At 39.3% G+C, this 144,179-nt stretch overlaps 5 protein-coding genes, 1 long non-coding RNA gene and 1 pseudogene across 10 annotated transcripts; 4 read left to right on the forward strand and 3 right to left on the reverse strand.

Moving 5' to 3' along the window:
• Positions 1–17,621: 17,621 nt before the first annotated feature.
• LOC148879862 (BTB/POZ domain-containing protein) lies at positions 17,622–20,203 on the reverse strand. The gene is made up of 2 exons (XM_088961579.1): positions 18,814–20,203; positions 17,622–18,707 (listed from the first exon to the last, which is right to left on the reverse strand). Exons 1-2 carry the CDS (start codon positions 19,900–19,902, stop codon positions 17,766–17,768), a joined length of 2,031 nt encoding a protein of 676 aa, XP_088817705.1. The 5' UTR covers positions 19,903–20,203; the 3' UTR covers positions 17,622–17,765.
• Positions 20,204–28,707: 8,504 nt separating this feature from the next.
• LOC148879863 (uncharacterized) lies at positions 28,708–36,398 on the forward strand. Its single transcript, XR_016104364.1, has 3 exons — positions 28,708–28,944; positions 29,067–29,139; positions 36,102–36,398. It is a non-coding gene; the product is annotated as an uncharacterized LOC148879863 (long non-coding RNA).
• Positions 30,263–67,055, reverse strand: OVA6 (Class II aaRS and biotin synthetases superfamily protein). Of its 2 annotated transcripts, none has more exons than XM_088961581.1 (12): positions 66,868–67,055; positions 66,128–66,685; positions 65,978–66,034; positions 63,594–63,704; positions 63,385–63,471; positions 63,153–63,266; positions 62,865–63,071; positions 46,053–46,190; positions 32,788–32,949; positions 32,381–32,580; positions 30,845–30,928; positions 30,263–30,716 (listed from the first exon to the last, which is right to left on the reverse strand). In XM_088961581.1, the coding sequence occupies exons 2-12, from the start codon at positions 66,494–66,496 to the stop codon at positions 30,575–30,577; spliced, it is 1,671 nt and encodes a 556-aa protein (XP_088817707.1). In that variant the 5' UTR covers positions 66,497–66,685; positions 66,868–67,055; the 3' UTR covers positions 30,263–30,574. The 2 variants fall into 2 exon arrangements, with proteins under 2 accessions (XP_088817707.1, XP_088817706.1); XM_088961580.1 differs by having other exon boundaries at positions 30,263–30,758; positions 66,868–66,923.
• A 17,058-nt stretch (positions 67,056–84,113) lies between these two features.
• Positions 84,114–85,381, forward strand: LOC148879865 (putative pentatricopeptide repeat-containing protein At1g53330; annotated as a pseudogene).
• A 19,220-nt stretch (positions 85,382–104,601) lies between these two features.
• On the forward strand, positions 104,602–107,187 carry LOC148879866 (brassinosteroid-responsive RING protein 1-like). 4 transcript variants are annotated; one of them, XR_016104367.1, is made up of 4 exons: positions 104,602–105,261; positions 105,562–105,646; positions 105,732–105,798; positions 106,291–107,187. XR_016104367.1 is itself a non-coding variant. In XM_088961582.1 (1 exon), exon 1 carries the CDS (start codon positions 104,784–104,786, stop codon positions 105,288–105,290), a length of 507 nt encoding a protein of 168 aa, XP_088817708.1. In that variant the 5' UTR covers positions 104,602–104,783; the 3' UTR covers positions 105,291–105,530. The 4 variants fall into 4 exon arrangements, 1 of the variants encoding a protein (XP_088817708.1); XR_016104368.1 differs by lacking the exon at positions 105,562–105,646; XR_016104366.1 differs by lacking the exon at positions 106,291–107,187 and having other exon boundaries at positions 105,732–105,980.
• Positions 107,188–124,873: 17,686 nt separating this feature from the next.
• LOC148879867 (uncharacterized) lies at positions 124,874–128,845 on the forward strand. The gene is made up of 4 exons (XM_088966525.1): positions 124,874–125,243; positions 125,354–125,631; positions 126,790–126,848; positions 128,417–128,845. Exons 1-4 carry the CDS (start codon positions 125,041–125,043, stop codon positions 128,624–128,626), a joined length of 750 nt encoding a protein of 249 aa, XP_088822651.1. The 5' UTR covers positions 124,874–125,040; the 3' UTR covers positions 128,627–128,845.
• A 2,842-nt stretch (positions 128,846–131,687) lies between these two features.
• Positions 131,688–137,004, reverse strand: LOC148879868 (uncharacterized). Its single transcript, XM_088961587.1, has 7 exons — positions 136,523–137,004; positions 136,378–136,399; positions 132,908–132,964; positions 132,741–132,822; positions 132,553–132,648; positions 132,337–132,461; positions 131,688–132,250 (listed from the first exon to the last, which is right to left on the reverse strand). The coding sequence occupies exons 1-7, from the start codon at positions 136,620–136,622 to the stop codon at positions 131,956–131,958; spliced, it is 777 nt and encodes a 258-aa protein (XP_088817713.1). The 5' UTR covers positions 136,623–137,004; the 3' UTR covers positions 131,688–131,955.
• Between the last annotated feature and the right edge of the window lie 7,175 nt (positions 137,005–144,179).

Genomic DNA, 144,179 nt, shown 5'->3' on the forward strand with positions numbered 1-144,179 from the left:
AGAGAGAGATGAAAAAGAGTTGAGGGAGGTAAAGCATTTATCATAAAATTCAAAACTCGGGTAATAGAGGAGGCAAGTTTTCCCATAAAAGATCAAAATTAATAGAATACTAACGATAGGAACAGAGATTAGAATTTGAAAATACAAGGTGACTACCCCAAAGTACAATGTAGTTCCATGTATTTTTGTTAAACAAGCCAAAATGTCCATTATGTAGGAGTGTAACCTAAGTGGGCTCACGTTGTTAAAATTTGAATGAGCCCAAAAGCTTAGGCCCATGAAATGTAAAAATCACCGAATTGGGTACTCAACTTGCATCTCCACTATCCTCACCAGTATAGTGTACTTTTAATATAAGGTTTTATCAAATGTATGTTCTCTTCACTCAACAATATGCTGCTTTCTTGAGTTAAAATGAAAGTATTTTAAACACGCCATGATAATTACCTTCATTTTCTCCAATGGATCCAAGGATTTTTCCAACGATGACCACAAGGACATATTCTATATTTTATGGTTGCAACAAGTAAATCCCAATCTCTCTTCATATCAAGAGACATTTGTTGGTATTAAGTTCAAAGACTTAAAACCGCAAGGACATTCTCAAATCTCAATGTTTTTTTGCCAATCTCTAGGGTTATGTTTGGTTTGAAAGGAAAGGTAGGGAGATCTGGTACAAACCAAACACAACCTAAAAGTTATGACTAAATGTTTTGATATTGGATGTTTAAGGATTTTGATAAAAAAAATAGAAAGTTTGAGTATCTAATGGGATGTTTAAATATTTATTATTATTATTTTTAAAAGTTTATGTATTAAACAAAGGGTTCAATTATGATACCAGAAAGACATAATATCGTAACCAATCAAATAGTATTCACTGGGGGGTTGATTGGTCAAAGTTCTTTTCGGTATTATATCTTTCTGATATCATAGACGTGTCCTAAACAAAGATGTACACCCTAAAAGGGCATGAACAAAGGTGGAGTTAGAATTTGAAAAGAAGAAAGGTTGGAAAATGTCATAAATAATAGCATTAAACATGGCATTCATTTTAGAGGTAAAATTGAGCATTTTACGAAGATAGCCCATTAATGCACTAATGAAGGTGTTATTTAATTTTGTACTCTCCTAGAGGGAAAATATTAAAGAAAATAAATAACTATGCTTAGTACGGGTGCAAATTGGGTCGGGTTAGATCAGGTTGAGGAGGCCAACCTTAGTCCAACCCGACCTTTAATCCTACCTAATCAACCCTAACGATACCCCTACCTAGTCTTTCAACCGTAACCTTAACCCAATAGGGTCGGATTCAGGTTGGGTTGGATTGCCCAAGGTAACCCAATCAGAAAGTTAAGCTGGGTTCATACATTTCTACCCTAGCCCTGACCCCTATCATCAAGTTGACCCAAGTTGCAGCCCTAATATTTATATTATTAAATTGGATGAATAAAGTTGTCCCTACAAAACTTGGATGCAATTAATTTTCTCTTGCTGATTTATATATATATATAAAAGGTGCATTTGTTTTTTGGGAAGTTGGTCAATGGAAAAATGGTTCCCACTGACCAACAATCCCATGCTTTTTTTCGGAACTCATGTAGGACCCACATAAAATTCACTTTCCCTCCGTGTTACACGATACCCATTTTCAGGTGGATAAATCATTTTCCCACAAGGGGGAAGTTGATAAGACATATTTGAACCGTTTTTCCCATTTAAGAACAACTTTTTATGTATAAATGAGTCAATGTAAAATTTACTTGTGAATCAAAAGAAGGTAAGTTATAACTTTCTAGAAACGGGGGCCATAAGGCAGATAGGTTTTTATCATCAATATGTTGAACTAAATTGAATTAAAGTATGAAAAAGGTAGTGGAGATGAGAAGATGCAAGATAGTCAATATTGAATACAAAACGTACAAAAAAAATCTCCAAAAGAGATGAAAAATTATGTTAATATATATATTTTTTATATCTGTACCATTTATAAAGGGTTAGACTATGATATGGGAAAAGCAACTGACTAATAAACTGAAACTACAAATGTGATAGCAAATAAGGTGTTATTTATCAAAATTCATGGGTGGGTTTTGATTGGTCAAAGTATCATATGTTTTCTGCATGATAGATTTTCCCTTTATAAATGTAACAATTGTTTAGTCAAAAAGCCTGATTTTACTTTCCCTTTTTTACCCTTTATGATTTTAGTTTTTCTAGTATTTAACTATCATATAAAAAATTTTCCAACAATAAAAAATGAGAATGCAAACTATTAACATAGTTGTATCTTGATTTTACTTTCCATCTTTACCCTCAACAATTTTTGTTTTTCAGCGTTCTTTTTTTGATCGCTCAAATATTTGATTTATCATAAATGGCCACATACACACTCCGGTGGTGACCTTGTTGCTACCTATTATTTTCATTTAACTCATTGCAACCGTCTATAAATTCTCACCAATTACACAAATGACACATAAGAACTGCTAAATGGTGGTTGGAGATCCCATAACCAATAATTTATCATTATTTATGTATTTTCTGAAATCATATATCAATCAATTAAAATAATTTTATAACCGTCTATGTATATTAATTTTAAGTATTAAAATAATTATTTTATTTTTTATTTGCAAAAATTTTTAGAGGTTAAAATCATCTTTTGGTTTTAATGTAGGTTTGATAGATTATTTATTCCATAGGTTTATAAAATATCAAATTTGAATATTATTCTTTACAATTTTTAGCTAAAATTATTGAACATAAATATATTATTATTTGAATTACACATATTATTTAGATGCTATATATAATAAAAGTTATTTAGTTTTAAGTGTTTACACAAGTACGAAGTTACTTAAGTGGTTTACGTGTTGCTTTAAGCTTGTTTGCCATCTTGGGAACTCAGGGATCCAGATATTATCCTCACAAGAATGTCCTCATATTACAGCCGTCTATTGGAGACATATATACAAATACATTGATGTTGAGAATGGTGTGAGGGCCATTTTTGTAAGGATGAAATCCGATTTCAACCTTGATGAGCATAGTTCCCTTATTTCAGCATTGTTCATATTAAGATTGTGCATTTCATTCTGATTTGGCCCAATCCACAGTAAGGGTTGGGATGGTTGGAATTTTACAACCCCAGATGAAGAGACCAATTTCCTTCCATTCAACATATTCTTTTCTTAAACATTTATTAATTTTTTTTAAAAGAATAGTGGGTATCCAATTATAAATAAACGGAATTTGAATTATCCTTGAGATAATCAAATTCGAATTCTGACAAACAGGAACCATTTCTAGCCATATCCCTTTTCAATTATTTTTCATAAACCAAACGCAGCACTTATTCTCAGAATATCAGTTGGCAAAAGGAAATCTTATGCGGCTGTGGTTGTGTCCCACTTTTACAATGAGTTGGGATTTCCTGTCAATAAAGCACATCCAACAACCTACCAACATAATTTTACACCACATCTCACCTTGAACAGGTGATCCGACAATCTATAGTGCCTATTTATAGGCATTTATAGGGCCCATAAAAGTAATTTTATAAAAGTAAAGTATTTTTATAAAATTGTTTTCATAAAATTACATTCATAAAAGTGATTTCATGTTTGTAAAAGTATTTGTCATAAAATAAGCTTAACAAGAACAGAAATCTAGTATGGAAAAAAGGGGTAGCAGCTCATTTGATTCTGATGTATAGTACGAATACAGACCATGAAAATGTAGCTATGGATCGTTTAGACCTTCAGAATTTGAAGAAAGAAATGTTAGAAAAGTTACCACAAGGATAATTAGCTTGTGGCAACCAAACATTCATAGCGACATTGCTTTTTAATCCTTTGATGTCGTCTCTTTCTATCATTATGAAGTAGAATTCACTAATATTGTGTTTGGTTTGAAGGAAAAAGTAGGGAAAGGAAGGGAAACACATGGAAACTGATGTAGCGCGATCCAGTCACTCCTAGCTGGCACTCGCGTGGCTCCTGAGAGGTACCTAGAACGAGAGGGAAGAAGAAGAACTCCCGGGGGTTTGCCCGGTGGGAACACACCGATGATTAAGTCAGTATTTTGTGCAAGAAGCAAAGGGAAAATGAAGGCTAAGAGTGAAGATTACGCAGGTGATTCGAAGATACCTTGTTCTTTGAGAAGAAACCCCTTATAACTAAATTCTATCGCTTTAGGCCCTTTGGCTTCTAATAGGGCAGGTATAACTATCACTGTCAGTCTGTCACAGCCATTGCAGACAAGGCTAAGGTGGCACGCGTGGGGCCTTCGTTGCAGGGTACGTGCCTGTCAGGTGTGGGACACCTTTCTAAAGGTGGTAGGCATGACACTATCTGACGAGGGACATGTCTGTTGTCCACAGATTTGTCGGGTACGACGGTCGAGCAGGAAGCCCTCTCGTGGTATACCGAACTACCCTTCTGCGAATTACCCTGAGCCGGGCTGTCCTTTGAGTAACGAGCTGCCTGTAGCCAGTTATGCCGAGCTGGCTGACCCAAGGTGTCTAAGCCTCGGGGTGTCCAGAGATGGATCAGTGTGTTCCTGTCTGGGAGTGGCCCGAGGTCCATTGGGGGGGGAGCTCAGGCCTTAAGAGAGGTCAGGGTCCCCCAACTCGGGACCCCCCGAAATGCCTTAACCCCGAGGAGGAGGTGCGGGTAAGGCGGCTTCTAGCGAGTGGCTTACCCGTGCAGTTGCCGAGCTGAGCTCGGTGGGACTTTCCCCCCGAGTTGTGGTCATGTCCGTTGTGCTGTCGTGCTGAGTCACTATTTGAGCAAGGTCATGCCCACGTGTACCCGTGCTGTGAGGTCGGGCCAAATCACCCTCCATCAATTGCCCCCTACTCGCTGCGCTGGCGGCGATGACCCAGCGCGGGGAGGTCATGACACGCCGAGTGGATTTGGCGTTGGTATTCATGCCGCTTTGTCAAGTGCTTCGTCCAACTGGACCGGTCTAGCACCCAGTTTAATAAAAAAAGACTCGAGTCACGTCTGGATTACGCACAGATCTCACGCGACTTGGACTTCGTGGACATAAAAAATGTGCTAAACCATTTTTGCCACAAAGCTCTCGTCATTAGCGTTTGAGCTCACGCCGGAGGTCTCTTAGCTCAGGTCTTCCAGTTCATCCTGTTCTCCCAGTCCGGTTGCATTTCCTTTGGTGAGTCCTCCCGAGCTTCCTTCCCCTTTTCAATTTGTTTCTTCCCTTTAGTTCGCTATGTCGTCTAGTGTAGACAGCCTTATCAAGGAGCCCGAGGTGGGTACCTCGGCTCAGGGTGGCTCCTCTGCTATTCAGCCATCCAAAGTATGGGTGGCTTCGGGTCATCTGGCGTCTACCTCCCACCGAGGTCGGGAGACAGATCAGTTTGACCCTTCTATAATGACTTCGGAGAAGCTTCAAGACCTCATACAGAGGTTCCACCTCCCTAAGGAATACTCATATAGCCATCCCACCGGAAACTTCCCATGGGAGCACGGTCTTGACGAGATCGTGATTTTCAGGGAGCAACTGATGGCCGGACTCCGACTTCCTTTTCACCCTTTGATAGTTGAGGTGTTGGTATACTTTAACATCACCCTGGACCAACTCCACCCAAACTCCATACGAAATGTAGTGGAGTCCATCTCTTTTTGCTTTGACTGTTCCCTCTCCATAGATTTAGATGTTCTCAACACAATTTTGGCCATAAAGAAGAGCGCTTCGGGCGCTATCTCCGGGCACAGACGATCCTACTACCTGTCTCCTCGCCCGAGTTTCAAACTCATGCATAAGGTCCCGAGCAAAGTCTCAGCTTGGAAGGGGGACTACTTCGTAGTCTGGAGTAGTATGGGGTGGCCCTTCCCCACCGATTGGAGGATAGCCGTTCAAGACCCCGGTGTCATCCTAGACGGGAAGACCAAGAAGGTGCTCCAGTCACTGGCTCAGCTCGGGTTAAATTATAAAGACTTCACTTCTAAGGAGAAGCTCGTCCAGGCGAGCTTGAGCCCAGGTAGGTTTTCCTTCACTTTGGCTTTCTGTTCATATGTTTACTTCGGGTTGCTGATGTTGTGTTTTGTTGCTGGTCCCATGGAGGCGGAGAGAATAGATAACCAGAAGCTCTTCCGCCAGATGAAGAGAAAGAAACGCGTAGCCAAGAAGGCGCGTGTAGAGTCCCCACAAGCTTTAGCCGAGGCCCAACCTCCACAGACTTCAGCTCCGAGGCCCGAGGTGGCAGCGAAGCCTGTCATTGACTTGGAAAGAGAGGCAGTGCCTCAGGAGCCCGAGGTGGTAGTGGAGCTTGCTATTAGACCCACTGAACCTATTGACAAGCGCACTAAGCCTGCTGCTGAGAGCATTGCCGAGGCTTGTGTTGCAGGGGCGACTGCCGTGGCTCATCCTGTCGAAGCTGCCGCCGAGGCCTCTAAGAGTTCCACTCAAGACGTAGAGATGACGACATCTTGCTCGGAGGGCCAGGGAAGTCAAACCGTTCTAAACCCCCAATGCAGCCTAGAGAAGAGCAAGCTGGCTGCATACCTAGGGAAGGTTAGCGAGTGGGCTGAACTCACTCCTGGTTAGCTTGGCGCCCGAGCTGCCACTCACACTATGGTGGTGTGTCTCTCTTCTCTCTCTCTTTTTTTTTTTTTTTTGATTTCCCTTTTCCAGGTGAACACCGCCATTCACGCCTTGACTCTTCAATCAGATCAGCACCTGAGGCGGGCTCTGGAGGCTGAGAAGTCATCTCGCACAACCCATATTGAGTTGAGGGCAGCTTGCTGTCAGGTCCACCACCTGGAGAGTGAGACGCCTCGGCTCAGAAGAGCTTCATCAAGGTGTTAATGGCAGAGAAGGGGGAGCTGGCCCGAGACAAAGACAAGCTGAGGGCCGAGGTGAACAGCCTCAAGGTCGGTCAGGAGGCCTTAGGGCTCGATGTGAACAGCCTCAAGTTTGAGCGGGATGCCTTGAAGCTTGAAGTGCAAGGCCTCAAGGAGGTGAAGGTGAAGCTAGAACATGAAGTGGGGTACCTTCAGGAAGACATAAGAGAGAAGACTACAATCTTCAAGGGTGCTCTCGAGGAGGCCAAGACTCAGGCCATCATTGACTACGTCAACTCTTTAAGGTTTGACGACGTGATGACGGAAGCCTACCATAAGGGCTTCAAGCTTAGTCGGTGGCTGATCAGGCACCTCTACCCCGACCTGGATACGAGCGCCATCACCACTTCACAGATCACTAACGACATCATGTGTCAGTCAAAAGATGATCTAGATTTTGAAGACGAGGCACCGAAGATGAAGCAGAGGATGCTGGCCCAGTTACTGCCCCCGAGGAGGTCCCTAACAGAGGCAACGAGCTTCCGAAGTAGTTTGCTCCCTGTATTTGTAAACTTAATTTCCCCTGTAATCAAGACGTTCTTAATGAAATTTATGTGCCAAACTTCCTGTAATGAAGAGATTTTTTCTTTCTTTTTGCCAAGAGTTTATGCATTTTATCTTGTCGAAGTGGTCATTCACCCCAAGCTGTTAATTTACCGCATTAAACTTCCGAGGTGGGAGTTCCTTAACGGCCATCGCAGCCCCAAACTGTTTAGTAGGGGTAGCCATGTGTATGCCAGGGTGAAGGACATAGTAGGGCTCATGCCCGACTTGTCTGCACCCAAGGTAGTTTGCTGTCAGTTGTCCTTACGGGTTTAACTCTTTGCATGCCAGGGTGAGCTATTTGTGGTAAGGTTCGTGCTTGAGCCGCCTGCACCTCAGGCGCTGCAAGTACTTAGTTCGTGCTGAAGGGGCAACGCTTTGTATGTTTCCGAGGTTTCATCATTAGCTTGGCGTTTCAGCCCTTAGGCTGGAGGAGTGGCTCGTGGCCCACTCTCAGAGTCTGCCCATGCCATAGAGGTGACTAGGCCATATTGTGCTGAGGTCATATTAGCTCGGTATTTTGGCCCTTAGGCTTTGGGAGTGGCTCGTGGCCTACTCAATTCTTACAGATAGTATTGTCTTAGGTTGACAATATTCCATGCCCGAGGTACTTGTTTCCCTTCGAGGGTCTCAAGCTCATAAGTTCATTCCCCGAGCACTCGCTTCACTCGGTAGGGACCTTCCCATTTGGACCCAAGCTTTCCAGTGCTGGGCTCAGGTACCATTACTTTACTTCGTCGAGTAGATCGAGGTTGGTATGTAACTCATCTTCGTTTGTCTGATCACTGTATGCTTCTAATTGCAGCATAGGTACTTTGATCTCTGCGGGGATCACCGCTTCGGTGCCGTAGGTGAGATTGAAGGGTGTTTCTCCCATGACGGTCTTCTCTGTGGTCTAGTAGGCCCATAGAACACTGGGTAGTTCATCTGCCCATAATCCTTTAGCTCGGCCCAGTTGTGCTTTTAGTCCACAGAGGATGGCTCTGTTTGTGACTTTTGCCTGGCCATTTGCTTGAGGGTGTGCGAATAAAGTAAAATTCTGTCGGATTCCCATGTCCTGGCACCAGTCTTGGAATTTGATATCCTCGAACTGCTTGCCATTGTCAGAAATCAATACCCGAGGTAATCCGAAGCGGCACACGATGTTCTTCCAAAAGAAGTTTTGAACATTTCGGGCTGTGATCGTCACAAGGGGTTCGACTTCTACACACTTGGTAAAATAGTCCACTACTACTACTAAGAACATCCTTCCACCTATTGCTGGCGGGAATGGCCCGATTAGATCAATGCCCCACTGTGCAAAGGGCCACGGGCTGGTGAGATACTTGAGGTTGGCGGCGGGTTGGTGGTGAATGTTGGCATGTCTCTGGCATTTGTCACATTTTCTAACGAGTTCAATGGCATCTGCCTTCATTGTTGGCCAATAATACCCCTGTCGGAGTGCCTTTTGGGTGAGGGCCCTGCTCCCCAAGTGTCCACCGCATAGACCCTCATGAGTGTCGCGGAGTACGAGCTCAGCTTTGGTAGGTCGCAAGCAATGCAGGTAGGGGAGTGTGTAGGATCTCCAGTATAGCCATTCGTCTATCATGACATATTTGGCTGCTTGACGCTGCACCTTTCTAGCTGCATTGCGATCTATAGGGAGGGTCCCGTGTAGCAAGAAGCTCGCGAGTGGGTCAATCCAGCTCGGCTCTGCTTGAACGATGGGAGCAACCTCCTCTGCCCCCCTGAGAATTCTAGGCCGAGACAGGTCCTCTATGTACACGGTTCTCATGGTGATGTCACTAGTGCTGGCTAACCTGGACAGGGCGTCGGCCTCAGCGTTCTCCGACCTAGGGATTTGTCTGATGAAGTGTGACTAGAAGTTGCAGGGCCTCTCTAACTTTGGCTAAGTAGGCGACCATGATCGGCTCGCAAGCTTCATATTCGCCGGTGACCTGGTTGACCACGAACTGGGAGTCACTGCAGATAACGATGTGCTTGGCTTTTACTTCTCTGGCTAAGGCTAGTCCAGCTATCAATGCCTCATACTCTGCTTCATTTTTAGATGCCGCGAACTCGAAGCGTAGCACGTACTCCAGTTTCATACCGCTTGGGCCGTGCAGAACTATTCTAGCACCGCTGCCCTGTTGGTTCGAGGAGCCATCTACATGAAGGATCCAGGGCTTCTCATCCCAGCTCGTGCTTGGCCTAGTTAGGAGAGGTGCCACATTGGTTGCTACCTCACGGGGCTCAGACTGAATTGGGAACCTCGTGCTCAACTGGCCTAGGAACTTCAAAGCTGAACATGCACTCAACGATGAAATCTGCTAAGGCTTGAGCCTTAATGGCAGTTCGTGGCTTGTACTGGAAGTCGTACTCGCTGAGCTCAACGGCCCACTTCGTCAACCAACTAGAGACCTCGGGCTTAAGTGAGACTTGCCTTAGAGGTTTGTCAGTGAGGACGATAACAATATGAGCTTGGAAGTATGGGCGGAGCTTCCGAGTTGCAATAATCAGCTCGTATGCTAGCTTTTCCATCTTCGGGTATCTTGCCTCTGCCCCCTGCAATACTTTACTAACATAATAGATGGGTCGTTGGACCCGATCTACTTCCTTTATTAGTACCGAACTGACCACTTCGTCTTTTGCCGAGAGGTACAATTCTAAAACATCGCTCTCCTCGGGCTGGGTTAAGGTTGGCACACTAGCGAGGTATTTCTTGAGCACGTCGAACGTGAGCTGGCAGTCTTGGGTCCATTCGAACCCTTTGCTCTTAATTTCCTTAAAGAACGGCAGACAGCGGTCCGCCGATTTGGACATGAAGCGGCTTAAGGCGGCTATTCAGCCATTCAACCTCTGAACCTCCTTCAACTTCCGGGGTAGTCTCATATCTAAAATGACCTTAATCTTATCCAGGTTGGCCTCAATGTCGTGCTGGTTAACGATGTATCTTAGGAACTTGCCCGAGGTCACACCGAATACACACTTGTTTGGGTCTAGTCTCATGCTAAACTTACACAAAATTTCAAAATCAGAATGCAAATCTTGTATTAATTCATGTGAGAATTGAGTTTTGATGACCCGTCTACATAGCATTCTACTTTTCTGCCGATTAACGGCACAAACAATTTATTTACAAGCCTTTGAAAGGTTGCCCCTGCGTTTTTCAACCCGAAGGGCATAACCTTGTAACAGTACAGGCCAAATTCCGTGATGAAGGCAGCATTTTCTTCGTCCGCCGGGTCCATCTTGATTTGGTTATAGTTCGAATAGGCGTCTAAGAAACTTAACAACTCATGCCCTGAGGTCGTGTCCACCAAACGGTCAATTCTGGGGAGCAGGAAGCAGTCTTTTGGGCAAGCCCAGTTTAGGTTGATGTAGTCGACGCACATGCGCCACTTGCCGTTGGCCTTCTTTACCAGGATGGGGTTGGCTACCTAGCTCGGGTAGTGGACTTCTCTTATGAAGTCAGCTGCGAGGAGCTTATCGACCTCCTCGTCGATCGCTTTCCACCACTCCAGGGCTAGGTTGCGTTTCTTCTGTCTAACGGGCCTAACTACAGGATCAGTATTCAGCTAGTGAGTTATAAGGTCAGGGTCTATACCGGGCATCTCTGCCGCGGACCATGCAAAAATATCCAAATTTTGAAGTAAGAAACTTACCAGTTCAGATTGTAGAGGTTCCTGGACGGAAGCACCGATTTGAAGCGTCTGAGCTGGGTCTGCTGCTGAGGTCAGGACTACGACGGTTTCTTCTGTGGGCGTGGCTCGTTCTTCGCCTTGCTCCGTAGGTCACTCCAGTTCGAGGTCGTCGGCTGCTTTGGTCTTTCCCTTCAGGGCAGCGACATAGCACTTGCGGGACTCGAGCTAGTCGCCCCGCGCTACCCCCACACCGAAGTTTGTAGGGAACTTCATAGCCAGATGGTAGGTGGAGACCATCGCTCGCAGGACATGGGCGACCGGTCGACCTACTATGGCATTGTAGGGGGAGGGGGTCGCGACCACTAGGAAGCTGTGTTTGAATCTGACCATGCAAGGCCATGTGTCTACTTCCACAGGTACTGTTATTTTCCCATGGGGCTGGACTTCTTCTCCGGTGAAGCCCACCAAAGGAGTGTCTATAGGCTTCAGATCGCCTCTCTGCAACTGAAGCTGGTCAAACGCAGCTTTGAAGAAGATGTCGACTGAGCTGCCCGAGTCGACGAGCACACGCCTGACCTCGAAGTCGTTGATTCTTAGCTTTATTACGAGCGTGTCATCGTGGGGATAGTGGACCCCTTGCGCATCATCTTCTGTGAAGAAAATTGGCTCTTCTGTTCTCGGCCACTTTGGGGGGTTCTACTCCTCTTGGGTGGCCTCACGAACTGATGTCCGAGCTGCTGCTGAAGTGCAACCCACAACGATTGAACCTCCCACTATCATGTGGATGGTCCCCCGAATTGGCCTCAACTCCAAAGGCTGCCTCTGCGGTTGTTCGGCCGGTCTGCTGCTGGACTCGGGAGCAACCTTACTCCCCTTGTCGACCTGTTTTATTACTGTTATTATTTTTATTTTGTACAAAATTTCTCAAATATTCGCGATGGATGAGCTCCTCTATCTCGTCGTGGAGGTTTTTGCAACTCTCAGTATTGTGACCGTGATCTTTGTGAAAACTGCAATACAGACTCTTATTTCTTTCATTGGGATTCCCCCTCAAATGGGGTGGCCACTTCACATACGGGGTGTCCTTGATCATCATCAGGATTTTGGCTTGTTTTGCGTTCAGTGGGGTGTAATCAGCTCGGTCCACCACAGAAGCTCGGAACAATTGACCCAACTTTGCCCCCCAAATTGTATCCTTTTTCTTTTGGATGTCCCCTTGACTGGAAGGCTCTCCTTCCCTTTTTCTTTTTTTGGGTGTGCCCTCGCCCTTCTGGTTGATCTCCTCTTCGGTGGCTATGAACCTGTCCACGAGCTTCAAAAACTCGGTTATGGTCGCTGGCTGGTTGACGATCATGTGCCATTTGAACTCTTTGTGTGTCACACCTTTCTTGGCTGCTGCAAAGCATACGACGGGGTCCAAGCGCGATATCTACATACAAGTATCGTTGAACCGCTTGATATAGCCCCGAATGGACTCTCCCTCTCTTTGCACTATGCTGAGGAGGCTTTCTTCAGTTCGTGGGCACCGTTTGCTGGTGACAAAGTGGGACGTGAAGGCTTGTGCGAACTGTGCCCAACTTCTTATCGACCCAGGTGCTAAGTTCTGGTACCACGTGCAGGCTGGTCCCTTAAAAGTAGTGGAGAAGGCCACACACATGCACGACTCACTGGCTCTCGCCAGGTGCATCTGTGACTTAAAGGCATCTACGTGATCATTTGGGTCAAACGACCCGTCATACTTGTCAAGAGAGGGGAGCTTGAAGTCTTTGGGCATTGGGATCGTTAGGAGTTCAGAAGACAAGGGGGATGGAGCTGAGAGGAGCGGAGCTTTGACTTCGGCCAAGCTTACCTTTTCTTTGCCCCCGAGCTTGGGCAAATCGCGGGTGACAGATCGGCGAGCTCGGCAGCGGCGTCTCTACTTCTTGGTGGGCTCGATGTTTGTGCTGCTCACCGCTGTGTTGTCCGGAATGGTTTGTGCAGGAAGTAGCCCGGTCTGCTAGTGATGGCTGCGGACAGAGGGATCCTGCTTGGAGTCTGTTGCCAAGATCTCGAACTGGTTCTCAAGGAGCGGGGTTTCAAACTTTGACTATCGAGGTGATGTAGACCTGGCGAGTTGGGGTCCTCTCGACCTGTCCGCTCGCAGCGAGACCGGGGTAGCTGGTCTCTCTCGTCTGCTGCAAGGGGAGGCCTGGTTTTTTGGGAGGTTTTGGGGGGCCTCTCCTTAGCCAGAGGGGCGCTCGTCCTGGCAGCGAGACTTAGCTTGCTACGAGGCTGGGTGCCAAGGCGGGAACTGTGGCTGCTGGAGTTGAGGTTGAGGCAGCTAGGGGAACTGCTACTGATACTGATACTGGGAGACCTGGTGCAGTACGTGTTGTTGATAGAGCTGAAGTTGTCGGAACTGTTGCATTTGGGCTTGCATGGCCCGCATGCACTGCATCAAGTCCTCCAGTTGGTTTGGGCTGGCCGTTGGGGGCACGACCGAAGGTTCGATGAACGTCGCTTCGACAGTAGCAGGGAGTGGGGCGATGACAGGTGCCACTGTGAGAGGTACATTCAAGCTGGGGATTCCGTCCGCCGAGAGAGGGACGGTGAACTATTCGATACAAACAGTAGGAAGCTGGGGTTGTTCCCTGGAATTATCCATTTTCCGTGCTTTGTCCGAGGTTTCTAGAAGAAGCCATGAGTGTTGAATTTTTTCAAGGAAGAAACGGACTGTGAAAGTTTAGAGAGAAAGGCCTTTTGAAGCGTTTCCCACAGACGACGCCAAATGATGTAGCGTGATTCGGTCACTCCTAGCTGGCACTCACATGGCTCCTGAGAGGTACTTGGAACGAGAGGGAAGAAGAAGAACTCCCGGGGGTTTGCCCGACGGGAACACTCTGATGATTTAAGTCAGTATTTTGTGCAAGAAGCAAAGGGAAAATGAAGGCTGAGTGAAGACTGCGCAAGTGATTCGAAGATACCTTGTTCCCTGAGAAGAAGCCCCTTATAACTGAATTCCGTCGCTTTAGGCCCTCTGGCTTCTGACAGGGCAAGTACAACAGCCACTGTCAGTCTGCCACAACCGTTGTAGACAAGGCTGAGGTGGCATGTGTGGGGCCATCGTTGTAGGGTATGTGCCTGTCAAGTGCGGGACACCTTTCTAAAAGTGGCAGGCGTGACACTATCTGACGAGGGACATGTTTGCTGTCCACAGATTTGTTGGGTACAGCAGTCAAGCAGGAAGCCCTCTTGTGGTATACCGAACTACCCTTCCGCGAATTACCCTGAGCCGAGCTATCCTTTGAGTGACGAGATGCCTGTAGCCAGTTATGTCGAGTTGGCTGACCCAAGGTGTCTAAGCCTCGGGGTGTCCGAAGATGGATTGGTGCGTTCCTATCTGGGAGTGGCCCGAGGTCCATTGGGGGGGAGCTCGGGCCTTAAGAGAGGTCAGGGTGCCCCAAACTCGAGACCCCCCGAAGTGCCTTAACCTCGGGGAGGAGGTGCGGGTAAGGTGGCTTCCGACGAGTGGCTTACCTGCCCAATTGCTGAGCTAAGCTCGATGGGACTTTCACTTCGAGTTGTGGTCACATCTGTTGCGCTGTCATGTTGAGTCACTGTTTGAGCAAGGTCACGCCCACGTGTACCCATGCTGTGAGGTCGGGCCAAATCACCCTCCATCAGAAACTTTTACAAACCTTATATAGGTTTCCTTACATTTTCCTACCTTTTCCTTCAAACCAAACATAGCCTAAGTGTTAGATTGTTCGCCCACTAATAAGGAACGTGAGCTGGGTTTACACCATTGTGAAATAGGTTAGCTTTACCCCACTAATGGCAATGTTGTGATAGTAATTCAACATAGTATGAGAGGAAACATTGGTTCACACAATTGGCCATTGCACTTGGTTGAAAAGCTAGTGGTGCGAAGCTATCGTGTGCCAAATTATGATTAAACGCCTCTAAGTCAAAATCTTAGCTAAACATGTGACGTGTGTGCTCGTTGCTCGATTGCCAACCCATAATAGGGCTTTTAGGCCCCTAAAGGCACATGCCATTGGTGAAACCCTTATGAAGGACAAGCCATGCGGACTGCTTTGAAATGCAATTTCTATTGAGCAGCGGGTAGAATCTGTTATAGATGATTTAAATATGTGATGATGTATTGTAAGTGGTAAAGTGGCCTTATTGCCACGATCCACTAAGATTCAACCCTCTATTGCACCGTTTCATCCCTCCCCCCACACTTCACATCCCACAATGATTCAACCCTTCCCCGCCCCAAGTAATGAGTGTACAACAAAATCCTCTCCACCATGCATCCTCGTGTGCTAGGAACCAAGTCCCTCCCCCCTCCTTTCCAACCTAACACACTTGTTAAAATCCATCTCTTCACAACAACATTCCATACCCCAAGGCTCCACACCCACCATATATTCTTATAAAGGGTATCAATGCTACCCTCCCTTAGCCTCCATCCACTTGGTCGACTACACAAAGCACATAAGGGTGTTCACACCACAATGCACTTGGTGCCCATGTCACACACTCTTTAATGCACATAGTGCAATTGGGTGTGCAATGTCATTGTGCAAGTGGTTGTGCATGGATGACTGTACACAATGCCCCTGCATGGTGCAAATGGATTTATTATAAAATGATATGTTGGATGCCATGTAGGGGTGTAAATAGATCGAATTCGAATCAAATTAGGCAATATCCGAATTTGAATTCCATTAGAAAATTTAATATCTGAATTCAACAAATTAATTATTTTAGGTAATTAATAAATATATAAAATAACTATTTTATTTATATAAAGTATATAAATATATAAATTATTTATATAATTTAATTATTATATATATATAAATTATATAAAACATTTAAATATTTTATATATTATATATAAGAATTAAATAATCGATCGAATTCAGATATTAATTGAATCGGATTAGGTCATATCTGATTTTGAATCCAATTAACTATTCAGTATGAATAGGATATTCGAATTCAATTCGTTTATGTCAAATCTCAAGTTCAAAATCGATTTTAAGGTGATCCTAAAAAAAATTGCCAAAAATGGTGATAAAAAAAGGCCAATTTTAAGAATAAATTTTTAGCTCATTTTTTGAAAATCACCAAAATCGACTAGCCAAACAAAAATTTAAGTATCAATTCCTCTAGCATTGACATGACTTCAACATGACGGTGATTTTCAAGAAATAATCGTCGCTAAATATCCCCTAAATTAGGTAGAGTTCTAACAAGTGTGAATGTGACACCAAGCACCACATAGGCATTGGCATTTATTGTGCATAAAACCACTATTTGGTTTCAACATTTATTAAATAAACACAAAAAAAAAAGAAATGTTTTTGATTTATGTGCATGAGGCATTGGGGGGGGGGGGGGAACTTTAAATTCTTGTTCCCCCACGCTTAGGCATTTATTGAAATGAAATACATATGTCATTTAAGCTGAAGTGGAAAATAATTTTATGGAATATTACTTGAAATACCCAACCAAATAACCTATATGTTTGGTTCCGTTTATGTTTATTGAATAAACGGTGCAAATGCCTCATTAATTGCATTAGTATGTATCAATATTTACAAAAGCAAACTTCGGTTTCTATGCGCCTCTCCCGTTTAAGGATTCCTGAAACGGGTAAACGTTTATTGGCATTTTGCTAATGTAGTGCCTAATGGCACCTATATGTCATAAACGCCTTCATTAATTAATTTTCTTCATTTAGAAGTTACAAAAGTACAAAACACTTGTCAATAAACATAACCAGAACCAGACACCCCAAACAAAAACAATAAACATTTAAAACAGTGTTTTTTAAATAAACATTTATTTGATAAACACCCCATCAATAAACGCCCATCCAATCAAACACATATTTATCATCAAATTAATTAATCCAACAAGATGGTATGTATTTGCATCTATAAGTCTGTCTCTCTTGGACCAATATATCCAATTACCCCACTCCCCGCCTTTTTCTCTTTCAATTATTTTATGGTCCGTTCGACTGATTGTGCAACAAAGTAACCCATCTCCTTATCTTTCTTTCCCCAGTTTACTGTGAAAAAGCATGCGCATCTAAACAGAAACACCCCATCAAGTCATCAACCTACTCCGGATCCCAACACAACCATAAACAACAGGGCTACAGTACAAGCGGAACGTCTTCGATTCTTTGTTTAATGTTGACTTGTTGGGTGAATCTTCATACAGAATTCGCATATTTCGCACTTTTACACTTTCCAGGTAGAGCAGCAACACATTTCTTGGAAAATATACGAGTTTAGAATCCTTTGGCTTTGGCTGATACAGATTACTGATTAGTGATTATTGATATTCACTCCAAACACAGAAACTAAGCCAAACTAACCCAAGTCCAAATAACTTGTGCTTTGCCCCCTCAACAAGGAAAGAAAAGAAAAAAATCTGAACAGATGGAGATATTCTTCTGTTCTGCCATTCTCTTCTTCCTAGCTAAACCTAGCCTCCTCTTCCCAAGGCGTCTCCTATCAAATTCAGGGAAAAATCTTCCTTCCGAGAGCCAGGGCCCGGTTTAGAAAGGAAGAACTCGAAAGAAGGAAAATTAGGAGCACTAGTATTTGGATTATGGAATCAGAGACAATCAATCACAATTAGATGGGTAATAAAAAGAACACCCATTTTAAGGAATCAATACCCCACAAACCCGTGTTTGAAATTTGAATTAGTGTTATTTTGCTTACAAATTCTCGCAACCAGCAGTCGCTACTCTGAATTGGGGAGGACGTTCGGGCTCGCCATTTCGTCTCCAGAAAGCTCTCCTCCACCAGACTTCGAAGCCTCTTTGTATGTTGGGACAATCTTCACCACAGTTGAGGAATCGATTGAACCAAGCCAGCAATATCTCCTGCTGCCAAGCCAGAGGCAGAGTGAGAATGGTGTTGCTGAGACCATCTTCAATTAAGTGTCGGTCAAGGCCCTTGGATGCTCTTCTCATCCACCCAAAGTCGTCGTAGAATGGATCCAACCACGTCTGCAAAAGCAAGCATCTCACCTCCTTAGAGGCCAACAGCTGCCCTTTGCCGATCCCCACAAACAGCCGAGCGGTCACCCGGCTCACCTCAAACCTGTGAATCGGGGGTACTCTAGAGTGCGCCTTCGAGATCTCCGATTGGGCCGCCCATGTCTTCAAGAAATCCTCCGCTATCTGCCGATCAATCAAAATGTCCAGAATCCAATGCAAATTGTCAGCCTGCCGTGCAATCTGACCAACATCTTGTAGGTCTGACGAAGCTGCACGGAGGAAATGCAGGCGAAGCAGTTCCAGACATCCGTCACAGGCAGAGTACAGAGACTCCTTGCTGAGATCGTTGTGGGATGCATTCTCCCGAAGCATTTTCGACACCAATCCCTTCATCTCTCGCCTCGCTTTCTCGTCTTTGCCTTCCAGCACTACCTGTAATAGCTTGAGAAGCACTTCTTCGTTATTGCTCCCGTCTTCTGCTCCAGTGGCAACTTCCACTGATACCCTCTTTAGAACTTCCCCTGCACCAGCTCCCTCTAGATGAAGCTGCGACAAGAGCGAAGCCACCTTCTCCTCTTCGTCTTCGGCCCATGGAGCCGCTTCCAAGTACTCCAAACAAGATAAAACCCCAGCATCGAACGAGATCGCAGCTGAAACCTGGGGCGTAAAAGATTATTGTGGTGGGGATCAGAGAAAATTTGGAGTAGAATCGTGAAAAGGCCAAACCCTAAGTTGTTAACAATTCAAATCCAACAAATCTTACCTTCAAGATACCAAGTACTTTGGAGACATCTTCCTTCATTAGCTTCTTGCGAAGATCTTTACAATACATTAGCCTCAATGTCTCGATGTAAACTTCGACGTCATCGCAATCGGAGATTTCAATAATGTGGGGAATCGATCTCTGCTGCTTCGACCACCGATCAGAGAGCTTGGCAGCGAAAAATCGACTATGGGCAACAAGGATCTGACGATGAACATTCATGGAAACGCTAAATCCATCCTTGGAGCTCATGGTTAGCTTGACGTCGCTGGACGTCGGATCGTTAAACTGGTTCCCAGGACTGCAACTCCCCAGGATCTCCGCCACTCGTTGCTGAAACAGCAGTTGTTTGTCCTGGACAGAGGGCGGGGGCCTAATGGGAATCACCGGAAGGTTGTTGGGAAGTGGGATCTGGTTTCTGAGTTGACAATCTTGCTCGTTGGCCATCATCTCGAAGAGGGTTGGACTGGATCGGGTTTTATCGAGGGCTGGAGGGGGCGACATTGGGTTTAAGAGACCGGCATTAAGGGCAGAGTTGAATTTACTGTAACTAGAAGGAAAAGTACCATAAGCACCAACACCATTGACACCGATGCCAACACCAACACCAGAGTTAGCAGCAGAGGAATCCATGGTTGGGGAAACCCTGCAGGGAGAAGACTTAACGTTGAAGGGCGATGCTGAATGGGAGGGTGATAGAGATGGAGATGTAGACGAGGAGTAAACTGAATTAATAGCTGAAATCTGTTCTTTCTCTTGACTTGAAGTAGGGAATGTCGGGGGAATAGTTGGAATGGCGGTTGGGGTCGTAAGCTGTTGTTGTTGTGGTGGTGGTGGTGGTGGAGGAGGAGGAGGAGGAGGAGGAGGAGGGGGAGAAGCGGAGGGAAGAGATTTGGAAGCAGAACAGCACCAGGAGCTGTCAGGGGAGACAACGGTGGGAGGGTCACGTTTCTGGTGGTGGTGGGTGAAATTAGGGGCGTAGGAGTCGGAGTTGGTAGCGGCGGAGGAGGAGATGGTGGTCTCGCGGTGCTTGCGTCGTTTGGGTTTGGTAGGTTGGGTTTGAGTTTTGAGATGGGAGGCTGCTGCCATGAGAAGTGATGCTTGTCCTTTAGGGCATCAGAAATAGGGGTGAAAGAGAGAAGAGAGAGAGAGAGGGGGTGAGGGTGAATGGTGATGTTTTGTTTTTAACGAGAAGGAGAAAAAAACTAAAAAAATATGGCGACTATTACGAGAGAGAGAGGGAGAGAGAGAAGGGGGGGGGGGACTCTGACTCTGGGTGTGTGGGAGAAAAGGAGAGTGAAATGGAGATGGAGGAAAGAGAGGGAGGGAAAAATGGTGATGTTATGGAGGAGTGAGGCGGTGGCGTTCTGATTGGCTACTCTTCATTCTTAAAATCATAAATGCATTGATTGGATTAAAAAACAAACAGGAATACAGGATACAATCATACAATTTATATTCATAAAAGTCATTTTTATTTGTTTAAAAATTCGAGCCAATGAACATTCACTCACTGCTCAAAAACAAGAGAAAAGCCCTCAGGCCCCAGGCCTCAATCAACTGCTCGTTCTTCTTTTTTTTTCTTCCACCTTTTGACAGTCAAATGCAAAGTATGAATTAAGGCATTTCTTCTTTCTTTCACGCAAATGGGAGACTGAAGAGAGAGAGAGAGAGAGAGAAAGAGGGGTTTGAAGAGCTGGGAATCGATTGATTGATGTTCGTCATGTGTCCGTTAGTCCACAACCATCTACTATTACTACTCGTGTTAATTTTTTGTCAGTAGATGTAGTGAGTCACAGAGAGGGGAGAGGGAGAGAGAAAAAGGTTGCCCACTCAAAAACTAACAAATTATTTCTCACACTCCCCCCCTTTTCTTTGTTTTCAAATTCCTTGCTTTAGGCCATCCCCTTTCTTTGGTTTCAAATTCTTTGCTTTCAGCTTTAGACTTTGAGTATTGAAGCTTTGCTGGTGTGTATTGTGTTGTCTTTGACTCTTTGTATACGACTACGTGTAGATCCGATTTTCACCGGAGAGAGAGAGAGTAAGAATGAGTGATATAGTAAAGAGTAGTTCCATGTGGCACCAGATCATTACTTAGAAGCAGTCCCCGCCGGATCAATACCTGGATGGCGACCCTTATTTATGTCACCACTCACCAGCGACCTAACACATGCACCTGGTTCGACAAACTTTACTTCGCTAGCCAAACAACATCCCAACGCCAGGTCTCCATTCTTCCAACTAAAATAGAAAAGGAGAGAGAGAGAGAGAGAGCGAGCGAGCATTCTGACCCCTGATCATCATCATATACCCAGCCCTGGCTTGAAGTGGGCTAACATTAATCTTCGTAGTAGTGAGCGGGTACCGGGTATTATAAATCATAAGGAGTATAGGACTAACTCTCCGCCAACTTTCAATTCTCGGGAGTTGAACAAAGCTTCTTTGGATTGCCTTTCGACAATAATAGTAAAAGTTTTTTTTCTTTTATTTTTACATATTTACAGTTTTATACTTAATAGTGGGTGTGTTAAGTGTGTTATTCTTATTGGTCTACATTCAAATTACGTGGCGTGTTCATGCGTATTCGTGTATCATGCGTAGTTATATAAATTATTGGTTCGTATTGGTATATAGGTTGATACAATGCGATATGGTCTATCAGTCTGACATACACTAGGATATATTTTCAGTTGTAGCATATCCCATGTCTAATATTATTGATACCGATATGATAGTTTCATATGGGACGTGTTGATAACAATAACACACTTCACACACTCACTATTAAACCATGAAGCTATTTCAGAACTTATGTGAATATGTAAAATAAAATAATATATATTATTATTGTCTAAAGGCAATTCAAATATATATTAAATATTTATATTGAACAACTCCAATTAAGAATTAAAAAATAATAATATTCAAAATTAGAATTTTATGAAATGATGAAATAAATAATATATCAAATCCACATTTGTTTCAAAAGATAATTTTAATTTCAATAAATTTATACAAATATAATATTAATAATAGAATAAATGTTTTAATACTTAAAATTTATAAATTTGCACATGACTTAGTCTACTAATATACATCCGTATCAAAAAAATATTTTTAACTTTAGAAAAATTACATAAATAAAAATATTAATAGTAGAATAATTATTTTAGTACTTAAATTTTATAATTATGGATATAATACACATTTAAAAAATTTATATAATTTTTAAATTATTAATTAATATTTTAATTTACATTAAATTACAACATATTTATTATTTACAAAAGAACTTGTTTACAAAATATTCAAGAACATAATATTAAATTGAATCTATCAAATCTATTGATCTACATTTATATAAAAAAATTTAATTTTAAAAATTTATAGAATTAAAAATATTAATAATGAAATAATCATTTTAGTAGTTAAAATTTGTGAATTTGAATATGATATGTATCTTAAAAATTTTAATATATTTGATATAGTTTAGGTTGAGATTAAATATTTAATGAATTATTAATTGACATTTTAATTTACATTAGATAATTTAATATTCAATTGACTTCTTTGTTAATGTAAAAAATGTAAAAAGTAAAAATAGTAAAATAGAGAATAACTGATATAATAATTAAAATATAATAGGATCATATGTTTTGCATTTTGGATTCTTGATTGATACATTATCAATAAAATTTTTTGGTATCTATGCATCCTATTATATTAATTGTAATATATTCTTTCATATACATCATTAAAATATACATTATATATATTTATATATTATTTGTTATTATTTCACCTTAAATTTAATATTATTAATATATTTATGAATTTTTTATATGTTTTCCTATCTTCTCCAAGGTTTCCATATTTTCCGTTCGTATTCATGCATTTCCAAAGTGTATTCATATCCAAGTTGTCTGATACCGATACTTTAATCCTTGGTCTTGACCCATCACATCATTATGAAAATACCTATACTACCCTTATTTGAAATAAGTGTTTTTTCATCAAATGCTCTTGAGCACTTACTAGAATAAGCACTTATTTTCAATGTTTTCAAATTGTCGTTGGCCTAGATGGTTGGACCGTTTTGCGACATACTGACCTAGGCGGTCGAACTGTCAACCCGTTCGACTCGAATAATAGTTTTTGGTCATTTTCTGTTTTAATTACTTTTTTTTAATTGGAACAAGTTGTCCATTCAAATAGGATGATCAAACTGCTAACTTGGAAATCGGTGGCCAAGGCGGTTCTAGTTTGGGGTCAGTTTTTAAAACATTGTTTATTTTTAAGCACTTATTCAATAATCATTTATTTTTCAAATAAGCACTTCCAAACTTTGCCTTAATTTGGAAGGGGATCTCTTGAAGGGGCACGATGTGACCACTATAAGGTGGCATTTGATAAATCTGAAATCTAAAATCTAAAATTTGAAAAGTTAAAAAGATATTAAAAGTGTCTAAAATCTGAAAAGAGCTATGATGCTTTTCTACTTTTTAGAGACTATAAATAGATAAGGTTGTTTGTGTTGGATCAACCCTTCAGCATTTGAAGTTCCTTGATTTTACCATTTTACCCACAAAACAAACTATTTGATAATTTTGAGTTCAATTTGCACTATTTCATATCAAATAATTTATGTAATTCATAATAATATGAATAAAAATAAAAAATTAATAATAATAAATGACACAATTAAAATTATTAAAAATAATTGATGACTAATAAAAATACTAAAGTAATTAATACTTAATAAAAATTAAAATAATTAATAATTAAAAAATAACACAAAATGCCTTAATTTGATCTTGCAAGAAAATACAACACAAATTACAGAAACCCAAATGTTCTTATACTAAGATTATGACTGGTTAAAAGAAAAAATATTTTCTTTTCCTTAATTTTACAAGACTAACAATGTAATGGACTAAGTTGGTCCATAACCACACTACTGGATGGGGACATGGGAAAAGAAGAGGAGTTGAGACAATTTAATAAACAAATCAAATAAACAAAGCATGGATGTTTTTTCAATAGTTAAGAGATTCAATAAACAAATCAAATAATCTACAGTTTGAATATGATTACTAACAAACTTAAGAGATTCAATAGTTAAACATAAACGAACCAAACAAATCAAACAAATGTAACTAGGAAAGAAGAAGAAGAAGAAGGAAGATACCTTCACAAGGCATCTGGCGCGACTATAACCCCTGAAAATATGAAGATTTATGGTAAGAAACCCAATGTTTGACAAAGAAGAAGCAAACATGAGAGAAAAGAAGGTATTGCGACCATACCTGAAGCAATTTTCACAAGCGGAGATTTCTTTCGCATCTGAAACAAAAATGGGCTAGGCTTTTGGTTTGGGGGGTAATCGGGGGCATTAGTGCATCATTTCAAAAATGTTGGGGGGTAGTTTTGACTTTTTACTAGCTCTAAAAGGCGTCTAAGCACGTTAAGAGCCATGCCACACGCTTTGAGTTTCAGATCTAAAAACAAAATTCAGATCATTTTTCAGATACGTCATCAGATGGGTCTGGTGTCTGAAAAGCAAGTTTTTCAAACACCAGACATCAAAAAAATGTTATCAAACGCACCCTAACTGTTTGGAATTCAGAATCCTAGAGTGGCGTGATGGGTTTGCCCCCTTCTTGCATTATTTTTACTTGTTCTCACTCTCGCATGTGGCTCGTGCCTAGGAACTTTTTGTTCCTTTTGTCTTTTTCTTTATCCTTTCTTTCCCTTTCTCATGTTGCCTCTCTTCTTTCCTTTCATTTTTTGTTTTGCATATCTCTCTCCTCATATTGATTTCTTTCATTTATCTTATGTTTTGCCTATATTTTGTTTATCTCTCTGTCTTTCTTTTTCTTTTTGGGAAAACTCCTAAGCAATATCTTGAACTTTGGGGGTTGTGTCAAGTCAGTCCCCAAACTTTAAAACGTGTCTCTACAGTACCCTAAACTTTCAAATTGTGTCTAATAGGACTCTACCATTAGTTGACCATTAGTCAACACCGTTACATGACATCAGGTGCACATTAAATAATTTCAAAATGGCAAAATTACCCTTTATGATATTTTTCTGACCATTTTATCCATTTCATCTGAGCAGTACCTTGAACTTTGGGGGTTGTGTCAAGTTAGTGCCCGAACTTCAAAATGTGTCTCTGTAGTACCCTAAACATTCAAATTGTGTTTAATAGGTCCCTACCGTTAGTTAACCGTTAGTCAACATCGTCACGTGACATCAGGTGCACATTAAATAATTTCAAAATGGAAAAATTACCCTTTGTGATATTTTTCTAACCATTTTACCCATTTCATCTAAGCATTAGAAAAAGGAAAGGGGAAGAAGGGTTCTGAAACCAAACACCGATCAACTATTGAAGCTCTTTCTCCACTATCCAACCGAACAATCACCTGTCTGGTTTCATAACCTTTCTTCTCCTTTCCTTCTTTTAACACTTAGATGGAATGGGTAAAATGGTCAAACAATATCATAAAGGATAATTTTTCCATTTGAAATTATTTAATGCATACTTGATGTCACGTGATGATGTTGACTGATGGTCAACTAACAATAGGGACTTATTAGACACAATTTGATAGTTCAGAGTACTAGAAATACACGTTTTGAAGTTCAAGGACTGACTTGACACAATCCCCAAAGTTTAGGGTACTGTTCAAAATTTCCCTTTGTTGTTTTGCCATTATTGGGTCTTTTTGGTCATATTTGGCAACATTCTATGAAAACAGTTCTACTATTTCCGGCATTCTCACAAAATGGGAATATATTTGGGAAGAGAAAACCACTAGAAATGGCTCGTTCTAAAACGAGAAACAGGCTTCAAAATCACATTTTGAGAAATGACGATTTCATCATTTCCATCACTAGTTTAAAATAATAAACACACTAGAGAATGACCCTCGTACTAAGTACAGGGTAACTAAATGTGTGTATAATTTAGTTTAAAGTTTACTATTTATTTATCAAAAATTAAATTAAAAAAAACTAATATGGGTCTTGCATCTTTGTAATTGACAATCTATTCTGACCTATTTTATTTGAAATCCGCTATTAGTTTATATATATTTTAATTTGATTTAAGGTATTAAATGAGATCTTATTGGTAAACAATAACATACTTTATTTGGTATTTAATATTTATCTAATAAATTTATTTTTAAAAGTTAAATTAGGTTGCTTCCTAAAAGTTAAATCAACTTTGTAATTAATAAAGTATTTTCTTTTTGAAAAAGAAGTCATTTAAAAACAAACGTGGGTTTATGGTAATCTCTTAATGGGTCCCACCATTTGTATTTAATAGATTATAGATAAACGTGTGTTAAGCTAATAAATAATTGTATATTGTGGATGTTTAGGAGTGAAACTACTCACTTTTTGAATTAATAGGATATCACGTGTTTAAATGGTGATGGTGGGTTGTGGGCTTTAACAAAAATTTATCAAAAATTGCCACGTGTCTATCTTTCCAGAAAATGAGAAGGCCACTTGTCTGAATGGTGGTAGTGGGTTGTGGGCTTTAACAACTTCTCAGAAAATGCTATATATCTAGATTTCCAGAAAAATGAAAAAGTCACGTGTCTGAATGGTAGGGCTATAGCCTGAAGACCTTCCTTTAATATATATATATCAGATGTGTACTCTCTTTCACATGTTAAGAGGAATATTTGCATAATTTCCCTAATGTTAGAAATTAGGGGTTTCAAGCCCTAAACCAGACTCGATTAAAACATCGTCGTCGCCCTCTATTCTACTTCATTGTCACAAGTGAAAGTTGAAGCCATTATTACTGCCGTCAAATTACAGGGACCACCTTGTAATTTTTCCATAATTTAATGGTAAATAAGGCATTAAACAGAACTCATGTTTAGTTGGGAATTCTCTTTCAAATCGTCCAAACAAGGATTGACTGGTCCAACTAGTCAGTTGACCGCTCAATTTGCTAAGCTCATTACACTGGGCTGACCAATTCTTGCCATGTTATTTATCTATCTATGTAGCTTTGGAAGGAGGACTATGGCCCGTGGCCGTGGGGGATTGGGCATTGGAGTTGCAACTGGGCCAGGACAAATGAAATTAAAACAGAGGAAGGAGTAGAGTGGTCAAATATCCTCTCAGTCCCCAACAAAAGAATGATATAATGCTGTGAAAGAGATCGAAGGATCGAAATTAGTCAGTCCGATCAGCCTACATGAGCTTTAATCAAGATGATGGAGAAGGCATTTCAGATGTCCCTATTAAGTGGTCAACACTCTCGACTCTTTGGATAGAAAATTCTGATAAATGGGGTTAAAATTAAACAAGTTTGGAGTTTAAGGTACTCAAGGGATGCTAACTGTACATTCTGCGGTAGCACTCTCGAAACTCAAGCTCATCTTTTCTTTGAGTGTAATTTGGCAATAGCAGTTTGGCTTGATGCCCAAGTGGGTTTCAATCCAGATGACTTTATCGCTTCGGGGTCGGCAGACTTCTTTAAATTGGTGTTGAATAGAAATTCTGGATAAAAAGTCTTAAAGAGTTTTTTCATGGCTAGAATATTAGCCATTCTTCGAGGTATATGGGATCGCAGAAACGATGTGATCTTCAGAGGGAAAATTCCAAATCCGTTAGAAGTAAAACGGCAAGCGGATAGATATGTTTCCTGTACTGGGAATTCTCAGTGGTTTGATATCTCAAATGACAGCATTCATATTACTTTCCAAATGACAGGATTGTATTTATTGTCTTACACACAATGTTTGTATTGTAACAATAATGCCATGTCATTAGCGCTACAAAAACTGAAATCTGAGCAGTCATCCAAGGCCTAAGAAGATTTATGGTCAATTTGGCGTTTTTTTTATGAGAAGATCTTCTTGTAGCTCTGACAGTCAAAAGACGCATTGAGCTTTTGACATAAGATTTGGGTAGCCCGAAGATAGTTTGGTAGATGCATGTCTTTCCGTGCATTTGCCTGCGTCTTTCTATGCGAGATTAAAACGTGAAAGACGCGGAAAGTTTCATTTGAAGCTCTCCGAAATCAGTCTGAAATAGGCTTCTCACGTCTTTTTGGCATGCCGTTTTTTGGTAGCTAGATCTTCCACGAGCCAAATGGGAAGAGACCAAAAATCGGTGTTTTCCGGCTTATAAACAGTCGAAAGACCGCATGGAAAGATATGCTAAACGGGCCCTAAATTCTATTAGGAATTCAAAAAGCCACTCTCCTCTCAGATGCAAAGGATGTTTTGATGAAGATAAAAGAAAGCCACCCCAAACATTAGATGGAATGAACAAGCACTTTTGGAACATATCAAGCATCTTCTCACCTCTTTTGACAATATCAGTCGACTCTATGTAAATAGAAGTGATGTTGGATCGCCCATAATATAGCAAAAAGGGCAAATGTAAATATAACTCAGTTTTTTTGTTCTCGACCTCCCCCTCAAAGATCTCTTTCTCATTTATGTAACAGGGCTCCTTTTGTATACTTATGTTTCTCGCGGATCCTTTTATAAATTATAAAGATTCCCCTTATATTATGGGATTAGTGACAAAGTCCCCCCTGTATTTTTTTTTTAACAAAGACCCTCCTGAAATTTAGTTAGACAAAGACCTCATTGGCCGTTAAGTCAGAAAGCGTTAAATTATCAAAATATCTCACTAAACTTTTTCTATTTTCTTTTTTTTGCCCTTTTCCTATTAAAACCTATTTAACTTACGAAATGGATATCCGATCCTGCGATTCAAGCACATTAGGTGATGATGACGATGTTGAATCCGAGAGTCAAAGCAAGTTACTGGTCCCAGCAAGCAACGAATTACTGGTGTCACCCTCGGGAGCCCAGATTGTCTAGTTACAAGGGTGGGAATCTCACTCTTGCCGGAACAATCACCCCTCTCATCACCAACCTCTCTTTCCTCTGCCTAATCAACTTGAAGAACAATAGCTTCAGCAGTTACCTTCCAACAGACTTGGGCAAGCTCTTTCGGCTAGAGACGCTCGTTCTAGCTTCTATGTCATCCGTGGAACCATACCCTCCTCGCTTAGCCTCTGTTCTAAGCTTCGGCTTCTTGATTTGTCTGATAATCAGTTTCACGGGTCAATCCCACCAGAATTAGGTATGCTATCCAACCTTCAAGATTTGACTTTTGCAAAGAATAACCTTACGGGTTCAATCCCTTCTTCCTTTGGAAACCTTTCCTCTCTTAACAACCTCATCTTTCTCTCAAACAATCTACAGGAATTCATTCCAAATGAATTAGGATAGCTCCATTTCTTGTTACAATTAAGCTTAGCTGACAACAATCTCTCAGGTGAGATTCCCACCTCTCTATACAAGTTACAACCTTTCTTCTTTAATAATTATGAGTTTGGCCAAGAACAGGTTTTAGGTCATTTTCCATCCAATTTGTTCTCTACTTTACCCAATCTAGATACCTTGTTTGTGGGTGGTAACTTGCTACAAGGACCAAACCCCGCATCTCTCTCCAATGCTTCAAGCCTGAAACGACTTGATCTCTCATCCAACCAATTCACAGGACAGGTTCCCCTGCTCTAGAATCTTCCGAATCTTTTAATTCTGAATCTTGAGACCAATGGTTTGGTAAGCAACGGTGAGAACGGATTGGATTTCATCACCTCATTGCAAGATTCCACCCTTCTACAAGTTTTTTCTATTGCTACAAACCAACTCACTGGTCCTATTCCCTCCTCGATAGGTAATCTCTGAACTCAGCTTTCTCTGCTAGTAATGGATGAAAATCATCAAGGAAATATATCAAAAGAAATTGGGAATCTACAGTCTCATAATGTTGTCTATAGAATCGAATTCCTTAACCGGGAACATTCCTTGAATGTTTCAAAACCATTGGTTTTATTGTACAGGAGGGATTCAAGGGTGGGGGTTGCCAAAAAAAAAAAAAGTACAGGAGGGACTTTGTCACTGACCCCATGGTACAAGGGGTCTTTGTAAAACATTAGATTGTGGAAAGATGCGTGGCATACGGAAAATGAAAAGTTCATTTGTTACCAATTTAGCGTTTTTTAGATTGAGAACTCTTTTTGATTACTTGGATGGATGACTAAAGAATCCTGTATCTTGAAGAATAGAATTTGGATGTATATACACCAGCTGGCCTTCTTTTAGTAAGTCCCTTTTGAACAAGTCGGGTAAATGGGGGGAAGCTGATGCAATTCCAAGCTTTTGCCATAATGAAGGCATTTCCATCCCATGACTTTTTCTCAACCCGCATTAAGGTCAGTGGGACCTTACCTGTAGTCCTGTACCTCTCTGTTCTGTCGCCAGTCGCCACCCCTGGGTCCCCATTGTACTAATAGTCTAATGCCAAAGGAACAAAAGAAACAAAAAAAAAAAAAAAAAAGAAAGAAAGAAAGAAACTGTACGTTTAGAACATAAAGTCTAAACAAATTCTCCTGTTTCTCCAAATGACGGTCCTCCTTTCTGTGACATCTTCAATATAATGGATTATTTTCAATGTTATGTCACAAAATACAAAATACATAAAATTCAATAAATGATAACAATTTTAAAATACATGGCTTTTGAAACTTCAACCGTTTACCACAAATTGGCTACACTTTCAACGTGTGGAAAATCATGATTTCTTGGCAAGGCATGTTAATTTAGGAAAAAAAAATATCTGCATCTAAAAATGAAAAAGAATCTCTGCAGATGCTACCGGTACAAAAATGAATGAGATGGTGGTCAAAACTAAAGGAAAATTTGAGTTAGTATGACTTTGCAAATATTGCAACTTCTGCCGCTGGATTGCCAGTCATCAAACATGTTTTCGTTCCTTGGGGCTGGTCAAACGGGAAACATCTAATGGTTGCTCCAGTCTCTTCCTTCACCTTCAATTCCTCTGCATCACTGTACCGGCCAGCACAGGAAATGAGTGCACACTTGGAACATCTGTCGTGCGTATACGCATACAAACAGATTTACATGGAAGAGGGGAGAGGAAAGCAAATAAACACTGGTGGGTAGGAGTTAAATACCTCGCTGCCCAGGGACCCCTTGCCCATTTGCCCTGAGAAATTGCAGCCTTCAGCTCATCATACGAGTTCACATCAACAATGTTACTGCATGGACAACAGCTGAAGTGTCATTCAGGGAAAAAGAAAAGGAAAGAAAAACTTTAATTTCCTAGGAGCATTTCAAGTTCAGATTTTAACAGGTTGACAACATCTTAGCATGAAATTATTTGAGGACTCGCAATTTAACAAGAGACATAGCCCCTTCTTGATAGGTTGACTTGAGACAACCCCATCTAGTCGGTATAAGGCTTTGCTAAATTGACTTGAGACAACAGCTCCATCAAAAAGGAAGAACTTATTGTCACATCTAGACTTGTGCAAATGCACACAGCCCTTGCCTGATTTGGCATCAATATAGAATTTTGTAATACCAGTAGATTAATAACAGCAGGCAGCTGCTACATGTATGAATAGCCTTCAACCACAGATTATGTAGGCCTTCCAAGTTCAAAGACTGCAATACCAGACTGTGGTCCATCTTGATCATTTCCCTCTTCACCAAATGTATGAATCTAACTAACATTGTCTTTTTTTTTTTTTTTTTTTTTGAAAAAGGTAAAGTGATTTTCATTGACCACATGACTTAATTTGATCAGAAGTCTGAACTAACAATGTTACAATTTTGTAATAGCAAATTATAGACTTTTATTCTTGTCTCTTTGGAGATCCAATTAGTAGAAATAATGAACATCCAACCCTGAAAGCAGGTGAAAATAATAGAGAACATTGTGCTTTTTTTTTCAACATAATCAAGTACGGGAAGCTTAAAATGAACTTATGAATATAAAGGGTTGTTATTTGAACTTGTTAGGATGTCTGGGGAAATGATTGTTATGAGGAAGTAATCATCTCTGCCGACTGACGTTAAGGTTGTATAACTAATCACCTAAATGAATGAGTTAAGCATCCTAGACTTCTGAGCAGTAGAGATTAGAGACTATGTGACTAGGTGAAAACAGGTTACATAAAATATCATGTTCCTGTATTTCATAGTATTGTTTGACTATAAATTGTTTTTTGACCAAAATATGCTTCCACAACAATATTGCCAAGGTTCCTTAGAGTGTTGCTCAGATGGCCACTCAACAATATTGCCAATATTGCCAAGGTTCCTTAGAGTGTTGCACGGGATCAAACCCACATAGCCACAGGCTCTCTGTGGTAAGCTCAGTGGACCACACATGCACCCTACTCTGTCCCCACACCATGAGTGCCCCTGAAATGTGTGTACTGTTATGTAACACCAAAAAAATGTTTTTCAGGTGTTGTGGACCAGGTTTTCATCTTTGGACCTAATTAATGCAAAAGAATAAAATATATGGTAGATTTTTTTTTTGGTAAATAAAATATATGATAGGCTTGTAATGAGAAATATGCAAACCTCATTGATTGAGAAGAAATGAATTACTAATATAAAGAAGGGTTTCTGGGCACTGATGTTAGCCTGTAGAATGCATCACTTAATAAATGATGACATGTAAAAGCAAGATGATTTACCTATCTCGGAAAGATAATGCCCTTTCTAGAAGAGAAGATTGGATTTCATCCAACTTGTCCTTCACATAGGCTTCCAATACCGGAGGTTCCATAGATATTCCAAAAACTTTACCTTGCTTTCCTGGAATATCTCTCCTTGAGATGACTACAGTTCCACTTGAAACATCACGAGGTCCAATCTCAATCCTTAAAGGAACACCCTGATATAGAAAAGCATTGATAAGGCAGTGTGAAACAGAACCTGACATCAGAATATATTGCATTTAAACCGGACATCTAGCAATTCATTCCTAATAAAGCAGATATTAGAACAGGTAAATGAATGAAACTATGATGAAGGGGAAAAGTACATACTTTTCCATGATTACAACAATCAATATTTTAACTGTAAGGGGAAAAGTGCATACTTTCATCTCCCAGAAGTTAAACTTCCATCCTGGGGTTCTCTGTTCAGACTTGTCCAGTTCCACCCTGATTCCTGCTGCTTTCAATAAATTTTCTACGGATAATGCAGCATTAAGAACTTGTGTTTTTTCATCATCCTTCTTCCAGATAGGTACAATTACCACCTGATAACAAATAACACAAGTAGACTCAATAGATATTTGGTCATCATGTATGAACAAGAAAGTACAAAGTTATGTTCTTTTACCTAATGCATGTATGAGAACATGTACCGACTGTTGTATAGAACTAGTGATAAATGTAGCTATAATGGGGACATTACACGCACACAGATCAAAATAAATTATTGGATGCAAACAAAAAATATAAAACAGATCTTACAGGGTTTACTCGTACACGAGCTTGAAGTTTTGAGTTCCTAGGTTTCATATGGGGTCCATTTTGATTTTAAAGTTATAAGCCAATGCATTCCCAACTTTCTTTAAATCCATTGGCATTCTTGAAAAAGGCTGGATTCATTTGTCAGTGGGGCATCAGATGGCTATCAATTTTTTTTTTTTTTTTGTGTGTTTTATCTACAATAATTGAGCAACAAGAAATATCAGATTGTTGAAATTGAAAAAGAGATGTGGAGTTTGATCCTTGGTACAAACATGGTGGGTTGTGCCTTTGGAGGTTGCCACCCTCCGAAGTCAATATTCCCACATGGAGCAGGAATAAGAGATAAATTACCTTTGGAAGAAATATTACACTGCTTCAGAAGGAACAAGAGGGCATTTAAGGGAATATCAAGGAAATAGTTATCCTAATACCCTTCATCCTAAAGCTTGGCATTTAAGATTCGAAGGGAATTAATCTGATACATTTCAAGAGCAATATGGTGGTTCTCCAACACTTATTCCTTGTCCCTCCAAGGAGCTGCCCACTCTTAGACCCCAACAAATGGAGATGAAAATTAGATGGTGTTTGATAACACTTTTCAGATGCCTAACGTCTGAAAAGCATGATCTCATGCCTAACCAATTTCAGACTTTCATAGGTGATGAAATGACATAAATGCCCCCATTAACATCATTTAATTAATAATAATAAATAATGAATCAATGACAAAGTAGAATGGGATTGCCTAGTAAAAATCCTGAAGTTACGATGCTTTGGCAGTAGACAGGTGAGATAGATGCAAGCTTGTATAAGCTCTGCTTGGTTTTCAGTCCTGTTAAATGGTGAACCCAAGGGCTATTTTAACACTAGCCGGGGACTGAGGCAAGGCTGCCCTCTTTCCCCTCTTCTTTTCACCTTGGTAGTTGACATCCTAAGCTACTTTTTGGAGAGAGCTAAAAGTCTAAATCTGCTGAAAGGTTTTGAAGTTGGAAGGGGAGCTCTTCAAATCTCACATTATTATTTGCAGATGATATTATTCTATTTTTGGAGGCAGACTTGGAGATCATCAACAATCTAAAAAGGGTGATCACCTGCTTTGAGATGGTGTTGGGTTGCACGTTAATTTCTCTAAAAGCAGCATCGTGGGAATTGACATAAGTGGCAACCTTGTGAATAGCTCCAAGGAGGTGTTTGGTTGTAAAGTGGAGAATCTCCCCATTTCTTATTTGGGGATGTGTTTAGAAGGAAACCTGAGAAGCCAAAGTTTTTGCCACCGGTAGTGGAAAAAGTGTGAAAAACAGCTGGCCACATGGAAGAAAGGCTATCTCTCAAAAGGAGGAAGACTAACCTTGTTAAAGGCCTCTCTGGACAATTTACCAATCTACTTTCTATCACTTTTTCAAATTGCAGCCAAGGTGAAGAACAGGTTGGAAAAGTTTCAGCGTGATTTCTTGTGGGATGGGTGAGAGAGAGAGAGAGGAATCATTTGGTCAGTTGGGAGCAGGAAGTGGTTGTGGAGATATCCTCTGGAACCTGAAGCAACCTGGACTGCTGTCATCAACAGCAAATGTGGGAAAAATGTGAATGGTTGGGATAGCAAGGTACACTTGAATCAGGTAAAAGCTACCAATCCTTGGAAAGGTATTTCCTCCATCAATAACATCTTTATTTCTTTTATTCTCTGAAAAGTGGGAAATGGTTCTAAAGTCGTATTCTGGACAGACGTTTGGTAGGGGAAAATACTTTGGCTAATTCTTACCCTCAACATTTTTCACCTCTCCCAAAACCAAGAAGCACATTGCCTCTTGCCTTTCTTCTGTGCCTCTTGAAACCAATTGGAACTTAAGTTTAAAAAAACCTCTAAAGGATGTAGAGATTGGAGAAGCTGCAAACCTTCTCTACTCTATAAGAGGTTTACATTTCCCCTTCATCCCTTGACCAACGAATTTGGAAGTTTCATCCTGTCAACAAGTTCTCAAATAATTCCTTTTTCAGGGCCTTGGTGTTGGAAGAAAATGTCCCTAGTTTCCCTTTTAAGAAGGTTTGGTGTTCACATATCCCTCCTAGAGTTTCATTCTTTGTGTGGGAGGCCTGCTTGAAAAGAATAAACACTTGTACTTTATTACAAAAAAAGGTAGGTATGTGGGTGTGTGTGGGAATGGCATAAGGAGGACTTCCTTTGGCAATGGCAAGGTAGTGGTCTTGGTAGAAGATGGAAAATTTATTGGGATACAGTCGTTCAAGCAGTGATGTGGTGTGTGGGAAGAGAGAAATAACTGTATTTTTTAAGAAAAAGGTAGGTATGTGGGTGATTTGATCTCTCATATATCTTACTTGTGTAAGTTGTGGGTGCTGAATTCTATGGAATTTTTTGTAACATGTTATGTACTAGCTTAGGGGTATTTCTGGCATTTCCTCCTTTATTTGTTATAAGCTGTCACCCTAAGTACAAATACTAGCTTAGGTGCCGCCAGCCACATCCTGGTGACTCTCCCCAAGGAATACATCATTAACTCTCTCAAAGATCATTTGGAACTGTATGGTAGGACTCTTGGACAGATGGATAGGTCAACTCCTACCCCTTCTACTTCCTTTGCTTCCACATCAGGCAAAGGTGCTTTTGCATTTCATGTGTGTACTTCTGTTCTTGAGTCACCTTGGATCATTGACTCAGGGGCATCGAACCATATGAGATATGACTAGTAAGTTATGTTTATTTCAGACCTACATTCTCTCTGGGAGGGACAACGTGAGACTTGTTGATAGGTCTCTATCCACTATTGCTGGTCAAGGATCTGTATCCCTTCCTGATGGCCTTGTTTTACCCCACGCCCTTCATGTTCCCAAACTTCATATTAATTTGTTGTCTATAAGTAGTATTATTCAATCCTTAAACTGTTGTGGAACCTTTTTTCCTCGTTCTTGTGTTTTTCAGGATTTAGCTTCGAGGACAATTGGTAAAAGAGATATAGTTGATGGCCTCTACATTTTGGAGAATAAAGCTTGTCCTGCAGCATCAACTCCTGTGAGTCTTATGAGTCAGTCTACTAAGAGTCAAGTTTGGTTGTGGCATAATCGCCTTGGTCATTTGTCCTTTGAGTCTTTGAAAGTTATGTTTCCTGAACTTTTTAAATGTGTCTGTCACTATATTGCAATGTCAAACATGTCAATTGAGTAAGCATTGTAGAACAACTTTTCCATCAAATAATAAAATATTTGTTTTGCCTTTCCATGTTTTTTTCTGATGTTTGGGGCGCTGCGAACTTACTACTGAGAGTGGGTACAAGTATTTTATCAGCTTCATTGATGATTACTCTAGATATACTTAGATATATCCTATGAATTCCAAAGAAGAAGTACCCAGAATTGTGAAAGATTTCCACCGCATGGTTTTTACTTGATTTCATGTTGAAGTTCAAATTTTCCAATCGGATAATGCAAAGGAATACTTTCATCATGACTTGCTGATTTTTTTCCTCTCACGGATCTCTTCATAGAAGCTCGTGCGTTAAAACACCACAACAGAATGGTGTTGCCAAAAGGAAGAACTAACATCTTCTTGAAGTTGCCTGTAATATGATGCTACACATGAATGTTCCAAAACGGTTTTGGGTTGATGTTGTGATGGTTGTGACTTATGTTATCAATCGTATGCCATCACGTCTCTTGCAATACAAGCCCCCACATTAACTTCTCTTTCCTCAATCTCCTTTATTTTCTATTCCTCTACATGTGTTTGGTTGTAAGTGCTTTGTTCATGACCTATCTCCAAACGGGGTAAATTGGACCCCAAGTCTATTCCATGTGTTTTTTTGGGTTATCCATCCTCCCCAAAGGGCTACAAATGCTTTAATCCTATCACACATAATTACTTTGTATGATGGACATGTCCTTTTTTGAATCTGAACCCTTCTTCCAAGCCTCTCATCATGGGGAGAATAGTGTGGAGGAAAGGCAAATTCCATAGGTTTCTCTCCTTCTATTCTTGACTCCTCTCCATTTCGTGTTTCCATGAGGTGTCATAAGGGACAACTGAATAAGGATGTAGAGCAACTAGAGACTATACATCCAGCATCATTTGACTCATTGAAGGCAAATCCAGGCACCCTTGTTCCCCTTGACATTATTGAACCTATTGCTATTGATGATTCTACCAACGATCTTGATGCCCCAATTTCTCATAGGAAGGGTGTTAGATCATGTACTACTAAGCATCATATTACCCATTTCTTGTCTTATGAAAACATCTTACCCTCATTTTGTGCTTTTTTTACTTCCATTGACTGTGTTTCCATTCCTAAAAGTGTTGCAGAAACCTTATCTATACCTGAACGGACAGATGCAATGAAGGAAAAAATTTGTGTTCTATACAAAAACAACACTTGGGAGTTGGTGGATCTTCTTGAAGGCAAGGAGCCAATGGGGTGCAAGTGGGCATTCATTGTAAAGCACAAAGCAGATGGGTCAGTTGAGAGGTATAAGGCCAGGTTAGTTGCAAAAGGATATACACAGGTGTATGGGGTTGATTATGCAGAAACATTTGCCCCAGTTGCTAAAATGAACACAGTTCAGATTATGTTATCCTTGGTTGTTAACTTTGATTGGGACTTCACCAATTGAACATTAAAAATGCTTTCTTGAACGGGGATCCAAAAGAAGAAGTATACGTGATTCAACCTCCTGGGTTTATAGCACAAGGTATGAAGGAAAGTATGCAAACTAAAAAAGTCTTTATATGGTTTGAAACAATCCCCAAGGGCCTGGTTCAGTAGGTTTCACTTGGCTCTTCAACAAATTGGGTTCAAGCAATGCCAATCTAACCATATTTTATTTGTTAAAAGGAACCAAAAGAATGTTGTTGTCTTGATTGTGTATGTTGATGACATTGTCATTTTAAGGAATCGGGACTCTGAGATTCAGAGAGTTAAAGAATCCTTCGTTGTGTAGTTTGAGGTGAAAGATTTGAGACAGGTATATTATTTCCTTGGTATTGATGTTGCCCGCTCTCAAAAGGGCATCTTCATTTCTCAAAGGAAATATATCCTAGATCTTTTACAAGACACAGGAAAGTTGGGAGCAAAGCCTGCAGATTCCCCTATTGGTGAAAACCATTGCCTTGGTGATTGTATTGGAGAACCAGTGACAGATATCAAGAAGTTTCAAAGGTTTGTAGGTGTGAATAAACCCTAGTTGTTTCTAGGTCAAAGTAGAGAAGAAGAAAGAAGAAAGAAAAGAGAAAAAAGAAGGAGAGGAGAAGAGTGTTCGGCCAAACTAGAAGAGAGGATGTACGAAAGTACCTCTCCTAGCCGACTCACTTAACTTTTAATCATGAAAAACTTGAGTTACAAGAAAGACAATTTTGTCCCTCATAGAAGATGGGACACATAACTTAAACTCAGATACAATAGACATTTCACTTTCAATAAGATACACCAGAATGACCAAAATACCCTTGACTCGAGCATTCTAACACTCCCCCTCAAGCTGGAGAGTATATATCATTTAGTCCTAGCTTGTTACAAATGTAGTCTATTCTTCCCCGAGACAATCCTTTTGTGAAGATATTTGCCCACTGATTTCCTGAGCTCACATGAGATGTAGTTATTACCCCACTTATCACTTTCTCTCTCACAAAGTGACAATCCACCTCAATATGTTTAGTTCTTTCATGGAAGACAGGATTGGATGAGATGTGAACAACAGCTTGGTTATCACAGTATAGTTTCATGGGTTTGTCAATTGAGAAACCCATCTCTTGTAGCAGGTTCTTCAACCATACTAGTTCACATGTGGTATGGGCCATAGCCCTATACTCTACTTTCGCACTACTTCTTGCCACCACTGTTTGCTTCTTGCTCTTCCAAGTTACAAGATTGCCACCTAGGAAGGTACAATACCTTGTGGTTGACCTCCTGTCTGATATAGAGCCAGCCCAATCAGCATTTGTGTACCCTACTATCTCAAGATGTCCTCTTTTTTGGTAATAGCAAACCACGACCTGGAGCACCCTTTAGGTACCTAACAATTCTCAGAACAGCTTCCCAGTGAGGAACCCGGGGATGTTGCATAAACTGACTCACCACACTCCAGCAAATGATATATCTGGTCGGGTAATGGTTAGGTAGTTCAACTTTCCCACCAACCTTTTGTATCTTCCAGGATCATCAAACTATTCACCTGCATCCACACTTAACTTGGCATTGAGTTCCATAGGAGTCTCTGTTGGTTTAGCACCTAACAACCCTGTTTCTTCAAGTAGATCAAGAACATATTTCCTCTGACATAGGTTGATCCCCTGTTTTGACCTCGCAACTTCTATTCCTAAGAAATATTTTAGCTTCCCTAGATCTTTCGTATTGAAGTGGTCCTGTAAGAATTTTTTCAACCTATCAATTCCATTGTTGTCACTTCCAGTTATGACAATATCATTCACATACACAACAAGTAAGATGTTTCCATCTTCCGAGTTATAGCTAAACACGGAATGATCAACCTGACACTGTTTCATCCCAAAGGCCTTCACCACTTCACTGAACCTTCTGAACCATGCACAAGGAGATTGTTTCAGTCCATAGATTGCCTTTTTGAGCCTGCACACCTTACTAGCCTCCCCCCTGAGCAACAAACCCTGGTGGTTGCTCCATATACACCTCCTCAACAAGATCACCATGTAGGAAGGCATTTTTGATGTCAAGTTGTAGGAGAGGCCAATCATACATAGTAGCCAATGAGATCAACACCCAAACTGAACCAATTTTAGCCACAGGAGAGAATGTCTCCATATAGTCCACGCCATATAACTGAGAATAGCCCTTGGCCACTAACCGTGCCTTCAATCGGTCCACACTGCCATCGGGAAGATGCTTCATTGTATAGACCCATTTACACCCAACAGTGTGCTTACCAGGAGGAAGGGTGGTGAGTTCCCACGTATGATTATGTTGTAGAGCAGAGAGTTCTTCTTCCATGGCTTGCCGCCACCCTGGAGAGACAAGGGCTTCCTGTACAGTCTTGGGAATGGGAACCGATAAGAGTAATGATATAAACTTGCAATGGGAAGCAGAAATTTTGAGCAGTGGAAACATAGTTTGAAATGGGATGAGAAGTACACGTACGTTTACCTTTCCGCAAAGCAATAGGGAGATGAAGATCTGAGGGAGAAGGGGCAGTAGCAGGATCTGTCGACGGGTGCTGATGTGGAGGAGGAGCCAAAGCACTTCTGCGAGTATACACTTGAGTAATTGGCGGCTTGTCTGTAGTAACCGGCATATGATGTGCATCTACAGTAGGAGTGGGAATTATGGGAAGGGGGTCCACAACTGGAATAGGAAGAGGAACCATAGAGGGAGAAAAAGAGACCCCGACATTGGAGAAAAAGGGAACTAATTCAAAGAAGGTGACATCAGGGCACACAAACGATTTATGAAACTTAGGGTTATAACACTTGTACCCTTTCTGAGTCCTTGAGTAGCCAAGAATAATACACTTTGTAGCCCGAGCATCTAGCTTGTCTACTCCAGGCCCCAAGTGTTGAATAAAACAAACACAGCCAAAGACTCTTAGGGTGAGAGGAAAGGGAGACAAAGTAGGGAACAACACGGAGAAAGGGGATTGACTTCCAAGGATTGACATGGGCATTCGATTTATCAAAAAACAGGATGTAAGAACAGCATCACTCCAAAAATGCTTTGGGACATGCATATTGATCATCAAGGACCGAGCAGTTTCAAGAAGATGTCTATTTTTCCATTCAGCTACACCGTTTTGTTGTGGGGTGTAGGCACAAGAAGTTTGATGAATTATTCCATGATGTTCTAGGTATTGTTGAAATGATGAGGAGATGCATTCTTTGGCATTATCGGAATGAAGTATTTTCATATGAACACCAAACTGAGTGCGTATTTCAGCATGAAATTTCTGAAAAATAGAGAACAATTCACTACGGTCTTTCATAAGATAGATCCATGTCATTCTTGAAAAGTCATCAACAAAGATTACAAAATACTTAAACCCATTGTATGACACCACTTTAACTGGACCCTATACATCAGAATGAACTAAAACAAAAGGACTTGAGACACGACTATCAGTTCTCGGACTAAATGAGACTCGATGATGTTTTCCCAACTGACATGACTCACAATCTAATGATGAAAGATGACTCAAGGAAGGAACTAGCAGGTTCAAAGCCTTGAGAGAGGGATGACCAAGTCTGCAGTGCCATTGGAGAGGAGTAAGAGATGATTGAAAAGCCACTGGAGGGCCACCACCATCAGGGTAATGCAAACCACCGGCTTCATGCCCTCCACCAATCTTCGTCCCCGTCTTGAGATCCTCAAACACACAAGAAGAAGGATAGAAGGTTACAGAACAATTAAGGGACTTGGTTAATCTACTAATAGACATAAGGTTAAAAAGGAACTTAGGAACATATAAAACAGATGCTAAAGACAATGAGGAGAGATCAACATCACCAACACCACAAATAGATGTAAAACCATTAGCAAGTGTAACTGTCTGAGATGTGGAGGTGCAAGAAAGGGAAGAAAATACATCAGGAGTCCCAGACATATGGTCTGAGGCACCAGAATCAATGATCCAGGGTGAAGCTTTGGAAGCTAAACAAGTCATACCTGAATGGGCAAGTGTAGTTGTGTTCTGCTGAGTTGTTTGAAGGAACTGCTCATATATTGCCCGTGGTACACTCACCATTTCTCGCCCGGAAGCACAAGTGGGTGTGGAGGGGGTTGGTGCAGTTTGCTGGTTTTCAGTAATTGTGCTACTACTCTTAGATGTAACATGGTTAGCCCAAGTGTTGGGTGGACCACGCAAATCATAATAGCAGAAATTAACTGTGTGCCCCTCTAAGCCACAATGTGTACATTTTCTCTGAGCATTACCCCTTCCTTTACCATGGCCTCCCCCTGACTCACGGCCTCCAGTCCGGCCACTGGCCCAGTTAAACATGTGCCCACCACGGTTGCTTGGAGGCCACTGCTGCCACCACCACTTCTACTTCCACGACCACTCCCTTTAGTCACTACCAAACCAGATCTATCAGAGAAGGAAGAATGTTCCACTGGCTCAATGGATGTCCTCTTAAGACGGGCAAAAACTTCTTCAAGTGAGGGGAGAGCTGATCCCCCCAATATCTGTGCTCTTACAGGCTCATACTCAGCCTTCAAGCCCACAAGAAACCTAGTCACATCAAGTTGTTCACGTTGCTGTTGTTGGATCTGGACATCTGATGTGAGAGGGTGATACACATTTAGCTCATTATGGATGTTTCTCAAACATGGTTCCATGCTGTTCCAAAGCCATGCCATTATCTGTGCATCATCTTGTTCCCAATCACTGAACCCAGGAGAATCAGAGGAAGGTTTCTCCTCCCTCACATTATTTACTTTCCTCTTGGTCTTCAAGAACACCTCCACAGATTTTGCCCAAGGTACATAGTTCTCACCATTCAACTTAATGGATGTCATTTGAACACTTAGATAATCTGAGGAGAGCATGATGCCTGTTTTGTTGTCATTCCCAACTACAGTTGAAGCCACCTCAATTATGTCTCCTCTGAATATACACCACAATCTCACACTTGTCACAAAACTTATCTCACTTACAATACCACCAACCCACTTTCTTCAACTGCACATTACACACAACACCGGCCAGAGGCATTCTCACCTCCAGGCCCTCAAAACGACAACTCCTTTTCAGCCCTTTATCGAGTCTTCAATCAGATCAGTTGTAGGATGATGAAACCTACTGTGAAGCTGGCGGCGAACCCAGGAAGAAGACAACAGCAAGAAAACGAACACCAGACCTTAATGCTCTGATACAATGTGAATAAACCCTAGTTGTTTCTAGGCCAAAGTAGAGAAGAAGGAAGAAAGAAAAGAGAAAGAAGGAGAGGAGAAGAGTGTTCGGCCAGACTAGAAGAGAGGATGTACAAAAGTACCTCTCCTAGCCGACCCACTTAACTTTTATTCATGAAAAACTTGAGTTACAAGAAAGACAATTTTGTCCCTCATAGAAGATGGGACACATAACCTAAACTCAGATACAATAGACATTTCACTCTCAATAAGATACACCAAAATGACCAAAATACCCCTGACTCGAGCATTCTAACAGTAGGAAGACTTCTCTACCTATCAATGACTTGGCCAGATATAGCTTATGTTGTCGGTGTCCTTAGTCAATTTATGCATGCACCAACAACCTCCCATTTAGAAGTAGCTGGGAGAGTGCTCAGATATCTAAAGAAATATCCAAGAACTGGGTTATTATTAAAAAAATATGGTCATATGAAATGGTGGTCTACACAGATGCAGATTGGGCCAGAGCAATTGATGATAGAAAATCAACTAGTGGATATTGTACCTTTGTTGGTGGAAATTTGGTCACTTGGAGAAACAAAAAACAAAGTGTAGTGGCCAAATCTAGTGTTGAGGTCGAGTATAGGGCCATGGCGCATAGAGTTGTTAAACTACATTGGGTAAAGAATTTGATTGAAGAGTTGGGCTTCTCTATTGATGGTCCAATGTCTCTCTATTATGACAACAAGGCTGCCATTAATATTGCGGCCAACCCAATTCTTCATGATAAGACCAATCATATTGAAGTTGACAAGCATTTCATAAGGGAAAAACTTGGAAAGGGGGAAGTTTGTACCCCTTACATCAGTTCCACAGAAAAATTAGTTGATGTCCTTAAAAAGGGTCTTCACTATTTGCGGCATAATGAGTTGTGTGACAAGTTGGGCATGATTGACATATATGCTCCAACTTGAGGGGGAGTATTGTAACATGTTATGTACTAGCACGAGGGTATTTCTAGCATTTCCTCCTCTATTTGTTATAAACTGTCACCCTAAGTATAAATAATAACTTAGGTGCCACCAGCCACATCCTTTTTGAATAAGAAGTTAAGAACTTCTCTTCTCTCTTCCTTCTTTTCTTCTTCTATTTTATTTTTTCTTCTGCTGGACTACAGAATTCAAAGGGATTTCTTTGAATGGTCTACAGCTGAATGTGGTGGAGATCTTGTTTTCTTCCCCCCATCCCTCAAAGATTTCCCAAACTCCTAGATAGGGAAGAGGAGTTTTATTTTAAATTTTGAAGGTAGTACTTTGGGAAATCCCAGCACAGATGGAATTGGAGGTGTGTCAAGAAGAAGAGAATCAAGAGATGGAAGCATTTGGTGGGTTTTTAGTGGACCAAATGGGATTACTGATTCCACAAAGGCTGATGTTCTGGCTGCACTTACTGGGCTTTGTATAGCAAAGGAACAAGGATTGTTTACTCTAGCTATCAAAGGAGTTAAGCAAGAAGACATGGAGGTTATCTCCTCAAATTTTAGTCAGATTTTTGTTGGTGCAGTTTCAATTAAAGCCACATGGATACAGAGGGAACTGAATTCATTAGTGAATTAGTAGACAGATCATGGACTGGTTCCTGCAAAGAGAGTGCTTACACACACGCACACACACAAAACAGCATCATCCGACATCTTTTGAGGATCTGATATCTAGTTCATTTCAACAATTCTCTAGGACCATAAAAATCAGATGTTATCCCATTTGTTGAATAAAATCATCATTGGCATATTTCCAATCCAAGCTCAGGTGCACAACGACCACTTAGGCTGTGTTTGGTTTGAAGGAAAAAGTATGGAAAGGAAAGGTTAGGAAACCTTTACAAACCTTGTATAGGTTTCCCTACCTTTCCCTTCTTCCTTTTCCTTCAAACCAAACATAGCCTTAGGGAACTGAATTTCCTAATTGATGAGTAAACCAGGATTGAGTGATTGACATGGTAGGATCAGGAACCAGAGGATAGTTCCCAGCACAAAGGGTGCCTACAAAAAAAAAAAGAAAAACAACAACAACAACAACAGTATTACCTTTCATTAGACTTTTGGTTTACTTATCTAAAAGACTTTTCTCAACCATCCAATTATAAAATACTAACAGCAAAAAGATGTTAAAAGAGGCTGATATTGGTCCAATTAATCTCCATAAGGATTCACTCAATCACTTGCTGGTGATCCCAATCCTCTGAATATTGTATACATGGGAATTTGTAGGGCCCCAGAACATTTTACAGATCCTTGACCTGAGACTATCGTTTGCATATTTATGTATCTATTGAAACTTGAAATACAGGAAGAAACTTCAAGATGAAGTATATTAAAAAGAAAAGGATATTGAAATTTATTGGCAAGTTAACGGCTTAAGTATATTTTGAACAAAAAGAATGCACAAACTTCTTTGCTAACGTGTCACACACATATGCATTTGAACATTCTAGATCCAGTTGCAGGATCTTCTGTAGTGATATCTAGAAACTTGAACTGTGGACAGTATCCCTTACACCCCACAGGGGAAGAAGAAGCAGCTAGCATTGATCAAATCTGGCAAATTATTTAATTCCCACCTTCATAGTAATTTCTTTTCTTTTTTTTATTTCTTTTGAAGGGATACACAACGGGGGGTAGCCCATCGCCCAACCCAGGTGCAGGCGGGATTCGACCCCAAGTCTCCACTATGATCAGCAGGAGATCTTACCAACCAGCTGGTTGGCACCTTGCCACTTTCATAGTAATTTCATCCGTTGAACAGAACTTTCTTGGACTTTTATCCTAATGACATCCTTTTACAAAGCTTATTTAATAAGAAGCATAAATAGGCTTTTTTTTTTGCACAAAGCATATGTTCATCTGTCAATGAGACTAAACTTCATAAATATTTTATCTCCAATGTAACCAAGAAAAATAATATCCTAATTTCATATGAAATAACCCCTGCACTAACCTGAAGTTTATCCTCAAATAAATGCTAGCAATTCTTGTAAGATGCAACGAGGAAAGACCTCAGGCTTACCTGTACTGGTGCTATTTTGGGAGGAAGCATCAAACCAGCATCATCTCCATGAATCATGATGATACCACCAACAAAACGGGTACTGACAGCCCATGATGTCTGCCATACATGCTGCCTTTGTCCATTTTCATCTGTGAACTGTATGGGTCCACATACATTAATGTTAAATGGAATCCACACAAGTACAGGTGCATGCACTGCACCACTGAATAACTTAAAACATGACAACAAGAACATATATAACATAAAGTTAGCAAATCCACTTAGTAACAGACAATAAAATCCCATGTATCATTCCAAAATCCATAGCTATAGAACATGCATAAAGTAAATTTTATAACTTGAGGGAGATGCATGGAATGGTAACTAATTTGCATATTGGTTCAAGTTACATGGTTTGCATTTATGAAGCTGGTACCAAAATCACTAAACCAGCTGGCAATATGAGGGGATTATAGAGAATTACATAATAATGCTAAGGAGTTGACCTCTTATATTCATTACATGGTGTCATGGTTATTTATGATGATAACAGATGACAGGATAATATAATGAGCTATGTCATACAAGGTAGTTGATCACTTGATAATCTAGAATTGACAATAAATGAACTACCAAAAAGTTTAGGGCTTTTTGATAATATCTGAAGTAGATGGACTGAATGGCATATTACTTTCTCCTTAGTGGATGAAGCTCAAGTTAGGTTGATTACTATACTCTTGTATATTTTGTTAATTCTTTCATCCATTAAAAAAGACAATGCGAAAAATGTCATTTAGTTCAGCCACGTTAGTTTGAAAAAACAACTAACAAAAAAGGCTGTGAATAATCTTATTCAGTCCAGGTTTGAAGAAGAAGGGTTCGGCAGTAGAGGAAAAGTCACCCCTCTAGCCGACCCACTTTGTATTTATAATGAATAAGTTGAGGTACAAATAAGACAGCATTGTCCCTTATAACAAGATAAACCAAAAGACCAAAATACCCCTGTACTGTTGACTCTTAACAAAGGCTAATCCAACTGCTTCCATTTTTTATCAGTTTTTTATGCTTTTCTTTATTTGACAATAAATAAAAAACAAAATTTTATTAAGAGAGAAGAATACAAGAGGGGTGACAACTTATCACCCCACCCAACAGGACCAGCAGAAAAAGACTTCCCAAGAACCCCAACAAAGAAAAAACAGTACAACACCCCACTCAAAAGTCAAAACATACAATTAACCACAGGATTTAGCCCCCCCAAATCCATCTCAAAAATAAGACCCACAAACCCCTGTCCAAGACCACTAACCTACTAAAAGGACTACCCTAACTTTGTCCGCCTTTTCAGATTCTTGAACATCAACCTCTAAACTTATTAGCTTTCTTTGGTTTCTTAGCTTTCTTGTAAAGATTTTCGACCCCTGAACAGTTATGGTGATTTCTCTGGCTTCTGAAACATCTCACCGCATTAGGATTCTTATCAATAATCTTCAAAACCATAGGGTTACCTCTTTCTAATTCCAGGATTGTATTTTTTTTTTAAATATCTCATTTGAAACTGATTCATTGTTCTCTTGAAACCCAAACTCTGGTGATTCCGGACTGCTTTGATCACCACATCACAGCAATGCCACACTCCACCTTAGGATCCAGGCTTTTATTTTCCCCACATTTCCCAGGCGTGCCAAATCTTTCTTCCAATTTCTTAAAAGCTTCCCTTGCATATTCCTACCCGCCAATACAATACAAACCCAAAACTTTTTTTTTGGTAATAGAAATAAAGTTTATTAAAAAAGAAAAGGAGAGTACAAAAGGGGAGTGACACTCCAACTCTCAAGCAAGAAACCAAACCAGCCAAGCCTCAACAAAATTACCAAAACCCAAGAGCCCAAAAAGACCACTAAAAGACAAACCACAACAGCCAGAGACCAACCAACTGAAAAAAACAAAACAAAACAAAACATTAAAAAAAAAACTCAACCTCAAGACGGTACAAACAAAACACTTCAAAACCAACAAGAAACAACAAAAGCCTTTAAGATCAGAATCTTCTTTCTTGGTTTTCTTGGTCTTCAAAATCTTCTTGCTTGGTTTAATCCCAAAGAGGTCCCCTTTTAGTCTAGCAAAAGCCTTTGAGATCAGACCATCTCGATGTTTTCACTGTTTCTTAAATCTTCTATTTGTTAAAACACTTCCAAAAAGGGGTGGTATGCAAATTGGAGGAGTTCAAGGGAGGCAGATAATAGATCAAATACTTGAAGCAAATGAGAGTCTGGAGGAGTTCAAGAGATCCAAGAAAAAAGGGGTGGTATGCAAATTGGATTTGGAAAAGGCTTACGACATGGTGGATTGGTCTTCCTGATGGAGGTGATGGTCAACTTTGGGTTCGAAGACAGGTGGTGTAAGTGGGTGATGGGCTGATCAGAAAAAGCCATTACTCCATATTGGTAAATGGGATAGTGGTAGATTTCTTTCCAGCTTTGAGAGGGATAAGACAAGGAGACCAAAATCCCCTTTCCCCTTTTTCATTCACGATGGTTGCAAAAGTTTTGGGGAGACTAATTTCTAGAGCAGACTCCAGGGACTTAATAAGAGGTTGGAGAGTTGGAAGGAAGAATCTGCCACTCACACATTTGCAATTTGCAGATGACACAACACTCTTTTGTGAAGGAGGGGACCTTAATAGGATAAGAAACCTGAAGTTCACTATACAACTCTTTGAGAAAATGTCAAACCTTATGGTGAATTTTGAGAAGAGTTGTTTAGTTGGGGTCAATATGGGAGAGGGGGAGACATCGGAGTGTGCAAACATTTTGGAGTGCGCAGCTTCTAATTGGCCTTTAAACTACCTCGGTTTGTCATTGGGAGATAACCCTTAGAAAGATGAGTTTTGGGTTCCGGTTGTGGAGAGGTTTGAAAAGAGACTAGCAACTTGGAAGAAGAATTATTTGTCTCTTGGTGGGAGAATCACTTTAATCAGGTCTACATTAGCTAACCTTCTTGTCTACTTTTTTATCAGTCTTTAAGATTCCAGTTAGGGTGGCTAGCAAATTAGAAAAACAAATGAGAGATTTTCTCTGGGAGCCAGGGGAGGAGAAGGACCATAGGGTTAGGTGGGAGATGGTTTGTAAGAGCAAGAGGGAGGGAGGATTGGGTATTGGGAACATAAGGAATAGGAATTTGGCACTACTAGTGAAATGGTTGTGGAGGTTTTCTTTGGAGAAGGATAAACTGTGGGTGAGGATAGTGGGCAGTATTCATGGGGTAGTAGACAATGGATGGGATTTTGGGATTTTGACAAGGGCTACAAGAGCAACACCTTGGAAAGCTATTCAAGCTATTTTGCCATTGTTCTCTCCATAGATCAGGTATGACTTGCACTCAGGCAATCTCATCAATTTTTGGGAACATATCTGGATTGGGGATTTTCCCTTAAAAGACCAATTCTTGAGTCTTTTCACTCTTTTCACATTTAAAAATTTCCTCCTTCCTTCTAAATCAGCTTCTGGGTTCAGATGGAACTTGGGCTTTAGAAGGGAAATCAGGGACACAGAGTTTGATTGTATTTTATCCTTGTTATCCATTCTTGAAGGGGTCTTCCTAGAGCCAACAAAGGCAGATAGTAGAATTTGGACACTTACCCCCTCGGGTTTTTTCACATGTGCTTCTTTCTTTAAAGCCCTAACACAACCTTCTTCTTTGGGTTTGTCCTTCCCTGTTAAAGAAGTGGGTGTTTTCCAATACCTCCAAAGGTTGGGAGTTTCTGTTGGGAAGCCTTTCTGGAAAGTGTTAATACAAGTGATTTACTTCAAAGAAAAAGACCCAATAGTTGTTTGTGTCCTCACTAGTGTGCTCTCTGTAAAGCTAATGGTGAGTCTGAATACCATTTACTAATTTCATGTCGGTTTACTAAAGTCATTTGGGAATGGTGTACTTCTTTGTTTGGGTGCAGTTGGACACCCCCCCCCCCTTGAATGTGCAAAGTTTATTCAGTTCCATGCCGAGTTGGCCAACAAAAAGGGCCAAGATTATGTGGAGATGTATGAGGGCTGCAATTTGTTGGACTGTTTGGGAGGAGAGAAACCAATGTTTTAAAAGCGCCGCACAAGGGCCATTTTGCGCCAGAGGCACAAGGCGAGGCGTGCGCCTTTTTGAGGCAAGGCGCACAATTTAAAAAAAAAAAGCTAAAAATTTCAAAAAAAATTAAAAAAATCAAAAAATTATATAACATAATATTAATACAAATATTAACTTAAGTTTTAAAATAAATGTTTTAAAAAACCTATTATCTAAAATTAAAATACATAAATATAATATGTAAAGCATATTCAAATGAGAATTTAAAAATGAAATCAAACATATAAAACATCTACGAGCCACCTTTGTGCCACGCCCCTCGAGGCAAGCCCAAACAAGTCCATGTTAGGGTCTTAAATTCTTAGATTTCACACAAAAAATAATAATTTTATAGTTTTAAATGCTTTTAAGAAGATATTTTATTAAGATGAATGAATGGACAACATTACCAAATAAGGGATTCTTGAAGCTTCGGTGATCGAGCAAAGTGAGCGAATTTTCAAAAGGCGCACACCTAGGCTAAGGTGCAAGGGGCACCAGGCGTGCACCTTTTGAATGGGCTGCGCCTAGGACCTAGGTGAGGCACCTACCCTAAAATGTGCCTCGCCTGAGCACCTAGGCGCACCTGAGGCACGCCTTTTAAATCACCGAGAGAAACTCACGGATCTTCTCAAAAAAGGAGAGAAGCTTGGAAGTAATATTGGAGGTCATCCATATTAGGGTGATAAATTGGCTGAAAACTTTGGCATTGTTTGCAGAATTCTCAGTAGATGAGATGCTAAAAAACTACAAGGAGATTGCAGAATTAGCTTCAGCTAAGAAGCCATCAAACTCTTGTTGGATTCCTCCACCTCATGGTTTTGTTAAACTGAATTTTGATGGCAGTAGTATGGGTAATCCGGGGCCATCCGGAATAGGGGGAGCAATAAGAGATGAACATGGGAATCTGTTAGCTATGTTTCTGGACCAATAAGGGAGGGAGATTCCTTGAGGGCTGAGACACTTGCAGCTCTTGAAGGGGTACAAAGAGTCAAGGTTAGGCAATTTAGTAAGCTGATCATAGAAGGAGACTCTGAAGTTGTGGTGAACTGGTTAAAAGAGGATAACTTTAGGATATGGAATTCAGTACAAATGGGTAAAGAGAAGTGCAAACTCACTGGTAGCTGGTCTAGCTAGGCAAGGGGTGAACAGAAACTCTATATTTTGGGTCGTATTGTAATTGTATTTTGGTGTTCAATGATTGTTCTAGGGAACTAAGATTGTTTAGCCTTGTTAGCGTAGGGGTATTTCTGTCTTTATACCTTGATTGATGTTGCTGATCTGTAATGTTGTATTGAAATATGTGCTCTTAACTTAAGTAAGGGCACATAGGTCTTTTCAGTTATGTTTTAATAATAACATAAACACTTACTGGCCGAATGGGAGAAGTCAAGTTGACTCTTTTAGTTCGAACCAGAATTCTCTCTTCTCTCTTTCTCTCTTTCTCTATCACTCTTTCTTCTTCTACATAACTGAACTCAGCCAGGCCGAACTCTAAGGCAGACCTAAATTCTAACATGGTATCAGAGCAGGTTAAATCTGCCTAGATTTCTGCTTGCCTAGGGTTCATTCTCTGCGCACCCTATCTAGGGTTTTCCTCTTTTTTTTCTGTGTTCGATTGGAGATAAGGGAAAGGGCTGAAAAGGAGTGATCGCCCTCTTCCCTTGGGGGTCTCTATGCCTCCAATCAGGTCGTATGCGGTCGGTTGCTGTGATTTCTGAGATCGCCCTCTCCTAGTAGAGGAAGAATAGATGGCCGAACTGTGTGTGACTGTTGTGTGTGGACTGCTCTCCTGCTCGCATGGGTGTTACTTCAGCGATAAGGTAAGAGATTTCAGTTCTTGATATCAGTTATGGATTAAATAGGAGGTGTGTTTCAGATCATTTGCTAGTGTTTCGGCCAGTAAGAGCTAGGGTTTATGCTGGTTTCTTTGTGCATGTTGAAAGAAGAGATATGATCATATAGTGGTGAGATTTCAGGTAGTTGTAGGAGCAGGGTTTGTGGTGTAAAGAGCACACATTCCAGCAACAATTAGTGCTGCAATCAGTGTGACAGGTGTGACCTAGTGGTGTGTAGTGTGCAGATCTCAGTGATAATAGAATTCAGCAAGTGTGCAGAATTGGTGATAACATAATGGGAGATAGTAATGATTATAAACCTAGTGTGATGGTGCCTACAGACTACTTGAATGTTCAGATGACCTCCATTAAGTTAAATGGAGAGAATTATATGCCTTGGCCTAAATCCGTTGAAGTCTTTCTAAAGGCAAAGAAGAAGGTAAAACATATCAGAGAGGAGAAACCCTCCTCTGACTCTCACGAGTATGAAGATTGGGAGCAAGAGGACGCTCAGATCATCACATGGTTGTGGAACAGTATGGAACCCAGGATTAGTGTGAACTTCATGTTCCTTGATACTGCCAAAGACGTGTGGGACCATGCGAAAAAATTGTATTCGGGGCAGGACAATACAACCAGAGTTTATTAGCTTTATCAAGAGTACTTTAATCTACAACAGGGCAATCAGAGTCTTGAGGAGTACTATGCCAACATGAGGAACATACGTAATGAGTTGAATGTCTATCATCCTCTCACTTCTGATGTCAAGATTCAACAACAACAGAGAAAGCAGCTTGATGTGACTAGATTTTTTGTGGGACTAAAGTCTGAATATGACCAATACGGGCTCAGATATTAGGGGGATCAGCTCTTCCGTCCCTAGAAGAGGTATTTGCTCGACTTCGGAGGATTTCTATTGGACCTACTGAGAACTCTAATATCTCAGATAGATCGGCCTTTGCTACATCGAGAGGCCGTGGTGGTAGAGGTGGAGCTCGGGGAGCTCAGTCTGGTCGTGGTGTTGGTAGTGGTTTTGCATATGGCCGAAGTGGCAACGCTGGGTCTCCTTATAATCGTGGTGGTGGTCATACTGGGAGCAGAGATTCAGGGGGAGCCCGTGGTAGAGGACGTAGCTCAGGCCCGAGGAAGTGCACTCATTGTGGTATGGATGGACATACCATCAACTATTGTTATGATTTACATGGTCCTCCCTCAACCTGGGCCAATCATGCCGCGACCGGTGACTCAAGTTCCAGTTTTAAACAGGAGAATCATTCATCTGACCAGTTGCTTCCTACATCCACAGATGGTCCCATGAAGGAGATGGTGAGTGTTCCTCGTGATGAATATTAGAGGTTTATCCAATCACAGCAGAACACGACAACTTTTGCTCACTCGCGTATGGCTTGTCTGGCATCTACACTCAATCCCTGGATCATTGACTCTGGAGCCTCCGATCACATGACTGGAACTCCAGGTGTGTTTTCCTCCTTATCTCATTGCTCAACATCACAGTCTGTCACCCTTGCTAATGATTCCACATCCTCAATTTGTGGTGTTGGTAATGTTGACCTAGATCCTGTATCCCTCTCATCAGTTCTGTATGTTCCTAAATTGCCTTTTAGCCTTATGTCTGTTAGTAAGCTGACCAAATCACTTAACTGCTCCGTTACCTTTTATCCTTCTATGTGTGTCTTTCAGGATCTCAAGACGGGGATGAAGATTGGTGGAGGGCATGAAGCAGGTGGACTGTATTATCTTGACGGTGGTGGTGGTAGAACTTCAACAGCTCTCCAGTCATCTCTTTCTCCTCTCCAGTGGCACTGCCGATTTGGTCATCCGTCACTCAAAGTCTTGAAGTCCTTGGTTCCGTCCTTGAGTCAGCTTTCTGTTTTGGATTGTGAGTCGTGTCAGTTTGGGAAACACCATTGTGTTCCCTTTAGTTCTAGGGTTGATAACCGTGTGTCAAGTCCTTTTTCTTTAGTTCATTCAGATGTTTGGGGTCCTTATAAAGTAATGTCATATAATGGATACAGATATTTCGTCATTTTTGTGGATGATTTTTCAAGGATGACGTGGCTCTATTTAATGAAAGAAAGAAGTGAATTGTTTACCAGTTTCCAAAAATTTTATGCTGAAATTCGTAACCAATTTGGTACCCACATCAAAGTTTTTCGTTCTGATAATGGCCGTGAATATTTATCCTCATCATTTCAGGAATACTTGGACCAACACAGCATTATACATCAGACCTCGTGTACCTACACCCCACAACAAAACGGGGTGGCTGAGAGAAAGAATCGCCATCTCCTTGAAACAGCAAGATCCCTAATGCATCACATGCATGTTCCCAAACCTTTTTGGAGTGATGCAGTGCTTACCTCTTGTTTTCTGATTAATCGGATGCCCACGTTCATCCTTGATGGTCAGTCTCCGTTTCAGGTCTTGTTTCCCTCTTTGTCTCCGTTCCCTCTTACGCTGAGAGTTTTTGGGTGTGTCTGTTTTGTCCATCATCTGGGTCTTGGGAACGACAAGTTTGATGCCCGTTCTCTCAAGTGCATCTTCCTTGGCTATTCTCGGACCCAGAAAGGGTATAGGTGTTACCATCCTGGTTCTCGACGGTCCTTTGTGTGTGCTGATGTCAGTTTCTTTGAGTCTACTCCATTCTTTTTGGGGTCTGGTGATGTTTCTTCCTCCTCATCACCTCCTCCCCTTCCACTTCCCGTTGTCGATCCTCAGTTTGTTCTAGTTGTGACCAAATCATTGCCTCCGGTGCCACCACCTGTTGAACGCCCACCTATCCGTCATGTGTATACACATCACCCATGTGCACCGGCTACTACTCCTCTGGCTACATCTCCGTTGACGGATCCGGCACCAGAACCCCACTTGGCATCAGAGATTGATCTACCCATTGCTTTGCGGAAAGGTAAACGTACTTGCACCCTTCATCCCATTTCTAATTATGTTTCTCTTACTCACCTTTCCGCTTCCCATCACCAGTTTGTTACCTTGTTATCATTAGTTATTGTTCCTAAAGATGTCCAGGAAGCCCTTGCCTCTCCAGGGTGGTGCCATGCCATGGAAGAAGAACTCTCAACCCTTCATCATAATCATACTTGGGACCTCGCTGATCTTCCTCCTGGGAAGCAAGCTGTTGGTTGTAAGTGGGTTTATAAGGTTAAGTACCTGCCTGATGGTAGTGTTGAACGCCTGAAAGCGCGATTAGTTGCAAAAGGTTACTCCCAAACCTATGGCATTGACTACACAGAGACCTTCTCATCGATTGCTAAGATAGGGTCAGTTCGTGTTGTGATATCTCTTGCAGCCATGTATGAGTGGCCACTATATCAGCTTGATATCAAGAATGCCTTTTTGCATGGTGACTTACTCGAGGAGTCTATATGGAGCAACCTCCAGGGTTTGTTGCTTAGGGGGAGGATGGTAAGGCATGCAGACTAAGGAAGGCTATATATGGGCTTAAACAGTCTCCTCGAGCATGGTTTGGTAGGTTCAGTGAGGTGGTAAAGAAGTTTGGCATGAAACAGTGCAAGGTTGACCATTCTGTATTTAGTCATGACTCTCCGGGAGGAAAAATACTGTTGGTGGTGTATGTAGATGATATTGTTATTACTGGGAATGATAACATTGGTATTGATAGGCTGAAGACTTATCTACAGGATCACTTTCAGACAAAGGATCTGGGTAAACTAAAATACTTCTTGGGGATAGAGGTAGCGAGATCCAAGTATGGGATTAACTTGTGCTAGAGGAAGTATGTGCTTGATTTGCTGGAAGAAACAGGCTTGTTGGGTGCCAAACCAGCTGAAACACCCATGGACACAAATACCAAGCTAAGCAGTGATATGGGTGGAGTGTTTGAAGACCTTAGCAGATACCGACGACTTGTGGGCAAACTGAACTACCTAACCATTATTAGACCAGACATCTCATTTGTAGTTACTGTGGTAAGCCAGTTCGTACAAAAACCTCTGACTCCTCACTGGAATGCGGTTCTGAGAATTGTGAAGTATCTAAAAGGGGCCCCGGGTCGCGGTCTGATATACAAGAGTGGGAGAAAACTTGAAATAGAAGGGTATTCTGATGCTGATTGGGCCGGTTCTATGTCTGATAGGCGGTCTACTACAGGCTATTGCACGTTATTGGGAGGTAACCTGGTGACATGGAAAAGTAAGCAGACGGTTGTGGCAAGAAGCAGTGCAGAGGCAGAATATAGGGCTATGGCGCATACCGCTTGTGAATTAGTGTGGCTAAGGAACCTTCTACAGGAAGTAGGGTACAACATTAACACTCCAATGAAGCTCTATTGTGATAATCAGGCTGCAGTTCATATCTCCTCTAATCCAGTGTTTCATGAAAGAACCAAGCACATTGAGGTTGACTGTCACTTTGTGAGGGAGAAGGTGTTGAATGGAGAGCTAGACACTACACATGTTAATACAGGAAATCAGTGGGCTGACCTATTTACAAAAGGATTGAGTCGGGGAAGAGTGGACTACATATGTAATATACTCACCAACTTGAGGGGGAGTGTTAGCGTAGGGGTATTTCTGTCTTTATACCTTGATTGATGTTGCTGATCTGTAATGTTGTGTTGAAATATGTGCTCTTAACTTAAGTAAGGGCACATAGGTCTTTTCAGTTCTTTTTAATAATAATATAAATACTTACTGGCCAAATGGGAGAAGTCAAGTTGACTCTTTCAGTTCGAACCAGAATTCTCTCTTCTCTCTTTCTCTCTTTCTCTCTTTCTCTCTTTCTCTATCACTCTTTCTTCTTCTACAAAACTGAACCTAGTCAGGCTGAACTCTAAGGCAGACCTGAATTCTAACAAGCCCCCTTGCTTTGTAATTTTTCTTAATCTTAATTAATACATTTCATAGTTATTGATTAAAAAAAAAACACTTCCAAAATTCCAATGAGCAATAGGGGGTTCTCATTAATCCCTTCCAACTCCAGCATTGTGTTTTTCTCAAATAATTCGGCATCAACCAAAGCTTCAGTTTTTTCACTAACATCCTCTTCCAAACTAGCTGTGGTTTAGTTAGTGTGGTCTTCATCAATTGGCAGTGAATGCACTTGAAAATCTCCAGCACTCTCCCTTTCAGACACATGTAGCATCCCTCCAAATCTTGGAACATTTTCCTTGTAAATGACTCTCTTCCCAAAACAAACAAGCCTGAAGCTTTACTTACATCCACAGCCATGTCTACAACTTTAGTCACATCAACAGCTTTGTCAATCTGATGGTGTCCCATCTCATCTATACAAACTTCTTCCTCATCCTCCTCGCTCAGACTTCCCTCTTCATCGGAAGAAATAGCACCATCTTGAATCCTTTCAACTACAGTCTCTGCCAAAGGTCTTGTTCTGTAAGAATCTTTCATTCTCCCATCAGTTTTTTTTTTTTTTGAAGAGAAAATAAAATTCATTAAACAGAAAAAGATAGATACAGTCCAATAGGTGACAAGACGGCACCTAGCTTTACAGAACAAAACAACTCTGATCTAAAAACATAGACTGAAACAAATCTGAAACAGATTATAAAGACTGAATTTCAAGCACATTCCAGAAGCTCTCCCCCAAATCTGATCTACTGACTTGATCAAAATCTGGAAGCACCCAAACCCAATCTGCTACTAGTTTCCCCACCAGAGCCACCAGTGTTTCAGTATTTTTAGCTTTATTTTCACAAAGCCTTCTGTTTCTTTCACCACAGGACCCAGCACACAGCAAAGGAAATGGAAGCTCCAAAGTATCCTTGCTTCCTGCTTCCTCCAAATCTTGGCCAAGAAGAGAAAATTTCTGCTGTCGACCTTGGCTGAAATACTCTTTGCCCAAATAGAGAGGAAGAGAATTTCCAAATGATGCTTGCAGTCCTACAAGAAAAGAATAAGTAGAATACAGTCTCTTCATCCAAGCAGCACAAAACACAAATTTTCTAAACAGAATCCTCTACTTTTAAGTGGTCAACTGTTAGAATACTGTCCAAGCAAATGCTTCCACTCTAGGTGGAACAGGATTCCCCCCGACCCCCCCCCCCCACACACACATGATCTGAGACCAGCTGATCCTTCACCAACGCCAAGTAGAAGGATTTCACAGACCCCATTCCTGCACTTTCCACCACAGCCCATCCCTCGAGGAAGATGAAACCTTAACCTTCTATAACTTTCCAGCAGCTGAACACATTTTTCTATCTCCTGATCCAGCAGTGATCTTCTGAATTTGGGGCACCATACAATCTGATCTCCCCTCAGTTCAAAGCATTGATCAACTTTAATGTGATGCTCAGTCAACCTGCAAAGCTTCAGGCACACCTCACACAGCTTCCCTACTTCACACCACTCCTCCCAAAATCTTATCCTTGACCCATCACCCAACTTGAACGTAACTGAAGCTTTAAACTCTTGATTGAACAGCAGCATTATCCCTTTCCAGACACTCACCCCATAAGAGTTGGAGACCTCCCTTGACTCCCACCCAAATCTCACCAATCCATACTTCCCAACTACAACCCTCCTCCAAAGAGACCCCCTCTCTCTTTCTAGCTCAAACCTCCAAAGCCACTTTCCCAAAAGGGCCTTGTTGAAAATTTTGACCCTCCTAATACCCAAATCACCATTCCCTTTTGGCCTACATACCTTGTCCCACTTCACCAAATGAAACTTCTTAGCTCCCCCAGCCCCTTCCCACAAGAAATCCCTTTGAAGCTTCTCAAATTTTTCCACCATCTTTGCTAGAATCTTCAATAAAGATCGATAATAAGTCAGTAAACTAGTAAGAACACTCTTCACTAGTGTAGTTCTGCCCCCCATAGAAAGATATTTGCTTTCCAGCTCTCCAACCTATTCTCCGCTCTTTCAATTATTGGCCTCCATATTTCTACTGCACAAATATGGAGGCCACTCAGCAAGCCCCCCAACTTGATATTCAAACACCACAGCAAACTGATCCAGCTCCTCCCTCTTTATTTCCCCTTCCCCAATCAGCAAGCTCTTAGCTCCTCCCATCAGTTTGGCCTTTTCCTTTAGTCCTTCCCTCATCCTTTAACCCCTTCTCCTCTGGAATAGTAATTTAAGCCAAACAGGACTTTGGATCCTTCATCATTCTTCCCCCACCAACAACAGGATTCAGCACTAGGACCTAATCCATACCCTTAATTGATAAAGAATCAAGCCCCAATTCCTTTCATTGTTTACAGTTTACTCTCAAAGCTCTTCCCCATATTGAACTCAAAGAAACTGAAGGAATCAATGTAGCCTACCTCCAAGGAACACTTGTGTTCCACAACACTGCAACTGGAGGACATGCAGTCAACAAACTCTTTCTCCATCCCAAAGAGCAAAAAAGTGTCTTCCACACCTTTTCTTGCACAAGGTGAAGTGGAAACAACTCCGAAATCTTTGTGAACCTTTGCCTCTTCAGTATTCACTTGTCTTGTCCAGAACCATTTGATCTCTTAGGTTTTCTTCGAAAGCATTTCGCCTACTCACAAAGCAGTCACCATTAGCATAGGAGTATCTTGTAACAAAGCATTTGAATTCGCCCCTTCCAAACACGTTCATCATCTTCCCTTGAAGTCATCTCAGACCTTCTTCGGTGGCCTCTATGATTTTTAGGCCTTGGCTCCCCTTCGATAAGTCCCTGTTCAAGAAAAAGAATAGATTTGGACCGCAGTAGTGTCAAGCCAGCCTTTGAATCGACCCAACTCAGTTCATCAAATAAAAACCTCTTATCAATTGAGCCAGGTCCAAAATTTAAAATCCTCAAGCCTTTTCAGTCTGGGGAAACCCAAAATTTACAACACAAGCCCCTAACCTTTCAACTTTGAAAAACCTCTTTCTCTGCATCTCTCTCAGAGTAGGATGAAAAGCAGGAGGTTTCTTTAACCTGGCCATTTTTTATGCCTCTCTTGCTGCCTTTTGATCTTTCACACAAAACAAAGGGTCTTCACCAGCTATAACGATCCTAAGTTTGAAGACCTCATCAAGGTAAAACAGATCTGGCAAAGTTGGAATCAAATTTACACCCTCGGTCTCAATTAGTATTCTTGCAAGCTGTATGTTTTCCCACCTTTTATTCCTAAAATCAAATCTTCTAAAGCTTCCTATAACAATTTTAGTGGCTCTGAAGACCTTTGTATTCCAGGCATGTAATGGTATCGCATAGGCATTTATCCAAACAAATCTCATTTTCTCTACATCCTTTCTCAAAAAGGACAGCCATCTACTGAAAAAAAATAAATAAATAAAATAAAATTATGGGTTCTTTCTTCTCCATATCCCTTCCCTTGCTAAGTGACGGGTTTGTCGAATCCCTCAAAATTATTACTAGTCCCACAATAAAATATTTGCAGTAAAAGTGGTTCTAAGTCGAATCCCACAGGGAGCAAATCAGTAATTTCTTAGCCGAATGGATAAAGTAATTGTGTGGGAAAATTAAATAACTAAAATTAAAAGAATAACAAACTAAACAAACAAGAGAAAATCAGTCTTACCAAATTCTGGTTCAAGGGTTCGGGTTGAATCGATTGGCCATCGATCCTAGGTACAATTCAGCATTCTTGCAATTCAAGCATTTAACCTTAGATTTATTAGGATAGCCATAATAAACCTTGTGTTTTCCTAATTCAGTTGACCAAACCCAGCATTCAATCAACACTTATCACCACTCAACTGGGTACGATAGCGTTCCATGTTAAACAATGATAGCATTAAGATTTGTAAAAACAGTTAAACCAAAATAACAATAATTGAGATAGCTACAATTACTGAATTTTGTTCCATCGATTCTTTTAGGTTGAACCATGTTAAAACATTGGTTAAAGGCTGTCACGAACAATTGACCCAAAAAGATAACAACCTAATTGCTACTTGTACCATTATTCGTGACAATTACGGATCACCGAAGTCATGGATAGCAGTAGGAAAATCAACATTAATTCAGTTTGTCAGACTAATTAACATTAACATCCAATAAAAGTGTGCACAAGAACCAATGAATACTTGAATTAAAAAGAAAGAAAATAAAGTAACTACAGAACCTCACAATGACACAATTGAACCTCCCCCCTTGAACCAGAAAAAGAAGCTTAGCTACTCATGATCTGCGCAATCTCCATGCTCTTCTTCTCCATAGCCGAACTGCCTTCTTGCTTCTTGATCTTCTTGATGATCTCTTGGATCTTGGAATGAGTGATTGCTAGAGCTGGTTCGCCCCCCTCTTTATATAGCTAAAGGAGAGGGCTGTTTTCCAACTCCTTCTAGGAGATCATCTTATCCTTAGGGAGTTTTGATCTTATCTTGAACTAATCCTATCCTATCTCTTATCTAATGCTCTAATCTCAATCTTCTTATCTCTCTAGGATTACATTCAAGAATTTAGATCTGATAAAACTCTCTCCTTGGAGATTACATTCGAAATTCGGACTCTTAACTCTTGAATTCGAGTTGGGCTGCTTCAGCTACTTCTGCAAGTTGGGCTTAAGTTGTGAAATGGGCCTGGCTGCGAACTTGCTCCGACTTTGGGCTCGTTTTCGTACTCGATGCGTGCCGAATCTATCAAAACCCAAAACATAAAAGTTGTGGGCCTTCCTTTCATCTTTCTAATGCTTCTTGAATTGTCTAATTCGGTGTCCGGAATTAAGAGTTAGGCCCAAATTACTGACTGTCGCCGAAACTGTGCAAAATCACCCGATTTGTCCTGTTTTCTTCCAATTGCCTTCTTTATTGCCCTAAATCGAAATACAAGAGTAATGAGTTCATTTAAGTGATAAATAAATATAAAAGAGTGAATATTAGAGGATAAAAATAGGGTTCTTTTTGGTCTCATCACTAAGGCCTCCTCCATGTCTTCTCTTCACCTGAAGCTAAAGAGAAACAAAGGCACCCCCAACCTACGAACACAAGATAAACTCAGGTTTCTCCACTCAGCACTCACCCATCTCTCCATTTCTATTATAGCAAGGGTCCAAGTGCACAAATCTACCTACTAAGCATCTCTTTAGAAATTCCGATCTTTCTTCCACCTTACCTGCTTCCCTAACAGACACACCCTTTGTCAAAGTCGACATTGGGACTAGCTACATCACAGCTACCAACCCCAAGTCTCTATTCAAATCCTCTGTTCAATATCACTTTTCACTGTCATCGTTCACCACCGTTTATTGTCTTTGATCACCGTCTTTCATATCTGCTTCTGTTCAAACCCAAAACTTAGCTCACCTCCACCTCTATATTTATCACTGTTTCCAGATCTATTGTACCCTCAACTCTATCAATGATAACCCCATCCTTCAAAGCAACACTCAAGGTATCATCAATATCTTTAGTCTCAGAGTTTCTCTCTTCAACCTCAGTCATCTCCATCTTCTGCTAAAGGTTTTGTTCTAGACTTTTTTCTCTTATACATTTTTCCTTCAAACTTCTTTCCACCAAGACCAATGGACTCTACTTCACCCTCCTGATAATTGGACAACCTCCTTTCTAAAGGTTTTGCTTTTTTGAGGAGTCAAAATCTAAATGCTTACTTGTAGATAGCTAGGACAAGATGAATTCCAACATCCTTTCAACTAATGTTGAAAGTTGGAAATTAATTCATGGCACCCAATCACCAATTATAATGGCGAATGCCAATCCCACAAAAATAAAGGGAGAAGATGAAAATTCAGGATAGTGGATCCAGAAGTATGCTACTTGTAAACATACCATAAAAAACTAAAGTGCAGGGGAATGGTTATAGTACAAAGAGTGAAGAAGTTTAAATAAACACAAAGTCCCACATTCATATTAGGTTTCAAATGTTTTGGCTAATATCTCTGATCACTTGAAAAGTTACAACTAGCATTTTGGACCTGTGTTCCAAAGGCACGGGAGAAATTCTGCCCAAGGTTATGGCTAGTTCCAGCTTGTAGAGCCTTATGATCACCCATCATGGCTTCAATTGTATAAGTTCTTGATGCACCAGCAAATGTCTCAAGCTGTGACTTTCGACCTGCAATAACAGGTACTGCAGCTTGCTCATAAGCGAATTTCTCATAGACATCAATCATCTGCAGTGCCTGCAGTCCATTGATACCATTAATTAATTGGTCACAATCATGAATTATTGTGATAAATCATTATGTAAATATCATGCAAACCTCTTTTTCTGCCTCTTCTGCAGTTGCATGAGCTGTATGACCCTCTTGCCAGAGAAATTCAAGTGTCCTAATAAATGGTTTTGTCCGCAATTCCCACCTTGTAACATTCACCCACTAGAAGGGATGGAACATAAAAAGAGCTTAGTAACATTCCACTTTTTTTTCGATCAATGTAGTAAAATTCCACTTTTAAAGTATGATAATAATTAGACTACGCAACAAAAAAAAGCACCTGATTGATCATGAGAGGGAGATCACGGTAACTATGAATCCATTGAGTAAACATGTGATTGACAATGGTTTCACTAGTAGGTCGTACCTGCCAGTACCTCAAAAGTGCAAGTGAAAGGAACAAAATCAAAACTCAGGCTACGATTTCTCATGAACTTTTCTGAAAAGGAACCAACCATCAAAATGCTAGGATAGAAGAAAGAAAATTACCACAAGTTTTTCTTCTAGCTCCTTTCCTCCTCCAATGGTTACAAGTGCTAGTTCTGGACTGAAACCCTCCACATGGCTAGCTTCTTTTTCTATAAAAGAATATGGTATAAACTGCACATGTGATTTGAATGCAAATATCAGATAACTGAATAATTGAAAACTAAGGTGGTGTTTGGTGCGTCTTTCGGTCTGCAGGAAGCTCAAAAGACCAAAATATGGTCTTTTCCTGTTTGGTATCACGTAGACCAAAAGACTCGAAGATGAGCACGCAGAAAGACCAAAAAAGCCAAAAATAAGGAAGCTTCAAATGAAGCTTTTGGTCTTTCCGCACTGAAAATAGCCTTCAGCTGTTTTAACAGCCTGGTAGACCACAGCGTGAACCAAACAGTCTTGATCTTTAAAGACAAGACCTCAAAAGCTCAGTGTCTTCTCGTCTACTGGGCTTGGTCCATAAATGGCTTATTTCAGATTATAAGAGGAGTGAGATTATATCCTTACTAACAATATATATCATCTTCTAATGATTATAAAATATAACAATCCTTCTAAAGATCCAGGGTATTTTAAATTTTCTGAGGGAACTTCAAGCACTTTTACATAAAAGACATTAGCCACATTAACAATATGAAAAGGTGGTGCGCTGACAAATAGTAACCCCATTCAGACTTTTCATGCACCTCCATTTTCATGGTGCTGCATATTTATCAAAAATAGTCCTTGTTTAGTTTAAATAGGTGGCATTTATGAACAGATATTTTAAAACTCTCACTTTCTGGTGGTATTTGAAGAGTTTCCTAAAACCCACAAGAGAAAAATAAGAAATCCTATATATGAAAAATAACAGAAATGTAGCTAACGCTCAGTTTGGAAGGAGCACAGCTATAAACATGTACAGTGCAAAGACTTGTATTTTGTAATTCTAAACCTGTATTTGCAACACCCATATTTGTATTTGTACTCTTCCCAAAGGAGTACAAATACAAATATGTAGAGTGCAAAACCTTGTATCTTGTATTATTTTTATCTATTTCTTTGTACTGTACATATTTGTATTTGTACTCTTTCCAAACTAAGCCTAAGGAAAAGCATTGAAATTTTAAATGCTTTGGCTTCAAAGATGTGGGCATATATATTACATAATGCAAACATAAAAGCATAGTTGTCAAGGCAACAAGGTGCCCTTGGAGGCTGACCTCGCCCAGTCACCTACCAGTTTTGTATACTGTCTTATAAAATACTTTTATATTGTTACTTTTTTGAGATTATAATTATAAAAGACATTATTAAACAAAAATATTCATTTTTTGTATTTATAAACTAATTTCTTTTTATTATTTTCTTATTTGTTAGGGTCTAATCAACACGAACATTGCTAACTTCTGTATTGAACCCTCCAAGACTTCAGAATTTGAACCAATAAGTAAGGGAAAAACTTAAAGTTTTGTCTAATCAACACATTTCTTCTTCTTCTTCTTCCACCTTTTCTTTTCTTCTTTTCTTCTTTTCCTATAACAAAAATAGGGGTTCAGTCCCCATATTTATTGAATTTTCTTTTCTTTCTTATTTTTCTTCTCATAAATATGTTAATTTCCTAGACATAAACATGAAGTTTATAATTTTGTTATGAAAATTAGGGAGAGTTATTAAGGAAAGATGGTTATGGAACCTAGGGAACTACCTAGGAAATGTATCTTTCACTTAAAAAAATCCGTCGCCTAGGCGACTAGGCAACAAGGCACCCCCCTGTCGCCTAGCCTCGCCTTGGCGCCTTGAAAACTATGCATAAAAGGCACATTAATCCTGAAACATTTGCTGAATGCAAAGCTTTTTGCATACACATGGTATAAGGTATTAATTTGGTAAAGGTGAGGAGCAGACATGTAGAACAGAATTCCAAATTCTTTACACGAGAGAGAAACTTATAATAGATATACATTGTTTAAACAGACATTAGTCCAACAGATTGGACATGCAAATCTACAGAACAAATTAAGGAAAAGGTTTTGACTTTCCTGAAGTTGTTATTTGTTTCGAAATGAAGTCTCGTGGAAGGGGAAGTTTAGTGCCAAACAAAGTCCAAATTTTGCTTCTGATGGTTTGCCTATAAACTTTAGTACTCTTAGTCTGTCATTGTAACCAGAAAGGAGGAAAATATTGGATGTAAATGTACTTTGTCTGTCGACGTTTAAGACCTTAATCAAATCAAGCAAATACGTTCCTCAAGTATTAAATCTGACATACGTAATTATCAGTTCCATTTTCCCTCAACTTTGAAACTTGCCAATGAGTTAACCAGACACCCATTCAAACATAGATTTACACGATCACTGGAACCAAAAGCAGAAAAAGAAAAGAAGTTACATGAGAATAACTTAAGAACCCACCTGCGGAAAGTACACGTTTTTATGACCTGTTTCCTTGATCTTAGCATTCAAGTAATCCTGCACAAGAATTGAACAAATAAGAAATAAGAGTGAAGTTTTCTGCATCGAAGTTGAGTAAAAAAACAAAAGTAAAGTGAAGAAAAGGGGTACCTGGATAGCTTCCCAGATAGCGTAGCCATAAGGGCGTATAACCATCGTACCACGGACGGGACCATAATCGGCAAGCTCGGCGTTAGCGATGACATCGAGATACCAGGCATTGAAGTCCTGAGAACGAGGGGTGATGAATCCATCTTGGCCCGTCTTATGGTTACCCTCTTCACTCTCTGGTGTCTCCTTCCTTGCTTTGATTTGAGTAGAGAAATTGCGTGAGACAGAAGCCCAATATTTATTCCTGTAAGTGAACCCAAGATAAGAGAAGTGAATTTTCCGCCGCGAGAGCAACGACGACCGGGCAGAGGCAGCTTGACTGGTAGTCGAGACCAATAGATTAAGAGAAGAAAGTCGCAGAGACGCCATTGCAGCTCCGCCTCTTTTGAAGGATTATAGATAGAGTTGGAACTGGGAAAATATATAGTTGGACTTTGGAGCCCGCACAAAGCCAATTTCTTCATTTACGGTTCCATACTGAATTTGAATCCAAGTTTTTAAGCTTGGGTTGAGCTTGAGGCTTCCACTACGAACAGCCCAAATCAAGCCCAATCCAATCTGAGCCCATTCAAGGAAATCGCCATATCACAACCAAGCATGCATGTAGAATATGAATATTTAATACGGGTTTTTTGCAAAAAAAATTGAGCAAGTTAGGTTAATTGACAATTTCAATTATGTTTCATAAATAATATTGAATTCAGTCGGGAGAAAACATAGATATTTTATGATGAAATTACCCTTTTGTTAAAAACAGAATCCTGTTTCATTCATTCTTCTCCAAGTTCAAGTGATTTGGGGGCTTTCATTCTCCATGTGACGTAGATAACTGATTAAGCATATATTCAAAGCACGGCTGGTTGGGAAGCATCGAATCTATCGATTCAAATTATAATTGGCGGAGAAGCATCGACTCCATTGATTCAAACTACAGTTAATTAGGAAGCATCAACTCCATCTTCAAAGCAATATCAGAATATACAACTGGGAAGCATCGATTCCATTTTCAAAGCAATATCAGAAAATGTATATATATTCAATCGTTAGTTTCCATATGTTTTGTCTTTAATGCTAGAGTTGATGACAGAGGGTTTTGACAGTTGAAATTCCTTAGTACTTGGTTTGGTTCAAAACAGAGCTCTAAATCACTACTTCTAATTCTTTGAACGCCTTCACCATATAGATAGCTTGAAAAAAGTTTTGGTCTCCATAAATCCCATGCATGCTCTTGAAAATCAGCATAGAATTAATTTTTTGCATGTTTGATTTTGTTTTCATGCTTAGGTTGATGGCAATATCATATTTATTCTCTATCCCGAGTAGATTGTATGTTGAGAACTGAGCGAATTGATTATTCAGATTATGCAAAATAACTTTCTCTAATGTTAATTATAATAAATAATTATGGACAACTCTAATTGCTTGATATAAAAATAGTCATGTAAGGTGTCTGTTTCAATACTCATATAGACAACTTCATATTGCGTCTTACTTCATTGATGTATATGTAAATAATTTTGCCTTTTGTTTTTTGTTCATTCTGTTCATTCTTTTTTTTTTTTTTTGTTCTTCAAATTCATATGGGAGAATATATTTTGTTTGTTAATGAAAAAGACCATTGAAATTAGATCTAGGTATCTTTGACCCTTTAAAGATCAAAAGAAAAATAAATAGAAAAACCCACCTATCATACTGGGAGGAGTTGAAAGTATCTCCAACTTGACAGATTCCTGGGTATTGGCCCCATTCCATCGTCGTTGGAAGTCTTTGATTCCAGCCATATACTTAGTTATCATCAATAACACAACACATGCGTTAACACATAAACAACAATATTAATTACTAAATCAAAGTTATTCAAGGTTCATTTCTTCCCTTTCTATTGCTTTACTATTTACCTTAATCTAAGAGCCCAACAATGACATGTTGCCCATATCTGGCTTTGTGCATTAAACTTTCTCCCTTACTCCTACCAAGTCTATCTTTTACGCTCAAAACTTCCCAAGACCTTGTAGTCTAAAGAGACCACTTCTTTGCTTGGTTTGGAAATACATACACTACTTCATCCAGATATATCAGAAATAAACCAATTGGAAATAAACCCAATTGGAAGTTCTTCATACCAGAAAATTTGGTGAGTTCATCTGGGCTTAGCAAGGTAGCACAGCCATTGATGTTGTTCTTGTAACTATAAATTATTTTTTTGAGAAGGTAAAGTAAATTTATTAAAAAAGAGAACTAGAATACAACTCAGCCTAAGAAAAGCTGAAACAAATGCCATTATAGACTCCAGATTGACTAAGTTCTTAGGACATGAAATACACTCAAATGAGTAAAAGTCGAATTGACAGCAACCTAGGAAGTAAGCTTGCCCACTGCACAATGCACCATCTCTTCAGGACTCTTCTTTTTGTTACAAAACACTCTGTTTTTAGCTGTCAGGATTGTTTTCCACACCACTTTTCTTCTTTCCTTCATGCCTCTGATTTTCCAACAACTAAAGAATTCTTTGATAGTTCTTGGCATATGACCCAATTGAGTCCCACCGCCTTAAGAAAATGAGCCCATACCTCAGCTACTATAGGACAGTGCAAACATAGATGATTAGTGGATTCTGGATGTGTTTCACATAGCCCACAACAGATATCAGAAATCTGAACCCCTCTCCTCACTAGATTCATTTTGAACAAGCATATGTTAATAGCCATAGTCCAAACCAAAAAATTAACTCAAGAAGGACCGACAGAAGTCCAAATCTGCTTATTTGGGAAATTCTCAATACCTGAACTGCTTAACTTGCAAGCCAAAGAGTTAACTGAGAAACACCCATTCTTGCTCCATTTCCAACTCCACTCATCATCTGAGTTAAAATCTAAAACCTGATTTTGAAGATTTGCCAACAACCTTACAACCTCTTCCAATTCCCAGTCAGATAAGTTTCTCCTAAATTGAGGGACTTAGGTCTTTGCATTTTCTAAGGTCGAATAGTAATCAACAATCAAAGTGTCTTGATTTACAACAACTTGAAATAGGGGAGAGAAGGAATCAGCCAGAAGAGTCTCCAAACACCAAGGGTCCTTCCAAAAGCAAACCCTATCACCTTTTTCTCACTTTAAAATTTAAACCTTCCCTTAAAGAAGGGAAAAAAATTAAGATACCCTTCCAAATTGAACCGCCCCAACTAAAGAAGAGATCTTGATAACTCCAATTCCCCCTAATAACAAGTTCCTCATAAATTGAGGGACTCAGGTTTCTACATTTTCTGAGATGGAATAATAATCAGCAATCAAAGCATCTTAATTTACAACAACTTGAAATAGGAGAGGGAAGGAATTAGCCAGAAGAGTCTCCAAACACCAAGGATCCTTCCAAAAGCAAACTTTATCACCTTTTCCCACTTTAAAATTTAAACCTTCCCCTAAGGAAGGGAAAAACTTTAAGATACCCTTCTAAATTAAACAACCCCAACTAGAGAAGGGATCTTGAGAACTCCAATTCCCCCTAGTTACTCTGAATTTAGATGCAATAAGGTTCCTCCACCAAGCACCTCTTTCATGAGCAAGATCTCCATAGCCATTTACTAAAGAGTACTGAGTTGAAGACCTTGATTTTCCTCAAACCTAATCCACCCTCTTCCCAAGGGAGGAAAATCTAATCCCATCCAACCCGATGGATTTTCTTTTCATCCTTTCAACCCTTCAAAAGAAAATTCCTTTATAGAGTCTCCAACTTCTTGGCCACTTTGGAAGGGACTGGGAACAAAGACAAGAATGAAGTAGGAAGATTGGTAAGTGTACTTTTCGACAGAGTAACTCTGCCTCCAAAAGAAATAGGTGGTGGGTGTCTATAGTTTTCGTAACTATAGATAAGGAAAGCCTTGAGCATCCTCTTTTCTTTATAGAGGAGAAAAATAGGTGGTGGGTATCCTCAATTTCATGTAATGTTTTCTCCCCATTGTGTTCTCGAAAGTGTAATACATAAGGTTGCTGTTAAGACGAAGAATTTTGGTGAGAACATTAGCACAAATAGAGAGAACAATTTTTTTTACATTTCTTCGTCTATGGATAAATTTGGACATTACATTTTTATAGTAAAGTGTTTGACTCACAAACACTTATTGCCTATGTTGAAAAATTTTAAATAATTTTATGATTTTTACTTTTGTACAACAATATGGGAGAACGAGGACGACACGCTCAAGATAACACACCATATGTGCCTTTGATATGTTACTAAGATGAACAGTTAAAGGGATAGTGGCAATAATCCCGAATATATATCAGGACGTACCAAGGTCGACCAAGTTGTTAAGGGTATCAATTTTGTTGAATTTATTAAAACATTACATTCAATATGCGATTTACCAGTGGAGGAGTCAATGATAAAAATCAAGTGTCAACATCCATAGGTGTAGATGATGATTGAGCATTAGAATCTGTTATATATCTATAGCCTCGACATTGTAATGCAGTCGTAGTATACATTTTGAATCAATCATTTACAAGACCAACAACCACAACTCATAGGTATTTTAGTAATTCTTTTCATATTATTAAGCATTCTATTCATCACTTTATTGAATCATGTTTTACTTATTTGAATTAAATTAATATTTTATGCTTTATATTTTAATTAGAATTGAAGATAAAATTAAATTAGGAGTTGGGAGCATGAACAAGAATCCAATGTATCTTATGTTCCTTTATCACTTCCCAAGTATACTATTTAAAGAAACGATTATATATTTTATATTGATTTGATATAATTTATTTTACTTTGATATTTTATAGTTCACAAGAATTAATTATAAAAGAGCACTTCCATCATACATTGATAAGTCAGCCAAAAATAGAGTTCAAAGAGTAATTCAACCCAATTTTAAGCCAAAACAAACCAAATTTCAAAAGGATTTTAGTTCAAGCCCAAATAATCAAGAAACATGTGAAGATGATTTCAATTATGTAAAGGCAACAAATGGGCCACAAGCAATGAAATTTCGAAATGGACATCATGGAGATGAATTCAAGCAAGACTTTATTGATGATTATTATTTTGATCCCAACATACATTGTGTAGAGCCAATGGATTACAATGTAGGTGATGGAAATACAAGCAATAATGTTGGTGATTCATTGAATTCTTAATTGGAAAAATTTTTATAAGTTTGTCAACATTGAAAAGTTTTCTTCAAGATTATGCAATCAAGACAAAGCATGAATACAACCCAATTTATACAAGCCCAGAAATGATAATGGTGAAGTGTGCTATTGTGGAGTGTCTTGGTGTTTACATGCCAAAAAACATGCATAATTTGCCCACTTTTAAAGTGACAAGATATAGTAAAGTCCATACATATTCTGTACATATACGCAAAGGTGGTTGTGATCACCATTAAGTAACTTCATATTGGATAGCATCTAAAGCAAAAGTTAAAGAAACATGGGGACATTCAGCCAACTGAAATGATCACAAATATAGAAATAATGTTTGGCGTTATAATATCATATTCAAAGGTAGTAGTACAGGCTAAAGTGAAGGCGTTAGATTTGATAGATGGAACCTTTCAAAGCTCATATACAAAATTGCCAAGTTTGATGTGGGAGTTGCATCGACGGGATGAAGGATGTGTGACACATTGTACTAAATGATGATTCGGTATTTTCATGTTTCTTTTGGACATTTAGAGCATGTATTCACATTTTCACAAAAGTTTAGGGCCAATTCTATCAATTGATGGAACACATCTGAAGGGTTTTGTGCCTTGTGCTTTGTTAATAGCTTCTGGGGTTGATGGAAATAATGGTATTATTCCAATTGCATTTGGAATAGTCGAAATTGAGAACAATGACTATTGGGAGTGATTTTTATCTTTCATTCGACATTCTGTTCTACTACAAGAGGAGTTTTGGCCATACCTCATAATAATTACTAACCGACATAATGAACTTTTTAAAGAAGTTCCCAAGGTGTTTCTTGGTTCACATCATAGTTTCTATCTTCGTCATATTTTGAAGAACTTTTGGGGTACATTCAAAGATGAGTCATTAAGAAATTTGTTTTGGGTGGTAGCACGTGCATTTATGTGCATTTATTATGTAGGAATGTGATGAAATCTTGGAAAAAAATTAAAGGAATAAATGTAACTGCTTTTAAATGGATAATGAAGCTTGAAAAGAGACATTGGGCAAGAGCCTATTTTGATGGAAATGAGTACAATATAGACATGATAAACTTTTCTAAAAGTTTTAACTTCGTATTAAAAGAAGCAAAAGAGTTGTCAATTGCACGATCAAAATCATCTAGAACCCGATAAACAGGAAATAATCTATTCTCATGTGTATAAGTATAATCCAAAAGTAATTACATTTGTTTATAATTAAAACCAAAATGCAGTTAATTGATGACAAAAATTATTTAAGAGTCTGTTGTGTTTTCCTCTTAAGTCTACTTCTAAGCCCATATCCTCTTTTATATGTCTTGACTTGAGAATCTTCCATTAGTATCACTTCATCAACCAAATGTGAAGTAGTGAGATTAGCACCACGCTTGCAAACATTTTTCTCTTTTGTCTTGCATGTATCGGATTACTAGGTGGAGGCTCAACTTCATTTGAGGTTTCATTGTTAGTTGGGGATACACTTGACAATGAAGCTAATGAGGGGCATTTTGGTCACTCCATACAACTACTGACATGTGAATGTTGTTAGCGATACAACATCCAACTCAGCAAGACAGCTTGACAAACCAACACGTGGCAATCGACATCAGCTGCGGGGCCGAGCTGGGGAGAGTTCGGCCTGCCTACAACACCAGCTCATCCCGAAATTGTCCCGCACACCGCATCCGCACAAACACCATTACTGTGACTATAGGAACAATTTGCTAAATCGTATGCCACAAGACCCACAGGTGACCTGTAACCACCGCACGAATCTAGCAACTAATAGTCCAGCACATCCCAAACTGCGAAAACAGCTCCGCAGAAGACTCAGAGACATTGCTTTATGGCACCTAAACCTTAGATAGCTATAAAAAAAACCCATGATCACTCTGAAAGGTAAGCACACAAAAGCTCTTGAACCCTCTCATATATTCTTACTAAAATCTTCTTACTAACTTAAGCATCAGAGTGTCTTCCTGCGTAAAACCTACCCAGGCACTCTTACTCTTATTTCTTTACAGCCCTTCTCGGCTCGGACCTATAGTTTGTAGCTCAATAGTACAATTCGGCATTGCCAGACTAGAACTTTGTCTGGGCCCAGTCACTAATAAGAGGGAGTGAGCAGATAGCACATCATCAAAAGCAATAACATCTAATGCTTTGTGAACTTCTTACTTATGTTTATATTCTAAATTTGCAAGCGGGAGTAGTGTAGGGAAAAAATGCTTTAAGGTCTTTTACTGAAATAAAACATAATAAATGTCAATTCATCACTTAGAATATAAAGGTTCAAATTACATAAGAAACTACTAAGTAAAAATGACATAAAAGTTTAATTTATTACCACATTATATAATTGAGCTTACAATGACTCCACATTTGCCTCATCATAACCTTGATTTCATAAATCATACTTGATTGTCCACGGAGATGATGAATTTGTTTGTATGTTATCTGATTAAACCATTCTTTGTACTCACTTGAAGTTGAATGACCAATCACTTGAGTGGGTGCATCTACATCACATTGGTTAATGTTGCTTTCCGAGGTGTTCCACATATCTACTTGATCTTTCATCTTAGCAATCCAATCTTGTGTTTCATGTAGATAAACTCTTTCCCATTTAGGCACATTAATGGGTATGGGCTACTCTACTTCAAATTGCATTGTGCATCTATTGGGCAGGTGCCATCCTAGGGATTGAAAGCAATCACATAGGATGAGAGCCAAATGAAAGAAAAACTTCTTAGAAATGTGCTCATGAAAGGGATTGAAAAATGCTCATTCAATTTTCTAAAGGAATCAAGTTTCATATTCGTAACTGATGCATATTAAAATCTTGAAATGATTCGTGGTGTGATACCAAACCACCTAAAGGAAACACTCCAAGAAGTTATAGAAGGTGGGCACATGGCAAATCTATGTAAGAGTAGGAAGGTCTTACGGAAGTTGTCTCCCTCCTTAGCAAATGTTTGTATCATATGGGAAGATAAGATGCTAATTTTGACAAATAAAGAGATGATGCTGATTGCGCTGATCTCTTCATGGGTTGCTATTCATAAGGATAGCAACCCATGAATTATAATTGTATCTTTATTTCAAATGATTAGGAGCAGATTTATTTATTGTGGATGAATTATAATTGTTAGTTGGAAAATGAGTAGCATATGTCATGCATTTTGTTTAGGTTGGTTCCTAATGGGTTCGATCTAAAGATAGAAAGTATTTATTTTTATAGTATTATTATTTTTGGTTTATCCTCCCGAGTGAACAATGTTTGAATGCTAAGGAAGACTTTGTATTTGGTGGTTGAATTCTTTTCTTGATTTTTATTTGGAATTTTCTCAAACATGGTACTCCACTTATCCTATAGCCAATTTCCCCTTTTCCCTTTGTTTAATGGACTATTAAATTTGAATATATTTGCTTGTGAATTCTGAATATAACTGTATAATAAGGATAATTTATGCTCTGCTATAGTATGATTAGAATCTTTAAAAGTCACAAACCTCTAGTTAAGTGTCGGTAAACTTAGATGAAATCCATCAGCCAATTCATATATCACATCAAAAGTGTCATCTTGGGATTATTAGCTCCAGTTGGGGAGGGCACATCACGCAGGGTTAGACATCTTTTGTTTTGACAAGGACAAAAGATGGTCTATCCATTGGGTCTTTTAGGTTCCTATTTAGAGAAGTGAAAGTATGCATCTAGTTTGAACAAATCAATTAGGTGAATACCTGGATAGGACATGAGTATTAGTTTGTTTGCAAAAGAAGTGGTTGGGACGATTGAGTTACTGGTAGGGGCTCCAGGTCCAGGGATGTAACAAGGGGCTAATCTCTTTCTCCTCCCCCTATGTTTTACTTGTGATTTGGGCTTTGTTTGTGTTAGTTATATGCTGTCCATAGTTCCCTTCATTTGAACCTTTCCTAAATGGAGGAGTTGCTTCTTCATTGTTAATAAAATTTTTATTTTTATTGTTAATGATAGAAAAGAGGAGAAAAAAGAGTAGTGGGTCTCTTTTTGTGCATTTCTTAGTCCTAGGCTAAAATAAAAACCATTAGATGAAGCTTACACCTAACCTATTGCATTATTTTATACAATATTAAGAAGAAAAGGATATGAGAGAAAAGATTTTGGGCAACTCCCTTGGAGAATTAGGAATTTGATGGTGGCTATGTTTGTTTAGTGGGTTGGTTTCAAAACTTGAAGATCTTATAAGTGTGACCCATAAATGGTCCTGGACATATCCATAATATGTTTAGCAATGTCATTTGCATATGCAAATGTGGAGACTTGAAGTCATTATTTCTTCTTATAGTCTTTCATTTCTTTTATTTTTCCTTTTGCAATTTCTCATATTGTTAAATTAGTTAGTTTTTATATTTAATTGATTTCCTCTCTTTAGTTTGCAACAATGCTAACTTCCATTGAATAATGTTCCCTTGCAGTGCAAATGATATATGCAAAGAATCAAAGAGATGAACAATCAATGCTGATGATGTTTTCCAATCCCTTGAAGAAGTTGAATTTCTTGAGTTCTTTGGACCCCTACCTCTTTAGATGTTTTGCCAATTTCTTTATCACGACCAACCTTTTGGTTCATGCCATTAGTCCTTCTTCATTTTTATCATATTTAATCTGTATATTATATGGCTTGTATTTTCTAAACAAATGAATTCCTTTGTTTTCACTTTGAAGTGTAGTACACTAACTAAAACTATGTTTAATCAAATTTACTAACTGCTTGGTTGAAAAAACTTAAAAAGTGGTACAACACGCAAATTAGTTATGTATCAATTATTTCTTTTTAGTATATCACTTGTTTCTTAACTTCATTGCAAGCAATGTAAAAAGGTTTATAACTCCTTGAAGAAATATCTTTTTCAAGAATAGACCAAGAGATCCAGTTTTAAATACTGCAATTTAAGGTCACAATGCTGTCATATACAAGGCAACAAAATGTGAGAAGATGTACATTCCGCATCATCCCACCTCAATAAGCAACACGTACAATATCTAGAAACTAGCAAGCATATTTGTACCTCCAGCGAGGAGCCCTCTTATTCTTCCTAAGTTTCTTCTACTTGTCATACTACTAAGGCAACACCAATTTCTTTGTCCTTGTTTTATTTCTAGAACTTATGGTTGCTAGGTCTTCAGCTATTTAGGAGGATAAAGCTGCTTTTCCTTATGGGGGTTAAGTTATTTTATATTATTTTATGGGGGAGAAACCAATAAATGCAAGGAATTTATGCTATTCTATTATAAAATAAAAGGTTTTCTTAAAATCCCATGAAATAGGTGTATCAGCCTTAAAAAATCCCTTAACCCAAAGATGCATTTGAACACTTAGGCTCAGTTTGGATGGAGTACAAATACAAATATGTAGAGTGTAAATCCTTGTATTCTGTATTATTTTATATGCATTTGTACCATACATATTTGTATTTGTACTCCTTCCAAACTGAGCCCTATGGAATTGATCTTATAAATTAATTGCACACCCAATTTTGTATCCCCCTGAATACAAACATAATCCAATTCTATTTATTTTTATAAATGCATCCAATTCTATTCTCCAATTCAAATGGACCCTGCTCAGAAAAGCTTCTCAAGTAATCTACTTACACTTTACATTGAAGAAACATGCATTTATTTAAGAAATTCAGGAGAAATAGGAGCAGCTTTGTCAAAATTTTCAATAGCATTCTTCTTTTACGAGATACTTTTCTAGTATTTCCTTGTTTCTAATATAGAGGTTTGGGATCTTCTATATTCATTTCCAACTTTTCGTTGACTTATAAGTCTTATTTCTTTTACTTACATTTTGCATAATTTAACCAAGGAATTACATCAATTACTTAAACAATGAAATACAAGTATAAAGAAGCAACAAACAAAAAAATATATATGTATAATCTCCACCAGGCCTATTAAAAAGAGTTGGAGAAACAAGAAAAAATAAAGCCTATGTTCAATTTTCCTTCGAGACTCCACTCTTCAAACAGAGAAGCAAGAAAATAAATAAAGAAAACACGGGATACAAAATCAAACTAAGTGTTTGTTTGTAATAAGACTTGAATAACAAGATCAAAGTAAGAAATACAATACCTCTAAGAGATGACAATAAGCTCAGATTGATGTTTACACCCTATTGTTGCGAAGTGCAAACAGATATAGGATTGAACTTCGAAAGATGAAGCCTTCGAGGTTAGAAGAAGAAACCCCTCCTTGTTAGTTCTGAAGATTGCGAGAAGAAGAAACTCCTTCAGTTGAAACAGGGTACTTTTGAACTCAAACTCGAACTTAGAGAATTGGATGGAGAATGTGACCCCAAACAATTGAACCCGAACTTGGACTGAGAATGTGACCCCAAATCAATCGAACTCGAACTTGAACTGAGAATGGGACCTTAAATCACTTGAACTCGAACTTTGGAGAAGACAAATGAAATGTGAATGTTTTTTTTTTTTTTTTTTGAATTCGGTGGATTTGGATTGATGGAATTGATGCTTCTCAGCCAACTATAATTTGAATCGATTGAGTCAATGCTTCCCAGCCAACCGTAGTTTGAATAGATGCTTAATTAGTTATCTACGTGAGATGGAGAATGGGAGCCCCCAAATCACTCGAACTTGGAAAAGAGCAAATGAAATAGGATTCAATGGATTCTGTTTTTAACAAAAGGCTAATTTCGTCATAACATGTCTATGTTTTCTCCCACTCACTGAATGCAATATTGTTTATGAAACATAATCAAAATTGTGAATTGACCAAACTTGGTCCTGTTTTTTCTTTTGCAAAAAAACCCTATTTATATTATGTTTGCTTGCCATCTCTTGATTTTTATATCCGAACCCTAAATCCTAAAGTTTAATAAACCTTTAAATTTTTCTTAATTTAAATAACCCTAAATCCTTAAATCCTCCTCCAACCGAATAGGAGCCAATATTTTCTCATACCAAACACAAATTTAGCATATTCTTGCATACTAATATAGTTTTTGTATTAGTTCTAAATTGAATTGTAGAGCCCAAATTAATAGTGGGCCTTGAAGTAAGACAAGTGACAACATATTAGGTGGTAGGCCAATCCTCAAAGTCAAAGCCAATTTCACCGGCCCAACCAATTTACAGGAGTATAGCGTTAAGCAACAGAAATCAATTTCTGCTCTCGCGAGTAGAATTAGATATTTATTTTCATCATCGCTCTTACATGTCTAAATTTAATACTTTCTCATATTATATTTTGATGTTGAACAACTATATATGGATTCCATCCTTACAGGTTGCAGCGTAATGATAAATGTAAAATTACATTAAAACACGTTCAGATTCCCTCCTCACATCCACCTCACAGCACAGCAGGTTCAACCGTGTATTGTAAAAATTCCATTTAAGCGAATTCAAATTTCTCTTCACACCCATGACCCACCTCACTTCAAAGCACATTGCTGTGAGGAGGAAATCTAGATTCCATTAAAACACGGTTTAATTTGGGCTGGCCCTTATAAAGCTCAGATTGAGATTCTCATATCTGGGGCTTTGGCTAAAAAAGGATGAAGCCTATAGGTGCCGTTTCGGCAAATTATTTATTCGGGTAAATGTAATTATTTAGATAAAATTTTCTTAGAAAACATTTATTCAATGACTATTTTAGCTATAAAAATCCATTATTAAAAGGGGGTGTTTTTGTCCCATTCAAGTGTTAGTAACTTTCCCCCTAGGGAGATGGGTATCATTTACTGGTCCCCACATAAACTTTCTCTGGCCCCCACATAAATCTAAAAAAAGAATATGGGAGGACGAAGCCACACTTCAAGATTTGAAATCAAGAAAAAGTCAGAGGCCTGAGGAGTTATCCTCGGGTAGATACTCTAACACTCAAGTCAGTAGGAAACAGTGGGTGTTCGGGCCAAGCAGTTAGAGAACGGCGCTAGTCCAAGTAGAGTAACAATATGAGAACCGAAAGTTGGATCCATTACCTTGAGCGGGAGGTATCTTTTTATAGTCGATGATCCGTGTTCTGATCGGATGAGGCTTTCGGGGTTGTCAGGATGAGGTTAACCGCCGAAGTCCTCAGGATAAGACCTAATCCCCAACGGAGTTGTCCCCATCCATGCGCAATCTCCTGTCTTGGTCACGCTTATCCACAAGGTGTGGTGCTGATGTGGCCAAAGAGATAAGGTAGGGCCGCGGAGGTGACACGGTGCTGACGTGGTCGAGGAGATAAGTTGGGCTACGGAGGTGACACAATGCTAACGTGGCTGAAGAGATAAGGTGGCCACGTAGGCGACACATGGCATCCGGAGCCAGCTCAACCATAACCTGAACACCACTCCCCTAGTTCCGAAGTCGATGAGTGAAGTGCTTGGCTGTGGTGTGGCGTGGAAGAGGTCTTCGGTTCTCGGCTGAGGAACTTGAAGTTGAAGTCTGGTTGAGCATTTGATTTGGAATGTGCGGCTCAAGGTTGGACCAGTTTTTTTTGATGAACCGGTTGGTTCAATATGGGTCCCATTTTCAGAACGAGTTGTCAGAGGCACCGTTTCACTTTCCTAGGCTCTACGCGTGCGAAGGGTGGTAGTGCCGATTGGTCTCCCCGATCTTGTCAGAGTGGTGCTTGATCTTTGCCGTCAATCTTGCTTCGATTTGGATCGCTGAGAATTCTATAAATAGGGGGAAAGAGCATTTCCCCTTCATCATTTGTGAAAGAAGTCACTTGTACAGTTCGGTGAGGAGTAGTCTTCGGTGCTCGGTGTTTGCTTGGGAGTAGTTTTCGGTGCTTGGTGTTTGCTTCAGTTCCGCGGCCTTTACCTTCAAGATTTGGTAAGATGTTTTCCTTGTCATTCCGTTCTTCCTCTTCCTTTGTTTCCTCTTCCTCTGATTTCCCTTCTTTCTATTATGAGTCTGAGCCGGGGTCTTTCACCAAGGCTGCCGTGCTCGATGTTCCTGAGGCTGATGGCCAGGGGGCTGAGGCTGAAGACTTTGAGGGAGTAGATTCAATTAGGGTTGTTGAGGACGAGGAGGCTGAGGCGGGGCTGTCGACTATGGAGGTTGAGCTTCCCACGCGAGCTGGCCACCGATTTGGGGCCATTCCATGCTGCATGAACCTCGGGGATATGGCTTGGATTTGGGTTTTGTATTGTGTCCCTTAGGAATATGAGCCGAGCTATCCGAGGGATGGTGAGAGGCCCACACAGATGCTCGGCCGGGCAAGCTCTGCGTGTATGAGAAAAGTGTAGAGTTCGGGTTGAGGTTCCCATTGAACAAGGGGGTAGTTGGGGTGTTTGAGTGGTACCGAGTACTGCCGATGTAGCTGATGTCAAACTCCTGCAGATTCCTGATTGGTCTTATGCCTTACTGTTTTGTCCACAATGTTGAGCTTACCCTGGGGATGGTTACCTACTTCCTACAACTGAATCATCACCAGCAGGGGTACTACTACCTCTCGGCTAGGTAGCGCATTAAGGTGTTGGTTGGGACCCCGTTCTCGATGAAGCACTGAAAGGAGAGATTCTTCTTTGTGCATTGTCCTAGAGGCCCGCCTCTATTAGTCGCACTCTAGGAGCTGAAGACTAAGGTGCCACATCCTACTTTGGCCCGACTTACCAAGGAGGATAGGGCGGCGATAGGCATGATTGAGGAGATCGACGTGATGCGCTACACACCCTTCTCGATGTTGATCCATGCCGGGCTGATGAGCGAGGAGGTCAGTCTGTTTCATCGCTTCGGTTCTTTATTTGCTGAACTCTTCTCTTCTGAGCTAATTGGCTTGTATTACTTAGATGCTTGTTTTGATGTAGGTGCTGAGATGGCAAGTCAAGAAGAGATCCTTCGCCGGATGAGGGCTAGGCAGGACAGGCACAACCGAGGTGGTCAGGGGCCAGCCCCGATTCGAAGTCTACTGAGAGGGCTCCTCGGCAGCAAAGGAGAGTTAGGCAACAGTCCGAGGAAGAGGTCATGGTGGTTGACCCGGAGGAGGGCGCCTAGGCCGTCCCCCCTTCCCCGCGAGTGAATGCGTCGATGGGCGGTGGTCCACCTCTCCACATGCCACAGTGGAACGTCCATTCTGAGGATGGACTTGCAACAGAAGGTGTTTCTGAGCAGCTTCTCCGTGGCATCCTGACGCATGCCATGAGGCGGGAGGCGATAGAGTCTACAAGTGGCGCCCTAGAGAGCATACTCCTTTTTTAGGCCGTGTCAGTAAGTCTGTGCTTGCACTTCATTTTCTTTTTGGTCGGTTGAAGTCATTGTGTTAACACTTGGCCTTTTCTTTGCAGAATGCTTGCTCGGCGGTCATGATGGTCGACCATCTTCAGTCACTAGGGCACCTCTATGAGGCAAGTCATGCCGAAGTCCTGTAGCTAAAGGCTTGGTTGGTTGATTTAGAGGCAGCTAGTGTGTGGATGGTCGCGTTGGAGGAAGAGGTGGCCGAGCTAAAGTGCGGCATAGATGAGTGGACAGACACCATCCACAATTAGAAGGCAACGCGGGAGCGACTGAAGGAGGCCCAGGTAGGTGAGGAGGCAATTGCTCGGTTTAGGGGCTTGGTGGAGTACCTGCACGAGATGGATAAATTCGTCGTGCGTTCTTTTGAGACGGGGTTCGATCTCTTCTGAAACAAGATTCTACGCCGGTTCCTTGTTATCGCTGAGGTCGCATAGAGCTTGGTTCCTTATGATGCCAACACCCTTCCCGTTGAGGACAACACGACCACTGTCAACCTACCCAGAGAGAATGAGGAGGTCAAGGATGAGGCGTTTGTTAATCAATGCTACTATTGCTAATTTAATTCTGTTTTGCCCTTAAGTTGTCTTTCCCTTTAATTTTTTTGATGATGTAACGGCTCGGTGCTGAGCTTGAAACTATGTACAAACTCTTTGATTAATGAAAAAGATGTTTTTTGGTTATGAGCTTGCGTATTTGTTTTGCTCTCTCTTTCCTTTTATTTTGCTGAACCAAATTGTAGGCCTCGGTCTTGTTATGGCTGAGGTCCGGGGTGGCAGAGATCTTTGGTCTTTGGCTTGCTTGGCCGAAGTATTTTTTGAGCTCTCATCTCTTGGGGGATACTCGGTTACAAGTCTCGAGAGCTTTTGGCTCTTCGTGAGCTAGTTGTTCCTCAGCTAGCTCTGATCTGACGGTTAGTCAATAGGGTGTGCAGAATTCGATGACCACCCTCTGGCCTCGAGAGTTGGGGGTGTTTTTCTCTGCTTTGGGCTCTACCGCCAATGGTTGAGTCAACTGAATTGGTCCGAGCAGAGTAACAATATGGGAGTTAAAAGTTGGATCCTTTACCTTGAGCGGGAGGTACCTTTTTATAGCCGATGTTTCATGTCCTGATCGGATGAGGCTTCTTGGGTTGTTAGAATGAGGTTAACCGCCGAGGTCCTCGGGATCAGACCTAATCCCCAGCAGAGTTGTCCCCATTCGTGTGATGATTTCCTGTCTTGGTCACGCTTATCCACATGGCGTGGTGCCAACGTGGCTGAAGAGATAAGTTAGGGCCGCGGAGGTGATGTGGTGCTGACGCGGTCGAGGAGATAAGTTGGGTTGTGGAGGTCATGTGGCACTGGTGTGGCCGAAGAGATAAGGCAGCCACGTAGGCGACATATGACGTCCGAAGCCAGCTCAACCATAATAAACATGTATCACTTACTCGAGTAAATGATATATAGGAAAATAAACTTTCCCTAGTCCCCACATAAATCTGAAAAAAAAAACATGGGATTTTTGGTTAATGAAAACCAAAATCTCATTGACCAACTTTCCCTCTCTCAAAATATGAAAAAAGAACGCCCCCCTATGTTCGAATTGGTTTTAGGTTATCCCTGCCTTGATAGAGGTCCAGTACAACAGAATCAATGGGGCCTAGGTTGTATTGTGGACCGGGCATAGAGTGTATCTTTTGGTCAATTGGCCAGGCTTGGGCCTAATTTTAAGGCCAATAAACGGAAGAGGTTTTGGTTTGGATCAAATCATGATATTTTTAATTTACTCAAAACAAATCCATAATTCCAACTATATGGAATTGTCAAAAGCCCTTTTTTTTTTCGTTTTAACTTTTTTTTATAGTCTTATTTAAGACAAGGACATGAAACTAAACAACAGAGCAAAATGATGATGATGGAACGGACTCATATAGTGTAACAAACCACATATAGTTCGGGACAGGCTTAGTTGGGTCAGAAAAGACAAAATGCAATGTCAAAATTACTATTTTCAGCATTAAAAATAGAAGGAAGGATGGTAGAACTGGCTCTTCATGGATACTATGGGGGTGTTTTGATTTTGTTATTCGTAGCAAAAGTATCTTGTTACATCAGAAAAAAAAAAGAAAAGAAAAACATGTTTTTTTATAGTGTAAAATGTAAAAACTTTTGAAAAAACCTAAAATTACTTCCCTTTCATCATTGTCACCAATAGAAAACGTTAGTCTAATTGAAATACCCATTTAACCCTTATGTCTATCGAAGATTTTTAAAATACTCCCGAAAGATTTTTTTTAAGTTTTAATTAAAATGTTCCTTGCGTCAAATTGAAAAGAGTAAAATATTTTTACTCTGAGAATTTGTCAAGTAGAGTGAAGTCTAGAACAGCGAATCTGATAATTTTGTAAATTCTGAATTTTCGTTCATGGGACGATAATGGAAGGGGCGTAACTGCAGGTTTTTTAAAAGGATAAATTACAAAAACCCCTCTATATTATGGGTCAGTGATAAAGACCCCTAATTTTTTTTGTGACAAAAACCCCTGAACTTTGGCTGTTAGACAAAACCCCTTTCCGTTAGAATTCCGTCAATTAATTTCAAAAAAGATCCTCATGTTTCTCATTCGTTATGAGAAGAATCCTTTACTCTCTGCAACTCTTCCGAAACCCTAATTCAAACAATCCTCTGAAGCTCTTTCGTTACAGCCTCTTCTCTTATGATATCATCACCACGAAGCTTGGACGTCCCAAAATGTTCAATGAGATGGAGCAAATCCTTGCTCAGACGAGCCAGGAGACTCGGTTCATCTCCAAAGAGGTCATTTTTGCAATGTCATTTCCTTCTACGACCGCTCTCGCATCGCCGAGCAAGCTCTTCAAACTTACGATCCAATTCCTGATTTTCGTTGCCAAAGAACGGTAAAATCCTTCAATATCATTTGTTGGGGGTGTTTTTGCCGCAACGTCAATGATCTGAACTATTATCCATTAATGTTCAAGAAACTAATGATTTACACTATTATTCATTAATGTTCCAGAAATAAACATGTCAGTTCGAACTTACTTCCCCCCTATAATATCAGTTGTTGGTAATAGTAATGGGATTCATACGCGTCTCCCAGTGCTTGTGCTTACAATATCCTGATAAATGCTTGCAGTTTGAGTAACTCGTTGGATGATGCCTGTAAGTTGTTTGATGAAACGCGAAGGAAGAATATTAAACCAAATGCAATTACTTTTGGAACACTGATTTCTGTTCTCTGTGCCAATTTGAAGTTGGGTTAAGCTTTTAGATTGAAAGAGGATATGCTGAGGATCTTTGGTTTGATACCTAATGCTTTTGTTTATGCTTCGTTGATCAAAGGCCTTTGTTAGCCTTTAAGCTAAAAGATGATATATTGTCGGAGAAGATTGTAGGGTTGGATTCAGCGGTTTATACTACTTTGATAAATGCACTCTTTAGGGCTGGTCGGAAAGGAGAGGTTTCTGGGATTTCTGAGGAGATGACCAGAATTGGCTACAAACCTGATAATATTACTTACAATGTTGTGATCTCTGGATTTTGTAATGAGAAGGATTTTGATTCAGCCTATGCTCTCCTAAATGAAATAATAGAGAAAGGATGTAATCTGGATGTTATTAGCTATAAACTGTTATTCATTAATGTTCCGGAATAAACATGTTTGAATTGTTTGAATATGTGCCAAGATGGAAATGCGCTCCTGAATCCTGATGTTCTGTCTTGCAGAATACTTTTTTATAGTGTTTGTGACAAGGTGGAGTTAAAAGGAGCAACAATTTTGGATGAGATGGTTTTAGAAGGGTTTATGAGTTTATCCCTCGAGCTTCAAGTGCAAATAAGCTTTTGGGTCAGTTGTTAAGTTTCAATAGAAAATGATAAAAAAAGAAAATAGAAAAAATTTAGTAAGATATTTTGATAATTTAATGCTTTTTGTTATAGGGGTCTATCACCGAGAAGATTTTTTTTTTTTTTTATTATTAAAGTGAAATCTCAGGAAAAGTTTTTATATTTATCAAAAACATCAGGGGAGGTTTTTTATATTTTATGCTTTATTTTGAAAGAACAAAAACCAAAATCATACATATCAGCCAAGAAATAAAGGTCACGCCTTACTAGCCTAGGCTGCCACACCCAACTCTATCGTGTTGGGGTTGGACCAACCTTATGTTGGGTTCAGATTGAACAACCATACCGTGCCAAACCCAACCCGTTGGGTCATACAAAGTATTTTAAAGAGATAGTAAAGCCTAAACAAGTCCTGTTGTATTACATAGCTGTTTTATAAAGCAGATTAGGTCGCCTACTACAGCGTTGTGTTGTCTGTAATTTTTTTTTTCCACCAAAAAATAAATTATAATTACGAGACAAAAAGATACAAAAGAAAATAGTTAATATTTTCCATCCAAAATTGTCAACTGAATAGTTAACATTCATAATCTAGAACAAATAATACTAATAATCTATCTGTATCCAAGCAAGTAATTAGGAATCTTCAAAATGGGAGAAAGGGAGAGCAACTGCAACAAGCACGCGAGATAAAATAGTTAACATTCATAATCTATAACAAATAATACTAATAATCTATCTGTATCCAAGCAAGCAATTAGGAATCTTCAAAATGGGAGAAAGGGAGAGCAACTGCATCAAGTACGCGAGATAAATATCATATATATATATATATATATATATATATATGATGAATGATGATTTGACCCGATCTATGAAACGACGACATGTGGACACTGACCCGATATAAGCGACAATTCAGCATTGCGGCCCAGTAAAGCTAAGTAATGGGCCCATAAAGCAGCCCGCCACATCATATCGAGCAAAAGGAGGAGCTCGCCACAACGCGAGCTCCGGGTTCCCCGATCTACCCCCAAAGGGATATTCCGAGGTAACTTCAGCTCGCAAGCTAAGAAAACCAGCTCGCCCAAGCTCCCCATCAGACAGGTAATCCCGAGGACTAATTCTACTAAGGGTACTCTTGGAGTATTCCGAGCTCGCTCAAAGTAGCTTGGGAGTGGGCCGCACGAGCATTCCACAGGAAGCTTCTATCTGACAAGCCGTACCAATCAAACTACGCCATATCCCTTATTGACGGTGCAGTCCTTGTCCTTTCGATAGTTTGCGCCCACGTCTCTCAGTAGGCGGAGGCGTGCCTGTCACTTTGGGGACGTGTCACTCGCCCGGGTAAGGAGTACGTCACAACGGCCACCTGCGCAGCCCTGGCAGGTAACGGCTGTGGCAGGGGGCCCAGTGGCGGTTATGCCCGATCTCACAAAGAGCGCCCCTATAAAAGCCCTCGGGGTAGAGGAAAAGCTTCTTATTGAGACCTCCAATCTCTCGAATATAGGAAAAAAGTGCGACCTCCACTCTTAGCCTTCGTTTTTTCCTTTACTTCCCATACACAGTACTAACTTAAGCATCGGAGTATTCCCACGGGATAAATCCCCGAGAAATCTTTCCTTTCATCTTCTCAGGTGTCGTTTATTACCAAAAAGAAACCAGTCAGCAAACAACTAGAAGTGCCCGAATTACGTTACATCAAAATATATATATATATTTATAAAAGAAGAAAAGAAAATCAAAGGGAATGCAATTATATCATGTGAAATAGGACTACAACCATACCCGAATCAAGCTTTGGCTCATATGCCATTTGCTTTTGTTATCATTATTTTGTTTAACTATATTTTGAAGTTGAAGCAAGCACCCACATAGTAATCTAATATAATCGAAGGTCCAAGAAAGGGCCAGCATGCCCACATGCTTCCATGGCCCACCACTCTTTGTCATGTCGATATCTTGTGACAAGGAAACCATACATTTCTCTCTCTTTCAACTAAAGTAGGCTCCAGTTACTCAACAACATAGAATTAGGCATTATTTATATATATATATTAAGTCAGTATTATATTTGTATTTGTTTCAAAATGGAAGGCGGGGATATTAAATTAAGCAATATAAAAAAGTAGGGCTAAAAAAATAATAAAAAGGCTCCTAAAAAAAACTTATAGTCGCATAGCCCCTATATCAATATAATATATATATATATATTATTGATATAGTAGGCCCTGCTTTGCTTTCCAGGGTTATGCAAAAGTAAAACGGGTTTTATTTCACATACTTTACTTTTTAAGGTCTAAGTAATTGAACTGATAACTGTAAAGAAGTCACTAGTATTCACTTGTTGCAAATTGAAGTTTCTAAATTTATGATCTTGCACATGGCAGGCGAGTCCACATTAAGCATTCATGCCCGATGGTGGTGATGACTAGGGTGCAAGTCAGGCAGGGTTGAGGTCAACCCCAATCCAACTGAAGTTGTTGAACGAACCCCATCCCCAAATTTGGGGTTGGGTTAGGATCAGGATGGGTTCAGGTTAAATTTGGATTGATCCTATTTTTCTATTTTTTTTTTCAAATGGAATTAGTTTTGTAAATTTTAAGGATTTACCTTAATTCAATATTTGCATTCTTATCTGTAAAAGAACAGTCATTATGTTTTAGAAAAATATTGTCTTTAAACTTAAATTTTTAACATACATATATACATGTTTAAATAAAAATAAGGCTGGTTGAGTACTTGGGTCTACCTGATGGACCTGAATAAACTGAACTTGATGAAGGACGGTCTCCTCTCTAATTATATATTGACATGTGGTGACACGAACGCTTTATGAAACTTTATTATCACATGTGGCAAGACCGCACTTAAATGGCAGTCCAGCCTCTATTAGCAACTCGACCTGTAATGCCTACTCACTATCCAACCTCCTATCTCCAATATATTGGGGAATGTACTCCCAACTATTCATGAGAATTCTGCCCACGCCTATTCATAATATACTATCTCTCTTCCCCTGCATTATACTATATAGAGGATGAGGATGAGATGTTCTTCATGTATGATTGCATAAACGTAGATAAAATTCTCCTGAACAGAAAATCCGGACTTCACCTAATGATTACCATCGACCTGGTCCACTCGACATGGGCTACCACTGACCTGAGACACATCTCGGACATTAGTGTACCTCCAACCCGTATAGCAAGCTCTGCCTTATCTCCGTCAACACGGAAGGGCTGACCCGCACTTCATGTGAACGTGGGGACCACCTAGCAGTGCTAGAAACTCACTTCCCCATTTCACAGAGAGATGGATATGAGATAACTGTAGATCATGGAATGCCATCATTAACCGCACCGCCTAGACGTTTCCACTAAGGTTGACCACTTGGCCGCCTTGCTCACCTATCTCGCCACGTTTAGGCCAAGCCACGAGCCCTTTATATATATAAAGGTAGGCTTCCACCGTCTGAGGACATCTCATACTCCTGCATTCCTGCTCTTGCCTTCTTGCATTCACCCGAACCCTCTGACTGACTATGTTAGCAGCTCTCGTTACCAAAGTCTGCACTTGAGTTTGGCATAGCCATTGCCAGTAGGGACTGACACTTTTAATCTTCACAACTGATTATAATAGTTCTGGTTCTATGATTTTAATCTGATTAATAATTGATTCGATTCCAATTCTTGCCTATCTCTAATTAATTCGGACCTAGAATTGATTATATATATAAAATATTTTTATAACTTTCTTATAATTTTATCATATTTTGAGTTTGAAACAGTGAATTTGATAGATAATAAATAAGATAATATTAGTTAAAAATATTTAGTTTATTAATATATAAATAATTTAGTATTTTCCTATCATTTTTCTTAAGATTATATTATCAAATTTTAAAATTTAAGTTATTATTTAAAAAATATATATAGCTTTTAGTAATTGATATGACCGTATAGATCCAACTATTAACGGGGACGGTTCTGCTTCTGTGAATTTTGTCCTGTATAATAATAGATTTCAGTTCTAGTTCTACTTAAACCTAACCCAGACTCGACCTGTCGACAACCTTATATAAGTATGTATATAAAAATACATAAATACCTGCAACAAAATAAATATATAAATAAACAATACAATTATGGATGCATAGTTTCATAATATTTATGCATGTAAATATGAAGTTAAATTGGGTTTGGGTTGGTCAAGGCTTCAACCCTAACCCTAACCCAAACTTCATCCCAACCCAACCCATGTTTTTTGGGCTAGGTTCAGAGTAACCCAGCCCTTGTCATGACTCATGTGAGGCTAGATTGGGTAGACTCAATGTTATTAAAACTAACCGGGAACTGTACCATTCTGTTTGGGCGATGGGCCAGTAGTTTGGTCCATCCGGGTCAAATAGGTGAGCATATGACATGATAAACTGAATAGTAATATATAAAAATAAAGAAGAATATAGAAAGTTTGAAAAAATGGGTATATCTTTAATATTATAAATTCATTGTATTAAATAAAAATGAGCGATAAATCAGTCATTGTTATTGATGAAGGAAATGGCTAAAATATATATATAAAAAAAGAAAAGTCTAACCAATGATCTATTGGCCAGCATTCGAACGGTTCAACAGTTCAACCAATTGGTTTATTAGATTGTTAACTAAGTTGACTGCTTTTTTTTTTTAGGCAAATGGCTTGAGAGTGAAGTATAGACATGAAAATATGGCTGAGTGATGGATCAAGTCCATCTATCGGTTGGTTCACTTGATTGTCGACCAAGTTGATTCAAATGGCTCGAGGGCAAAATAAACCTGAAAATATGGCCTGGTGATGGATCAATTAGTCCATCTAGTTGGTTTGGTCCGACTTTTTTTTTTTGCCCCGGGGGGGGGCTGTGTCAAATGGTATGGTTTGTACACGGAATCGGAATCGGAATCGGAATCGTTCATTCCCATAGTCTGTTTGGTTCAGACAGGTATGAGAATGAAAATTAAAATTAGCAGGAATTGAATTTCATTCTCAATGGAGGGGCAGGAATGGGGGAATGCCATTCTAGTAAGAATGGGAATGAAATTCTGATTCCACCCAACCAAACAGTAAGAATCAGAATAGTCTAATTCCAGACCCCTATTCATGCAGAGCAAATGGACCCTAATATTATAAAACAAATATATCTAATTTATGTACATATGCAGAGATATGCATTGGAGTTCTATAACGAGAATATAGGGATGCCAATAGATTAGGGCTGCAATTTGAGCCAGGTTAGTTTTAACTAAGGGTGAGTATTATTTGGTTTTTGAATATTTAAGTTTTGGTTTCATTTTTTTGAATTAGAAATTTGGCTAATTCAAAAAATCGAATTAACCGAACTTTGTTATATAACATGTAATATATAATATATAACATATAATATTTAATATATAATACAATGAAATTTGATTTTTATAATATATATATATATATATTATTGAAATTCAGTTTTAAACAAAATAACCAAAAACTGAATAAAAAAGTTTGGTTTTTCGATAATTCTGTTTTGGCTTAGTTTCCATTTTTTAAATTTGGTTTTTAAAATTTTGATTGATCCAGTTCAATTTAACTAAATAAGCTGAATGCTCACCTCTATCTTGAACCCAACCTAAAAAAATAGGGTTAGGTTAGATTTGAAAAGTATCAACCTGATATAATTTTGGGTTGAGGCCTTGACTGGTTGCCCCAATTTGAACTCGGCTTAACTTCATATTTGCATGTATAAATATCATACAAATATGTATTTATATAAGTATGTTATGTATTTGTGTATTCATGTATGTATGTATATTTTTCAATACAAGTATGTATATATTTATGTACATTGTATGTCAAAAAATTTTAAATTTAAAACCAATTTTTCTTTTATCTAAAACATGATAAATATGTTCTTTTGCACATAATAATCTATATCTATAACTATATAAATATATTAAGCTGAAATGTATACATAAGAAGGCTTGAGGACGAGGGAAATGAAATCTAAGTATTTTTTGCCTTTTTTTTTCTTAGAAATTACAAGAATGCCACTCTCTACCAACTCTCTCTTTTGCTTTTTTTTTTTCTTTCAAATTACAAGAATGTCACTCTCTCCTACTAGATCTCTCTTTCTCTTTCTTTTATATAAATATGTATTTATATAATTACGTTATGTTTTTGTGTATTCATGTATGTATGTATATTTTTATGTATTTTTTCAGTACAAGTACGTATATATTTATGTATGTGCATATTTATTTATGTATATATGTATGTCAAAAAATTTTAAATTTAAAACCATTTTTTTATCTAAAACATGATAAATATGTTCTTTTGCACATAATAATCTATATCTATATCTATATAAATATATTAAGCTGAAATGTGTATATCTATATCTATATCTATATTTTTTGCCTTTTTCTTAGAAATTAATTACAAGAATGCCACTCCCTACCATCTCTCTCTTTTGCTTTTTTTTTTCTTTCAAATTACAAGAATGCCACTCTCTCCTACCAACTCTCTCTCTTTTGCTTACAAATTACAAGAATGCCACTTTCTCTCTCCAATTGAGGGAGACCTCAGCTCGGCATCTCGGCTGCTAAGGGACTTGCAATCAAAGGTAGTCGAGTTCGAGCCGAGCCGAGCTCGAACTTCTAAGCTTAAGCTTAAGTCTAATTCGAATCGAGCTTGAGCTAGACGACACCTCGACCACTGAGGGAGACCTCGACTCGACACCTTGATTACTAAGGGAGATATCGACTCAGCACCTCGATAACTAAGGGAGACTTTAGCACAACACCATGTCAACTAAGGAGACCTTAGCTCGACACCTCGCTTGTTAGGGAAACCTCAACTCGACACGAGCTAGACAACACCTCAACCACTAAGGGAGACCTCGGCTCGGCACCTCGGTTACTAAGGGAGATCTTGGCTTAACACCTCGACAACTGAGGGAGACCTCAGCTCGGCACCTTGTCAACTAAGGGAGACTTTAGCTCAACACCTTACCTTATAGGAAAACCTCAGCTTGTCACTTCAGCAACTGAGGGAGACATCGATTTGGCACTTCAGAAATTGAGGGAGACCTTGGCTCGACACCTTTGCAGTTTGAGAGACCTGCAACCCAAGATAGCCAAACTCAAACTTCTGAGCTTTTGACTTTGAGCCGAGCTCAAGCTCAAATCTCTAATTCGAATTGAACTCAAACCTGATAGTTTATGAGTGAGCCCTACAACGCAGGGCCCCCTCCGCTAGTACTAATATTGAATTAAAATGATCGAACACTTAAAACCTAAGAAATAGGTATATTAATTTGACAAAAGGAAGTCCACCCTGAACCCAACCTAAAACTTTGGGTTGGGTTAGGATTGGGATTGGTGGTTCAACTAAGGTTAGGTTAGGGTTGACCTCAACCTGACCTAACATGATTCGACTTGCACCTCTATCAATGGGTGAGGAGGTTAAGAGGTAAATCAGCCTGACCTGACCGCTGACCCCATTGGGTAAACGAGTTGGGTTATAGTCTTAATCTCATTTGCTGTCTCCCTCTAATTTCTGCCAAATCAAACATAGCCTGAGGTTGGGTTAGGTGAGAGATTGATTACTCGTTTCCTGGGACGGGGCTTTGCTTTGGATCAAATGATGTGCCCCGCTTGTACATTCTGCCAGCAGGGTCGATGGATCATCCAAATGTATTTTTATTTTCATAATGTTATAAGGATTAATCTTAATTTTGTTCCATCGTATCCATTGTGTGTGTGCTAGTGCTATACAAAAAGGAGAAGCAGCAGGCAGAGATTTGAATTTGTTGATCAGAGTCAAGAAGAATTGGCGATTATTAGATGATGCGACAGAGTGTTAGCTAGAAACCAATTGGGATTTGATGTAGCAGAAAAGAATCAAAAGGTGAAAGCAATACTTGTGAGGGTGAGAAGTGAGAACGATCGATCTGCAGCTGCAGCTGCATCCTGCTCTCATTGCTGAGAGAAAGTCGCGGGAGGAAGGGAGGAGATGAAGATATATGCCTAGATACCGGCCGATAAAAGAAAGCGGGTACACAACACCTTCACTAGCTACGACCAGCTTATATTCCAAAGTAACAATATTAATATTAATTAATATACAGTTAGATTGATAAAGTTGACAATTAAGGCATGCAGAGAGTATTAGAAATATCAATTAGTATGGCATAGAGTTGATTACGATGCATGCAAATGGATTGGTCTAATTCATGCAAATCTCCCCTACGTGGAAAGTTCATTATTGTTATGAGAGAGAGAGAGAGAGACCCTGTAGCTTCGGCAACGTAGATCATAGAACCCCTTATGTTAATATAAAACCTTATTATATTTTTATCATAGACTTGATCATTAGATATTATATATTGCTACTGTACAGTTTGTTCTCGTATGCCTTTTTTTTTCTGGAATTTTCGTTGAATATTTCTATTTCTCTTGTTTAAACATACAATGGATATAAAAGGTATATACATATGTCATTTACTCTCATTTTAAAAACTGTTCACTTATAACTGTTCAAAAATTATCCATTAATTATAAACAGTTTTGTCTTGGAGATACTATCATGTGCATTACTAATCTATTATAAATGCAAGCATAGTAGACTAGCTTGTTATGTTGCCAATTTCCTTTCCATTTTTACAAGTTTCTATGTGCTAAGTTTGCACATTAGGCTCGGTTTGGAAGGAGTACAAATACAAATAGGTAGAGTATAAAACCTTATATTTTATGTTATTTTTTATATATTTTCACTGCACATTTGTATTTGTACTCTTTCCAAACTGAGCCTTAATATGTATTTAATAGTTTTTAATATTTTTTTTTATAACAAGAAAGCCAATAGCCGCCTTGTTCTCCAACCAAATCACCTATGTTACCATATATTCCTAAAATGGTTAGGTGAAAGTAGACCTGGTCCTGAATGAATAGTTAAAATATAAACCTGGTTTCAAACTAAATCCTATAGGGTACCTAGGGGTAAAATTAAACAAATCAAATTCGACTCTAATCAAACAATAGAATTCAAATTCAAGTGATTAATTATTTTAAGTTATTTATTGAATAAAATCAGGTCATGTCTGAATTCAGTTGTATTATGTCAAATCTTGAATTTGAATCCTGATTTTCGGATATTGTTGACACCCTACCTATTTGGATTTGATAAGCAATTTTTTGTTAAAATCTATATCTATCTATACTACTATTAAAAGTGGGAATGAGATCTAGATTTTGGAAGTTTTTTTTTTTTTACTAAAACATCCCTATTGTTGAATTTGGTCATCTTTATTGTAAGGGCAAAAAATGTAACTTGATCTAATATTTATATTAAGTTCATTCAATTCCCTCTTATTAATTCCTATATTTGAGGTATTAACTCTTGTCCCCTCTCCTTAAATCCTATATTTACTATATATTAAATAAATGAGAGTTGTGGGCTTTTTCTTGACTAAAACACCCTTACTTTTGAATTTGGTCCTTCTAACTTTGAGAGCAGAAAATATAATTTAAATTGCCACCTTTCACTTTATTCAATTCCCTATCATTAATGTGTCAATTCTCATTCTTCCTCCTTAGATCTTTTTTATTTGAAGAATTTTCGTTTCTCAACAATAAATTATATTAGTTAAATTTTTAGTCAAATCAGTCAACACATGATGTCATAATTATACACAAAACTAAAAAAAAGATAGTAATATAAATTTATAGAAAATACAGATATTTGTCAAAAAATTGTGCACATTTTTAATATTTTATGTTTAGCATATTAAACAAAAATGCATATGGTAAAAATTAATATTTTTATTAACAATGAAATAAAATACAAAGTTTAACTCCAGCAACATATCATACTTTAATTACTTACATTTTTAATGGGTTTGTAATAAGGATATTGAAATTATTATTGTTTTCTAAAATTGTCACGTACAAAACACATGCACATTTACTAGTTCACTAAAAAGTCTAAATTTATTATTTCACACCATATGGGCCTCAATCACTCAATCTCTCATTTAAATTTATGGATAGTATGGGGCACAATCATTGATTGCACAAACCAGTAAAACAACTATCAAATTCAGCCAGTCCAATCCTTCAGTTTTGTGTAAATTAATCCAATCCCAACTTTAATATAATTGGAACTTGGAATGCAAGTGTAGAAAGGAACTAGTATCTCTCTCTCTCTCATATAAGAAAATTGTTATTTAACCCATGAACACTAATGTGACTAACCCAAGATGTCTCAGCCGAATCTTCATCTGCTAGTCCAAGACCTCCACGCGACCCAACCCCCTTTAATTGAAAATTGACGGGAGTCCAGACTAATGGTACTCTTGGACTCCATATGATATTTGAATTTTATTAAGACTTGTCGTTGCGTTCCAAAACCAATGGGGTCTCTTTCTTCCCTAATAAACTGATAAACCTCTAAACTCGTTGTTACCCTCCTCTCAAGCTATGAACTATGAACTCTGTCACTAGATGACGATGACTATTTAAACATAATTAGTTTGGATGGTGACAATAAATTGGACGACAACCTGTGAACTTCATATTCTCTAGTAGTGGTTAAGCATGAATAACTCTATATTGCTTTGTTGGTTGAAACTAATTTAAATCCATGTAATTGATGTGGATTTCTTTGTGATTTTTGAAGTATATTTATTTCTATGGCATAAACCCATTAAACTCATATTAGATTGTGGAATAAACCCTAATTCTCTCTACCCAATACAGAAATCTTGTCGTCCAAACAAAATTTGGGAGTAAGTAATGTAGACTTAGTTTCTTCTTTTAATAACTTAATTGCTTTTATACCCCAAAATGACTGAAAAGCAAACACTTTCTAAAATGAGTATTAAAACGTATACAACCATAGATTTTTGCAGCAACACGCACGTACACACATATAATTATATATATCAAAACATATTTAGAACATTATTTATAATTTAAAAATTTTATTTATTTTAAAAAATATTATTATCTAAAGACATTTTGGGGATTCGGGTGGAATCCATCCCTATCGGGGATTGTGGATGGGGTTAATTTCAGAATCAGGGTCGGGATCGGGGAATATGATCCCCGCCCCGTTGCCATTACTACACACCTTATAGTTTTACTTATTTACTTAAAGCTACACTTATAATTTTCATTTTATTAAAACATCTCATATATTTTACAACTTATTTACTTAATCAACCTTTCATTAAGTAGTATTTGTTTTGCCATTAGGCCCATGATTTTTTATTCTAAAAATACCTTTAACACTTTTTGTATAAAAAACAAAATTGACCAAATATATCTAATAGAGTGGTTGCCCGTGTCTTATTAAGGGCAAAAGTGGTATTTTTATTTTTATTTTGTTTTGATTAAATTTATTTAAATAAACATTAAGATCAACACTGTCATTTTCTACTGTCATCTAATGGACGATTGAATAAATCCATTATAAATTATATGATAAATTTTAATAAATCTATAAAACTATAAAGGATATTTTATTATATGACCCTTTCTATTATTTACTCGAGTGAATATATAATTAATTAATTCCTATAAAGCAAACAAAGTCCACAAGTCACTTAAACAAGTAAACAACAATAAAGAAATCCTCCCGTCTCCAACAACATGCGTACACACCTAAAACAAAAACAAGTTCTGAGCAGCACTTATCAAAATGGGATTCAGGCGGGCAGCTGGCGGCAAAAAAAAAAAAAAAAAAAAAAGAAAATTATAACTTCAAAAAACAAAATGACCTGTCCTCCGTTTTGCTTCCAAAGAGCAATGTCGCTCAGAACACCTACTTTTTCACTTTCTTGCTAAGCATGTCGCCAAGAATGATCGAGCTGGGAACAGAATTGAGAAAGCCATGTGGGACACACTTGCTCTATATATATTATATCGACAATCATCAACGTGCTTTCAGACTCTCACATGTCTAACTTTTTCTTTCTTTTTTTTTCTTGAAAAAGTATAGAGCGAGAGATAGAGAGAGAGAAATCCAATTCCAAGTTATTCAGCCAGTGCATCAGTGTTTATTTGTGCAAGTTGCCATTAATTATCCCGACTAAAATAATTCATGAAAGTTGAGAAAAACAGAGGACGGACAGGCACTGTACCTGTGAGTGTTGAGAGTGCATTGGCATCTTTTGATCATGATCTTCAACTTACTGTAGACAAATTCTGTCACCTAGAAAACAAAAGGGACCAAACCAAACGTATTTCTATCTCTGCCATTTGAAGGCTGTACCCCTCTCAAGTCTGAACCAGCAACCCTGTATATTGTCCTTGTACACGTCATTCAATTCCTTCCTTCACATTATCATAATAATTTCTTTCCAACTCCTCCAGGGCCAGGTGAAGAAGGTGAAAGAGAATAAACTCTCTTGCTGTCATGTCGCACAGGGTTCCCTATGTGATTTTATGAAGCCCCTCCCCTCCCCTGTTGTTGAAAACTGAAATGGATGGTTCTCACTCATGTTACTGATGATTCAATTTCAATTTCTTTCCTGCAGTCAATGGTCCCCAGACAACTCGATCACAACTCACGAGTTGTAGTGGTGCTCCATCTCTTGATGGCTCTCTGCTATTTCTATGGTTTCGTTTTAGTTCTCATCAGCCCCATCAAATTTTACGGTGTCATCCCTTGCTCCCATTTATACATTTTGGCTTATACCAAAGCAATAAGTGAATGCACAGAGAAGAAAAATAAAATGAAGGCGATTTCCCTCCAAGCTCCTCGGCTGATATTCGGGGGATTTAGAAAACGAGAGAGAGATCCTGGCGGTCGGGTCGGGAGACACTCTTTTGTTATTTCCTTCCTTTGGCCAGGTGGATCCCACACCCCACGCATGTCTTGGCCGGGTCAGACACGGTCCAAAGCGGCTCAACAGTCATGCTTCCGTGCTGGGCCTACTGGAGGAAGGTAAATGGGAGCAGAGCGCCCACCGACTTACCCTGCAGAAACGCCCACTACTCTCCCCTTACAACTCCATTCAGCTTTGCCGGTTGGCCAGGGTTGCCACTACCGACACTCTTTGTCCTCTTCCTCCTCCCTCCCGCTCTCGGTCTCAAGTCTGAACTACTGGTTTGATTCTCCTCTTCTCTTCTCTGTTATTCTTTTTTTTTTTTTTTTTCTCTTTTATATAAAGCATATAGGAATGGTTCCTGCTCAAAATCCTGGACCCCAATGGACTATGGAGACCATTCATTGGATGGTTCAACAATCATTCAAAATAATGAAATATATCATATGGTTGCCATTGTTTCTGATAATCATTCAAATCAATGAATGGGTCCCTATCCCAACTGTTCCTCACTGTAGTCCTCACTGTAGTCGCATGTGGTCTGAAAAAAGGATGAGACTCATCATCTGATCTGTTGCCCCCTTTGAATAAAGTATAACTGTTTCATTGATGCCCCCTAATTTAGATGATATTTGATGAGTTCACATTTCTGCCCCTAATTTAGATGTATTAAGAGCATCTCCCAATATATGCTGTGGAACATTGGGCGGAGATGTGGGCTCATATTTGATTTCCTTTATTTGGAAAATGGCATCAGTTCAATGCCATATATGTTTTTCTTTTAATAGAGTTTGAAACGTTGTTTAATTAGGAGAAGTTATTTTTAATATTTCTCTCAATACCAGTGCAATTTTTTTTCACTATTTAGCTTATGTATCATATAATGGTGTCTAACAGTAAAAAATTATATAAAAAAATCAAACATTTTTTCGTTTTTCAAGATAAATACTGTAAATGCCAATGAAACTAAACAGCCCCTCAATTGATTATTTTTTTCTTAACTCTAGTAATTTGATAGAAATAGAGCGAATTGGTCATGTCAATGTTTTAAAAACCGACCCGGAGGCCAAATCATTTTTGCCTCCTGTTCAACTGGCCAGGTCAAACGGTTCAAACCAGCCGAAAGTTTTATATACAAAATTATGGCTCTGAAAGTTTTATATGCATTGAATGTACAATCGGAAATCCTGGCCGGGTAACAGTTCCACCAATTCAACCAGCCAGGTCAACAACTGGTTGAAAACATTGGGTCATGGGTACTGATTCCAACTTGACCTACAAACAGAGAACAAATGAAGCACTGTTGTCATATAATAGACCAGCGGCCAGCCAATCTATGTACCAATATTGTCAGACTTGGACCGGACACAAAAAAGGCAAATAGTACTAAATTGTTTTTAAAAAACTGTTGTTTTTCTTTTCAAAATGAATTTGAAATAATATATGAATAGTAAAGGTTCAAACAGGTAGGACATGCATTTGAGAATTGAGATAGGCCTGAACAAGTGAATAATTCCTAAAAACTGTTTTGGCTGCTGTTTCCTAGTTCTGACGGTCCAACCTTCCGGTCCCGTCCGAGTCTGACGAAACAGATGTGTATGATTTTGTTAATTCACACACAAGAGTCAAGACTTGACAAGGCACAGGCTTCGATTCCAACAAAAATGTATTCAATTTTCTTCCAAAGGTGGTCCTGTTTTTGCTTTGATTTCTTCTACAGAGATTATTAATGATACATAAACAAACACAGAGAGGTTGCCTCGCTCTATACTGTCCAAATGCGCCATAACTGCCCCAAATATCGAAGGGGCCCTATGGCCAAGTCCTGTGATTGTACCATTATCCCAGTCCCCCTACCAACCCAAAAAAGCCCATATTTTTTTTCTTCGTTGGTAGCTATTGGGTCCATTATCAGTCATGATCAGTCACTACAATGATGAAGACGACTCTGGGGTTCAAAACCCATGGACCTCACTCTATAGTAGACTAGCATCTTCTTGTCTCCCCAAGTTCAATATACCATCAATTGATTAAAGGGGTCGGGGGCCTTTTGAAATCAAAAGGAGATGGAAATTATTTTCCACTCTAGTTTTTCTGCTGTTAAAAGGCCAAGTTTCATGGCTTTCTCTGTACTAGCGAATCTAATTAAGCCTAATTACTTTGTTTAAAAAGAAAATAGAGAAAGAATTGCCAAACAACATACTTGTGTAAAACCTAAAGCTTGGAATTAAGCTTGAATAAAGTAAATAATGCTTATAGTTTAATTTCCTAGGCAACTCTTCCAGGAAAATGAGATGTATATAACCTTAAATCTTCCAAACTGAAGCTTTAAGGTGGTAGTACAGAAAACAAGTTTATTACATGTCTCACCACATAAATTAGTCTCTTTTTTTTTTCCTGCTTCTATAGAAGTGGAATCAATCTTTGGGTACAGTCAGGATTGCACAAAGTCATCTTAGGGGCAAGGCGGGCTATATCCTCTCCTATATTGTTATTTCTTCCTAATATCGGCTTTAAATTAAGGCTCCACGTAGATTTCAGATTTTTCTTTGAAAATCATACTATGCACCATATAAAAAAAAAAAAAAAAAGACAAATTTCAATTCCTAATCACACATGAGTAGTTGTGTCAGCTTTGTTACCAAAACAAAAAAATAGAAGACCATGATCAGATTTTATTCTCTTATTCTTTTTGTAAGGGCATCCAATATAGACTGGCCTTCAATTTGGAATAGTTGAAGGCCCTCAAGGCAAATTCAATCATCAACAACCAATCTCAGGCTTATATTTCTTGTACAATCAAATTTGCCCTAACCGAGGATCTTGAGAAGCAACGCAGCAATTGATTAAAGTGAGAGCGTCGCTCTGAACCATTAGATGCAAAATGCCCACTAAAGCCAGTTTCGTAGTCTCATGAAGAGCAAGTGCCTCTAACGAAACTGCTCGTGCAAGGAGGAGTTTCGCCAGAACTGTTACGAAGGACAATCCCACCGCCAGAGGTAGCATTCCCAACTGCACCATCCACATTAAGTTTCACCATTCCTGCCGGAGGTTTTAACCATCTCTCAACATGAAGATCCAATAGTAATTGAGAAGTGTTGTCGGTTTTGTATACATTTGGAAAGAAGGTGTAATTATTGTTGATGTAAAATTATATTTTGGTTCAATTTTGCATGTATTTGGATGAAGTGTAATTTTACATCGATAATCGATATAAAAATTACATCAATTATATCGATGTAAAACTTTACACTCTTCCATCCATCACTACTTTTAAAAAACTAAGTCACATTCTGATTCCCTGTAAAATGTCATCAATACATTTTTACACTACGTTTTAAGAAATGAAGTGATTTACAATTGATCCACCTGCTTTTCTTCTTATTTCTAGAGTCACTCATTTGTGGGTATTATTTATATATCAACGTCTCATCCAATTGCATTGATTCAACCCCCACCCATCTTTTTGTCTATGACAACACTATGTCCTCAAAATTCCTTATGATGATCGTGGGAAACCTTTCGTGTTTACTTGATGCTGGAAACCACGGATACCTGAAACTTTCTCTCTTTTTGGATCATTGTTTGAGGCTTGGTAGTTCTTGTTACACTTCATTTACAGAGCCAGGGTTTAGGAAATAGGGTTATAAGACAAAGGATACAAATATAATTCAGCCACTTTAATTCCTTGATGGTGAAAACACCATGACCCCACTATCATACATACAACAGGGCACAACAATAAAGGGAGAGGCAAGAGGTCCTATTCCTCCCAAGAATCATTTCCTTGACCCATGGGCCATCTTTTCTATATAATAGTTTTGTTTTGTCCTTGAGCTTAATTATTTTTATTCTCTTTAATTTTGGCCCTTGAAAGAGCAAAATAAGATATTTGAAGTTTGAATAGGATAAACATTTTGTTTCTGGTTCAGTTTTGACATCTCTTTGTTTGCAACTATGATTTACTCTCTTACTTGATGCTAAATTCGCAGTCATTAACAGTGCATATTTTGCATCCTAAAAATTCATACAAAATTTGCATCACCTTCCTTCTACCCTAATTATTTCCCATGTAAAGTGGTGATTATATCAATTTACTTTCTACCACCATTTTCATCCACATAAAGTGGAAACCAGATCAGTTTACTTTCTATTTTACTCATTATAAACAAACAAAACAAAGTAAAACTTAGAAATAAAGAGTACCAAAATTTACATGTTTGCACTCAGATGCATTTACACCAAGGTTCAAAATATCAATATGCCGATAGAGGTATATCGGGCATTTCGATGCTTCTTTTTTTATTTTATTTTTCAAAACTGGTTCAAGGGAACCGATCTAAGACCCCTCCATCCCCTGGACTGGTCAGACCTCCGATAGACCTATTGTAGGGGCAAATCGAAAGGATCCCGAAATGATACGTATTGACCGATATAGGCCAATACATAATAATACTTTGAACCTTGATTTACACGGATGCTTTATGCCCACATATTATTTATATCCTTATAGGGGTAAACTACAAAGCTATACTTGGGGGGTAGTGGCACTTAAGGTCTTAAAACTTTCATTTGTGATACAGCCATAGAGGGCGGCTACCCTGTACTATTCTAACACTCTATTCGTGCTGTCAGCATTCACTTAGTTATTGCTGGTTAGAAGCAATATTGACGGATGCTCTATAAATACAATTATGTAGAGTGTAAAACCTTGAATTTTAATATATTTATTTTGTATATATTTGTATTTGTACTCTTTTTAAACGGAATTTTAATAAATTAAAAGAAAAAAGAAGAAATTAAAAAAGATGGAAAAAAAGTTCAAAACTTGAATTTTGGAGATACAATAAAGGAGAGGGCAACATTGTTCATAAAATTTAAAGTTCAAGATGCTAACAATTAAAGTAGAGAGTTGTAATGTGAAAGTACAAGATAGCTATTTTTTGCTAATGAAAGTTTAGATGTTGTTAGAACATAGGAGTAATAAATCAGGGTTGCAAACATACTGTATTGAATCAGGTTTTCCTAGATCGAGATTTGATATGTTAATATTTACATTGGAACTGAATCTTAACCATTGTTCCGATCAGACTGCAATTGATTTAGGACATTGAACACCATTAATAAATCTATTAATCAGACTACAGTAGAAAAAAAAATCTATTAATCAGACTAAGAGTAGATACCATATTTTGTAATAAAACGAACTAACATTTTATATGCTTTAAAACAAAATATAATAGGGCCTGGATATTCACTTGTTCCACCCCTTGGGTTTAAGTTTAACTAAAATAACTTACAACCACAGCCCCTTTGATCAGGAAACTAAAGGATGTTTTTAAACCAAAGGGATTGCATTTAGATGTTAATAATATGTATTTTGCAGTTCTATATATATATATATATTGTAAATGCAATTTTACTGTCTCAAATATTTATTTTGTTTAATACCTTCTTGATCCCATTTTCAACCTTTTAATTTATGGTGGGGAAAAGTTTGTCCCTTGAAAAAGTATATATAAAGGTGAAAAAAAGTAAAATGATTAATTAGTTCACATTTTAAAAGATATATTTATTATTAATGACTTTAATAATGTTAAAAATGTCATTGTAACATGTAGCTTTTTCTTTTTTTGTAAAATGCATCATAATTTTTGTCTACCTTACAAATATCTCCCATGCACAATTATGCTCTATCAAGAATCTTATTATTAATTATTTTTTTTCTGTCAAATTGTTGCTAGATTAAAGCATGTATGCTTTGTTTTGTTACAAAATATATTATAACTGATTGGACTTGAGTCATTGGGTGGAGAATTGGAGTTCAAATTTGGACAAAGAAATGCCATTTGAAGCCCAATAATAAATATTTATTTTCTCCTTTTTGTTGCCTTCTTTTCCCGTTAATATCAGGACTCAGAGAGGGTTCCACTTCCATCCGTCTAGAATTTTCACAAGTGTTAAATGTGCATTGGGCAGTTCTTTTCAAGCTTCCAACCCTTCCAATTGACACGTTTTAAGGACAACTTGCCACCTGGCACCGGCAATTCCATCAATTGCCGACGGTAGAGGACTCCGATCCAAACATCATCGCTCTTCTAATTCACCTCATTTAATTGTTAATTAATTTTTTGGGTGGATTGTTAATCAATTAATTAACACGTATAAATCAATTTCAGCAAGTCTAATGTCCAAAAGGACTGTATCAAGTAGTATTTTTCAGTCCATAACCATATACTGCCTGCTTACTTGTTGACTTGTGGTTGGGTTTTAAGAGAAGCTTCAACGTCCCTTCGCCGTCATTCTTTAAAAAGATTAGGGACATTTCAGAAGTCCCTCTCCTTTATAAACTCCGCAGCTCCTCACCACCCAAATTCATCTCTCTCTCCTGAGTCCTGAAGCTTGTCAGATTTTGTCCAGATAATGAGCTGTATCTGTTCGTAGTTAAATATTCAGAAAGGGAGACCCAACACCAACACCTACACAGCCAAAGACGAAAGCAAGCTTCTAGTTCTTAGCCTCCTCTTCTCTCTCTCTCTCTCTCTCTCTTTTCATTCTCTTGTTTGCCATGGGATTTCCGATAGGTTATACCGAGCTTTTCCTTCCAAAACTTCTTATTCACACGCTGTCTTTTCTGGGGTTCATCAGAAAGCTTATCTCCTGGTTTTTTCGCTTTCTCGGTCTGGGGGATTTCCTCGAATCCGACATTGTTTGGCCGGACCGTCCCACCCATGTCCCTGAATTCCATTCCGTCTCGGCCATTCTTATCCGAGAAATCCTACCTGTCGTCAAGTTCCAAGACTTGGTTTCCACCGACGGGGAGACGCCGGACAGCTGCGCCGTTTGCCTTTACGAGTTCGAGGGGAACGAAGAAATCAGACGGCTGACCAACTGCCGACACATTTTCCATCGGAACTGTTTGGACCGCTGGATGGATCATGATCAGAAGACCTGCCCCCTCTGTAGGACTCCATTTATACCTGACGATATGCAGGAGGCGTTCAACGAGCGGCTTTGGGCTGCTTCTGGAATTCCTGATGTCTATGGCGAGTACTCCTCCGTTTCGGCTTTGTAGCTCTTTTTTTTTATTATTTTTTATTTTTATTGTTAGCTCTCAAGGTTTCCAAAAACTTAACAAAAAAAATGAAAAAAAAAAGAAGGGATGATGTTTTCTTTGTTGGGAGGCGACTAAGATGTATATAAACGAATATTTAGATAAAAGAAAAAATAATGCAAAATGCTTCCGGGAACCGGGGAAAAGATTGATTTTTGTATATTTTTTTATGAAACTTAGAAATTGTGGTCTCGTGAAAAAGTAATTCTCTTCTTTCTTTTGTTTTCGGTAGACTCGAAAATCATGGATGTGTAGTTCTAGCCGGAAACCAGTTCAATTCCGGCCGTCGGAGGGGAAACTGGTGACCAATTTTTGAAGTACATCCGGACATCTGTATTTAATTGTTTGACGACTTTTTTTTCCTTTGGATCTAATTGGTTGGAATCAAATGGATATGTGCAGATCAATGACCAAGGATTAGTGACCCAGAGAGAGGAGGCATAAAAGCATTAACAATGAAATTTAATTGGTGAGTCAAAGACTTTGCGGAATTTGGGGCAGGCATGTAAAATGTTTAATCTAGATGCAATGAACCGGGGCTCATCTCCTGTTTTCACGAATGATATGGATTTATTGTTGTGATTCGGAATTTTTGTGTTCTTCCCGAGGTGGGTTTTGAACTTGAAATTCAGGAGATATGTTTCTAGTCGGGAATTTAATGCTGGTAACTGCCCTTCGTTACTTGAAAATTGAAATCTTTCGGCTCCGTTCGAAAGGGAAGGAGTACAAATACAAATATTTGTAGAGTGTAAATACATATAAAATACAAGGTTTAGGTTTTGCACTCTACATGGTTGTATTTGAGCTTCTCTCTAGGCCTTGAGTTCAACGCAGAGTGAGCCAAGTGCTTGAATGCCGGTTTTTTCTTCTTTTATATGCTCTGCAGCTCCAATCATCCCATGGCAGGTTGAAGTGCTTTTGTTTCAATTCTTTTTATAAATATCTGAGTGACTTTTGACAGAAAAAGATGAAGAGAAATAAAAGAGATACCAGTCCACTTTCTGAACCATTTATCAAGACCCGGGACCGGAGTCCAGCGCTGTGGTTGCCTGAGAGGGCTGAGAATATTTGATAATGGCCAACTCCAATTCGCCGGCGTTACATGTTTCTCGACGTTCATCTAGTTGTATTCCCCTCTCCCTCTTATAAATGCCTCGCATTATTAGCAGAGGCTTCGATTATAAACTCTAAATCCTACCTCTTTCGTGCAATCCACAACATGGTAACAGGGCTACCAGAAGGCACTTTAGCTTGTGTGAGTTTACTTTAAAGAAAATTCAAAGAATGTCGAGTTATCAATTGGCTAAGATATGATTTCGGAAATGAGATGTTGAACGAAGGAGCGTGAATTGGGAGCAGAGGCGCAGAGATAACAAACAAATTGCTCCTCGTCCTCGGTATGATGGGCGCGCTTTGCAAATCTGATAGTAATATGTTTGTCAACAAGAGTTCCATTTCATATTTCCAACCCAGAAACTCAGAAACAACATGATGATGACCTGCCAAGCTGCCAGAGAAGAGGGTTGTATGGGGCCATGGAGTTGGAGCCTGGAGGGTCTAGAAGGTGTTTGTGCAGAAGTGTTGGTGAACGGTGCCGGTCCACACACAATTCCACATGGCTGTTGAGTGTTGATGGGTCTCGGTCGCGTATGGAGAGAAGCAGAGGAGTGGAGGAGTGGTGGCGTGGCGTCCGAGTCGACGGTTCCACCAAACAAACTCATGGCCATAACAATGGGAGTGGTTTCAGTCCAGCGATTCATTGGGGCTTGGGCCAGGGCCACGCAATGGATATTTTGGTACTATTTTTAACTTTTTCGAGCATACAAAAGAATTTCATGTGTTCAGCGTTGTTGTCCTATGTCCCTTTCTTCTTCGTTGATCCGGATTAATGATCACGGCCGGGCCGGTCCGGGTCGATCGGTACAGTAAAGACATGTGAAAATGGGATGTTGTGATAGGTGAGACTGTGAGAGAGTGAAGCGACCTCACATACACATTGCATTGCATGAGTGACACATGAATGAATCTGATGCAAGCCAAAGCTCAAAGTTCAAAAGCATTGGGATGGCTGTTGCGATCGATGACTCATTGGGGAATGTGAGAGTCCCATCCCATGATGCCATTTTGCTTTGCGTTTTGACGTCACATGCATTCATTCTCTCTCCTTCTTTCCCTCAAGCCTCAATTTCAATTTTCGAAAATCGAAACAGGACTAAGGACCAGTAATGGGAATGACCAGGTCCATTGTTTTATTGGGTGCCTAATTACTCCATGGCCAAGATCAACAGCTTACAACTTTCAAGCAACATATGTTATTACTTATTAGTCAGTTAACTCTCTTTTTAAGCAATCCAATTTAAGATCTTCCGCGATTTGCCAAGTGCATGCATGCACCTTCAATAATATAATCCAACTTCATTTCTTTTCTTCTTCTCCTGGGTGGCTGGGTAGATGCCCAATGCAACAAGCTCGCTCCTTGAAATCAGCTCTTTTTTTTTTTTATCATTTCAACGTTGGATCGATCAGAGGAAAAACCAGGTCGTGATAAAAACTTTTAGATTTGAAACAGGGTTTCAGTGAAGAAACTTGCCGGTTGCCAGGCAGAAGGTGGAAGGATCAATGAATGAGAGGATATGCAGTAGAGAACTTGAAAAGGCTTAATAAAACGTACTTGTGATTCATATTCTGATTTAAAGCGATGTCTTTGGTGGTTTGTAAATTTGGGAGGAAAACATAGGTTTTCACCGTGGAAGGGAAACAAGTATAATTTGAAAATTTTGAGACTCAACAATTATTTCTCCCCATCCTTGTTCCCTGCAACTGGAAGAAGGAACTATATAAGACTATTAAGTATACCTCCTAAAGACAACTGCATGTGGAGATGTGAATGTGGCCAACCTCAATCCATTTCTCTTTCCCTCCCCCAACAGAAAACAAAATGTTTAAGAATAGAAAGAAAACTTGAAGTTGATGAAAAATCACCAAATTTTGTTGTTTAGTATCATTTAACTAATTTGTTTGGGTGACTATTTTTTCTTGGAATCATCCTTTTCATTGAGCAATGTCGGATGTCATGTCATTCTTTAAAAATGGGAGTCGCCTAAAAATCAGGAAATCACCAAAAATAGTGATCCTGATTTCAGGAATCATTTTTCTACCCATTTCTCCAAAATAGCAAAAATCAACCAACCAAACACATTAAAAATCACCGATTTTTCTTTATCCCATGTGGCTCCAGCTTTTTGGAAAAATGCCATCAATGCCAAACATCACCAATCTGTGATAAGATAAGTAGAGCCCACTTAATACTCGTTCATTGTGTATTATGTAACTAGTGGGGACCCGTGCAATGCACGGGCTTTGTTAAGTGAGAGTACTAAAAACAAAGAAGAAATTGACAATATTATATACTGATAATTTTTATTAATTAGTATAAATTAAATAAAAGAAAAAAGCAATAAATCATAACAAATAATAATTTATTGACAGTAAATAAAGAGAAGGAAAATTCATTTTTAATAATTCATTGATAATTTCTAGTAATTTACAATAATTGATCTAATTTCTACTCATTTGCTATAATTACTAATAATTTACTGTTAAATGAATAGAAGAAAATAAAATAATTTCATGGAATGCATCATTATGATTCCATCCTTATCTGATCCCAATCGATTATATCTAAATCATTATCATATAAGCCTTATTCCAGCTGTGGGGTCGGCTACATAAATCCTGTTTCACCATAGTTAAATAATGAGAATTCAAATCATTTGTTATTATTGATTCTTTTTTATCCTAATTTGAATGTAATAAATATACATGCTTGTGTTTCTGTGCTATTAATGTATTAATAAAATTGATTTAAATGCTATATGGTTATTAGAAGGTCACATAGACTTACCTCTCATGAAAGTAATTTTAAATTTAATTTATTATTCTGATATACAATATCAAAATTATTATTAGTTCAGGTTATTAATGATTTGTAACATATTGATCATTTATTTTATATATATACCCTTATTAAAAATGATTTACTCAATTTTATTAAAAATACTTTCAGATCCAAAAAGCTTCCCCTTGAAGCGGCAGCAATGTCCTTTACAAAATGATGGTAAAGCTGAATACTCCAAGAGGTGGAAACATGTATGAAGTGCTTTTCTATTCTTTTTCCTTTCTTTTTTTATTTTATTTTTTTGCCTTTTACTTTTCAATGCAAAATTGAAGGTAGAATTTTGTGGAACTACAATTGCTATATTGAAAGAAATGGATTTGCTAAATTAATTGGTTCTTCAGAAAATCTTTTCTTTTCACATTAAAGAATACTCGTGTATGTGTGAGAGAAAATGAAAGGATAATTTGTCTCTTCCTCTATTGTCACTGAAGAACAATAAACCTATGTTATTTTTTTAGATTTATGTGGGGATTAGAAAAAAATTATTTTCTTGAGTATCACTTAATTTGCTATTTCTTACGTGGGTAAATAACTTTTCCACCTCAGGGGAAGGTGTCAATACTTAAATGGGACAAAAATATCCTTTTAATAATAAAATTTTATGGCTAAAACAGTCATTGCCTTATTTATATAGAAAATTAAAAAAAACGTGATTAAATGATCTTATCTGAATAAGTAACTTACCAAAAAGCAAATGAGGCCTAAAAGGAAAACTAAAAAGCATAAATTAGCGGTCTTCTATTTGGGAGTGCTTAATTGCTTATTGGATAAATAAATGCTTATAGGTGAATGTTTGGTGAAAAAAAAAATGCTTCTTTCAAATAGGGTAGTATAGGTATTTTGAAATTACGTAATGGACCAAGACGAGCCAAAAACACATTAAGTGCTTTTTCAAAAAGTGCTTGAAAAATGTTAAAATTTTGATCTTATTCAAAATGGACTTGTTGGTGTTGTCACGGCCTAAAATACACACTTTTTTCCAATGCTTAAAAATAAGCACCCTAAACAGGGGCTGCGTCTATTAGTTAGAAGCCCATATTATTAACTTGAGAAGAACTAAGAAGCATAACTCAGGAAAACTTTGTAAAATACAAATATTTATCACAGCTCCTTTGAGGTGAGAAAATATTTTCAGTAATTAATGAAAAGTAAACAAGAACAATAAATTCCTAAATTTTGGAAATGCTAATTCATTAGTAAAATTGCTAAATTTTCCCAAAAAATATAGACAATTTCATTGATACATCCTTTCCTAACGAGTACAAAAAATATATGTAATTTTCAAAGTGTCCATAACAATTACTGTATCTATGCATTCCCTAAAAAAATTTTTTGAGGACATCACCCATCAATGGTGATTTTGTTTATTAGTCTGTGAGTCAAGACCCAGGAATAGGTCTGTTGACTGGTCCAATAATTCGAACCATGCCCTTTTTATATCCGGGCCAACCCAACCCACATCAGATTTTGAGGTCTTATTGATTTTTGACTGACATAAATAAATTTCATACATTTGAAACATTTTCTACTTGTATGTTATTATTTATGAGAGATGTTTTCAATACACGGTGGGATGTAGTTGTAAGGACTACGTGAAGAACACTTTGTGAGGAATATATCTCAATTCCCCTAACTCATAATTGCTGTGAGGAGCGTTCTGTGAAGTGCAAATCCAAAACTCTATAGAAACTGGTAAAATCTTACTGAGAAACATTAAAATAGAACATTATTACATGCGCATAATTTGAGATAAAAGGAGAATGAATGATTTATTTCCCTTTCTCTTGTGAATTTTTAGATTGATGTTTATATGGGTTTGGTTCTCTCTGTTAACCAGGTTTGGTAATGGACATGATTCTTATCAGGTCTTAATAAATGGACTAAATAAAGTTGAGCCCATTTTGTTCTTAAGTCTACAGTTTGTGGACCCAGGCCCTGCTAATGGGGAAGGGTATGTCGGGTACTGGCCAATACTGGGGTACCCATTGCCCACCGGCCCCACCCCATAAAAAGATTATTAGGTAATCACATGATGATGAACAGTTGCTAAGAAGATATACAACCATAAGCCTCTTTCTATCCATTTTATTTCCCATTAACCCTTTGTTGTTTTCTGTAAACAGGGCAACAGGCCCTGGCCTAAGAATCCCATTGTTCAGTGACAAAGCTTCCTGCTTTCTCTGAATATGGAAGCTACCACGCTTCCTTGAGGCAAAAACCAAATATTTGTAAAAGTTTAGTTTGGAAGGAGTACAAATGCAAATATATACAGTGCAAAACCTTATATTTTATATTATTTTTTATATATTTGCACTGTATATATTTATATTTGTACTTTTTTCAAACTGAGCCAAAACGTTTAAATGCTCAATTTCAATCCATAGTTCCATGCAGAAAAAACACAGTAAGAGAGAAAAGAAACATTTGTGGATGGATATATTGTGACAAAATCGGTGAGGGTGTCATTTATCTAATTTCAAGACAGTGACAATATAATGTTGATGGCAAGAAGCGGGAATTGAGAATGACAGTTGCTCTCAATTTGGCCCTCCTAAGGGATTTGGTTTTGCAGAAAGCAGAAAAAGAAGGTGCAAATAGAACAACAATTTCAAGCAGGGAATTGGTGGTGGTAATGGGGCAGCTGCCTTAGATTTGACCACAACTCATTCCTAATAATCAGATGTTTAAATAGTTTTTGTGGTGGTTGGGACCTTGTAAAGGTGGAGAGATAAAAGTGAATCAGAATTCGGTGATGGAGGCCCAGTGGGCCAGTGGTCCAGAGTCCAGACGAGGAGAATGGATACAAGAAATTCGTCAACAATGGGTACTTGGTTTTTGGATGGGCTCCTCCAAACTTGAAAGGACATAAATCAAGAAGAAGACCAAGTGACCAACACAATAAGGGAAAATTGGAATCTTTTTTTTTTCTTTCTTTTTTAAGGAGAAAATGGGACCCAGCAGGCGAGAAAGACATTGCCTCAAATTAAAGTGGGCAATAATGCGCCCAAGACTACTAGATGATTAGATAGATCTTGCACTTAATTATTACCACCTAGAAGAATGAAAATTAAATTTTCTAGTTTAATATTCTTTTTAAACAACTACAGATGTAAGATACCTTATCTTTGATTCAAGGCCTTATCTTTGATTCTTGCCTTGACCCATAAGTTAATGAAATCGGGGCCAAATTATATGCATTTCTGTCTATGGTAAAATCTAACTCCAGCTGATCCAATTCAGAGAGGTATTATGGAAGGTACTCCCTCCCCACTCTAAGGATGACAATTTCTACCTAACCCGGCCCCTACCCTAATGGGTGGGTACAGGTTTTGGGGTGAGTATGGGTTGTAGGATTTTACAATTTATAAAGGTATAGATAGGATAAGTATGAGGTTAAATCCGATTTTTTATGACTTATATATTGTTGGAAAGCATATAAATTTTATGTATCAAGTGTTGAATTTAATAACATTTTGAATTTGGCATAAAAGATAATTGATAGTTTATATGTTTTCTATATGTCTTAATCAAATAATTGGAAATTTTGTTATTTATTTGTGTTATTTTTACTTATTAATTACTTATATATGACAAGAAATAAAAGCAAATTAGATATGGGATCTAAATCCAACCCGCCCTACCTTTGAATGTGGGGAGGGTAAGGTAGGGTCAGGGAGGGTTTTGTGTTTTCATGTGCGAATAGGATTTAGATTCTCAAAGTCTAACCCGCTATGGGTTTTGAGGCGGGTACAAATTGGGAGGTTTAGGAAAATGGTAGGGTCAAGAATTTACAAAACCCTCCCCGAACCCACCCTGTTGCAATCCCTACCCACTCCCAATTTAATAGTCATTTACTTAATTTACTTACAAATCATGAAAAAATCAAAGGAAAATTAGTGATATGTAAGGGAATAATCACATGCCATGCATATGCATGTGTATAAGTATATGTATTATTGATAATAGGACAAAAAGATGAAAAGACATTTAGATTTTGAAAGCCAATCGGCTAAATCATTGCATTAAATGGCATGTCTTTCCGTGTGGTTTGTTGGCTATATAGAAGTTCGACAAATTCCATTATGGTCTTTCTCCCTTTGGTTAATGGGAGATCTAATCGCCAAAAGACATTGCATAAAAAAGATGCGCAAAATCCGTTTTGGGCTATTTTTGGGAATCTCTAAATGGAGCTTTTCGATTTTTTTTTTCAATTTGTCTTCATACAGAAAGATGTGCAAAAGGACATGCCTTAACCAAATGGTTTTCAGGCTGTCAAGAATCTCAAGATCTTGATGCAAAAGCTCACTACATCTTTTGATTGTCAGAGCTTTCAAAAGATCATTCACAAAAGGCTTGCCAAACGGCCCGTAAGAAAAGGTTCGTCAACCATACTTTGCAATTATGTGATATATCTAGTTACCTATCATGATTGTAAGAGACAATAGAATAGTCAAAACCCAAATCAACTACTCTCTACCAATTGATGTTGTCTAATCTGAGTTGTTCCAAACCGAGGACACAATTAGATAATCCTACCAACTAGACGAGGCCAAGGTGGAAGGACGAAACCACACATTGAGATCTGCAACCAAGAGATAGTGTAGTTTGAAATAATGTTGGTCTGGGCCAAAGAGATAGTGCAGAGAGATATTCCAAGAGTGTTCTTCCAAAGGTCCCTTGCCTCGACCGGGGAATACCTATTTTTAGTTGGGTGTCCGTGCCCTAGATGGGACTTCCAAGGTTATTGAGATGATGGTGCCCTCTGAAGTCTTTGGGAGGTTTCCTCTTCCTCGGCGGAGTTCACTTCCTTGTTCGTGCAGGACACTTCTTCTTAGTCGTGCTCTTCCATTAGGCATGGCTTTGATGTGGCCTGAGAGGGGGGCAACCACGAAGATCACCACATGACATCCCTGGCCAGCTCAACCATTACTCGAACACCACTCCCCCAATTTTGAAGTCGAAGAGTATAGTACTCGGTCGCAGCTGGATGTGGAAGAGTTTTGCGGTCTTCGACTGAGGAACTTTAATTTTTTTTTGAGATGGTTGGCCCCGATAAGACCAGCTTGTTGGGTAGACTGGATAATTCAACACCTAAGCTGTTTTCGTTATGGGTTGGTAGGTACGCCATTTCGAGTTTCCGAGGTCACACGCATGCAAAGTGCGGCGTCGAATCGACGTTGTTGATTTAGTTTGATCTGAACCATTGGCTGCCTTTATAAAAAGAGGGGTAGGCGAGCCATTTTACATTGTCATTTGAGAAGAGTTTGTGCCTTGGAGTTTGGCTAACGTCCCTTGCTTGATATCTCAGGTGTCTTGAACTTTTTTTCTTCGGTAAGATGTCTTTCACCACATCTTCCCTATCTTTCCTTTTCACTGGTATACTTCAGAGGATGAGAGTGAGGGTAGTCCCCAATGCGAGGTGACCAATGCTAATGTGGCCGAGGTCGATGACAAGGGCGATGCTGAGGACCGAGAGATATTTGCCGACAAGGCGGCCAAGGCCGATGTGGAGTCTAAAGAGCAAACCCTTGAGGAGAGATTTGGGGAGCGGTTTGCCTCAACTCTGTGTAGCCTTTCTCTGGCTAACTTGGTTCAGATCCGGGAAGTGTATCGCATTCCTGATGAGTATGAACTGAGGTGTCCTGGGATAGGAGAGAGGGCCACTTTGGTACGATTCAGGGAGATTTGTGTATATGTCCATAGTTTGATAGCCGACCTTAGGTTCCTTTTAGATCCCGGGGTAGTGGTAGTCCTGAGGTGGTATTGACTCCTGCCTATTTAGTTGATGCCAAACTCGCTTTGGTACTTGGTCGGGCTGGTCTGTTACTATACTTTCAAGAATATTGAGATCACCCTGTCGATATTTAGATACTTTCTCCACTTGAAGAAGCACAAGCAGGGGTACTACTACTTGTCGGCCAAGCTAAACACCAAGGTGCTTGTTGAGGTTCCCTCTTCCATTAAGCACTAGAAAGAGGGTTTTTTTTGTAAAGTGCCGAGGTGATAGACCATTCTCCCTCACTCTATCTATTTTGAGGACTAAGGATAAGGGTTCTTCCTACACCAAGCTATCAAAATAGGAGATAGCTGTTGTGAGGAGGATAGTGTGAATGCACATCGAGGAGTACATAGTGTACCGATTGCTGACATCGACTAGGCTGATGTGCCCTTCGTCCGACCGATTTCAGTCCAGTCCGTGGGCTTTACAGTCTTTCCTTTTTTTAGTGATCTTGTCTAACTTTGTGGTGAATTGTGTAGACTTAGACATGGCTAACCCTGAGGAGAAAGCTTGGCATATGAAGGTCATGGATGCAAGGAAGGCGCAAGCGACTAGGACCTCGAGCATGCAACCCAGGGCCGTGGAGCATTAGCGTCGCTCGTTCGAATGCACGCATTGGTAGGGGAAGAGGCCGAGGTCGACAAAGGAGGTCATGGTGGTTGACTCCATGGAAGCCATGACTAGCTCGGGCGGTCCTTGTCGTAGAGGAGGAACGCCTTAGAACACACTTTGACTGAGGGCTCGGTCGGTGTATACCTGCCTCAATGGTCGGTTCGGATGGAAGACACCCTTGAGACGAAGGTAGTGGTCGAGCAGCTTGCCTAGGGTGTGATGCTCATCGGTATTAGGAAGGAAGCCAGTGGTCACACCAACAGCTTTCCTAGAGAGCATGACTCTTCATCAAATCATGGTGGTGAGTTCAGCTTTACTTGTTCTTCATTGTTTCTCTTCTTTTATACTAACTATCCGATGTCTTGCAGTCGGTTTGTTCCATTGTTGACCTTGTTGACTGCCTTCACGAGTTGCGATGATTTTATGAGTTACGAGAGATGGAGAATGCCCAGTTGAAGGTGGAGTTAGCTGAACTGATGCGCGGCGTTGAGGAGAGGGACGACACTATCCATAAGCTGAAGGGTCACGTCTGCGAGATGTGTTGAGGAGCGGGCTCAAGGAGGCTAAGGCGAAGATTGCTCGAGCGAAGATTGGATGAAAACGCTATTGACTCCTAGCAGGAGGTATTTTCTCCTTGTCAGTGGTGGGTGATGCATCACTTCCTGGAGGTGGCCGAAGTCGTTCAGGGGTTCGGCCCATTCAATGTCGAATAGCTTGATGGTGGGAATGCTAGCATTGCTGATGCCTAGGATCCCCTAGAAGACAGTTGATGTGCTGCCTCTTCCCCCTTTTTTTTTGTTGTACATAGGTCATTATGCCAAGCTTACAATCTTTGTATCAGCTTTTTCAGGAATGGAAGTTTAGTCTTTCTACCAAGCACTTTCTGTGTTGTTTTTCCCTTCTTCTAAGTTGTTGCACTTCGGAATTAGGTTGGTCGGTAGGAACCATAGGCCATAATTTTGTACATAGATCTTGGGATAGTAGGAGTTTCGGACTCTATGCTATAGTTGGGGTCTTCGGCTCTAGGGCCTTGGTCTTATACTAGACGAGGTCTTTGATTTTCATTGGCCAAGGTCTTCGATCTTCGGGGGTTGAGGTCTTGGACTTGATGCTAGATGGTCGGGTTTCTTGAATTTGTGGCCTAGGTCTCATACTTGTTGAGGTCTTCGATCTTCATTGCCCGAGGTCTCTAGCTTAGTGGCCTCGGTCTTATGTTGGCTGAGGTCTTTGGTCTTTAGTGGTCGAGGTCCTGGACTTGACCTAGATGGTCGGGTTCCACGATTTCGTGGCCCCAGTCTCATATTGATTGAGGTCTTCAATCTTCACTAGCCGACATCTCTGACATAGTGGCCTCGGTCTTATGTCAGTTGAGGTGCTTCCAAGCTCTTAACGTTGCCAGGGAGATCGGTGGTACCTGGTCTTGGAGAGCTTCACGCGATTTGGTTGGACTAGTCATGGTCTTCGGTTAGCTCTGCCCCGATTGTGAGTCGAGTGGGTGTGTGGAGTTCAATGACCGTCCTCTTGCCATTATGTGGTGGGGACACCATTCCCGCAGTGCCCGTCAAGGGCTTGTTTTGGCCCCGACTGTCTATTGTCGGTCGAGTCTTTTGTGACATTGTCGTCGCACTACAATCGTTGGTCAACGCAGAGTTCGGCCAGGCTGTATATGGGCGTTCGGTTGCTTGTGCTTGAAGAAGATTCTTTATTTATTGAATTTGTACGGTCCATTCGTTGTTAGTGCTCAATACCGATCGTTGTTGGTACATATTAGTCCTAGCACTCTAGCTCCTAGGGGTAGATATTTCGCGCCTAGTTTCCCCTTTTAAGGGTTGTCCCGCCCGAGATGATGGTGATGACCTCGACCGAGGGAGCTCAGACTTGGGGCTTGTTGGTACAACTCAGTTCTTTTCTAAGTTTATGCTCTTTGATGTCGATGAATCCATGAAGGTATTCGCATCGGGCGAGGTCTTCCAGGTGGTGGCGAAGGTTGTGGTAGCTCTCAGTGTCGTGGTCGTGGTCTCGATGGAAGTCACAAAACTTGTCTCGGTTTCTCTTGTTACCCTGGGTTTTCATCTTCTTGGGCCACTTAACGAAGCTACAATTGCGGATTTGCATTAGTGTGTGAGCCCGCAGAGCATTGAGTGGAGTGAAGTTGTGATACGTCGATGGTGGGGTCCTCAATTTGAGAGGAGTGAAGTTGTGATACGTCTGGTCTTTGGCCGTTGTGGTCTTTGCGCTTCTGGTCGTGCTGGTCTTCATCCTCCTTGCACAATGCTTGGGCTTCTTCAGAATTCATATACTTTTGTGTGTGCTTCATGAGCACTATTAGGTTGGGTGAAGGGTTCTTTTGCAAAGAGAAGCTGAACATCGAGGTGTACAGTCCGCTCGTGATGGTTGTCATAGCTACCAACTGGTCTAGATTTTGGACTTAAATGGCCTTGGAGTTGAACCTCACTAAGTTTTCCCTTAAGGTCTCTCATTTCCTTTGTTGTACTTGCATGAGACTAGACGACGCCTTCCAGTGCCTCTAGCTAGCAGTGAACTACACTAGGAACTACGTCTTCAGCTGCTCCCAGGATGATATGGACCGCAGAGGAAGGGTGGCATATGAGGTCCTAGCGACTTCGTGGATGGTGGCAATGAAGGCCTTGCACATGAGAACTTATGAGGAGCCACACAACATCATTATTGCCTTGAACTCCTCAATGTGGTCATTGGGGTCCGAGGCTCCATCATATTTCTCGAATTGAGGGGGCCACCACCTAGCTGGGGGAAGCTCGTCAATGATCTCTTGGATGAAGACAAGGTCCTTCGCGGGCTGGCTGTGGTGTTGTTCTGAGGGTTGGGTCGATGGAGGAGTCGCACCTCTATCCACTTGGTTGTGTCCTAGTTCGGCCAGCCGCTTTCTCAGTTCTCTGATCTCAACATCTCTATCGATCGAGACCATGTTAACGGATTTTTCCCCTTTTGGGATCTTATACTGGTCTTGGACCAAGCTGGATTCGGCTATCAAGATTGGCGGCTGTTGTAGACATTGGCCCAATCATTTTCGCCAGCACTCGAGCAAAGTGATATGATCTACTGCAGACATCGCTTGCATGAGGTTGGGTTGGGGAGTCTAATCTTCTAGATGATTGTAGTCATTCGTGGTCAAATTGGGCCATGTGTCTATTTGTGTGGCGCCTTTTGGGGTCCTTGGTGCGAGGCTCGACCATAGTAGGCGCATCCGTGGTAGGGCGAGTAGCTTGGGGGAAGTGAGTTGGTTGCCCTAGCATCTCCATCATGGCTAGGATATGATCAACCTTTTATTGCATGGCGAGGAACTATGTGGGGTCGATCACAATCTGATGCTGGGGCTCTCGAGGCAGAGAGCTGCGAAGTGGGTGGCATCTCCGAGATGGAGAACGAGTTCTAGAGTGGTCGGATGTGTTCTTAGGCATGGTTGCTTTGAGTCTATGGAAAGGAGTTTAGCAAATGACTTTTTATACGTTTCCCATGTCTGATCCGAGGACACAATTGGATAATCCTACCAATTGGATGAGGCTGAGGTGGAAGAACGAAGCTGTGCACCAAGATCTGCAACCAGGAGAAAAGGTTAAAGGCCCGAGGAGTTGTTCCCTAGGTAGGTACTCCAACGCTCAAGTTAGTTGGGTAGAGAAAGAGGTGGCTCGGGATGAGCAGGTTGAAATAATGCTGGTCCGGACCGAAGAGATAGTGCAAAGAGATATTCCAAGAGTTTTCTTCCAAAGGTACCTTACTTCGAGCAGTGAATACCTATTTATAGTTGGGTGTAGATGTCCTAGATGGATAAGTCTTCCAAGGTTATCTAGATGAGGGTGCCTGCCAAGGTCTTTGGGAGGTTTCCTCTTCCTTGGCGGGATCTGCTTCCTTGTTTGTACAGGACACTTCTTAGTTGTGCTCTTCTATTAGGCGTGGCTCTGATGAGGCTTGAGAGGGGGCGACCCGAACACCAATTTTGAGTTACGACCATATATCATCACTTTATATTGTGAGATGTGTGACCACAGTGTACTGTGAGTAGGGCATGAATAGAAATTCATTAAAACCATGCAAAAGGTCCTTGCAATTGACAATGGCAGGATGTAGTCCTCAACGGACATATGAGGTAGTAGTGTTTGACATCAAAGAAATCACATTTTGTGCATATCTTCCAAGGATTTAAATAATGGCACAATATGCCTGAGGCGTATCGTATCGGTATTGATGATGAGGGATACGGGAAATGCTACAACTAAACCCGTATCCCTTGAATCGTTGGTATCAGAGTGATACACATCCATATCGCTACGAAGCAATACATGCTTGATTTGTCTGATAACCATGAGATTCGTGTTTCATACTTTCACGTGTTTAGTTTAAAAAAGTGCAACCGGCGTGATGTTCAAATCACTCGGTGCATAAGACATACACATCGGTAAGCCATTGAGACAACAATTATCTTATGATAAGAAGTTAAATAAAATAAACTTTTATCTATTTTAATCCCCACATAGTCTTAACAAATAAAAATATTATTTACAAAATATTTATTTTAGTACTTAAAAATTATAAATTTGAACGTGATATGTATCTTAAAATGTTTATAAATTACTAATTAATATTTTAATTTGCATTAAATAAAAATATATTTGTTATTTACAAAAATAAAAATATTGTTTACAAAATACTTGAGAATGTAATGTAAATTGAATTTGTCAAATCCACTAATCCACTTTTATATCAAAAATGATTTTTATTCCATAAAATTATAAAAGTAAAATATTAATAATGAAATAATAATTTTAACAATTATAAATTATAAATTTCTATATGATATGTATTTTAGAAATTTTAGTATATTTGAGATATTTTAAGTTAAGGTTATATTTTTTATAAATTATTAATTGATATTTTAATTACATTTTGTAATAACAATTTTATTGTTTACTAAAATAAATATATTGTTTACCAAACATATGAGAATTAATTTTTAGTTTTTTTTCTTAATGTTAAAAACTAAAAATAGAAAAAATAAAAAAGACTTGATATAATAATTACATATAATAATTGAATGTGTTTTGTGACATAAGCTTTGGTAGAAAATAAATAATAGCTTTGCGCATGTATTAATTTATAAAAATTTATATAATATGTTATAGGACTCTGGATTGATACATTATTAATAAAATTGTATGATTTCTATGCATCTTGCTATATTAATTGTAATATATTTATTCACAAATGCCATTAGAATATAGATTTTCTATGTAGTTATACATTAATGTTGACTATTTTAACCTAAAATATAATGTTACTAATATATTTATGAAATTTATATGCATTTCCCAACATATCCAAGCATTTCCATGTTTTTTCGTTTGTACCCATGTATTTCCTAAGTGTATATGTATCTATATCTAAGTGGTCTGATATGATAGTGTTGTAAATCCATTTAAAATAAGGAAATGTGAATTAAAATCTTTGTAAAAGAATTCTGCTTATATCCCCTAGATCCTCTTTGTATTTGACCTCTTTACAACCATTAAAATGAATTTGTGGATACCCAAAAGCCTTTCTATTGACAGCTTTTGTTTATGAAAAGTTTATTAGAGATGCAACTGGGATGGGTTCAGGTGCGGATTTTTTTTTCCAAAATTTGAATGGACCCGATTTGAAGGCCTGAGCCCAAATTGTGCAATTCGGGCCAACCTGAGTTGCACCCTTATTAAATATGAGACAATCTTTTGCCTTTACTTTTTTCCTAGTTTTTATACTTTTTTAAGTTCAAATCTATTTTAGTTTTTCCCTTTTCCCTTTTTTGTTTTATTTAATTCACCATTCATCCATTTAGGTTTTGGACAAAACGATTCTAAAATGTTGAATTTCTTTAGAAAAAAAAAAGAGAGAAAAAAAAATTGAAGTAACAACAAATGTTTGCTGGATTTAATACTGATGTAGGACTTGGTGAGAAGATTGGAGCTTGTAACCACCTATCCACAATAAGATATATTAGGGACCCTAACCTAGTAGTAGATTAGATTAGGGGTGAACATGGTTTGGTTCGGTTCAGTTTCATGACAGAACTTGAAATTTATCCTATAGAGATTGGTTCAAGGTTTTTTGGAACCATAACCTATCTTGTGAAGGTTGGTTCGGCCTTGGTGGTTCTAGGGTCTACTTGTCGAACCTATTCTTCTTTACTCATTCCTTATAAAAAATGAAACACGTTATTTCAAAACATGATTTTCAATAAATATAATTTAAGACTTATACTATCTATATTGATTAAATTGAGTAATTTAACATGTAGACTTTCATTATATATTAATATATAACTTATCATTATAAGTTAAAAATTTGAAAGTATTACTTTTTACATTACTTATTATATATATATTCAAATATTAAATGAAAATAAATAATAAATTCATTTAAATAATTCAATGGTCAAGTGAAATAATGGCCTTTATAACAATGAATTCAAATCTTTACATTTTCAAAAGTATTTTGGGTTCATTTGAAAACAAATTTGATTTCTAAGACCAATTCCACTAAAGCTAGTTCATTGAATTGATTCGAGGAAAATAAACCCCCTATACCCTGAAACTAGCATGACTGGGAAACGGTTCCAAAATCTATGCATTTTGTGGGGTCCGAATGTAGTAGCCATGTTAGGTAAGCATAATGAGTGAGCACGTAATAGCTGTGTGACACATGCCCCAGATAATGTGCCTTTCATCCAAACGTTTTTGCTCCGTTAGACAAAAATTATCCATTATTTTATTATCTTTGTCAAAATAATTAAAAATAAAAACAATAAAAAGGAAAACATAAACATGTTGGGAATTGGGACTCATTTACGTTTTCCTTTTCATTGTTTTTATTTTAAATTATTTTGACAAAGATAATAAAATAATAGATAATTTCTGTCTAACAAAACAAAAACATTTGGATGAAAGGTACATTAGCTAGGACAAGTGTCACACAACTATTACGTGCTCATTCATTGTGCTTACCTAACGTGCCTACTACATTCGGACCCACATTTGCACACCCGTAATTAGATTCTATCCAAAAAGACCCCATGTCGAGTGAGAGAGATCAGGGCCAAGGGATGAATACAAGAATTTGCTGGGCCAGTTGTTCACACACAGATTCTTCTAATGTGGCAATATCATCTGAGTTTTGTGTTACTTCAAATGGACCGTGGGAACGTATATCATACGGATTTTGGATTGAATACCCGACGAAGGCAGTGAATCATTGTTGTCTCCAGGCGGCAAAAAAATGAGAAGGTCATGTAGGGAATTCCTAGCATACTAGTCTACGTAGGAAACAATTTGTAATTACCTCAACTCTTCCTCCTGTTTTTATAATTTTATTTAGGATAAATTACAAAGACCCCCTATACTATGGGGCTTGTGACAAAGACCCCTCTACTTTGTTTTGCGACAAATACTCTCCTGTACTATGACCGTGAGACAAAGACCCTCTTCCATTAGATTCCGTCTAAAAAGGCAGTTGCAATATTTTTTAATTCTCATACTACCCTTATAATAACTATTTGGATGAGAAAAACATTGTTCATCTTCCCCGACCTCATGATACACTAACAACAATGGTGGACTGGCGGTAATCCCCTCTACCTCAGATTCCTTCACATTTCTATTTCTCTCCCTCTCTCTCCTCTCTCTCTCTCTCTCTCTCTCCCCCAATCTCTCTTCTTCCCCTTCCCTTTAACAGCCTCACCAGCAATGAAATCTATGACGTTGCCGAGATCTACTTGGGCACCAAGGTCAATCCCTCCACCCGAAGAGTGAAGGTAAGGAAACCTGAGAAAGAGAAGAACTTTACTGTCACTACGGAGAGAAACGAAGATAGTAGATGTGTTTGACTGTGTAAGATTCAAGTGGAAATTCGTATGTGTGGCAGTGGAGTCCTAGATTTTCAACCACCGGCGCCATTTCAATTCGATAGTCTAATCGTTTGAGCTAAGGTTCCACAAGAAGCATAAAGACAAGGTTTTGAGTTCTTAATTTCCGTACATATTGGAGAAATCAAAGGCCATCAACGACCACAAGAAGACATTGAAGCTATTAACCATGAATTACAACGGCTATTAAGATAACCCATCAAACACATGGAGATCGATTAACCTAGATCACCCAACGACCTTCGAGACACTGGCCATGGAGCCGGATATCAAGAAAGCAGTAATGGAGAGAGAAAGATCAGGATTGAATTAAATGGGTTCAATCCCAACACTGCTAAGGGGAAGGGGAAGAAAAGAGATCTGCGGAGAGATAGGGAGAGAGATAGAAATGTGAAGGAATCTGAGGTAGAGGGGATTACCGCTAGTCTGTTGTTGCTGTTAGTGTATCGTGAGGTCGGGAAAGATGAAAAATATTTTTCTCATTCAAATAGTTATTACAAGGGTAGTATAGAGATTAAAAAATATTGTAACAGCTTTTTTGAACGAAGGCTAATGGAAGGGGGTCTTTGTCTCATGGTCATAATATGGGGGGGGTCTTTATCGCAAAACAAAGTGCAGGGGTTCTTTGTCACAGACCCCATAGTAAGGGGGTCTTTGTAATTTACCCTTTATTTACTTTACTTTATTAATAAATAATAAGCTAATTGAGTCCGAATCTTCTTTTCACACAAACTCTGCTCACATTAATCACAGCCACACATGAAGAATATCTCATGATGTTCCCAATTCATGGGGGTAATGTGTTGTGAGTAGACATGGGGCCAGGAGATCTCAAATTAATGACTGTATTCGTCGTAAACTATAGCCCCTTGCCATACTGGATACTGCCCTTGTGAGTTGTGAATGTGACGTGCCTTGGGATTCAAATGCACGTTCACACAGAGAAATTTCTGCGAAAAATTCTCTGAACCGTTGGATTGCTTAAGAAAGTCTTGCTTCCGTCTGTTTTTCAGTTGCGACACGTGTCTTGTTCATACAGTGCTTAGTCACTTTAATTTGGTTGATAATATTTCGAGTTCGCATCAGAAAAGGATTAATCCTCTTTGGCTGCTGCACACACGTCCTAATCTACTTTCTTTTCCAAAAATGACCCTCTATCCTCCAAAGTTTCCATTACATTCGAGTATTCCTTTGCCTGGAAAATCTAATATTTACGTGCCCAACATACGTCATTCCAACTGCCTCTCCTCATTGACAGTTTCAGCTTCGCTTCTCTCTCTCTCTCTCTCTCTCGACTTTGCTTCAACCCTAAGATTCACTCTTCGATCCCAAGATTGACGATTAAAGAAAAATAAAGACGCGAACATACAGAGCGCGCTCCCTCCCACTGTATGTTGTGTGTGCGCCTCTGCTCTGATTGATTGCTGAAATGCCCATTTCGAGGAGAAGAGAAATCAAATCAGGGCTCTCGCAACTATTTCTCCTTTGTCTCTTTCTACTGTTCTTCAATACTTCTTCTCACCCTTGTGATGATGACCGCTGCAAAACTGGATCCTGCGACGATAATGGCGAGTGCATTTGTCAACTCCCTGACCCTTCCACCATTTTGGATGGTGACCGACCATTCTTCGGGTAGGTACATGAATATCTTAGACCTGCTCCTTCTCGTCCTCAACTTAAATGTTTATATATCTTTCTGTATTTTTCGAAGTTTGACCTTACACGGTGTCCACCATTCTCAGGGGGAGGTTTTGTGATGAGGAGCGGATCATGTGTGACGGGACTAATTCCTTCTGGTGTGAACACGGGGCAACCTGTCAGGAGATTGTCCAAGGAGAGAATTATACCTGTAAATGCCGGCCGGGTTATACTGGAATTCATTGTGAGAACAGTGGAGCGCCTTGTGGTCGGATATTCTGTTTTCACGAGGCAGAGTGCCTAGTTGAAGGTGAAACGTGTGAATGTCCACCGGATTGGACAGGGAGTATTGACTGCTCTAAACCCACCAGGAGTCCTACAGGTTGAACCTTATTCTTTTTCTTACTTTGTAAAAAGGAAAACAGAAAAATGATTCTTTTTCTTTTAGTTTTTCTCCTGCTTCTCTATCTGTTTATGGGCTTGCTGCAATAGAATTAGTTTCTACAGGCAATCATTCTAGTGACTATTGTGACTATTCTCCGCTTGACATTGGTGACTGTTCTCCGCTTGACATTTGTCCTTGATTTTCATCATTGTCCACTTGACATTGGTGACTGTTCTCCCCTTGTTTCACAAACTTCAATGTATAAGCTGTTCTGTGCTACGTCAATGGTTTTCATTGTGATATATGCTTCCCCTTTTCTTGTGTGTTTCTTTTGTTTTTGTTTTATAAACTTCTCCTGATTTACAGTTTTTCTAGGTCATTTTGGTTTTACTGCAGAGTTTTCATTTCATGTCATTTACTGTACATATGCAAGTTATTAAACCTATCTTCATGCTGTTTAACTAGCAGCAATGATCAATGTCTCCAAATCCTGATTAATTATTCATCATGCATCAGATTTCAGTCATTTACCTTTTTTTTTTTCTTTAAAATATCTGGTTTGATAGTTGATTGTTTGCATCAATAGAGGTAGAGTGTGTAGTCAAATGGCTTCGAGCCTATATACTTAAACTAGTTCCTGAAACCATCCTTTTGATTGCGTGGAAGGGAAGATTCTCAAATTGAAGCCTTTTCTACTGATGCATATGTGTGTCTGTGTGTGTGTGCGACTTGTTCGGAATTTCAGTCAGATGACATCCTGTCTGTACTGACATTATTTTATGCTGATCTCATATGCAATGGTTGCATCAGTTTCAAAATGTAATGGTTTCTGGTGGAGATTCATTGAGCCCTTAAAACATTTTAGAGCTTTGGCTTGTTGAAAAAGCATGAGAACATGGGTTTGAGTCTCAAGGTGGGCAATTTATGCAAGAAAGAAATGCCAAATATTAGATCTGTATCTAGTCCACCATAGCCAGAACCATCATTGTAAGTCTCTGATTTATAGCTGACCCCATATAGTTGGGACAAGGCTTCAATGATGATAATGATATATTTATTTATTTTTATTTCAAGTTGAGAGCTAAAATTAGTTAGGACCTTGTTTTTTCATTTTATTGTTTTCCCCTTCTCATTGTATATTATCATCCATTGCAGATATTACAAATTCCACCACTAACAAGTTGCCACATGTTGAAAAACATAATAACACAAAGGTGTGTAAGAATCACCATTCTGCTAGTTGATTTTATTTCATTCTTGGTATTCCTGCTTTAATTTATTAACTAGTTGTTTGAAGCTTAGATAGATGCATATAATGTGAGACAAATTGGAAGATACCAACTTGCAAGAAAAGCAAAATTATAATGTGTTGAGATGTAGTCCAGCAGATGTATCCTTGTGTACATGCTCTTCCTTTTTTTTTTTTTTTTTCAAATAAACTATAAGCAGTACATGGTGGCAATTTCTGAATGTGTGGGTGGATTAGCAAGATTAACAATCCAGATCCTGCATTAGAGGTGCATCTGATCTTCTATCTTAAGAATTAGAAGATAATCAATACTTATAATGAGAATGTTGTGATACTTAGATAACATTAGAAATACAAGTACTGTTTATCATTTGGGTTAGTTGGTTGACCAAAAATGATAGTAAAAGAATGTAATGGATACTTTCAATATTGAGTCTACTGACAGCCAAAGATGAGTGCTAACCTATAAATCACATACCCTACGAATCATGCTTGTCGTGTTTTGAGTCATATTAGGCACCACCTCTATGAAGTCAGATTTGTCCTCTCACTTGAACCATTTGAAGCAGTCAGTTTCACAGAGGACTTATTTGATCACATATGGGTATTAAAAAGGTACAAAATACAAAGCAGTCCCAGTCTTCCAGAGTTACATGGTTCCAAGATAGTTTGCACTCCCAGAGCTCCAATTTACAATCAATAACCTTCACCAGTACCCAACTGGTTCTTTCATATGCCTTTTTTTCTTAGGCTCTAAGTTATTAACTGCAATGCAGATTCAGAGAATCTAGTCTGCATATGAAGTTTGCCACTATGGTAGTTGTTCTTTAAGCAGGATCCATTCAGGAAAAGGCTTGACAATTTCATCCAAAACTTTTGATGTCTCATTCATGTGACCAAGTGAGATGAGGTCAGGGAAGCCATTGGCTTCACTTTTTTCTTTATTGTTTTTCTTTAAATCCTTGATTTCTTCCTCTTTCTGTTCTCGTGCGTTGGTAATTTCTCTGATCAGGGCATTTTTATAGACAAGAAGGTAAGAGATGCATTTTGTGCTACCTGTGAAGAAATAATTTTGCTGACGTATTTAGCTTTATTATTGATACCAGAGGTGTCATCTAACGGTCATTTCTTTTTAATAAAAGGAATGATACTTGTGAAAAATCCTTGATATAAGAAACATTTTGTTTTTTGTTTTTATTATTCTTGAGTCACTTTGAGTGAAATATGTAGTCTTCGAGTAAAACTAGAATCTGTGTTTATTTCTAACTGAATAATGTACCAGATGAATTAGATTCTATGTTGCCTGAGAAGTTTACCCATTTTCCAGTCAAAGCTCTTTTGACATAATGGTAGTAAGTCTTGGTATTGCAACTATACATAAAAACAAGTATTTTCTGATATCATAAGCCTGGGTAATTGATCTGGCAAACCTTTGCATATATTGTAGAATGAAAGATGCATACCTTTAATACCTTGTGTAGATTCTAGAAAAATTCGCTGAAGTACCGTCCTCCTTTTCCATTTTCTTTTCAGTGGCTTGCAGTGGTCTTGGGCATGTTATGTTTTGTGGCAGCAGTTACTGCTGTTGCCATTTACATTAAGAGATTGTTCAAGCAAAAAGAAGAGACAACCTTAAAGTTCCAGCAGCTGTCTCAAATGCAGACACATGATTTCTTGGATGATGATGATGATGAGAATGAGTCATTTGTTCCTGAGATTCGGAGTGACGGTTCACAAATTTAGATGGTGTTAAACTGTATGAAGTTATGCATAGTTTCCTTAAAGTTCTCTAGGCAAGTCTTTTAGCTCACGTGTAATTCATAACACATTAACACTCCTAAAAGGTTTGTCTTTCCTTTTGATTGGCATAACAGTTAAAATGTTTGTTATTTCTCTCTCTCTCTCTCTCTCTCTAAAGATATTGGTAGCAGGTCTCTTTAATGCCTATGGAAATTAAATCAAGATATTGGTGTTCTTTTATTTTGATAGAATGATATTAGCGTTCTAGGAGCAGAAGTGAATCAAACAATTCAATATGTCATCCATGTATTGCCTTGTTCATCCCTGAGAGTGGTGGGTGCGGGAATCAAAATCAAATATCCCCTTCCATTCGCTTTGTATTTTCCTCCTCCTGGGGACTTAAATATGAAGTGGTTGTTCTGTCATTTTTGTTTCTTATTTCTGGCATGCTGTTCCTCTCTCACTATTTATAACAGAACAATGATATCAAGAGAGATTTGTTCATCTATTGAGCTGATCTCCACGATGGGAAACCCCAGGTAGATGAGAAGGATGTCACTTTGGATTTCTCCTCTAGTCTTCATTAAGTCTGCTTATGCTTTTACAAAACCTGGCGACTCAAAATAAAAATAAACCAAATTGTGCACAGCGTGTATGCTCTGTTATCTGGCCATAACACTTAAAAAACATTGGTCCCATCCAGGTACGGTACCCGTACTAGCACATCCAAGAAAATAGAATATGTTGATGATTCATTGCAATAGACTGTTGGGAGAACGACAGTCTATTTCTACGTATATCAGCCTTCCCCAATCTTTTACTATGCGCACTGTTCATAACGAATTAATTAATTTATTGCTAACCAGGGGATATAATTCAGGAAAACAAATTCCAAAAATTTGTACTCACAGTCATACTCCGGCCAGGGACGTCAAACCCAAAGTTGCTGATCACGTTTGACATTCACTTTGGGGGTTATTTTATTTTGTTTTTGTTACTGAGACTCAGTTTGGAATGAGTACGAATGCACAATATACAGTGTGAAATGGTGAAGATTCTGCCTCATCGTTATCATTGTTCTGTGGCCCCTACCCTATTGTGGGAATTGGCTTTGTCTTCCTTGTCCTTGAAATGTTTAATGATAGAATCAATGGACCCCCGTATGCCATCCGGTCACCATCACCAATGTCGTTTTTTTACAAACTAATGTGGATAAAATTGGAGTCCAAGTTCTGTGCACCCGTGGGCTCACTGGAAGCGTGAACCCACCAATCACAATCGATCATGTCGTCCTGGGTCAATATTCATAACATTTTCGGGCCTTTGACCGTTAACATGGGATAACCGATTCAACCGGACATAAAACGACAAACAAAAAAAAAAAAAAACACCTAGTCCGAATATAGGCAAAAGCTCCGGCAGTGTGCTTTCTGGCCTCCTCTTCCTCTTCTTCTTCTTCTCTTCTTATAAAGGGCTTCCTGTTTTCTCTTTTCAACAGATCAAAGCCTTGCAGACCAAACCATAATAACATTTGTCAGTCATCAACTGCAGGTGAACCACCCATTTGGTAAGGTGCAGAAACTAGTTCCATAGTTCCCGAATTCCTACAAACTTCTCAGTATTGAGACCCACATTTAAATTTACTTGCCTACTAACAGTGGAAGAAAAACCGAAAAAAAATGTCCAAAAAGAGATGTTTTTCAGCAAAATGGGTTCTCTTCTTTCTCAACAGATGAAGTTTTACTCTATTGTCCACTCTCTTATCTTCATCTTCTTTGATTACTTGAAAATAACTTCAATGAGACTTCAACCTGTAAATCGATTGGATTCAAATTACTTTGATTTGTAGGCCTAGTTAGAAGGATGGAAAGGGATTATGCAAATGAGATGGCCTTTAGGCTTTAGCAACTATCAGATTAAGGAAATTTTGCACTTTGTGAATATTACTGAACATTTTAATATTTAATCTGTGACATGCAGTCGGGTGGGAAATATCTCGGCAAAATATTTTAAGAGGAAAATGCCTCTGAACCAATTGGGTGGTTCACCTGCAGTTCACCGGTGTTGACCCACCTTCGTTCGCCTGAAGAATTCCGCAGGTGTAAGGTTTCGATCTGTTGAAAAGTGAAAACAGGAAGCCTTTGTAACGTACTGCCAGAGTTGCTGGTTTGGGTCACCGTCCGCTGGGGTATGGTCACCAGACACCGGTGTGTGGTTAAAGGTTAAAAGTTCGGTGGAGGAAAAACAACAAAATGCAAAATGGGAGGAAGGATGAGGGAGGTTTTGGACCGGGTGTTCTTGATTTATTTTGTGTTTTTTATTTCATTTATATTTATTGAATAAACATTTATATTTTATTAGCTGTAAAAGTGAGAAATGCAATAATTGTAATCAATTATGTCAACTCACCATAGAAACTTTAAAAAATAACTTCTACAAATAATTGATATGCACATAAACCAAAATTCACTTTTTACATTTTCTGTATATATATATACACAGAAGAGAAAGAGAGAAAATGCTGAGATAGCAACTATGTAGCACCATCAATAACCGTTTATTGAATAAATGTAAACGGAACCAAACACCATCTTTTTGTTAATAGTCAAAGGCCCATTACGATTAGTGGGTTCACATGTCCAATAAACCCGCGGGTGCACAAAGTGCAGACTTATAAAATTGGGGCAGTGGCATGACATAAACCAAGGTTCACTTTTTACATTTTCGATATATATATATATATATATATATATACAGAAGAGCAAGAGAGAGAAAATGCTGAGATAACAACTGTGGCACAATCAATAAATGTTTACTGAATAAATGTAAATGGAACCAAACACCCTCTTTTTGTTTTGTTAACAGTCAAAGGCCCATTACGATTGGTGGGTTCACACGTCCAATAAACCCACGGCTGCACAAAATGCTGACTTGTAAAATTGGAGCAGTGTCTTAACTTCACAAAGAAAATTTGGGGTTGAATTGCCAACCAGGTACAGAGGCGTCTAACACTTGAAAATCAAAATGCGTTTAAGAAAACCATAACATAAAAGCCACGCTATGATTTGAAAGAACATAATTATAATATGCTCAAATCACAAGGTATAGTTTGCTTATCTACATAGAGGAAAGGATGAACTCACCTACTATCATTGGTAATTTGGCACTTACAAAACAAATAATTCCTGAAAGTCAAGTCACGCAACAAACTGGAGAGATCTCAATAGAATATGCAGAGTCCAAATCCAAAAAAATAGATCCTACAATTGATGTGCAACCAGTAAATATGAAGGAATTAATTTGAAGACCAGCTTTCATGGTGGTGGTGGTGATCACTTGGAATAACCAGCAGGCGGGTAACCAGCTGGTGGTAGTGGTGGGTATCCAGCAGGAGGGTAACCGGCTGGTGGATATCCAGCAGGAGGGTAACCTTGAGGCTGAGATGGTGGTGGATAACCATAGGGCTGCCCGTATGCTGGTTGTGGTTGATATCCAACTGGAGGAGGAATTGGCTGATCTATGCGAGACATCTGCTGAATGGGTGGCACAGCCATCACCTGCGGGCCAAGCTTACCATCCCTCATATCCATTTCAATCTTGTGCTGTGTCTGCATACATGCACAGACCCTACAAAAATGAAACCAAGAGATAGAATCAGAACAGAAAGCTTTGGAAACTATAATCATTTTCTAGTTTAGAGAGGGAAGGCTTACGTGCAATAAACCATGTCAGAAAAACATGATAGGATCTGAGAAGCCTCTGAAAGTTCCTCGCTTCCAACAATCATTGCAACAATGGAGAATATGCATGCTAGTTGTTGGAGACAAAACATGAAACCCTATGGTAACAGGAAGCAAGGGATTCAGAAACATGTATAGCACATATATTTGGAGAGAGAGAGAGAGAGAGAGAGAGAGAGATTGATTTACAATAATACAGTTGTCACACTGCGTTGTCTGTATATTGAACTCATCTTGTAATAGAAACCGAGTTGATGCAACTGAGTTACCAAAGCAGAGGAAAACCTGAACAAAATGCATCAAGGATGAGTACAACTATATGCATCAATAAATAGAAAAGTAGGAATCTGTGAGTGAAAATAAAACTAATGCCATACCTCAGTGCAGAGACAAAATTCCGGGCATTTACTTTCTCCACACCTACCACTACATGGCAGATAACCAGCACAACATGTATACCTGTAACAAAAAAAAACAAGAATATGGAGAAGGTAAAAATCACACCCCCAACTTCATGGAAGAACGGAGGTAAGAAATTCATTACCTTGACATATCATTGTAAAGAGCTCGTTTCCGAAGCATGTATGAAGCACATGGTCCACTACAATAAAGCAATAAATGCATTAAATGAACTAGAGGTATCAAGGAACACACCACAAAGAACTTATTTCATGTAAACCAACAAATGGGAGAAGTATAGAGTAAATTTACACAGTTTGGTTGCCTGAAAGTGTAAAGTCGCATTCTTTTAGGTTTTCTTTTCCTTTCTTACATGTTCTTAGCAGCCAAGCACAGCATTCATTTTTGTAGCAAACAGGTGATGTAAACACAAGAAAGATAAGATTGAGGTTTGTTCTAGAATAAATGCAGGAGTTGGGATATTGATATAAAACATTGCAGGAGTTGGGGCCAAGGTTCAAAATTTCGATATGATACACCCTGTATCGGGTGTATTGTATCGTACCTTTTGGGTCCTGATATGCCTGTTTCCAGGTGTTTCGGGACCCCACTCTTTTTCAATAACAAAAACATGTTTCTCCCCAAAAACTAAATGTGAAAAAAAACCTAAAAAAAACAAGTTTCCATATGTTTCTAAGTTCCAATACGCCTCTGCCGATACACAGAGGCGTATCGAAATTTTGAACCTTGGTTGGGGCCTCCTAGGAATGGGAATGTGGGAGGAGGAATGTATAATCACCAATAAATTTCTCTACATATCAGAATATCACATTTCTATGCATTTTGTGTTGATTAAGTGCATTATGCACATCTTCAATGATATTTCAAAGTAATTTCCTTTTACCACTTCCAACCACAGCCTTGGTCTACATTTTGATGCAAGGAGACTGGAAAATCTAAGGCACCACAAAACACTAGGGGGAAAAGACATAATTTAGTAAAGAAAACGTTTTACATCTGAAAAGTTGGAGCATCTCTTCCTGCAGTGCAGATTCAGTTGGGTAATTTGGATGAATATACTAGAGGTTTTTGGAGTTGAGTCATGCCTCCCAAGGAATGTATTGGATCTGTTACGGGGCTGGGGTCTGAGGGGTCTGTAGAGAAGAGGCAAGATTGTATGGAAGTTGTTGCCAGCGGTGGTGTGGTCAATCTAGTTGGAAAGAAATATGAGACTCTTTAAAATCAGTTGAGATCAGAGGAGAAAGTCTTAAAGAGCATTTGGGGAAAGGTTATATTCCTGGGTGGAAACTCACAAACTGTTTAAGAACTGTCCTTACAATTCTTTTTTGGAGCATAGTAATCATTTTTTATGATGTTCTTTTTTTTTTGTTTTTTTACAAAATGCTTGCCTTGCTCAGTGCCTCAGTGGGCAAGACTATATCTCTTTCAGTCTTCTTTTAATGAAATACTTTACCTTTTCTCTCAAAAAAATTATGTCTGAAGCCAATCTAAGATCTTTTTTGTTGATACCAAAAATCTAAAGTGGAATACAAGGTTCAAACATAATAGAGATGTTCTTGATAACCTTGTGTTGGTGTTGGTTTATGGTCACCATCCATGCGTGCAGCAACATGTGCAGTGGAGCAAGATTCAATGCCACATATCCTATAGCCTATTTTTTCTAGAGCAAACCACCTAAGTTGGCGGCATGGTTTCCCCTGGATGAAATCTCCTCATGTATGAGGATAGTTCTCTGTCGTATGATCATGAGTTTGCCAAGTAGTGAAATTGAAGTTTGTGGGTGGGGAGATATGCCTTGAAAATCTTGCATGTGGTGGGGCTGGGTTGAAAAGGAGAATATACATCAAACAAGTACGGGAAGTCATCAGTTTGCAAGTTCCTGTCTTACCTATACCTTGACCAGGAAATATGCAATTGGAGGGCAAAAAAGTGACTTATTTTCCCTCTTTGACTACTGTCAAGCGCAACAGACCTGATGTAAACCTTAACATCTAGACTTTAAGTTTAATTTATTGATGATTGTCAGGTGATGTCAACTCTATGACTCTATCTGACCCTTATACCCAACCCAACCTATAAATAAAATGAATAGAGGCATTAAAAGGGTCCAAATCCCATGAAACCGATCATCATTATTCTCATCACTTTCAGAGAGAAGAAGCCCCATGCCTGAGGAATCATCACCAATGGTGGATCTGTGTAGAAGCCAATGTGGGAAATTGCACCCATTGAGATTTGAAAATATTTTATATGTATATGAAGAAATTTAATTTTTTTTACAATTGCCCCCACTCAAATAAAATAATATGGGTCAAATAAAAATTGACTTCTTAAATGGTGTTTTTTTTCATGGTTTTAAAAGGCCTAAGAGGTGAAGCCACATGTGTGCCCTCATTGATCAATAGTCCTGGATCCGCCACTGATAATCACCCCTTTGTTCCTGACAAATTAGTTAGACTTATGTCTCTTCTTACCACCCTCAACTCTATCATTAGCTATAGCTGGATTGGTGGCACACCATTATGTGAGGCTACTTATTCAATCTGGTCATAGAAAGGAACACTACTATTCAGGAATTCTATGATAAATTGGAGGCACAATCATTTGAGAGAAGCAGACTCAAGGCTTTGGAAGGTAAACAGAAAAGAAAAATTTTCTGTAAACATCCGCAAAAAGAAGGGGACATGTAAAATGCCATGTATGGAATAGAGTGAAATGGTGCAGTAATATTTTTCTAGGCAACTCCATGTATTTGGGGTGAGTCATTGTTGAGTTAAGTGTGATGCCATCTAAACAATTCGCTGTACTAACAAGATCAATCAGCCACGTTGCTGAGCATAGTCAATTTATAAGCCCTTACAAGTCAAAATGTTCAACAACCCAGGAAACAAAAACGGCCTCAACCTGCTCTTGCAAAAATATAATTTCAAAAGTAATGGTAATCCCTAGTTTCTGGTGAATGTACCATTGCAAACCAGGATAAGGACCAGATGTATATAAAACAAGCCTAGCATACGTACACCTACAATTATACATTTACACCCTTTAATCGGTTTGTGTCACCTAATACTCCGCATCTTCAGGGATGTAACCTCAAGGGTGTATTCTATCACCAAATCTGAGAGGTAGAAAGTTCTGAATTTTTGGATATAGAGTGCTACCAATACTTCATATTACCCCCCTCCATTTTATAAATGACTAAATGAGATCTTCGAAGTTGACGCCCAAGATGGAATAGAAGAGTTGTTGAACTTCCACAGGAACTCATGAAAACAAAATAAGCACAACCAATAAAGTATCCAGACAAATCCATTATGCTATTTAAATAATTAAATTGTAAACAGAAAAGATGCATTTTCTGCAACATTGATCGAAATGTTAAGATTTCCTAGAGTCAACTCAAATAACACCAAGTCAAGAAGCACAAGTTAATCAAAAAAGAATACTAGATCTCGAGACAATAACATGATTTCAATGACAAAAAACAACTAAATGAAAAATTAAGACGCAAAAGGAGCCAATAAAATTAAAAATAAAACAAGATCACCTTAGAAGAACAAAAAAGCAAAACATGGAACGGATCGAAGCACTTACCACCAGAAGGCAAAACAGCAATCTGGGTAAAAATTACAGGAAGATAATCTCGGTCAGACATTCCATGAAGAAGCTGTGAGGAAAAGAAGCAAACCAAAAGAAAAAAGGAACAAGAATGATGAGGAAAAGAATTGCGAATGCTTACAAGGTGTATCGGCTTGAATAGTGCTCATAAGATCAGTATGCCAGAAATTCCTGTAATTTTTGCGTGCTTCCATCTTCTGCAGATGATCCTGCGACGCCATGGCCAGGAAGTCTTGAGTGCAACCTCTGGAGACGTTTCAGAAAACGAAAGGATTGAACAAATACAGAATCGGGGGAAGGAAAGGCCTCTGAGAAGTCAGAGTCTGGTTTTCGAGGCAGAAGTTTCCTTCTTGGAGAATTCAAAAACCCCCCCTTCTCTTCTATCGAAGGCCGAACTTAACGACCAACGGGAGCGTGCGAGCGACGGTCTTACTTCTTAGCACTAGCAGCAATTGAGAGGAAAAAGCCAAAGCCAGCTAATTGATGATAAAATTTCTGAGAGAAGAAAAGATTTCCAGAATTGATTCCATTGGCGTCGTTTCCATACATTAAGGTTACAGATCCAACAATGTAAGCCATGACGATGTTAAGATCATTTTGTGCGAAGTCATAGATTTAATCCAACGGATATAAGGAAAGGTGTATAGTGTTAATCTGTGGGATGATGAGCGTAGTTTGTTAGATGTTTGTAAATGTCGACGAAACAGACTCTGGTCCAGCGTGGATTCCACCTTGCAATTTCTGGAAGATTGAATAAAGGAGAGAGAGAGAGAGAGAGAGAGAGGGATCATCACATCTCTTAAGAGGTCAATGGAGGTTGGAGGGGGGTAGAGTTAACAGTGTGGTACGTATACTACAGACATGGTTAAAAACCAAAAAAAAAACTCCCCTCCTATACTCCTGTCTCGTCTCTCCAGTCGGCGATTTTATTTACACGTCAGAAATATCAAAAACCCCGGATGAATGGTCCACAAATTCCGTTTTTCCGACATTAGCGGGATCCACTTTACCTATTTACCACGGCTCTCCTACAGTCCTACCTTGGAAATTGGAATTGGATCTCATCTAGATTTAGGTGCCGTTTGGCAAATTATTTTGAGAAGATTTTGTTTTTTTGACTGTCAAAAAGATGCATTGAGTTTTTACACGAAGATCTTAGTAGTCCGAAGCTAGTTTGACTAACGTGCGTCTTTTGGTGCGTTATTTTGCATGAAAATAAAGCAAGAAAGATGCGAAAATCTCCATTGGAGTTTCCTGAAATCAGCCCAAAATGGATTTTTCATGTCTTTTTGATACACCGACTTTTGGCAACTAGATCTGTTATGAATCAAACGAAAAAAATTACAGTGCGATCTGCCCAATTTGCAAACAACCGAAAGACTGCATGAAAAGACATACCAAACGGGACCCTAATCTAGACCTAACAAAAAAGGGATCTAACCGAAAACCCGACCTGACAACCAACACAAAAGCGAGCTAGATACCCTATCTAGTGGCCTGACCCAATTTGGAAAGGATATGGGTTGGATTGGGACACATGCCACCACCAAGTCACCTATTTTCAAACCAATATTTGATCCAAAGGATTGAACCATTTAAACTGTATTGAATGATTAACCCATATTTTTTTTGTTAAAAGGGTTGACTTGGTCAAAGACTAGGTGATCCGGATGATTGAACCATTGCATTAACCTATGTAATTCACGATCAATCCTAAATTAAATGTCCCGATTCGAAATGATCCAAACATAACTTGGCATGACCCGATTGCCAAGTCAAGTTTCATCTTAAATGTCCCAAAAAATCATATTGAATTTTTAGTTTTTTTACAGTTTACACCGAGGTTCAAATAATTCGACCCAGAATATCATATTCATATCGAATGGGCAAGCCCCAATACACGAAAAATAAATGGGTTTTGGCTTTCGAGTCTTTTGGGGGTAGGTCCGTCTAAGATGAGTCCGCATCTGCTCTCACACAAATCGCCTCACACCGATTTCCCAGTATGCCCTGGTTGTATATTGGAACATCTTCTATACTTATATTTAATATTCATGGAAAGATGTTCTCAATGAAGAGTGGGATGTGGTTGTGAAATCAGTGTGAGACATGCTTTCTGAGGAACAGATCCGAATTAGGGCATGTTCGTTTACTCTGAAGTCTGACATCTGAAAGTGTAATAATTACATTAAGAGGTATATTGGTATTGGTGAACTTTTCTTTCTTCTGTACTCTGAATGTAAAGAATATTGTTCTAAACTATGAATTCTGAATTCTGAAAATGATCAAATATTCATTTTGATCCCATATATTAGAGTTTTTGTTTATCTTTTTGGGGGTATCATTGGAAAACAAAAAGTTGTATGATTGCACTTTAAAAGATAATAGATAAGAGGAAATGAACAACCATTTTTCTTAAAGTTAACAGATTCCTCTTAAGAGATAAGAGTTAAGAGGAAGCGAATAGGCCCTTAGTCTAAGATTGACCCTCAAGCAATCAATTAAATAAAAAAACTATAAAAGATTGTACATAGACAGTGCAAATTGGGTGTATCAAATACTTTGAACTTTTTTCACAGAAGGTGAATGGACAGAAAAAAATAAATGACTAGATTAAACTTGTGTGATAGTTGCCTTAACGTGAAGTCCAAGCAAGTGAGAAAAGTAGAGAAGTTAACACTATGTTTGGTTTGTAGGGAAAGGAAGGGAAAGATGGGGAAACTTATACAATGTTTGTAAAGGTTTCCCTACCTTTCCCTTCCTTTTCTTGCATTTTCCTTCAAACCAAACATAGCCTAAAAGAAAATGTACTAATCAAAATTATTCACTCTCAATCATCTTCAGTCAATCATGACTTAGCTATAAGCGTAGCGGATGCACCTTATAGATTTTGCCTATAATATAAAGATAAAGATACTTAATATGAAATGATGTGCAAGTAAATTAATAACCAAACTTTGATAAAGATGAACAAAAGCCACTGATGGAAGATGATTTGACACAACCTACTAAGATAATGACACGTGGACCTGACTCAACATGAGCAACAGCTTCGCAGCCTAGCTTGACCGCGACCAAGTAACGAGTCTGTAGAACAGCTCGCTACGCCATAGCTCTCTATAGGGGGAGCTCGCTACAACGTGAACTCTAGATCCCCCGAGCTACTAAGAAGGGAATACTCCAAGATTATTTCAGCTCACGAGCTAGGGAAATCAGCTCGCTCAGCACCTGGGCAGAAAGAACGGCCCCAAAGACCAACCTTGATGAGGGTCACCTCAAACTACCCCTAGGAGCTTGCTATAAAGTAGCTCGCAGCAAAGATAGCCTGCTGCGAAGTAACTTGCAACTGTGATGTGACACTCTCAGGAAGCTTCCATCTGACAAGGCCCTACTAGTCAGAATGTGCCACGTCTCTCGACTGACGGCGTAGTCCCTGCCTGATTGACAGTCTACCCCACGTCTCTCGATAGATGGTGGCGTGCCTGTCCATTTGGAGACATGTCACTCAGCCGAGTAGGTAGAACGTTGTAACAATCACCTATGCAGCCCTGGCAGGTAACGGCTACAATAGGAGCCCAGTGGCAGTTATGCCTGATTTGACAAGAATGCCCCTATAAAAGCCCTTAAAACGAAGAGACAGACTCTCTCAGAGAATTAGATCTGAACTTGCACTCTTACTTGCTCACGAGCTAATCTCGAGACATAGTGATCTAGTGCGATCTACACTCTTAGCCTTTTATACTCTCTCTTCTTCCTCCTCAACGTTCTAACTTAAGCTTCGGAGTATTCCCGATGGACAAATCCTCGGGAGTCCTTCTTCTTCATCTTCTCAGTTGCCGTTCGTTGCCAACAAGGAGCCAGTCAACAACCAGCTAGGAGTGCCCGAGTCGTGCCGCATCATTTGGCGCCATCTATGGGAAACGCTTCTAAAAGCCTTCCTCCAAGCTTTTACAACACTTTCTTCAAAAAACTTAGCATTCTTCATGGCTTCTTCCAGCAATGCTGGACGTGGCAATAGCTAGAACGCTTATGGGGAGCAGCCCCAGCTTCCTATTGTTTGCATTGGACAGTTTACCATCCCCCTAACCATGGATGGAGTCCCCAGTTTTAATGTGCCTCCTACAGTGGCACCTACCTTTGCCCCGCTCCCTTCTACAGTAAGAGCAACCTTTGTTGAACCCTCGGTTGTGCCCCCAACGGCCAACCCAAACCAACTGGAGGACGTAGTGCAATGCATGCGGGCCATGCAGGCTCAAATGCAACAGTTCCAACAGTTTCAACTCTACCAACAACAAGTACTGCACCAGGTTTCCCAGTACTAGTACCAGCAGCAGTTTCCCTCTCTACCTTAGGCCCAACCATCACTTCCCCTTCGGCACCCAACCATGAAGCAGGCCAAGCCAACCCGTCGGAGTGAGCGACCTCATCGGGAAGAAGCTTCCCAGGTCCAGGATCCAGCCAAGAGCCATGTCACCACAACCTTCGCAGTTTGAGCTCCCATTAGCAGACAACCCGTTTGAGGTCCTGGCAGCAGACTACAAACAGGGCCCATCGGCCCAAAGTCATCACCAGCAGTCCAAGCCTATTGAGCTCGGTAACACCGAGGCGTCGAGCGCCAACGCCGAGCCTATCGAGCTTGGTAACACCGAGGCGTAGAACGCCAATGCCGAACCAGCAAAGCAGTAGCAAAGACACTAGCGATCTCGCCAAACTGCTTCTAGAGCCTCTCCCGAGCTCAAAGGAAAAGAGGAGGTATGCTCAGTTGAAGTGAAAGCTACCCCCCTCCTCTCGGTTTCTTCCCCGTTATCTCCAGAACTCCTTGTTATCCCCATGCCAAAGGATTTCAAGCTCCCTCCTCTAGACAAGTATGATGGGTCTTTCGATCCAAATGACCATGTGGACGCCTTCCAGTCCCAGATGCACCAGGCACAAGCCAACAAGTCCTGCATGTGTGTGGCCTTTTCCACTACCTTCAAAGGAGTGGCCTGCACCTGGTATCGAAACCTCACACCCGGCTCGATAAGAAGTTGGGCGCAATTCGTGCAAGTTTTCTCCTCCCACTTCGTCACCAATAAGAGATGCCCGCAAGCTCAGGAGAGCCTCCTCGGCATAGTGCAAAAGGAAGGGGAGTCCATCCGTAGCTACCTCAAGCGGTTCAATGACACTTGTTTGCAGATACCCGACCTGGATCCCGTAGTTCGCCTCACAGCAGCCAAGTGAGGTATCACCCATAAGGAGTTCAAGTGGCACGTAGTCGTTAACCAACCCAAAACCATAACTAAGTTCCTTAAGCTCGCGGATTGGTTCATCGGGACTGAGGAGAAGATCAACTAGAAGGGTGAGCAGGCCCCAGAAAAAAGAAAGAGGGAGCCAGAACCCCTGTCTCAGGGCGACAGCAGGAAGAAGAAAGACATAGCTCGGTAGGCGAGGCCAGTTCAGCCCTCCCGAGCTCTAGTAGCGGAAAGGGACTACACACCCCTCAACACAAAATGGGCTGAGATCCTCATGGCGATCAAGGACGCTCCATATGCGAAGTGGCCACCTCGGCTGAAGGCCAACCCTAGAACCCAGAATAAAAATTTGTATTGTAGTTTTCATAAAGATCACGGTCATAGTACTGAGAGTTGTAAAAACCTCCCCGATGATATAGAAGAGCTCATCCATCACAGATATTTATGAAATTTTATACAAAATAATAATAATAATAATAATAAAAAAGGTTGACAAGGGGAGCAAAGTAGAGATGCTCCCGAGTCCAACAGGCAAGCGGAACCACCGCAGAAGCAGTCCCCCGAGGAGAGACTGGTTCGGGGGATCATCCATGTCATAGTCAGAGGCTTGATCGTAGCGGGTTGCACCTCAGCAGCAACTCGTGCATTAGCTCGCAAGACCGGCAGGGAAGGACAGAACCCCCCAAAGTGACCAAGGACAAAAGACCCCATCTTCTTCACAGAGGATGATGCATGCAGGGTCTATTACCCCCATGACGACGCACTCATTATAAAAGTGAAGATCAATGCCTTCAAAGTCAATCGAGTCCTCTTCAATTCGGGCAGCTCAACAGACATCCTCTTCAAAGTGGCCTTCGAAAAACTTCATCTTTAGGAGAGCGACTTAAAGCCTGCGAACACTCCCCTGGTGGGCTTCGATGGAGAGGAAGTTCAATCCATAGGAAGGGTGACAGTACCTATGGAAGTCAGCACCTGGCCTAGCATTGTGAGGCTCAACCACGACTTCTTGGTGGTCACGACCCCCTCCCCGCACAATGCCATAGTAGGTCGGCCGATTACCCATGCTTTACGGGCTGTGGTGTCCACCTACTACTTGGCCATGAAGTTCCCCATGGACATTGGCATCGATGTAGCGCGAGGTGACTAGCTTGAGTCTCGCAAATGCTACATCGCTGCCCTAAAGGGAAAAGCCAAGGTGGCCGACAACCTCGAGCTGGAGCGACCTACGGAGCACAGCGAGGAGTGAGCTGCACCTACGAAGGAGACCGTCTCTATCCCAACCTCAGCAGAGGACCCTGCCCAAACACTTCAGATCAGTGCTTCCATCGAGGAGCCCCTGCGATCCGAACTGGTACGTTTTTTACTTAAGAAATTAGATGTTTTTGCTTGGTCTATGGCAGAAATGCCCGGCATAGACCCCAATATCATAACTCATAAGCTTAATACTGATTCTGTAGTTAGGCCCGTTTGACAGAAGAAACACAACCTAGCCTCAGAGTGGTGGAGGGTAGTCGATGAGGTGGTCGGGAAGCTCCTTATAGCCAATTTTATCAGGGAAGTCCATTACCTGAGTTGGGTGGCCAACCCCGTTCTGGTAAAAAAGGCAAACGGTAAATGGCGCATGTGCGTCGACTACACCGACTTGAACCGAGCTTGCCCAAAGGACTTTTTCCCACTCCCCAGGATTGACCACCTAGTGGACGCGACCTTGGGGCATGAGTTGCCGAGCTTTCTAAACGCCTACCCGGGCTACATTCAGATCAAGATGGACCCAGCCAATGAAGAGAAAACTGCCTTCATAACTTATCTTAGCCTGTACTGTTACAAGGTCATGCCCTTCGGATTAAAAAATGCTAGGGCGACCTTCCAAAGACTTGTAAATAAATTGTTTGAGCCATTGATTGGCCAATAGGTGGAATGTTATGTAGACGACATGGTCGTCAAAACCCAACTTTCTTGCGACTTAATACAAGACTTGGACTTAGTTTTTGAAATTTTGCGTAAATTCAATATGAAGCGGAACCCGAACAAGTGTGCCTTTGAAGTCACATCGGGTAAATTCCTAGGGTACATCGTGAATCGGTGCGGCATTGAAGCCAACCCGAACAAAATAAAGACCATCTTAGACATGCAACCACCCCGGAAAATGAAGGAGGTTTGAAGGCTTAATGGCCGAATAGCCGCCCTGAACCGCTTCATGTCCAAATCGACAGATCGCTGCTTGCCTTTCTTTAAGGAAATTAAAAGCAAAGGGTTTGAATGGACACAAGACTATCAGCTCGCATTTGACGAGCTCAAAAAATACCTCGCTAGTATACCAGTCTTAACCCGGCCCAAAGAGGGCGATGTTTTAGAGCTGTACCTCTTGGCCAGCGATGAAGTGGTCAGCTCGGTACTAATAAAAGAAGTAGATCGGGTCTAGCGACCTATCTACTATATTAGTAAAGTGCTATAGGGAGCTGAGACAAGATACCCGGAGATAGAAAAACTGGCCTATGCACTGGTTATCGCTGCTCGAAAGCTTTGTCTAAACTTCCAAGCTCACAA

This window comes from Nelumbo lutea, chromosome 1 (genome assembly GCF_056320005.1).
Source record: "Nelumbo lutea isolate HS-2025 chromosome 1, American lotus-T2T, whole genome shotgun sequence".
Classification (NCBI taxonomy): domain Eukaryota; kingdom Viridiplantae; phylum Streptophyta; class Magnoliopsida; order Proteales; family Nelumbonaceae; genus Nelumbo; species Nelumbo lutea.

Excerpts from the sequence above, each read along its gene's own strand:
- LOC148879862 (XM_088961579.1), bottom strand. The coding sequence starts at position 19,902 with ATGGCAGCAGCCTCCCATCTCAAAACTCAAACCCAACCTACCAAACCC. Across the intron at positions 18,708-18,813 it reads AAGTACTTGGTATCTTGAAG|GTTTCAGCTGCGATCTCGTT; the intron begins GTAAGATTTGTT and ends TTTACGCCCCAG.
- OVA6 (XM_088961580.1), bottom strand. The coding sequence starts at position 66,496 with ATGGCGTCTCTGCGACTTTCTTCTCTTAATCTATTGGTCTCGACTACC. Across the intron at positions 63,267-63,384 it reads TCCCTCTCATGATCAATCAG|TGGGTGAATGTTACAAGGTG; the intron begins GTGCTTTTTTTT and ends CATCCCTTCTAG. Across the intron at positions 46,191-62,864 it reads CCCGTGCCTTTGGAACACAG|TTCACAGATGAAAATGGACA; the intron begins GTCCAAAATGCT and ends GGACCCATACAG.
- LOC148879866 (XM_088961582.1), top strand. The coding sequence starts at position 104,784 with ATGGGATTTCCGATAGGTTATACCGAGCTTTTCCTTCCAAAACTTCTT.
- LOC148879867 (XM_088966525.1), top strand. The coding sequence starts at position 125,041 with ATGCCCATTTCGAGGAGAAGAGAAATCAAATCAGGGCTCTCGCAACTA. Across the intron at positions 125,632-126,789 it reads ACCCACCAGGAGTCCTACAG|ATATTACAAATTCCACCACT; the intron begins GTTGAACCTTAT and ends CATCCATTGCAG. Across the intron at positions 126,849-128,416 it reads AAAAACATAATAACACAAAG|TGGCTTGCAGTGGTCTTGGG; the intron begins GTGTGTAAGAAT and ends TTTTCTTTTCAG.
- LOC148879868 (XM_088961587.1), bottom strand. The coding sequence starts at position 136,622 with ATGGCGTCGCAGGATCATCTGCAGAAGATGGAAGCACGCAAAAATTAC. Across the intron at positions 136,400-136,522 it reads TATTCAAGCCGATACACCTT|ATTGCTGTTTTGCCTTCTGG; the intron begins GTAAGCATTCGC and ends ATTTTTACCCAG. Across the intron at positions 132,649-132,740 it reads AATTTTGTCTCTGCACTGAG|GTTTTCCTCTGCTTTGGTAA; the intron begins GTATGGCATTAG and ends CATTTTGTTCAG.